At 45.4% G+C, this 144,179-nt stretch overlaps 1 protein-coding gene across 2 annotated transcripts; it reads left to right on the forward strand.

Annotated features, from left to right (window-relative positions):
* The first annotated feature begins 4,502 nt into the window (after positions 1 to 4,502).
* Positions 4,503 to 93,470, forward strand: WBP1L (WW domain binding protein 1 like). 2 transcript variants are annotated; one of them, XM_040435025.1, is made up of 4 exons: positions 4,503 to 4,711; positions 82,911 to 83,013; positions 88,843 to 89,004; positions 91,240 to 93,470. In XM_040435025.1, exons 1-4 carry the CDS (start codon positions 4,646 to 4,648, stop codon positions 91,929 to 91,931), a joined length of 1,023 nt encoding a protein of 340 aa, XP_040290959.1. In that variant the 5' UTR covers positions 4,503 to 4,645; the 3' UTR covers positions 91,932 to 93,470. The 2 variants fall into 2 exon arrangements, with proteins under 2 accessions (XP_040290959.1, XP_040290960.1); XM_040435026.1 differs by lacking the exon at positions 4,503 to 4,711 and adding an exon at positions 56,853 to 57,074.
* Positions 93,471 to 144,179: the final 50,709 nt, after the last annotated feature.

Genomic DNA, 144,179 nt, shown 5'->3' on the forward strand with positions numbered 1-144,179 from the left:
TTTATAGGAAAGCAAAATATCTGAACAAGACTTCCCACATCCTGTCCCTTTAAACAAAGTCAGCTGATTTCTGCAAGTCAACAAACTGCCTACGCCCAGCGGGACTCTCCGCGCGCCTGCCCTGCTGCACCGGTCCTTCTAACCTTTACGGAGTGAATAGTGCAAGGGATGGTTGACAGATACATGTGTTGCTATAGGGACCGGAAAGAAGCAGCTGTATACAATGCAGGGCTGCGATACATTGCGGTATCCAATGCACGGAACGGACGCACAAAAAAAACCAAAAACGCACGTCATATCAATCAATGTGGCGCAGAAAGGTCCTACATCTCCGACAGAAGCTGAATGGTTTCTAATCTTTAAGAGCTCATGCACACGACCGTATATATATTTTGCGGTCTGCAAAAAATATGGATGAGGTCCGTGTGCATTCCGTACTTTGCGGAACGGAATAGCTGGCCCCTAATAGAACAGTACTATCCTTCTCCGTAATGCGGACAATATTAGGACATGTTCTATTTCTTTGCGGAACGGAAATACGCAAATGGAACACACATGGAGTACCTTCAGTTTTTTTTTGCGGACCCACTGAAATGAATGGTTCCGCAATTTACTACAGTGTCGCTGCCTGTTTTCAGGAGTAAAAAGCCTGTTTACAACTGTCTTAGGACTCATGCACACGACCGTATGGCTTTTTCAGTGTTTTACGGGATACGTTTTTTGTTTCAGTAGTGTTTTCGGTTCCGTTTTTCCGTATGGCATATACAGTATACAGTAATTACGTAGAAAAAATTGGGCTCGGCATAACATTTCCAATAGAGGGTTCCGCAAAAACGGAACGGATACGGAAGACATATGGAGTACATTCCGTATATGTTCATTTTTTTTTTTTTTTGCGGACCCATTGACTTGAATGGAGCCACGGAACGTGATTTGCGGGCAATAATAGGACATGTTCTATCTTTCAACGAAACGGAAATATGGAAACGGAATGCAGACGGAGACACGGAAAAAAACGGCCAGTATACTGAACGCAAAAAACGTTCGTGTGCATGCGCCCTTATTTTTTAAGTCTCATTACCTGTTTTGGCGGCATATGCGCCTATTTGGAGTTTTAAGACAAATTCAGAAGTTCCCTGACGTTTGCCCCTAATTTCCATCCTAGTTATGTAGGTGCGCCTCATTTGGCGCCAAATTTTGGTCTAATTTCTGCGCCACCCCAGGACTGTCGTACTTTTCTGTCTCTGTTTTGAGCGGTGAGTTGCGCCACAATTCGCCTGCTTTCATGGAGACGAGCGCCAAAATTCATCTCACTTGCACCACATTTTCATGTGCATACTAATTAGACGGGTTTAGTGATACAGCCTGTGGGAAGGATGAGTCAGTAATACAGCAACCAACATGGAGGCAGCCGTACCTCCAAGTGTATACCGCAAAAACGAAGAACCGAAACAGGATTAATCAGCACATCCTGCGAGATATAAAGTAAGAATGCAGGTGAAAACTCCTTTATGTATGGCATAGAGATGACACTGGCAGCTGAAGGCGTCTGTGTTGGTCCCATGTTCATATGTGCCCGCATAACTGAGAAAAATGATGTTTTATTATATGCAAATGAGCCTCTAGGAGCAACGGGGGCGTCGCTGGTACTCCTCTTCTGTACTGCTCCTACACCAGATACTTAAAGGGCTTCTGTCACCCCACAAAAGTCTTTTTTTTTTTTTTTGGATAGTTACATTCCTTATAGCGCGATATAGGAGAATATAATCTTGTCACTTACTTTCATGTTCAAAAATCGCACGCCTCTGTTCATTCGGCGCAGGTGCTCTGAGATGAGGAGGCTCGTCTCCTCAGAACTCCCTCAGTGCGCCTGCGCCGATGACATCACCGAAAGAGAAGACGTCATCGGCGCAGGCGCACTGAGGGAGTTCTGAGGAGACGAACCTCCTCATCTCAGAGCGCCTGCGCCGAATGAACAGAGGCGCGCGATTTTTGAAATACTGACAGGGCTGGCCGGAGGAGGAGATCACGGCTGGCCCTGTCAATCAACACGGCGAGGGGGCGGTTTTCTGCTGCGGCTACCAGCAAGTAGACGCCCTACTTGCTGGTAGAGACCGAATTTACATATTATAAAACTTCGTTTTCTAAAGAAATGGCCGCATGAAAGTAAGTAAGACCATTATATTCTCCTATATCGCGCTATAAGGAATGTAACTATCCAAAAAAAAAAAAAAGACTTTTGTGGGGTGACAGAAGCCCTTTAAATACACAGCACAAGACTTTAGAAGTCAGGGCCAGACGTGATCTCGTTTGTATTTTGTGATCTGCAAAACACAGATCCGCAAAAAACACAGATGACGTCCGTGAGACATCCGTATTCCATCAGTTATTTTTGTGGATCCATTGTAACAATGCCTCTGCTTGTCCGCAAAACGGACAAGACTAGAACATGTTCTATCTTTTTTGCGGAACAGCCATGTGGACATATATATACGGAAACGGAATGCACACTAAGTCATTTCCGTTTTTTTGCGGACCCATTAAATTGAATGGTTCCGCATACGGGCCGCAAAGAAGGGAACGGACATGGAAACAAAATATGTTCGTGTAAATGAGCCCTTATACTGCCTGGCCCTGTCAATCAAAGTGCAGAGGGCGTGGCAGTTGCAGAAAGAGCTGAGCCTCTAGGTGTAATGGCAACACCCCCATTGCTCCTAGATGCTCATTTGCATATATTAAAACTTCATCTTTCTCAGCAATGTGGACACATATGAACGTGAGACCAACACAGATGTCTTCACCTGCCAAGCGCACATGTAACAGGTCAGCCAGTGTCATAGGAACAAATCTGCTGACAGAGGCCCTTTAAATAGTTTCCCATCCAGACTGAGGTCACCTTGCTGTCGCAGATGGGCACAGATATTTTTGATCAAAATATATTTGCTAAGCTCCTCTTGTTTATATGTATATAGTAAATGTAGCATTTGTTTATATATAGATCCTAGACTTTACCTTTATAAAGTGTTCATATAATTTGCTTTCCTGAATCTGGTGTTGGCCGAATACACCACCAGCAATGCCCACTTTGCCGTACCTTCGTATGGCTCAGGGTTCTTCATAAATATGGTCTCCAGAGGCAGATTTCCATTCTGAATCTTTTTGATGGGAACATAGCTTTAATCACATAATTTCGTGATGGCGGCGAGCTGTGCAGGGCTACTTTCACACTCGCACTTGGTGCGGATCTGTCATGGATCTGCACAAACGCATCCATTCAGATAAGACTACTTTCACACTGGCGTTTCTGGGTCCGCTTGTGAGATCCGTTTCAAGGCTCTCACAAGCGGCCCAAAACGGATCAGTTCAGCCCCAATGCATTCTGAATGGATAAGGATCCGTTTAGAATGCATCAGTTTGGCTGCTTTGGTCTCTGTTCCGCTTTTGAGGCGGACACCAAAACTCTGATGATGCGGAGCCAAACGGATCCGTCCTGATTTACAATGTAAGTCAATGGGGACGGATCCGTTTTCACTGACACAATATGGTGCAATTGAAAACGGATCCTTCCCCCATTGACTTTCAGTGTAAGTCAGGGCGGATCCGTTTTGACTTAGACTTTTTTTATTTTTTAAAGAATAATGCAAACGGATCCGTTCTGAAGGGATACAAGCGTTTGCATTATGGGTGCTGATCCGTCTGTGCAGATACAAGACGGATCCGCACCGAACGTAGGTGTGAAAGTAGCCTAATACAACCGCATGCGTCCGTTCAGAACGGATCCGTTTGTATTATATTTAACATGGGCAAAACTGATCTGTTTTGGAGCTTGTAAGAGCCCTGAACGGATCTCACAAACGGAAACCAAAACTCCAGTTTGAAAGTAGCCTTATTACCAGCATTTCTAGAAAACCAAGAGGTTTCCTTTTTTTCTGGGAAACTCCCGAACATTCCAGTGGAGTTGGCAAGTATGCTTAGAATAAGATTAGGTCCATTATTGGTGTAAATAAACGGATAAATCTGCCCTGGAGGTGCCTTGTACACAAACCTGACTGCTCCCAATGTATTAAACATCGAGGCTGTATTAGAATCTAATGTTTTGGACTTCTTATAACTATTTTTTTCTTGTCCTACTTACAAAACCGCATGGCAAACCGCGACAAAAACGCAGCATGTGAATTAAACGCAGTACTAAAGAAGATGGTGAAGCATTATACGCACGCATTGACTCAGCGACAACATATTCTCCCTATGAACTCACAAAGCATAACACACTCCAGGGAATTATTAATAAAACCATTTTTTTTTTTTTTAAAACGCTGTTCGAAGAAAAACATCTAGCTCTTATGCCACCTTCAATATGGCGGCAGAACTCGGACAGTTCACTAACCAATCACAGGTCACTTCCTATCCTGCTCTTCACCAATCAGCGAGGCGCTCTTTGTTAGCTTTAAACTGCATCCCCCGCCTTCGACCAATCAGCGCCTGCGGTCGCGGAGGTGGGCGGTGCTGCTCTGCCAGGCTTTAGTGAAGGTCCAAGTTAGGTGGCCTCGCTGGGCTGTGAGCTGCTGCTGCAGGGCTGGTTGGGCTGTTGTGTTGCAGCACGCACAGGAAGGACTGGAGCCGGGGACAAGAAAGGGAACAGGACATGAAGATGTCTCTCCTGCTGTCTATGGCTGTCCCCAGCAGCACGTCTGGCAGTATGGAGCCCCAGGTAAGTGGTGCAGGGAGTCACATTCCTGCACAGAGCTTGGGAGTCCTGGCAAGGAGAAGGGAAGCAGGCAGGCAAAATGTCACAGGCTGTTTGTGCCAGGTTGGGCTGTCACAGATGCATTTGTTGCATGGTTTGAGTCATGTGATGTGTTTTTTTTGGGGGGGGATCACACAACGTGGTGACACTTGTTGGAAATACTCTGCGCCGGAGTCACTTATTTTTGCTATGACCACGAGAGCCTTCAGCGATTTACGCCCTTTGTAATAATAAATTGGACTCTATTAAAAGTGGACGTAAGTATCGGTGACTTTTGCGTCAACTGCGGTTGGAGAGCGTCATTGTGGCGCGCTTACACCTGGATATTGTGACCTCTCTGTTGTGGGGACACGCATAGTGCCGCCATGTACATTCCTATGATCGCCGCTTTTGCCCATGTTTGGATACATCATCGTTGCGGGTCCAAAGTTGCCACGTTGTGCCGTGTCCATACGTTGTACAGTGAGTAGTGTTGAGCGAACTTGTGTTTTTTAAGTTCGGCGTACAAGGTTTTGGATTATCTAAGAATTCCGTTATGGATTCCGCTACCACGGACCATAGGTTATGATCTGTTGTAGTGGAATCCATAACGGAATTCTTAGATACGCTTATCCCGAACGGTGACTAATATTATTACTGTTAAATACGCTATATGGCAACATTATTGTTTGTTTGCATTTTCTAAATTGGCTGTTAAAGGGGTTCTCCAGTTTTATGTAAAAGTGGATAAAAGGGATGTTCCGACTATATGTCACATAAGCCTAATAGATGGGGATACAGTCTCTGACCCGGTCTGTCCATTAAAGTCTGTGGAAGTTCAGCACTGTACACAGTTCCATGTGAGCTCAGCGTCAGGTGGGTGCGCTCAGGGCGTGCACATCCGATGGCGGCTTCTGTCACCCATAGGTAAAAAAAACAGTAACAAATGTATACCACGTATAGGTTCATGCACATGGTGTGTGTATTATGTATAGATTTTCATGTGGAAAATCTGCGGCATAATTCAGTAACTGCTAAGCCGATAACTAGAGATGAGCGAATTTCATATTTTGAAATTCGTTTGAGATTCGTTTACTGGTAAAAGCAGAATTGCGTTATGGATTCAGTTACCACGGACCATAACGCAATTCTATGACGGAATGCCTTTAGAGGCATTCCGTTATTCATTCCATCATAAAGTCTATGGGCTGCATAATGGATCCGTCCTTTTTCCGTTATCCAGGGGAGTCCTCTCCTGCGTAACGGAAACCGTACGGATCCGCTATGCAGGCCATAGACTACTATAATGACGGAATGAATAACGGACCGCCTCTAAAGGCATTCCGTTATGCACTCCGTCATAGAATTGCGTTATGGTCTGTGGTAACGGAATCCATAACGCAATTCTGCTTTTACCAGTAAACGAATCGCAAAATAATTTCATAAGCGGAAATTCGCTCCTCTCTACCGATAACATTTCCAAAGGCTTATCTACACAGTGTGGAAATTTGGCGCAGGAATTGTCTTGCGGTGCGGATTTTGAAGTCCACAGCATGTCAACCGTTTGTGGGGGATGTTCAGGGCAGATTTGAGATCTGGGGTAAATCTGCCACAAAAGCTTCAAGTAACATGTGGATTTTGGTCCAAAAGTTGACTTGTTGGCGCTATATCCGTTAAAGGGTTACTGTCATTTTTCTTTGTTTTAAGTAATTGGTCTCACTAAGTACACCTTTTAGTTCCCTAGTCAATACTTTTCACTAGGTAGTGAATTACCTAATGATTGCAGCTTACTCTTTGCTCCCCCAGGCATTTCAGTGGTGCGGGTAAAACGGCGTTGGTAGGTGTCCTCCGTCTCTTATCTTGTATATACAGAAGATGGAGGAGCGATGTAATTCCCGCTCTAGGGACAAATAAAGCGCCAAGGAGGAAGAGGGCGTGTTTAACTGTTAGAAAAGCCGATTGGTTGGGATGAGGCTGCGCGATCCTGAGATGATCCTAAGTAATTCTGGCTAGTTAGGGCGGTCTTAGCCTCAGGGTAAGGGCATCGGCAGCCATCTTTAGAAGATTATCAGAAAGAAGTCTTGTGAGGAGCGGTTGCCATGGACGGAATCCTATTAAACGAGTGGTATGTGAACACTATAATTAGTGATTATCACCACAGCAGCAACAACATATATGAAAATAGAATTTTGAGTGAAAATATAACAGTTATCCTTTAAAGGGATTTTTGGAGACTTTACTGCTGATGACTTATCCTCAGGATAGGTCATCAGTAGTGTTGACCGAACTTGTGTCTAAAATTCGAGTTCAGGTTATCGAAGTATCCCGTTATGGATTCTTAATTCCGTTATGGTCCGTGGTAGCGGAATCCATAACGGGATACTTCGATAACCTGAACTTTAGACGCCGAACTTAAAACACAAGTTCGCTCAACACTGGTCATCAGTATCTGATCGGTGGGGGTCCAAAACTCGGGACCCTCGCCAATCAGCTGTTTGAGAAGGCAGCGGTACAGCCTTCTCTCAGCTTTTCCTAGGCCAGTGGCCATTGGTCACGTGGCCTAGACGCATCTCAACCCCGTAGAAGTGAATGGGGCTGAGCTGCCATACCAAGCACAGTTGCTATATACAGTGTACAGCGCTGTGCTCACAGGAGAGCCGCCACCTTCTCAAACAGCTGATTGGCGGGGGTCCCGGGTGTCGGACCCCCACCTATCGCATACTGATGATCTATCCTGAGGAATACAGGGGATAGGTCATAAGTATTAAAATCTTGGAAAACCCTTTTAAATGAAACCTAAACTGCACAGCCGTGGCTTGTACCCTTTATGTATGGTTTAGCGGTGGCCCTATGCGTTGGGAAGCGCAGTCAGGACAATGTTTTGGCCACGTTCTCGTGAATTGTGGCCTACAGAAAGGTTAAGGGGGTATCCCGGTTATATGAAGTTATTTCCTATCCACAGGATAGGGGATAACTAATAGATCGGTGGGAGTCCTATGTGTGGGAACCCAGTGGAGCCCTGAGAATCATTGTATGGCGGATCGGACATGCGCACAGCGCTCCATTTATTCCTATGGGAGCACGAGAGATACCTGAGCGCTGTACTCGGCAGTCTTTGTAACTTCCATTAATGAAGGGGCTGCACACATATCTGACTGGTCACTCCATTCATGAACAGTGGGGGTCCCAATGGTAGGACCTGAGTGGAAGAGCCTGCAGCCAGTCCTGGTGGTCCCGTGAGCATAGCGGAGACAGTGGCGTGATAAAGCAGACTATCTTTCATCTGCAGGTCAGCACTTGGCAAGATTTTCAAGAAAGCTCGGAGAACCCCTTTAACTAGTTTCAAGATCTCTGGTAGCTATCACTGAATATGAATAATCTTGTATATTTCCAGACTCGCCCTGCCGATGCAGGAGGAAAACTCGTTCTGACATGTAAGGTTAAGGTGTCGGACAAAATAGCACAGCATGCAGCACTCTTTTTGTCCAGTAAAATAACAGAAACTCAGTGGACCCCTGTGCAGTCACAGGAGTCCGCCTGCGCCATTACCGTCCGTCATATGATAGATCCCACATTTTGGCTGCTCTACTCCTACAATAGAGCTGAAGAAGGTGGATGTGCAGCTCGGCTTGTACCTCTCGTAAGAGGTTGTCCTGCCGTGATGGCGTGACTGTAGGCTCACAGATCAAGCAGAAATGTAAAAAGTTGTGAGGAATGGAAAGGAAAAGTATATTAGAAGTTTGCAGAAGTTGCGATTAGACTTATGATGACACTTGGTTTGCAGAACCCGGGAGATCCCCTTTTAATTTTTTGCTCTGTGATCTGTTGATCCTGCACAAGCTCTTCCATGGCTCGTTATGTGGAGGTCACATCCCTATCATTGACAAGTGCAAATATCTTGCATCAGCCGCTTCTGGGGCTCGGCGATATGCCTTGTTTGATCATAATTATGACTTCAGCCATTGTTGATTTTTGCGCTGCCTTTCTGGATGCATTCGACGATTTGAAACCTGATGTGTTGTATGTAGCAGCAGCGGATAATGCACGGCTTAGGATACTTTTCACACTAGCGTTTTTCTTTTCCGGCATAGAGTTCCGTCATAGGGGCTCTATACCGGAAAATAACTGATCCGGCATATTCCCATGCATTCTGAATGGAGAGTAATCCGTTCAGGATGTCTTCAGTTCAGTCATTTTGACTGATCAGGCAAAAGAGAAAACCGTAGCATGCTACGGTTTTATCTCTGGCGAAAAAAGACTTGCCTGAATGCCGGATCCGGCATTTTTTTCCCATAGGAATGTATTAGTGCCGGATCCGTCCTTCTGGTCAGCGCATGCGCAGACCTTTAAAAATGAGAAAAAAAATAAATACCTGATCCGTTTTGCCTGATGACACCGGAAAAACGGATCCGGTATTGCAATGCATTTTTCAGACTGATCGGGCATTTTTCAGACTGCCTGCCGGAATCAAACAACGCAAGTGTGAAAGTACCCTTACACACGTGTGGATAGGAGGAGAGTCATCGCCTGCACCAGCAGAAATGTCCGTTCTGTCCAGTTAAAGAAATGGCTGATCCCAAGTCCCCATCGTCGCTTGTGACACTTGGCCACCGTCACATGATGCAGAAATGCGCTTGTATTACGGACTTTGGAAAGTGGCCTAAGGACGCATGCACACAGTGCCAAGGTGATATTATAGAAACATAGAATGTGTCGGCAGATAAGAACAAGAATTTGGCCCATCTAGTCTGCCCAATATACTGAATACTATGGATAGCCCCCGGCCCTATCTTATATGAAGGATAGCCTTATGCCTATCCCATGCATGCTTAAACTCCTTCACTGTATTTGCAGCTACCACTTCTGCAGGAAGGCTATTCCATGCATCCACTACTCTCTCAGTAAAGTAATACTTCCTGATATTACTTTTAAACCTTTGACCCTTATGGTGCCCGTAGCCTACTGTCATCCCATACTAGACCTCCATGTGATTCAGACCCTTTGGGTATGCTTTTTCCCTTTATCCATATTCATTAGCTGTTTCCCCATACAGTTGTTTGGCAAGCGAACATGCATGCTCAGCCAACACGCCATACAAACCCCTATTTTCAGGTGGACAACAGGGGCTGTCAGACTCCATCAATCCAGTGTGTAGACGGTTAATATTTCAGACTGAACTGCAGAGGGATTTCCCTGATCCGTACACGTGGGCCCAAATTGTCAGGTAGCATAAAGGCTTCTTTCACATCTGCGTTTTTGCTGGATCCGTCTTGGATCAGCAAAAACCCTTCCGTTAGGATAATACAACCGTCTGCATCCGTTATGAACAGATCGTGTTGTATTCTCTCTAAAACGACCAAAACAGATCCGGCACTAAAACCGTTGTAAGTCAATGGGCGCCGGATCCGTTTTCTGTTGTGTCCGAGAAAACGGATCCAGTACCATTGACTTACATTGTGTGTCATGACAAATCCGTCTTTCTCTGCATCCCATGACGCACACAGAAACGCGGCTTGCAGCGTTTTGTGTCTGGCTTGGGAACGCAACCAAACGGAACGGAATGCCTTTCTGGTGCACAATGAATGAAGACAAAACTGAAGCGTTTTCCTCCAGTTTTGAGATCCTATGACGGATCTCAATACCGGAAAGGAGAAACGCAGGTGTGACCGTAGTCTTAGGGTCCTTTTACAGGGACCGATGATCAGGCAGATTGTATAAACGCTCCTTCCTGATAATTTGGCTTGTGTAAATGGTGCTGGCGGTCACCTGCTGAATGAGCACACCTGTGATCATCGTTCCTGTGCAGAAGATCGTACGGTCTAATGATCTGCTGTGCAGGATCCATGATTTTCCATAGGGATCGCTGTATGGATCACTTGTCCCCAATCCCCATCTAAATGCAACCCTTATCTCCGCTGACGATCAGTTATTGGGGCGGCTACTTTGTTCTCGATCTTCTTGATTGGAGTTCATCGTATCTGGCATAGCTGGAAATGGCCGGAGCACCACCAGGCCACATTGACTATAATGGGACCTGGGGGAGGAATCCGGTCTGCTTCCGACATGAGTGCTGGGAATCGGCAGAACAAAAACCGGTACTCGCACCATTTTATTCCAGCTTAACCCCTGCCAGGTCCCATCATAGTCAATGGGCTCCGGTGTACAGGCCGGAATTCAGCCGGACAAAAAAATGCAGCACGCAGTATTTTTAATTTTTTTTTGTCCATACGAAAGCCGGCATATATGCTGGAAAGTGTCCAGATCCCATTACAGAGAACGGGGATCTGGCGGTGCACGGTGGTATCCATCTCTGCCTGATACGGTAAACTCCGACAGTCTGTTCATCTGCCAGAGTTAAAACTGCAGATGTGAACCCAGTCTAAGGCCTCCTGCACACGACCGTATGGCTTTTTCAGTATTTTGCGGTCAGTTTTTTTTTTCCCTTCGTTTCCGTTCTGTTTTTCCGTATAGCATATACAGTAATTACATAGAAAAAATTGGGCTGGGCATAAAATTTTCAATAGATGGTTCCGCAAAAACGGAACGGATACGGATGCATTTCCATATGTGTTCCGTTTTTTTGCGGACCCATTGACTTGAATGGAGCCACGGAATGTGATTTGCGGGCAATAATAGGACATGTTCTATCTTTTAACGGAAGGGAAATACGGAAACGGAATGCATACGGAGTACATTCCTTTTTTTTGCGGAAACATTGAAATGACTGGTTCCGTATACAGAACGCAAAAAATGGTCTGTAAGCCGGAAAAAAACAAAACGGTCGTGTGAAAGAGGCCTAAGACTGTCCAATCAGTACTGCCAGTGATGGACATTGCAGGGGCACGCCCCCAACTGGTAAGACCAAGTTGGCAATTCATTCATAAACTTGTCGTAGGACTAACAGAGGAACGCCGCAACATAGTCATATGAAAAGATGACTTGGGGAATGCAAGTAGTTGCTAAAACGGATGTGATAGGTCCTCTTTAATGTTGCACAATACAGCTGTGTGTGAACCCAGACCTAGTCGCTGCATTTTAGTGTCAGTATTTCGGAGGCAGTACCTGGACCCCCTTTATCCACTGAACCAAACATCTGCAGGCTTATAGCCGATCTAGACAAACCTCTGTCAGCTACATATATAAATATAACAACTATATTGCTTGCCCTGGTAGTTTGCTACAATGTGTCAGTGTAGGTACGATGCATCAGCCTGCTTACATTCATGTTTTTTGAGAGATTTTGCGCTGTTTTTATAAAAACTTCATCTCCCTAAGGGCTCATGCACACAACGGTATGTATTTTGCTGTCCGCAAAAAATACGGATGACGTCTGTGTGCATTCCGTATTTTGCAGAATAAAATTGCCAGTCCCTAATAGAACAGTTTTTGTCCTTGTCTGTAATGCAGAGAATAATAAAACATGTTCTATTTTTTTTGCGGAACGGACATACGGAAATGGAATGCACACGGAGTAACTTCCATTATTTTATTTTTTAAAAGGAACGGATACGTAAAGATAATACGTTTGTGTGCATGAGCCTCTAAGAGAGAAATAATTCCGCCATGACTGTGGAAAACCGTATGTTGTGTGAAAATGTCTAGCTTTGGTTTTCAACCAAAAATTCAATTTATCAGTCAGGACACAGTATTTGCTCCCATGGTGACTGACCAGCAGGTGGCGTACTTTCTATACAGAGCTGAGACCCCGCCGTTGTATGCTATACGCCCGGATGACCATGTAGAAAGGTTTGTCTTGCATGAGCTTATTTTCACTTTTGGTCAGAAATTTTTTGTCTGTGGTCACTGCCAAATTTCTGTAAGTGTAAAACTATCTTCATTACTTAAAGGGAACCCGTCACCATGAAAATGCAATGTAATCTGCAGGCAGCAGGTTATAGAGCAGGAGGAGCTGAGCAGATTGATATATAGTTTTATAGGAAAATATTCAGTAAAACCTGTAATTTATCCATTTATATCTCCGCTTTGAAGACCAGGAGGCGGTCCTATCAGTGATTGACAGCTATGTGTGTATACAACGTCATAGAGGGAAGGCTGTCAAACACGGATAGGACCGCCTCCTGGTCTTCAAAGCGGAGATATAAATGGATAAATTACAGGTTTTACTGAATATTTTCCTATAAAACTATATATCAATCTGCTCAGCTCCTCCTGCTCTATAATCTGCTGCCTCCAGCTCAATGTGACAGGTTCCCTTTAAATTAGTATTCCCATCTTGGCTCCTATTGAAATGCCATAAATGTCAGGCACCCACAACTATCTCCAGATCTCCCGTTCCTACTCCGGTCACTACATCCAAGTGGAGAATGAATTGAAGAGGGTTGTCCCATCTGTGGCTTTCATGGCCTAGATGGGAATAACCTGCAGTAAATGCTGGCCCGGGGGTGGGACAACCCTTTTAAGAGGTGGCCACACACGTCTTGTATTGGAGCTATAGAACTGCAAGTCATAGCGAATGGAAAGAGCCGCGTACAAGAACCTCTTCACTCATTGTCTGCCCGGATCTAGCGTCTGCTTCAGCCAGGTGGGATGGTGGTCGGAGGACCTCCTATTTTGAAGATAGATGCTGGTCACACAGGTGAATGGGTCCGCATCCATGATGCGGGGTGCACACGGCTGGTGCCTGTCTATTGTGGGCCCGCTGTATGCAGGCAATGGCCGTTTGCATGAGGCCTAAAGGAGTGAAGGGGAGATTATGTCCAGGTTAAATCCTGAACCCGGACAACCCCTTTAAAGTAGTAGCCAAGTGGATGAGATTTAAAAACAACTCATTCCCGCACTGCGCCGATTGTCTAGAGTGGAGTCTTGACCTGCGGTGCGGTTTTTAGATCTGCAGCCAATCAGTTTATTCTATGGATTACTCCCTTTGAGCATTTTGTTTTTACATGTGTGTTTAGTGCCTAGGGGTCTTGTAGGAATCTCGGTGGTCTCTGCATAGCACATACGTGTGTGTGTGTGTGTGTGTGTGTGTGTGTTTTTAATTTTTTTTTTATTTTGTCTTTTGTATTTTTATTTTTTCTGTTAACCATGTCTCTGCGGTGGGAACGGCACCGGAATTTGGGTGTGGGAATGACAGAACCTCGGAATAATGGGATTGTAAACAGGCTGCCACATATATGGGGGAGGCGATAAGACGACAGTGATTGATTCCTTTCCTTTGTAACTTTTCAGATGGGGGTCATTTGGTCAAAGTAAAGAGGGCATTGTGCAGGCACATGTGCTAGGAAGACAAACAGGTCTGAATGGTGGGAGCCTGTGGTCAGACAGATCTTACGTGTGCGCCAGTCGTGCCAAGCTCGGGCTGTGATGGCTGCTTGTGGGCACTACTTCTAAATGTGTGCGCAGTATCCAGGTATCCGTGTGGTGCATAGGGTAGGGGCGACATGGCACATGATAGAAAATCTTTGAAAAAAATGGGGTGACCAAAAACTTCTCTGCAACTTGCTGTTGCCCGGCTGTTTTGCGATATTATAAAAGGGGGTTGTTCGGATTGAAATGTGCAGATTCTGTTTTCCTTCCCTAGATTTTAGGTGGCATAGCGCCCATGTACAACAATGGGACCGACCTGCAGAGAAAAATAAGGACAATGCTGTGATGGTGTGAATGGCAGGAAAGGAAAGACACAGGGGGACCTTTATCAAGACTGGCATCCCCTTACGGGACACTTGGCTCCGGTCGAATGTTGTATTTGCGGACAAAGAACTCTCTGTATTTGTGTCTATTGAGTAACAAGGATGATCTAGGAAGTTATACACTAAATATATAGATTTAAAAAAGTCCCTAAAGGTTCCCCATACACGTTAGAGAAACATTGGCCAAATCTGCCAATTTTGACAAAATCACTGATGAGAAGGATTGGTCATGCTGAATTAGAACATGCTCAATCCTTTGTTCTTAAAGGAGATAAGCTGCTTTTCATGGTGCCAGGCAGCAGGTCCAATTTGCGACCGGCCACCCGTCAAGGTTTCTGTGGCAAAAAAGGACATAATGGGATATGCTCCCTTTTTTCTTTTCTTTTCTTTTTTTTTCTTTTTTCTTTCTTCTTCACCGCTATGCTACGCTAGATTTTAATCCACAGCAATCATTTCAAATCTTAGATCTTGCAAAGCGCTGCCAGTCTGTGCCCATACAGGGCTGGGTTGGGTCTGTCAAGTGAAATCTACTATTTCAATGGCCATCTTAAAGGGGTCCACTCATCAGAGTGCGCCTGTCTCTGAAGTTTGGCGACGCAGTTCCCCACCAAAATTGGTACTACATGGCCGTCATTTTGATGAATGCTCATCCATGTAATACATGTGCGGCTCGGGGCCTGACAAAGCAGCTTCTAGAGAGGGAGGTTGTCCTGAGCAGGGACCTACCTCCTGATAGAACATACATACAGAGCTCCTCTTTCACCATGCACGGCCTAATTTGAAGGCGTGATGGCGAAAAAAACGGTCTTTCCGTGTCACTTTTATGTATGTGGCTGGACCTGCAACGTGATCCTGCTGGTGCGCAGGTCGCGGCGTACAGACGATTTGTGGTGGTTTTGCTTGGGGCTTGTTTGCTTTACTCTTTGTGCTCACCTGAAATGAAGATTATCCAACAACCTGTCTACACCCAACAACCGCAAGGATGCACTCACAACAACAGGCCCGGCCGCATCCGTGTCCTCATAGACAGGACCGCGCTGTCCTGAGCTTATTTGTAGAGCGTTCACCCATGGGACAATATCACTCACTGTAGTGCCTCGATCATATACTTTACTGAATGGGATTTTTAATTTTTATCTATTTATTTTTGTGATGGACTCTTAAAGGGGCAGTACCTTTCCAGCAACATAGGCCACATACTAATATATAGTTATGACTCCTCCTCTTGCACTCTGATCTGGTCCTCAATATGGCCGCTGAATCAGGAGCACGTGACCCAACCCATCTATCTGCAGATTCCATTGAGCATGGGAGACTAATACATGCGCAGTGTGATCGGTCTGGTCGTGCGGCCATACTAAGGACCTGAGTACAGTGCAACCTGGGGAGTGGACTGTACGAACCAAGGGCCGGTGCTGCTCAGTGGGGTCATCGGCTGTAACCCCCTTAATTACTATATATTAGTAAGTGGCTTATTGCGCTGTTTGCAGCACATTTGGAAAAGCAATGTTAAAGGGGTTCTCCAGGATTAGAAAAACATGCCTGCTTTTTTTTTTTTCTCTCCCTAAGGCCTCATGCACACGACCATTGTGTGCATCCACGTCCGTTCCGTCATTTTTCACAGTTTAGCGGAGGTCCCATTCATTTCTATGGAGCTGTGAAAAAAAACTGATAGTCCTCCGTTTTTTCTCCGCATCCGTGATTCCAGTCCGTCCAAAAAATATAACCTGTCCTATTCTTGTCAGTGGAAAACGGAGGACGGACCCATTCAAGTCAAAAAATGGATGCACAACTGGTATGTCATCCGTGTCCGTTTTTTTTCTACAAGACCTTGGTGCAATAAAATTACACTTTTCATTAACCTTCCTTTTTTCTCTCCTGTCAGACAAAAAAAAAGGAAGACTCAAGGAAACACAACTGAAGCAAAATCGGACACGGACCACTGAAGCCAAATCGCTGACAGTGAAAAAACACTGTTGTGTGCATGAGGCCTAAAGCAGCACCCCGCCTGCCCATGGGATGTGTCTGATATCCTAAATCGGCTCCATTAAAGTAAATGGGGCTAAGCTGTAGTACCACTCACAGCCTGTGGAGAGGTGTGGTGCTGTTTTTGGAAGAAAACAGCAAGCTTAAAAAAAAGTATTGTTAATTCCCCTTCGCCTATGAAAACACCCCTGGAGAGATCGCCTCCACCTCCTCAGGACAGGAAACCAGAACCGCTTTAAAAGAGGGTGCACCCAGTCTATCCCCAGTTTTGTTTCCTGTCCTAAGGGACAGGTGGGATCGGAACAACTAAAAGATGATTGAGCTGCGGGAGCCCTGACTTGGTTTTAGTATTGGGAGGTGTGGCGAAAATAACCTCGCCACTGGGTTTTGGAGGGGCCTGGTTGCCAGCCTCTTGCCCCAGGATTATGGGCCCTCTCATCAGCCCATGCAAAACTTAAACCCCATGGCGATTTGACTGTGTTTGTAGCATCTGAGCGCTCAGATCCAAGCCATATGTGGGGTTTTGAGGTGTGTGACAGAACCATCTGTCTTTGCAATTGTATTTTGTTATGTGAGGGTACCCAGATAGCTAATTGTATTGTATTTGTGTATTCTGAGTGCCATTCACCTAATGATATGCACTAAGACTTGAGCTAATTGGGAATATGTTAAATGTCTGTGTTTGCTGTGGGGGTGTGACATTGTGTGTTTGGGTGGTGATTCCTGTCCTATTGTCTCCACATGTGTATTGGCGATTTCCCGTTGTCCTGAGAGATAATTGAATTGTTCCTCGGGTGTCTCCAGGGCAGAGAGGAGGAAACCATGATGCATTGTGGGGATGTGTTGTCTGTGTATCCTGAGTGCTACGTATCTGTCCAGTGTCACAGTCTTCCTTCTGGTCCCCTAGGGGCGTGTACACCAGATGGGGACCTGCATAAATACGGGCGGGTAGCCCTCAATAAAGTGTTCCTGTTTTACACTCAACATAGAGCCTCATCTCATGTGTGTGGAGATTGCTATACGTGTATACTCCCCTGGCTATTACTCCTAGCTCTTGTAAGAGCTGTTTCTGTTCCTGGTTCGTGTGGTGGTATCGGTGTCGAGCGGAGTGCTTGGAGTCCTTGGGAGGCACTGGGAGCATTTATCAACGGAGGTACCCAGTCGGGGTACCAGGAGATCCGTTACAGGAGGGTTATCCCATGCAGCGTAAGACTCCTCTAAGAGCCGCTGCAGAAGACTGGGCCCCCTTCTCTCTCCTACCCCACTCCGTTCTCCTTCTTGGTCCAGGGGGGTTTCGGCCGTGATCAAATGTCTGGCTGCCAATACGCGCTGGGATTAGTACTTCCGGGTTGCGGCTGTGGAATGAAGCCGACACTGTAGACCGGAAGTGGGGGGAGCCGGCATGCGCGCCCGGAGAGAAAAGCCCAGTTGGCTCACTGCCATGCCGGTGTGGAAGAGGCTGGCAGTTCCTCCATTTTGGCTGTTAGTTGCTGCTTGATCATGGAGCAGACTCGGCGCGCTGAAACCACCAATGATACTCCGGTACCACGGTGGGCTAAGAGGGGTTGTACCCTGATATATTTCTGCTGTATGTTACTCATGGGGGTCATATTCTATATGTAGGTGTGAGTCTTCTAGGAAGGTCTACAGATCTAAAGAGAAGGGTTGTGCTGTGTGTAAAAGGAAGCTACCCTCTGCCTGGGCTAAACCCCTTTGTCAAGTACGTGTGAGCAAGTTAATGGAGGAGGAAGCTCCGTCTCTGATGGGCGGCATCAAGCAGATGATCCGTGAGGAGGTTAAAGAATTGGTTAGCAATCTGCTTAAAAACAGCTCTAGTACCTCTGCAGCCACATCTAATTCCCCCTCCCCTTCCCCCTCCAGTGACAGTGATTTACTTTCATAATTGGAGGAAGAGGGAAATGGCAATCTAATGAGTCTTCTGATGACGAATCTGCAAGGAAACCGCTCTTTCATGCTGAGAACACTAAGGCTACATGCACACGACCGTATGTGTTTTGCGGTCCGCAAATTGCGGATCCGCAAAAAAAACGGATGACTTTCCATATGTCATCCGTTTTTTTTGAGGATCCATTGTAATAATGCCTATCCTTGTCCGCAAACTAGAAAAAAATAGGACATGCACAATTTTTTTTGCGGAGCAACGGAACGGACATACTGATGCGGACAGCACACGGTGAAATGAATGGGTCCGCATCCTATCCGCAAAAACAACGGAACGGACACTGAAACAAAATACGGTCGTGTGCATGAGGCCTAAGGCTGAGTTCACACGGGCGTTGCGGGAACATGCGCGATTTTTCCGCGCGTGAGGAAAATCACGCATGTTTGGTACCCAAGCCCGAACTTCTTCTCAGAAGTTCGGGCTTGGGATCGGTGTTCTGTAGATTGCTATTATTTTCCCTTATAACCATGTTATAAGGGAAAATAATACATTCTGAATACAGAATGCATAGTACAATAGCGCTGGAGGGGTTAAAAAATAAATAAAAAAACTTAACTCACCTTAATCCACTTGCTCGCGCATCCCGGCATCTCTTCTGTCTTCATCTTAGCTGTGTGCAGGAAAAGGACCTGTGGTGACGTCACTTCGGTCATCACATGATCTTTTACCATGGTGATGGATCATGTGATGACCGGAGTGACGTCACCACAGGTCCTTTTCCTGCACACAGCTAAGATGAAGACAGAAGAGATGCCAGGCTGCGCGAGCAAGTGGATTAAGGTGAGTTAAATATATATATTTTTTTTAACCCCTCCAGCGCTATTGTACTATGCATTTTGTATTCAGAATGCTATTATTTCCCCTTATAACCATGTTATAAGGGAAAATAATAATGATCGGGTCTCCATCCCGATCGTCTCCTAGCAACCGTGCGTGAAAATCGCACTGCATCCACACTTGCTTGCGGATGCTTTCGATTTTCGCGCAGCCCCATTCACATCTATGGGGCCTGCGTTGCGTGGAAAACGCACAATAATAGAGCATGCTGCGATTTTCACGCAACGCATAAGTGATGCGTGAAAATCACAGCTCATGTGCACAGCCCCATAGAAATGAATGGGTCAGTATTCAGTGCGGGTGCAATGCGTTCACCTACCGCATTGCACCCGCGTGGCATACTCGCCCGTGTGAACTCAGCCTAACTCCCTAGTCAAAGCAGTAAGAGCTACCATAAGCTTAGATGACCAAAAGCTACCACAGTCAGTTCATGACTCTGTTTGAGGGTCTGGGCCCCAAGAGAAGGAAGGTTTTTGACGTGCATAAAAATATTCAGGCAGTCATTGCAAAAAAGTGGGAGAAGCCGGATAAGAAGTTTTTTTTATTCCTTCCTCTGTCGAGCGTAAATATCCTTTTTGATGAAGAAGTTTCCGCTTCTTGGGATAGAGCCCCAAAGCTTGATGCCCCGGTAGCCAAGATGGCCAAGAAAGCAGCGCTTCCCTTTTGAAGATATGGGTTCTTTTAAAGGCCCAATGGACAATTATTTTAAAAATAATTGGGAAGCCTCTGCGGCAGCCTTTAAACCTGCTATTGCAGCCACTTCTGTTGCTAGATCCATAAAAGTGTGGACGGGGGAGTAGGAAGCTCACATTAAAGTGGGTACCCCTAGGGAACAGTTAATATCCTCTTTCCCTGCTATATATAATGCTTTGGATTTTTTGGGTCGATGCTTCTGCGTACTCATTAAGGTTATCCGCCAGAGCTTCCGCCTTATCTAACTCTGCCCGTAGAGCATTGGTTAAAAGGCTGGAATGGGGATGCTAGTTCTAAGGCTAAACATTGTGCCATTTCGTGTCAAGGGGACTACTTATTTGGACCAGTCGTTGACGATTTACTGGAAAAGGCCTCTGATAGAAAAAAGGGCTTTTCCTCTACCGGTCAGCCAGCCCCTAGGAGGTCATTCCATCCCAGGATTAATAGAGAAGGTTTCCAAAGGCAGTGGACGCATTTGCTCAATCCTAGGAGCAGGGCCATCTGTATGCCTTTCCCCCACTAAAGCTGTTACCAAGGGTCCTCACAAAGATCAGGGAAGAAAGCGCCACAGTGATAGTAATAGCTCTCTTTTGGCCAAGGAGGGTTTGGTTTTCTTGGCTCTGCAGGATGTTGATGGCTACCTCTTGGGTTCTTGCGAATCCCAGGAACTTCTTGCTTGGGGGCCAATTTTTTACCCCGAAGTAAAAAATCTTCACCTGGCTGTTGAAAGGAAAATTTTGATTAAGAGAGGGCTCTCTGAGGATGTTATCACCACTCTGTTGGCAAGTCGTAAGAAGGTCCGTTATAATATCTATTTGAGAGTTTGGAGGGCTTTCTACAGATTTGCAAATAGACCAGTGGATGTGCTAGATGTTCCAGACATTCCAATTGTATTATTTTTATTTTTAATTTTTTTTTTTTACAGGCTGGATGGAGAAAAACGCTTAGACCTATCACTTTAAAGGTGGAGATTTCAGCTTTAAAGGGAACCTGTCACCGCGATTTTGGGTATAGAGCTGAGGACATGGGTTGCTAGATGGCCGCTAGCACATCCGCAATATCCAGTCCCCATAGCTGTGTGCTTTTATTGTGTAAAAAAAACCGATTTGATACATATGCAAATTAACATAAGAGTCATATCTTACTTGTGTGACCAGAGAAGTCATATTTTCAAGCTCTGACTCATCTCAGGTTAATTTGCATATGTATCAAATCGGTTTTTTTTACACAATAAAAGCACACAGAGCTATGGGGACTGGATATTGCGGATGTGCTAGCGGCCATCTAGCAACCCATGTCCTCAGCTCTATACCCCAAATCCAGGTGACAGGTTCCCTTTAAAGCGAACCTGTCACCATGATTTTGGCATAGAGCTGGGGACATGGGCTGCTAGATGGCCACTAGCACATCTGCAATACCCAGGTCCCATAGCTCTCCGCGCTTTTATTGTGTTAAAAAACAGTTTTGAGTGATATGCAAATTACCTGATATGAGTCCTGTAGCCGGAGATGAGTCAAGCCGGAAAGGAGCCCAGCACCGCCCCGCGTCCTCCGATTCTCCTCCTTGCCGGCTGACGTCACAGAGCTGGAGCGCAAAAATCTCGCGATGCGCGAGCTAGCGCATGCGCAGTGTCGGCATCATGTTCATTCCCTGTGCTGGCATCAGCACAGGGAACGAACTACGCATGCGCTAGCTCGCGCATCGCGAGATTTCGGCGCTCCAGCTCTGTGACGTCAGCCGGCAAGGAGGAGAATCGGAGGACGCGGGGCGGTGCTTGACTCCTCTCCGGCTACAGGACTCATATCAGGTAATTTGCATATCACTCAAAACTGTTTTTTAACACAATAAAAGCGCGGAGAGCTATGGGACCTGGGTACTGCAGATGTGCTAGTGGCCATCTAGCAGCCCATGTCCCCAGCTCTATGCCAAAATCATGGTGACAGGTTCGCTTTAAGTGCCTTGTTTGAGTTTAGGTTAGCAGAACATCCTTGGGTTAAGAGATTTGTGACTGCAGTATGTAAGTTGTCCCCGGTTTGTAAAAATAGGTTGCCTCCCTGGGATTTAAACTTGGTGCTTTCAGCTCTCACCTCAGATCCTATTGAGCCTATGAGTACGATTTCCCCAAAGATGCTCTCTCTGAAACTTGCGTTTCTCTTAGCCATTGCCTCCGTTAGGAGGGTTAGTGAGATCGCTGCGCTTTCCATTGACCAGCTCTACTTGGTGATCTTGGAGGATTGGGTGCTGATTTTCTCCTGATCTTTCTTTTTTACCAAAGGTCTCTTCCCAGTTTCACCATTCCCAAGAGATAGTTTTACCCTCCTTCTGCGCTTCTCCAAAAAATAAAAGGGAATCTGAATTCCATTGTTTTAGAGGAAGTTATTATTCAATATCTACAGGTCACTCGGCCTTGGAGGTCCTCCTCCCGTTTGTTGCTTTTATTCCATGGTGCAAAGAAAGGCTCTGCTGCTTCTTCCCAGACCATTGCTAGGTGGATTAGGGCTCTTTCACACTTGCGTTGTCCGGATCCGTCGTGTACTCCATTTGCCGGAATTACACGCCGGATCCGGAAAAACGTGTAAGAACGCATAATTTTTTCTTTCCGGATGCGTCTCTCCGGCTTTCGGAAATCCTGACGCCAACATCAAGTGCTATTTCGATGGATCTGTCGTGTACTGATGAGCGGATCCAGTATGTAAATTATTTCTTATCCGAAAATTTCTAGTTTGTTTTACAACTAATAAAATATGCAAGGGACAAACACACACAATACTCACCTCCAGGAGCTTCTTTCACGCCCTGTCTTCTCACACGCGGGCTGTCTAGTGGAAGTTTTCTCGCCAGCCAAGCCCTTCCTACTTCCTGGCGCAGACGCAACTTCCGGATCCGTCGTTGCGTCGTAACAACTGAAGATGTTAGGACGGATCCGGAATAATACATTTCAATGGGCTATTATTCCGGATCCGTCGATGCGGAAAGTGTTCAGGATTTTTGACCGGAGCAAAAAGCGCAGCATGCTGCGGTATTTTCTCCGGCCAAAAAACTTTCCGGTCCTGAACTGAAAACATCCTGATGCATCCTGAACGGATTTCTCTCTATTCAGAATGCATGGGGATAATCCTGATCAGGATTTTTCCGGCATAGAGCCCCGACGACTGAACTCTATTCCGGAAAAGAGAAGCGCAAGTGTGAAAGAGCCCTTAGACAAGCTATTGCCTTAGCATATTCTACCAGGGGAGTTGTTTCACCCTCAGGATTCGGAGCTCACGCTACTAGATGAGTCTTCACTTCGTGGGCAGAGAGGGCTTGTGCTTCTATAGAGCAGATTTTTTTTTTAAACACTATAGATTTTAGCTTCCTTCTAATGAGGGCCTTACATTTCGCCGTAAGGTGCTTCAAGCTTTGTCCGGCCCTAGATTGAATTCTTGCCTAGTCTCCAGGGGTGCTGTCATAGGCCAAGTGGAAAAATTGTATTACACTTACCCTGTTAATTCCCTTCCCCAAAAGATAATATATATATTTTAAAAAAAATAATAATCCTTTGTCTATGAGGTAATGGATAAAAAAAATAAAAATTGAGAAAAAAGGAATGTACAGTAGATAATGATTAGATTTATTAAGATGTTATGTTCCTTAGTTTTTGGAAAAGGACTAGGGATAGAGGGGGTGGACCCTCTTTTTTAAAGCGGTTCTGGTTTCCTGTCCGGTGGAGGTGGTCTCTCCAGGGGTGCTGTCATAGGCTCAAAGAAAACCAATTACCGGTAAGTGTAATCCAATTTTTTTAATACCCAGTGCAACCCTACTGATGACAGGCCTAGTGAGGACCTGTCACCACAAAATGTAATGCAACCTGCAGGCAGCATGTTACAGAGCAGGAGGAGCTGAGCAGATCGATCTATAGTATTGTGGGAAAATACATTTTTGGCTAGTTTCACATCTGTGGCACACCCCGGAGCCTGGAGTTCTCTGGATCTAGCATTGCCGGATACTGCCGCCTGCCCACCAGACCCCATTATTGTCAACGTCTACCTGGCAAATATGCCAAAAATCGGCTGGACAAAAAGCTGCTGCACGCAACTGTTTTTGTCCGGCCAAGAATCGGCATTCTCTGCTGGAACGGCCGGGCACAGATGTGTTTTTGACCTAAATCTGTTATTTCTGACTTCAGCTATACCCAGGTGCGGACTAATCAGTGATAGCATTCACTATATAAGTGTGTATACAGAGATACGGTCATGCTTGAAAGTTTATTAACCCTCTATAAATATAATATAAATGACCAAGTCTAATATTTGTAACTCTTATGCTTGATTTGGGGATATTTTCAAAAGGTAAGTGATGTTTTTGGCATTTTTTTTTTTTTTTGCTTTCTACCCTCAGTGACTGTTTGGGTGCTGCTATGTGCACTGTACACCATTATGTGTCTGGGAATGCAGGGATTCATAGTGAACTTCTTAAAGTATGACAAAAAGGTGCAAGGTATACAAGGTTTGATGCTTTGTAAACATAGCAACATATGTAGGATTATATGGGGTAGTTCTGCTTGAAAGGAGCTGCCTGTGTTTGCCAGGCAGCTGGAGCTGGACCCCCTGTGGTCAGGTCATCTTTTGGAGAAGCAGCAATTTCTTGGATTGCTTCTGTAAATAAAGGGTTGTGTGTGTGTATATAAGATCATATAAGATTAGAGTTGAGCGAACACCTGGATGTTCGGGTTCGAGAAGTTAGGCCGAACTTCCCGGAAATGTTCGGGTTCGGGATCCGAACCCGACCCGAACTTTGTCCCTGACCCGAACCCCATTGAAGTCAATGGGGACCCGAACTTTTCGGCACTAAAGGCTGTAAAACAGCCCAGGAAAGAGCTAGAGGGCTGCAAAAGGCAGCAACATGTAGTTAAATCCCCTGCAAACAAATGTGGATAGGGAAATGAATAAAAATAACCAATATCAATTGGAGAGAGGTCCCATAGCAGAGAATCAGGCTTCATGTCAGCAGAGAATCAGTCTTCATGTCATAGCAGAGAATCAGACTTCACGTCACCCACCACTGAACAGTCCATTGTCAGATATTTAGGCCCCGGCAGAGGAGAGAGGTCCCATAGCAGAGAATCTGGCTTCATGTCACCCACCACTGGAACAGGCCACTGTCAGATATTTTTAGGCCCCGGCACCCAGACAGAGGAGAGGTTCATTCAACTTTGGGTTGCCCCGCAATATAATGGTAAAATGAAAATAAAAATAGGATTGAATGAGGAAGTGCCCTGGAGTACAATAATATATTGTTAAGGGGAGGTAGTTAATGTCTAATCTGCACAAGGGATGGACAGGTCCTGTGGGATCCATGCCTGGTTCATTTTTATGAACGTCAGCTTGTCCACATTGGCTGTAGACAGGCGGCTGCGTTTGTCTGTAATGACGCCCCCTGCCGTGCTGAATACACGTTTAGACAAAACGCTGGCCGCCGGGCAGGCCAGCACCTCCAAGGCATAAAAGGCTAGCTCTGGCCACATGGACAATTTGGAGACCCAGAAGTTGAATGGGGCCGAACCATCAGTCAGTACGTGGAGGGGTGTGCACAGGTACTGTTCCACCATGTAAGTGAAATGTTGCCTCCTGCTAACACGTTCCGTATCAGGTGGTGGTGCAGTTAGCTGTGGCGTGGTGACAAAACTTTTCCACATCTCTGCCATGCTAACCCTGCCCTCAGAGGAGCTGGCCGTGACACAGCTACGTTGGCGACCTCTTGCTCCTCCTCTGCCTTCGCCTTGGGCTTCCACTTGTTCCCCTGTGACATTTGGGAATGCTCTCAGTAGCGCGTCTACCAACGTGCGCTTGTACTCGCGCATCTTCCTATCACGCTCCAGTGCAGGAAGTAAGGTGGGCACATTGTCTTTGTACCGGGGATCCAGCAGGGTGGCAACCCAGTAGTCCGCACACGTTAAAATGTGGGCAACTCTGCTGTCGTTGCGCAGGCACTGCAGCATGTAGTCGCTCATGTGTGCCAGGCTGCCCAGAGGTAAGGACAAGCTGTCCTCTGTGGGAGGCGTATCGTCATCGTCCTGCGTTTCCCCCCAGCCACGCACCAGTGATGGGCCCGAGCTGCTTTGGGTGCCACCCCGCTGTGAACATGCTTCATCCTCGTCCTCCTCGTCCTCCAGTAGTGGGCCCTGTCTGGCCACATTTGTACCTGGCCTCTGCTGTTGCAAAAAACCTCCCTCTGAGTCACTTCGAAGAGACTGGCCTGAAAGTGCTAAAAATGACCCCTCTTCCTCCTGGGCCACCTCCTCTTCCATCATCGCCCAAAGTGTTTTCTCAAGGAGACATAGAAGTGGTATTGTAACGCTGATAACGGCGTCATCGCCACTGGCCATGTTGGTGGAGTACTCGAAACAGGGCACACAGGTCTCGCATGGAGGCCCAGTCATTGGTGGTGAAGTGCTGTTCCGCAGTGCGACTCACCCGTGCGTGCTGCAGCTGAAACTCCACTATGGCCTGCTGCTGCTCGCACAGTCTGTCCAGCATGTGCAAGGTGGAGTTCCACCTGGTGGGCACGTCGCATATGAGGCGGTGAGCGGGAAGGCCGAAGTTTACGCTGTAGCGCAGACAGGCGAGCAGCGGCAGGATGTGAACGGCGGAAGCGCGAACAGACGGCCCACACTTTATGCAGCAGCTCTGACATGTCGGGGTAGTTGCGAATGAACTTCTGCACCACCAAATTCGGCACATGCGCCAGGCAAGGGATGTGCGTCAAACCGGCTAGTCCCAGAGCTGCAACGAGATTTCGCCCATTATCGCACACCACCAGGCCGGGCTTGAGGCTCACCGGCAGCAACCACTCGTCGGTCTGTTGTTCTATACCCCGCCACAAATCCTGTGCAGTGTGGGGCCTGTCCCCCCAAACATATGAGTTTCAGAACGGCCTGCTGACGTTTACCCCGGGCTGTGCTGAAGTTGGTGGTGAAGGTGTGTGGCTGACTGGATGAGCAGGTGGAAGAAGAGGAGGAGGAAGCTGAGTAGGAGGAGGAGGCAAAGAATGTTGCCCTGCGATCCTTGGCGGCGGAAGGACGTGCGCCAAACAGCTCTCCGCCTGGGGCCCAGCCGCCACTACATTTACCCAGTGTGCAGTTAGGGAGATAAAGCGTCCCTGGCCGTGCTTACTGGTCCACGTATCTGTGGTTATGTGGACCTTGCCACAGATGGCGTTGCGCAGTGCACACTTGATTTTATCGGACACTTGTTTGTGCAGGGAAGGCACGGCTCTCTTGGAGAAGTAGTGCCGGCTGGGAACAACATACTGTGGGACAGCAAGCGACATGAGCTGTTTGAAGCTGTGTGTGTCCACCAGCCTTAATGACAGCATTTCATAGGCCAGTAGTTTAGAAATGCTGGCATTCAGGGCCAGGGATCGAGGGTGGCTAGGTGGGAATTTACGCTTTCTCTCAAATGTTTGTGAGATGGAGAGCTGAACGCTGCCGTGTGACATGGTTGAGATGCTTGGTGACGCAGGTGGTGGTGTTGGTGGTACATCCCATGTTTGCTGGGCGGCAGGTGCCAACGTTCCTCCAGAGGCGGAGGAAGAGGCCGAGGCGGCAGCAGCAGCAGAAGAGGCCGAGGCGGCAGCAGCAGAAGAGGTAGCAGGGGGAGCCTGAGTGACTTCCTTGTTTTTTAAGGTGTTTACTCCACTGCAGTTCATGCTTTGCATGCAGGTGCCTGGTCATGCAGGTTGTGCTAAGGTTCAGAACGTTAATGCCTCGCTTCAGGCACTGATGGCACAGCGTGCAAACCACTCGGGTCTTGTCGTCAGCACATTGTTTGAAGAAGTGCCATGCCAGGGAACTCCTTGAAGCTGCCTTTGGGGTGCTCGGTCCCAGATGGCGGCGGTCAGTAGCAGGCGGAGTCCCTTGGCGGCGGGTGTTCTGCTTTTGCCCACTGCTCCCTCTTTGTCTTTTGCTACGCTGTTGGCTCGGTCTCACCACTGCCTCTTCCTCCGAACTGTGAAAGTCAGTGGCACGACCTTCATTCCATGTGGGGTCTAGGACCTCATCGTCCCCTGCATCGTCTTCATCCCTGACCTCCTGTTCAGTCTGCACACTGCAGAAAGACGCAGCAGTTGGAACCTGTGTTTCGTCATCAGAGACGTGCTGAGGTGGTATTCCCATGTCCTCATCATCAGGAAACATAAGTGGTTGTGCGTTAGTGCATTCTATGTCTTCCACCGCTGGGGAAGGGCTAGGTGGATGCCCTTGGGAAACCCTGGCAGCAGAGTCTTCAAACAGCATAAGAGACTGCTGCATAACTTGAGGCTCAGACAGTTTCCCTGATATGCATGGGGGTGATGTGACAGACTGATGGGCTTGGTTTTCATGCGCCATCTGTGTGCTTTCTGCAGAAGACTGGGTGGGAGATAATGTGAACGTGCTGGATCCACTGTCGGCCACCCAATTGACTAATGCCTGTACCTGCTCAGGCCTTACCATCCTTAGAACGGCATTGGGCCCCACCAAATATCCCTGTAAATTCTGGCGGCTACTGGGACCTGAGGTAGTTGGTACACTAGGACGTGTGGCTGTGGCAGAACGGCCACGTCCTCTCCCAGCACCAGAGGGTCCACTAACACCACCACGACCATGTCCGCGTCCCTTACTAGATGTTTTCCTCATTGTTACCGTTCACCACAATAAGAAAAATATTATTTGGCCCAATGTATTGAATTCAAATTCAGGCCTTTTTTTACAGACACCTAACACTATCTGGCTATCTATTTAGGTACCGTATTACACTAATACAGGCACAGCAGTAATGACAGATTTAGCTGAATATAAATTTGAGGCCTATTATTTAGGCGCTGGGTGACAGGTATACGTTTACGGACAGAATTAGACTTGGATATGCACAGTAGCGTGTGTGTGAAGTTATTGAGAATGACCCTATCAGCACCTTGAATCTAATATACCCTTTTAGGCCTCTTTCACACTTGCGTTGTCCGGATCCGGCGTGTACTCCACTTGCCGGAATTGCATGCCGGATCCGGAAAAACGCAACCGGAGCAGTCTTCAAAATGCTTTCAGTGTTACTATGGCACCCAGGACGCTATTAAAGTCCTGGTTGCCATAGTAGGAGTGGGGAGCGGGGGAGCGGTATACTTACAGTCCGTGCGGCTCCCAGGGCGCTCCAGAATGACGTCAGAGCGCCCCATGCGCATGGATGACGTGATCCATGCGCTTGGGGCGCCCTGACGTCACTCTGGAGCGCCCCGGGAGCCGCACGGACTGTAAGTATGCTGCTCCCCCGCTACACTTTACCATGGCTGCCAGGACTTTCAGACTTCCATGGCTGCCATGGTAACCATTCAGAAAAAGCTAAACGTCGGGTCCGGCAATGCGCCGAAACGACGTTTAGCTTAAGGCCGGATCCGGATCAATGCCTTTTCAATGGGCATTAATTCCGGATCCGGCCTTGCGGCAAGTCTTCAGGATTTTTGGCCGGAGCAAAAAGCGCAGCATGCTGCGGTATTTTCTCCGGCCAAAAAACGTTCCGTTCCGGAACTGAAGACATCCTGATGCATCCTGAACGGATTTCACTCCATTCAGAATGCATTAGGATAAAACTGATCAGGATTCTTCCGGCATAGAGCCCCGACGACGGAACTCTATGCCTAAAGAAAAGAACGCAGGTGTGAAAGAGCCCTTAGGGATAGATTTAAATAACCACACTATTGATGGTTAAATGGACTTGGTGGCAGCTTGTGCTGGCGCACCACAAGCCACAAAATGGCCGCCGATCACCCCAGAAAAAAGTGACAGAAAAACGCTCTGGGCAGCCTAAAAACAGTGAGCAATTGAATAGCAGCAGTTCAATGATCCACAGCTGTAGATCGATCACTGTCTTAAGTGTTTTGGAGGAGTTAATCACTGCCTAATCTTGCCCTAACGTCGCAGCTGCAACCTCTCCCTACACTTGTAACAGCAGAGTGACGTGCAGCGCTACGTGACCCAAGCTTATATAGAGACTGGGTCACATGCTGCACTGGCCAATCACAGCAGCCTTTCAAAAAGCGGCAAGAAAGCGCCGAACACCGAACCTGAGCCCGGACTTTTACGAAAATTTTCGGGTCCGTGTCACGGACACCCCAAAATTCGGAACGAACCCGAACTATACAGTTCGGGTTCGCTCATCTCTATATAAGATCACTATCATAGGATGGGAGAACACCGCGTCTGGTCCTCTTGAAGACCACGAGTATTGACCACAGATGGAAGGGAGGCCATGTAAGCACATTCATGAAATGGTAATAAAGCACCGGCCGATGTTACGGAGTCCCATCACATGAGTCGAATTAGGTGATGTGTGATGTGGATCGGTTTAAAGCTTATTTTTGTCTTTATATTTTGTGGCAGCTATTAAAAGTGCTCATGCCTCGTACTGGGGCTGGCCTCCCTGTGGTGCCCCCCTTTATTTGTATATTTCAAAAAGACATCTTGAATAAGAGCAGGAGATTTTGTGCAATATTCAGCTTCCATGCGCAAACAAGACCATCTGGAGCGGTTCTGAAAGCCATAACAAAAGTGATGAAACACTAGAAAAAACAGAATGTGGGCGGCATATGGCTTATATTTGTATGCCGACAGTGCTGTGGCTGCTCCTTAAAGGACTAAGGGCTGTTTTACACTAGTGGATGCCGTGCGACACATCCGCTGCGTGAATGACAGCCAAGACCCGCTGCGGACAGCAGAAGCACGGAGCATTAACATGATTGATAATGTTCTGTGCCTCTCTGTGACCTTTTTACTACAAAATCACGGTGACCACTTTATCTTGCTAGGATTTTGTAGTAAAAAGATCAGAGAGGTTTCTTCTGTCCGCAGTGGGTCTTCGATGTCACGCACGGCATCCGCTCGTGTGAAACAGCCCTAAAGGTGTATTTAGATGGGCCGACCTAAATGTTCCTTCCCGACAGTCGGCTGCTCGTTCAGTGAAGGAGGCCGCTTAAGTTAAGATAGCTGCCTCCCACCCTCCCCATAGGCGTGCACACTCAGCTTGACCAAGCATGCATGCGTTCTGAAGAGGGAGAGGGAATCGGACCCCTATGGCTGCAGCTCATCTCCCCTGAGAACAAGGATCGGACATGTGTAAATCAAATAGCCTGATCAATTTTCATTCCCGACATTTGCTTTTAAATGGAGAGTTGCCCCCCCCCCCCCCCCCCCATACACATTAGTCAGCCATTCTCGCCAAAATCAGCAGGTTTGGCTAACATCAGACTCATGTGTACGGCCAGCTTAAAGGGGTTTTCCGGTATTTTACGTAAAAAAATAACAACGAAAATTGCCTTCCCTCTCTGTACCTGCTCCAGTCCAGCACCACCGCTCTGCCGTCTACACTGGGTCGCAGCCAGTGACTTATTGTTTGGCTGTAGAGGTGTTCCAGCACTGGACAACCCCTTTAATCTTCATTGAAATATTCTCCTTTTTAAAGGGATTGGCCAGCTCTTTTTGGCAGCCCTTTCCTCCCCATCAGACCTGTGGAGGGAGACCTACTTTTCTGCTCCCCGCCGCTCGGTTCCGGCTCTTATTGTCCACCGCGCTCCGGTTTCCTGTTCGTCAGCTTCTTCTTGGGAGACATCACGTGGCCTCCATCCACTCCAGAGAAGCTCTACAGGCAGCAGGTAGATATGCTTCCCTCTACCGGTCCGGTGGGGAGTGGGCCTGCCGAAAAGGGTTTCATAGGTGGACGACCCCTTTAAAGAATCAATGCTGTACTTTAGTCTTTCTGCGAACAGTATTTAGTTCCCTTCATTCCACCGCACTATATCTGTCATGGCTATAGTGTCATAGTATATATCAGTATTGTTCCCTTCCTACACCGGCGGGTATTAGAGGGCGAGTCATTGTGTCCTGGAGTCGTCCTGTTTAATGAGGAGTTCTGGAAAACACTGACATTTTGTTCTGGTTTAATCCAATTATTGCAGTGCGAGGATATTCCACAGGGGATTTATTATTCTTGCCTGGTTACTCTGCAATGTTTGTCCTTTCTCCTTCAAGACTGCGGCTACGTAAATACTCCACAAGCTCCGAGGGTAAAGGCTCATGCACATGACCGTATGTATTATGCGGCCCGCAAAAAATACGAAGAACGTCCGTATGCATTCTATGTTTTGTGGAACGGAACAGCTGGCCCCTACTAGAACAAGTCCTACCCTTTTCCGTAATGCGGACAATAATAGCACATGTTCTATTCCTTTGCGGAACGGTCATACGGAAGCAGAATGCACGGAGTACCTTCCTTTTTTTTTTTTGCGGACCCATTGAACTGAATAGTTCCGCATACTGTCTGCAAAAATAAACGGAATAGACACCAAAAGAAAATATGTTCGTGTGCATGAGCCCTAAGTGAGATGCACAGCCATTACGTGTATGCATGTTACAAGCCTTGGATGTTCACATCTGCGTCAGAGGATCTATTCGGAGCTGTAGATTCGGCCACATTTGAATGTCCAAACGGCGGACACCTCTGTGAAACCGTACGGACACCGCGGTAAATCAGTGGGATGCGACTGATCTGGCACTGGGATTATTGATGGTCCTTAGTATGGTCCGTCGCTCCTGACCCCCCCCCCCCCCTGCCAGTCAGCTGACTAAAGGAGCTGCAGTGGTCTGGTGAGCACCAAGTCCTCTTCATGGTGGGCCAGGCCTAGTATTGCAGCTTTGCCTCATTGACTTGACATTTTAAAATATGCTTATTTGAAATACAGGACTAGACAGTGAGGCTGCACTACTGAGAGACGTGGATGACTGTGTGTTCAATTCTGAATTATGCCATGTACGTGTTATCGTGGAGACTTGCAAGCATTCAGGGTGCCATCTACATCCTCCCTGGCATTAGACAAAAAAGCTGCATTGCAGGTAAACATTGAAAAACAGCTGATCATCAGGGGTGTCGGGAGTCGGACCCCCGCTCGTCTGATATTGATCCTGATAATAGGTCATCAATATTGGATAAGTGGACAACCCCTTTAAGGGGTCATAATATCATAGTCTCTTTGGGTCTTGCTCCTGGCGCCCATTGCAAACAGCTGATCCTGCCAGGGGACAGAACAGACAGAAAGGACTTTACCCTGCAGCAGCCACTGTGATACAAGGATGGCTCGCGTCCGTCAGAACGTGACCTCCTCTTAAAGAGCAGATCTCCATTTTGGCTTCTAGAGGAGGACAGGGTTCCGAGCAGGGGACCTCGCCCTCCTTATGATGTCCATATGGAGAGGAATGATCTTAAAGGGGTTGTCCAGTTTTCTCACTGATGATCTATCATCGGAATAGGTCATCGGTATCAGATTGGTGGTGCTCTGACTCTCAGCGCCTCTGCTGATCAGCTGTGCGAGCGCTTCGTTCTCTTCATTTTTTACCTGCTCACCATTGACATTGTGTGTGTGTGTGTGTGTGTGTGTGTGTGTATATGTATGTAAGGCCTCTTTCACACTACCGTTTTTTATTTCTGTTTTGCGGGCCGTTTTTTGTGTTCCGTATACGGAGCCATTCATTTCAATGGTTCCGCAAAAAAAACGGAATGTATTCCGTTTCCGTATTTCCTTTTTTCCGTTGCGTTGAAAGATAGAACATGTCCTATTATTGCCCGCAAATCACATTCCGTGGCTCCATTCAAGTCAATGGGTCCGCAAAAAAAACGGAACACATACGGAAATGCATCCGTATGTCTTCCATATCCGTTCCGTTTTTTTGCGGAACCATCTATTGAAAATGTTATGCCAAGCCCAATTTTTTTTCTATGTAATTACTGTATATGCCATACGGAAAAACGGAATGGAAACGGAAACAAAAAAACGGAACAACGGATCCGTGAAAAACGGACCGCAAAACACAGAAATAGCCATACGGTCGTGTGAAAGAGGCCTAAGTCTGTGATTTACTGAAGTGTAACCTGGCCTTAGATCCTACATAATGTGTGATTTTATTGTTTTTGATCATACAGTATATTACCTTTACCCATTGAGGAGTGTACCTTGGTAGACTGTGTCTAATGTGCCCAGTGATTTTACAGTCTAGTAGACAGTTTGTTGTCTACATCTCTTCCTGTGCAGGTCTCCTACGCCGAGTAATAAGCTGTGACGTGGTTTGTCACGTGGCTCTGCTGGTTCGATGCCTGCCTATTGTTTTGTAATCTTGAAGGGTTTTTTAACCACTTAGTATGAAGCAATATAACCAAAATAGCTGCAATGCCTCAAACATCATAGTTTGTGTGCTGGAAGTGTTCATAGTCCTGTGCCCACTAATTGTTACTAAGGCCTCATGCACATGACTGTGTCTATTTTTCAGTCCTCAAACCGCGAAACCACAAAATACAGATGCGGTCCATGTGCATTCCGCTTTTTTTTTTTTTTTTGTGGACACATAGAATTCAGTGGGTCCGTGGTCTGCATTTTGTGGGCATATTCTATCTGTTTGCGGAACAGACATATGGGTGCGGAGGGCACATGGGAGGATGTGGAAAGCAAATGCGCAGCGCTATTTGTCCAGCTGATTCTCGGCATGTCTGTCGAGTTGTGGCTGGATCTCTGCCGGTCCCCATTATAGTTAATGGGGCCAGATGGCAACGCCAGATACAGAGAGGACAAGCGGGCTTTTCCCTGCCGGATGTAGCAAGCGCTAGTGTGAAACTAGCGATAGCCGGCCCCGTTGACTATAATGGGATCCGGCAGAAATCTGGCCGCTACCTGGCAAATATTCCAGGTCAAAAACCGCAACGGCTCTAAACGTAGTTGTGAAGTAGGCCTTATTTCACAGGAACGATATTGAATGAGTGAGTCTGTTTAGGGAAAAACTGTCCGTTTCGCATGCAAGTTGAATCCGTTTTATCTGAGATTGCGTTAGTGTTTAAGGTATTTTCTGCACGGATGCAGTCAGTTTTTCACATGCGTGAAGAAAAACTGAAGGATAACACTGAACATCTAGCAACCATCGGTGAAAAACTTCTTGCATACGGATTCCTTCTGTTTTCCACACAAGTCCCATTCTTTTCTATGAGGCCGGGGTGACGGGAAAAACGCACACAATAGAAGATGCTACGATTTTTCCTGAACGTAAAGATGATGTGTACACAGATCCATTGAAATGATTGGGTCAGGATTCAGTCCAGATGCCATACATTCGCAGCACGCATACAGACAAAAAAATGGCTTGTGTGAAAGATACTTTTCTTTGTGTTTCTGCGGTATAGTAATCGGCACGCTGCTGCTGGCGAATCTTAGTGTGGCTTCTAATCACGACTGGTGTGCATGCCGATCACAGCTCAGCTCGCTGACGCGAGAATACCTGGTGCTCGGTAAAGGGGTTGGCCCATCTCGTACATTTGCGCTTTCCATTTATTTCCAAAAATAGCGGAGAGCGCTGCTTGGCTACTTTCGGCACTCCCATAGGGATGAATGAAGGGCGGCTGCACATGCGTGGTCTGCTCTCCTTCACTTTGCGGGCTCTGTTCTAAGGTCCTCTGGGACCTGCAACAATCGGGCATATCCTACCCCCAATATGAGATGGGCCAACCCCTTTAACGTGTGGTCTAAATAATATGTAATTATTTACGCTTTTTTATTTAGAAATTGTAATTTTCGCCACAGTTTTTTTCCAAAACTGTTGTTTCGCTACAATTTCTGTAAAAAAAAATAAAAAAAATAAATCACATCCATACCTTGACATGGACCGAAGGTTGAGTCGGTGACATCCCGCCAGTGGCGTACTAAGAGGGGGCAGTCCGCCCCAGGTGCCGGCCAGAAGCAATGAGCGCTTCTATCAATACAGATGGAAGTGCTCATTGCTGGGAGCTGCGGTCCTGTCACTCACCGCTCAGCTCCCCGCGCTCCTCCCCTCTCTCAGGCTGGAGGCGCGCAGAATGGTGAAGTAGGAAGAATTCTCCCTCCCTCTCTCAGGTACGGGACAAGGTGAGTAGTTAGGGTACTTTAAAACTTGCGGCAGAGGATTCCGAAAGCAATCCGGACACAAACGGATGCATTTGTGAGACCGATCCGGGTGCGGATCCGTCTCACAAATGCATTGCAATACTGTATCTGTCTGTCTTGTTGTTATCTGGAAAAACTGATCCGGTAATTATTTTTTTCTCATTTTGCCAAAACACTTGGGGCCATAACCGGCATTAATGCATTTCAATAAAAATGAATGCCTGATCCGGCAAGTGTTCAGGATTTTGGGCCGGAGAGAAAACTGCGGCATGCCAAAAAACGTAAGAGGGACTGAACTGATGCATCCTGAATGGATTGCTCTCCATTCAGAATGCATTAGGATAAAACTGATCAGTTTTTTTCCCGGTATTGAGCCCCTAGGACGGAACTCAATACTTTTTTTTTTTTTTTTAATACAGAGAAGGTAAAGAGGGCTTAATTACTATGGAGGGGGCACAGAGGGCATTACAAATGTGAAGGGGACACAATGGGCATTTCTACTATGGAGGGGGCACAGAGCCAGAGGGCATTACTACAGTGAAGGGGTCACAATGGGTGTTACTACAGTGAAGGGGTCACAATGGGTGTTACTACAGTGAAGGGGTCACAATGGGTGTTACTACAGTGAAGGGGTCACAATGGGTGTTACTACAGTGAAGGGGTCACAATGGGTGTTACTACAGTGAAGGGGTCACAATGGGCGTTACTACAGTGAAGGGGTCACAATGGGCGTTACTACAGTGAAGGGGTCACAATGGGCGTTACTACAGTGAAGGGGTCACAATGGGCGTTACTACAGTGAAGGGGTCACAATGGGCGTTACTACAGTGAAGGGGTCACAATGGGCGTTACTACAGTGAAGGGGTCACAATGGGCGTTACTACAGTGAAGGGGTCACAATGGGCGTTACTACAGTGAAGGGGTCACAATGGGCGTTACTACAGTGAAGGGGTCACAATGGGCGTTACTACAGTGAAGGGGTCACAATGGGCGTTACTACAGTGAAGGGGTCACAATGGGCGTTACTACAGTGAAGGGGTCACAATGGGCGTTACTACAGTGAAGGGGTCACAATGGGCGTTACTACAGTGAAGGGGTCACAATGGGCGTTACTACAGTGAAGGGGTCACAATGGGCGTTACTACAGTGAAGGGGTCACAATGGGCGTTACTACAGTGAAGGGGTCACAATGGGCGTTACTACAGTGAAGGGGTCACAATGGGCGTTACTACAGTGAAGGGGTCACAATGGGCGTTACTACAGTGAAGGGGTCACAAAGAGGGCGTTACTACAGTGAAGGGGTGCCAAACACCCTAGGCACGCCACTGCATCCGGCACTGTGTTGCAGCTTCTGTTTATATTGAAAACCGTGACACAGATGTTAAGAGAACCCGGGGGTATCCTTCACACGCAGCAGATTTGTTCCAGAAGTTTCTGCTACTGAAAAATTGTTACATACACGGGGTTGTTTCTGCAGCATATGCATGGATTTCAGCAAGCCCCATTCAAATGAATGAAACATCTGCAATAAATCTGTTCCCTGTGACTCTCCCCTACGGGTATGTACACACAGAAGGCAAAAAAAAACTGTTCCTTGTTCTCCCTGTGGAGTGCAAAGGCAGAAATCTGCTGTGAAAATCCACAAGATTTTTCTAGTGCTGACCTCTAAGGCTGGTTTCACACGGGCGTTGCGGATTGGGGCCGGATGCGTTCAGAGTGCGTTCAGTGAAACTCGCACTATTTTGCAAGCAAGTTCAGTCAGTTTTGTCTGCGGTTGCGTTTAGTTGTTCAGTTTTTTTTCTGCGCGGGTGCAATGCGTTTTGATGCGTTTTTCACGCGCGTGATAAAAAAACTGAATGTTTACAAACCACATCTCTTAGCAACCATCAGTGAAAAACGCATCGCACCCGCACTTGCTTGCCAGGGCTGCGTGAAAAATGCAGAATATAGAACATGCTGCGATTTTCACGCAACGCAGAACTGATGCGTGAAAAACAACGCTCATGTACACAGACCCATTGAAATGAATGGGTCAGGATTCAGTGCGGGTGCTATGTGTTCACGTCACGCATTGCACCCGCATGGAAAACTCGCTCGTGTGAAAGGGACCTAAGGAAGAGATGACTACATGCAGGTAAGGCTACTTTCACACTAGCGTTCGGAGCGGATCCGTCTGATGTTTCATCAGACGGATCCGCTCCGATAATGCAGTCGTTTGCATCCGTTCAGAACGGATCCGTCTGCATTATTACTTAGAAAATTTTCTAAGTCTGAAAGTAGCCTGAGCGGATCCGTTCAGACTTTACATTGTAAGTCAATGGGGAACGGATCCGCTTGAAGATTGAGCCATATAGTGTCATCTTCAAGCGGATCCGTCCCCATTGACTTACATTGTAAGTCTGGACGGATCCGCTCGCCTCCGCACGGCCAGGCGGACACCCGAACGCTGCAAGCAGCGTTCAGGTGTCCGCTCACTGAGCGGAGGCTGAGCGCTGGCAGGCGGATGCATTCTCAGTGGATCCGCCTCCACTGAGAATGCATTGGGGCCAGACGGATGCGTTCGGGGCCGCTCGTGAGCCCCTTCAAACGGAGCGCACGAGCGGACACCCGAACGCTAGTGTGAAAGTAGCCTAAGCAGACAGCAGTATATATGGCACTGCTGTACACGTAACTAGTCAGTAGGCACTGCTGATTTACAGAATGATAGCACAGCCGCTATACAATGTACGATGTTGTGCTTGGTAAGCGCCCATGCCTAGGCTTGACATCGTGCCTATCTGTAACAGGGTTGGGCCTATTAGGAAGGGCAGATAGTCCGCTACATGGGGACCTTTCTTTTCTGTTATGTGATCAAGTTATGGCGCAGTCATATCTGACTATGATCTGCCGCATTTTTTCTATACGATATAGTCGCAGGACAGCGTTGGTGGCGGTATTCCATGCTACCACATCGGACAATCACAAAAATCCCCCACCAATGCCCGGATGCCTCATATAGATTAGACTTGCCTCTTCCCGCACCCACGTTGCTCCTCATCCCTGCACGCCCACCACTGCACCTGAGGCCTGCTATTGGCTGCGTCCACCCCCCAAGATGCAGTGGCAGTGCGGGGATCAGGAGCATGTTTTAGACTTTGGATAACCTGTTAAGAATATATGCATATGACCGCATGTATTTTGTGGCCTGCAAAAAATGCAGATGCAACACGGACAGGATCTGTATTTTGCAGATCTGCAATTTGCGGACCACAAAACGCATGCGGCCATGGTCCACATTTCGTGGCCAAGTATGGAATATGTTCTGTCTTTTTGCAAATAGATATACAGAGAGCACACGGATCGTCTGTTTGCTTTCCACATCCGTATGTCCGTTCCACAAAAAGATTATGAAAGAATATGTCCTCAAAATGTGGACCATGGACCCATTGAAGTCAATGGGTTTGCAAAAAAAATGCAGACATCCATATTTTGCAAATCCGTGGTTTGCGAACTGCAAAACAGGCATGGTGATGTGCATAAGGCCTAAATCTGATGTGCAAAGGAATATTAGGAATGTTGTAATATATCTTATATTTTTCACGGATCCGTTCCGTTTTTTGTTTCCGTTGTGTTTCCGTTCCCTTTTTCCGTATGGTGTATATACAGTATACAGTAATTACATAGAGAAAATTGGGCTGGGCGTTAAATTTTCAATAGATGGTTCCGCAAAAACGAAACTGATACGGAAGACATATGGATGCATTTCCGTATGTGTTCTGTTTTTTTTGCGGATCCATTGACTTAAATGGAGTCATGGAACGTGATTTGCGGGCAATAATAAGACATGTTCTATGTTTAAACGGTACGGAAATATGGAAACTAAATGCTTTTGTTTTTGTGGAACCATTGAAATGAATGCTATCGTATACGGAATGCAAAAAAGGGGGGGGGGGGGGGAAACGGTAGCGTAAAAGAGGCCTTAAGGGGAGGAACACACATGGTAGACTATGTATCAGCTCCCTAATTGACGTTTTAGGAAGTCATTTACAGAGGGTATACTCTCCTTGGTTTATGATTTTTAGAATATCTGTACAATCATGGAGCTTCTTTGTTATAGCCTCCCATTCTTATCTGTTAACTCTGTGTAACGCATATAAAAGTTCACATTGGGTGTAATGGAGAAGCGGCTGGGAGCTGGCAGAATAGTGATTTTACTGAGGAACTTTCAATCAACCAAGCGGTCTCTGGGGTAGCGCAGACATGCAGTCTCCTTAAAGGCCTCCATGCACGTTAGGCTACTTTCACACTAGCGTTTTAGTTTTCCGGTATTGAGTTCTGTTATAGGGGCTCAATACTGGGAAAAAAAACGCTTCAGTTTTGTCCCCATTCATTGTCAATGGGGATAAAATGCAACTGAACAGAACGAAGTGCTCCAAAAAGCATTCCGTTGCGTTCCCATACCGGAGAGCAAACCGCAACATGTTGTAGTTTGCTTTCCGTCCTGGGATGTGGAGCAAAACGGATCCGGCATGACCTACAATGTAAGTCAATGGGGACGGATCAGTTTTCTCTGCCACAATAGAAAACTGATCCGTCCTCCATTGACTTTCAGTGGAGTTCATGACTGATCCGTCTTGGCCATGTTACAGATAATACAACCGGATCTGTTCATAACGGATGCAGATGGTTGTATTATCAGTAACGGAAGCGTTTTTGCTGAACCCTGCCGGATCCACTCAAAATGCCAGTGTGAAAGTAGCCTTATACTATTGTTGGCTGCATCGACCATTCACTGGCGGTGCGGCCAACAGTCTGATGTCTTTGGGGATCTCCCGACTGTCCCTGGCTCAACAAAGTGTGGACCCATAGCACCAGCTGGCAGCACCCTCACACTTTCTCCCCCTACCTTTAGAGGAACCCAACATTTTACATATGGGTGCATAATTACATGGGCACACGCCAAACAATTCCTCCAGAGGCAGGAAGGACATCCCCATTTATCATTTAGCAAAGCGTTCTAGGAGGTCTCCCTCACATCTTAGATGTTTATGAAGTTTCACTCTTTCAGCATGGCTGTATCATACTCGGTGAATGTAGAACCTGCCATATTAGAACTATAGACCCTGCTGCATCATAACCATAGAACCCGGCCGCCTGATGGAACCCGGCCGCCTCATAATCCATAGAAGCAGCCGCATCATAATAGGTGGTGCTCATGTACTGGGAGACAACTTGCCTCACCATTACTTGTGATTGGGGAGAAGCATCAGACTCTTCTGTCTTGAATCTCTTCTTCAATAGGATTTTGTTCTTCACTTCTGAAGATTCTCAAGCGCCTGACAACCCTTTGCCGGCTGGTAAAGGAAGTTGTTGCTATAATGGAGCAGCAGGACTTCCCCAGGGTGATCATGTGGAGGAAACCTAGTGGCCGTCGGCTGATGAGCCCCCCGCAGATGTTCTTCTGGGTCCTGTGCCTGTTTTCTTCGGTTTCCACCCTTGGACTGTGTATCCCGGCTCTTCCCAGCTCCTTATATCCCGTCGGCTTCACTCTGATTGGACTTATTTTCCTGGGACATTTGATTCTGCACATTCTGACGGTTTCCAAGATCTGCCGCAGTACGGATGCAGTGTTCATCGATTGCCACCCAGTGAGAGACACAAAAGGTCTATCTCCCCAGAACTCTGCACAGACGCGGGGGGAGAGGATTAGTGGTGATTTCTTTTATATGTGTCATCACTCCAGTTCTGTTGGCCATTCTCCTGACCGTGACCTCAATACTTGTGATATCTGAGCTCAGCCACTGGTCGGCCATGTCTATGAAAACCCTGACCGGATACGTCCTCTGTCTGTACGTGTACCTCACGTACCAATTAGTAAAACCATGACCTGAGGATGAGACTTCAATAAACCTTTTGTCTCGTAATTGGTGTCAGTTTCATTTGTTACAATAATACGGTTTAGATCAGAAAATCATCTCATAGGGAGGTGTGAGAGGATACTGGGGAAGCGCCTGCGCTGTGATGGTGAGAGGTGAATGTAGCCGTCAGGGAAAGACATGGGAGGTGGGTGACCGTCCACTGACAGGGTTACTGCTCACATGCAGGGTACTAGTATAACTGACAAGTAATAACACTTGTATGGTCAGTAATTATACTTACACACTTTTCTATTGTCGTCTGACAATCCAGAGTACTCGATACTTTTCTCCCTTGATTTATACTGTATTAGGACTGGGGTCCAGCGCCATGACCATGGATAGGCGAGGGTGGAAGCCACCTCACTACCCATAACAGGGGGCGCAATCGCAGCAGCATTTGCAGCTGTTCAACCTCCTAGGCCTCGGGCCGCTAGGCCTGAAGCTTGAGGCAGTAGAACGGCACAAGAGGTCGCAAATCACGCTGTGGCCTGCATCGCAGACGGCGGTGAGGAACGAGGGTGAGGGAAGGCTAGTTTCACATCTGCGGTTTGTATTCCGGCAGACACAAACTGCTGCACGCTGTGGTTGTTGTCCGGCCAGGCCACAGATGTGAAAGTGGCCTATGTTTTTTTTTTTTTTTTTTTTTTTTTATTTCAATACTAAACGTCAACACTAATGGAGGAACGAAGGAATGGGGGGAGGGGAAGCATATATATCTGGCACTAGGAAAGTGAGGGCATTAATATATACCTGGCACTACAGGGGAGCATGGCATGGAGGGGAATTATCTACTGGCACTACAGGGGGAGCATTATCTACTGGCACTACAGGGGGTATTGCAGGAGAAGCTTTATAAATACTGGGGACATATATTACTTTTGGGGAGTTTGTAGGGGCATCAATATTATTATTGGGCACAGTATGTAGGCATTGCTAATAATAGGGGGAGTATTAACACTATTGGGGGCACTATTACTAATGGGGGCAGTCTGGGAGCACTATTACTATGGGGGGGGACTATTTTGGGGCAAATTGCCTGCTCCGCCTAGGGCGCCGAAATACTTTGTCCCATTGCTGCTGGGGTCTCTAAGACCAGACATTTGCCACCCACCAGAATTATTGAAGGGGTTGTTTATTTTTTTTACATACATACCTCCACCCCCCCTGCCCCAAGCGTGACCGGACTTGCGGTGATAATCACACTTTCCTAATCACCGCCGTTGGGTTCCGGCTCCATCTTCACTGGCTCTTCAGATCACGGGTCTCCCCATGTCAACATCCAGTTTAACGCAAGTCACGTGACTGATGCAGCCAATGACTGACCGCAGCAGTGTCATCAAAGCGTCATGTCACTGGGCCATCTGACACACAGGTGACACCTCATCGCTGGTTTGGCCAATATACGTCTAATGTTTTTAGGGTTTAGGCTTGCAGAGCAATGAGTCACGTGACTTTTTGCTCAGGTATGTGACCCTAGGATAGCCCTTTAAAGGGAAATTTTGATATTGATGGCCCATCCTCAGGATAGGTCATCACTATCAAATCGTTAGGAGTCCAACTCGCAGCACCCTCGCTGATCAGCTGTGTGACTAGGCAGTGGCGCTCTGGTGAGTGCTCCCGCCTCCTTGCTGCTGTCCAGGCACAGTGCTGTGCTTGGTATTGCAGCTCAGCCCCAGTCACATGAATGGGACTGAGCTGTGCCTAGACCACGTGTACTGTGGCATCTCTGGCCTAACAAGATGCACTCGCAGATCAGCGCGGCCTTTTCAAACATCTGTTCATGGGGGTGTCGGGAGTCAGAACCCCACCAATCTGATATTGATAACCCCTCGTGAGGATAAATATCAATTCCTGGAAAACTCCTTTAAAGGGAACCTGTCACCAGGATTTTGTGTATAGAGCTGAGGACATGGGTTGCTAGATGGCCGCTAGCACATCCGCAATACCCAGTCCCCATAGCTCTGTGTGCTTTTATTGTGTAAAAAACCCGATTTGATACATATGCAAATTAACCTGAGATGAGTCCTGTACGTGAGATAAGTCAGGGATAGGACTCATCTCAGGTTAATTTGCATATGTATCAAATCGGTTTTTTTACATAATAAAAGCACACAGAGCTATGGGGACTGGGTATTGCGGATGTGCTAGCGGCGATCTAGAAACCCATGTCCTCAGCTCTATACCCAAAGTCCCGGTGACAGGTTCCCTTTTAAGACGAGGGAGACACACGGCAGACTATGTATCAGCTCCCTAATTGACATTTTAGGAGGGCTTTTAGAATTCTTAGAATAGCTATACAATGTCTAAATTTCATGGAGCTTCTCCAGGAGACGACTTGGTTTGACTCATCATGACCATTCCACTATATTATAGCATCCCATTTCTATGTATTTTTACTCCATGTAACCCATATAAAAGATCACATTGGGTGTTGGGAGCTGGCACAATAGTTGTTTATAAATGCCCGCTGTCCAGTTGATTTTCCCATGATTGTTATGACTGTACCCATTCAGCCTCTGTTTTCCTTCTTGTCGGTGACTTCCCTCCCTCCCCTTTCATTTTCAGTTCACTATTTACTGCAAACGTCCCAGGGCTCCCTAATCTGTTTTCTCTATAAATATCTCGCTGGGTGGTGATTGTGAATGTTATTGTGGCTACACACTTTGTCGACTTCACAGGTCGCGGACAGTCTTCGGTCTTCTATATTTACACAGCAGACACTCCGATCTCTCTCTCTCGCTCTGCCCTGGCACTTCTTGTTAATTTCTGTTTTGCCTTAACATGTAGGTACTAATAAATTGCTACTAATATCTGTTATCTTGATCCAATCGCTTTATGTTGGGTAATCTTTCTACACATGGGAGGCACATAATATGGCTGAAAAAGATTTTGGGAAGCCCAGAAATGATGCTGGAGCGATGTGTGAAAATGGCGCCCACTCACACATGCAGCGGGTGCCATTGCCGGCAGGTCTCTGCTTTTTCAAACAGCAGAGACCTGCGGCTAATTACCATGACCAGCAGTTGTTCCGATCATAGTAATTTAAAGGCTTTAGATGCCAACATAAGAAATGAGCAATTCACAGTAATAGTCATTTTAAAATTCCCTGATTTGTAGAAAATTGAAAATTAAAAAACAGAATTTATAGGCTCATAAATGAGCTTCAAGATCATAAAAAAAAAAAAGTTAAATATATAAAAAGTTTAAATCTCCCCCCTTTCCATAAAATAAAAAATGTAATACCTAAATAACAATAAATATAAACATCATTGGTATCACAGCGGCTAAATACGCCCGTATGGTTAAAATATAAAAAAAATATTCAAATCTGGCGAATGGCGTAATGGGGAAAAAAGGGTCAAAACGGCTGATTTGACATTTTTTTCATTGCTTCTTACCCCCAAAAAATTAAGAAAATGTGATAAAAAAAACTATAGATTGTCCTGCAAAAAGTGAGCCCCTATACAGCTCAGTAGACATAAGTATAAAAAAGTTATAGGGGTCAGAATATGTTGATTGTAAAAAATTCTAAGTTTACAATTATTTTTACACTATTTATACATACAAAACCTATACATATGGGGTATCGTTGTAATCGTACTGACCCAGAGAATAAAGGGCATGGGTCAGTTTTGCCGCAAACGAAACGCCGTGGGAACAAAATCAGTAAAACGGTGGAGGAATTGCGTTTTATTTCCAATTCCACCCCATTTGGATTTTTTTTACCGCTTTCCACTACATTGTATGCCATAATTAATGGTGACATTAGAAAGTACAACTTGTCCTGCAAAAAATAAGCCCTCATACAGCTACGTGAACAGAAATATAATAGTTATGGCTCAAGGAAGATGGGGAAGAAAAATTAAAACGCAAAAACGAAAAGGGTTAACTACGGGATAGGACATACTGTAAGTGTCATTGGCAGGGGTCCGACCTTGGGGCACCCTGTTGGTCTCCCGCAGCCCTATAGAGATGAATGGAGCAACAGTGCGCATGTATGTCCACCGTGCCATTCAAACGGGAACACAGACCTGTTTTTGTGATTGGTGGGGGGCCTCAGCAGTCGGACCCCTTCTGATCAGACACTTAGCCCTATCCTGTGGGGGGCACAGCTTGAACTGTTCTTGTAGAGATATTACTTTTGTTGGTGCTAGTAATTTGATTACACCACTTCATGGGTGGTATTATGTGTGGGGTTAGTCTGCAGTGAGCACTACCATTTGGACTAACCGAAAAATCTGAATTGAAAGAGCTGGCCATTCGGGTGGACAACTTTGGATTGTCACTAGGTTTTAACTACGATTGGGTCTGGGGTTAGGTTGAAGCATGCATGTCAATTTTTGGCTGCTCTTTCTTCTACATTTCCATATTTGACGCACCTAAAATGCATTGGCTGGATGGCCAACTTTTCTGCACTATGAATGGGACGCTACTCAACAGCCAATTGCCGTTAATTGGTAGAAAGCGATGTGTAGGAGTGTCTGTGGCAAATGGCTTGACATCGTGCCTACCTGTGACAGGGTTGGGCCTATTATTAGGGAGTGCAGATAGTCCGCTACATGGGGACCTTTCTTTCCTGTTGAGGAATTACTTGTCCCTAAACCTCCTTCTCTGATCAAGTTATGGCGCAGTCATATCTGACTATGATCTGCCGCATGCTGCACATTTACTACAATAGGTGAATGTCACAGATTCGCTCCCAGAGGCTTTTGCACATGTAAAGAACACAACGTGGGTGTCGCTTCACGTGTATATAGTGGTTGCACAATCCAATGATGATTCCAAGTAAAATAAAACAATGCTATTATGTACCAATACACAAACGTGCATGCAGATATTTATGCTGCATATTAGCGAATATTGTAGCCATTTCTTCTATACGATATAATCACAGGACAGCGTTGGTGGCGGTATTCCATGCTACTACATCAGACAGTCGCAAAAATCAGACTAGTGCATTCACCAACAATCTCGACTAGGCAGTGTTATTACGTTAAACGGGTTATCCAATATCTGACACATTCCTCCCTTCCCCAATGCCCGGATGCCTCATATAGATTAGACTTGCCCCCACCCACGTTGCTCCTCATCCCTGCACGCCCACCACTGCACCTGAGGCCTGCTATTGGCTGCGTCCACCCCCCCCCCCCCCCAAAATGCAGTGGCATGCAGTCATGATCCACATTTTGTCGCCAAATATGGAATATGTTCTTTCTTTTTGCTTTCCACATCCGTATGTCCGTTCCACAAAAAGATTATGAATATGTCATTAAAATGTGGACCATGGACCCATTGAAACCATGCATGGTGATGTGCATAAGGAAATCTGATGTGCAAAGGAATATTAGGAATGTTGTAATATCTTATTTTGCTTATACACTTCTGTTCCTCTACCTGCCTTTATGATCTGATCATTTACTGCTAAAATCCATCTTGGGAGACAAGATAGTGAACAGCTTACTGAGGAATCGGGTTACATGCTGCCCATAGAAGTCAATGAAGGAGAGCAAACCGCAACATGTTGTAGTTTGCTTTCCGTCCTGAGATGCGGAGCAAAACGGATCCGGCATGACCCCCAATGCAAGCCAACGGGGACGAATCTGTTTTCTCTGTCGCAATCTGGCACAATAGAAAACGGATTCGTCCTCCATTGACTTTCAGTGGAGTTCATGACTGATCCGTCTTGGCTATATTAAAGATGATACAACCGGATCCGTTCATAACGGATGCAGACAGTTGTATTATCAGTAACGGAAGCGTTTTTGCTGAACCCTGCCGGATCCAGTAAAAACGCTGGTGTTGAAAGTAGCGTTATACTATTGTTGGCTGCAGCAGCCATTCACTGGCGGTGCTGCCAACAGTCTGATGTCTATGGGGATCTCCCGACTGTCACTGACAGATAATGCTGGTGTCCCCTGTCTTGTAATCTGGCTCAACAAAGTGTGGACCCATAGCACCAGCTGGCAGCACCCTCAGTTTCACCCCCCTACCTTTTAGAGCAGGGGTACACTACGTTTTCTGGGTAGGGTCCACATTGTCAGACTGAACCAACATCCAGGGCTGAAAATAACATTTAAAGGGTTATTAACAGAAATACTATATTTATGGTATATTGAATATGCAGTATACATCATTAGTGTCTAGTTATATTTCCAGGACTGCCATCAAATGGGAGAAATACCTGAAAAATACATGTGAGCAGCCACAAGACATAGACATACAGGTTTGCTACCAGATGGGTGGGGGCCACATAGAATGGTATCAAGGGCCGCATGTGGCCCCTGGGCCGCAGGTTGTGCACCCCTGCTTTAGAGGAACCCAGCATTTTACATATGGATGCATAATTACATGGGCACACGCCCAACAATTCCTCCAGAGGCAGGAAGGACATCCCCATTTATCATTTAGCAAAACGTTCTTGGAGGTCTCCCTCACATCTTAGATGTTTATAAAGCAGGGTGGATTTGATTTAAATCATAGTTTTCTACATAAAGACTAATTCTTGCTGGTATACCTTATAATATGCAAGTAGATGAAGATTTTTAGAATAACAAGTTTTCATATTAGTTTGATTAGGTTGATTCTGTATTCATAGGTTTGTAGAAGTTAGGATTAAGGTCTTTTTCTCAACTCTGTTCATGTTATAACATTTTTGCTGTGAAGAAGAGGCATGTGATCTCTGCTGAGTCAAATTCAGTTTTGAGAACTGCAAAAGTAAACCAAGCATCTGTGATAATATCTTGTAGGCAGAGAAACTGCCCAATAATCTTACAAAAACCTCTAGAAGAGCATGAAATTGTGAATGGATTAATGGAATTTATTTACCAAAAAAATTAAACATATACAGCCAGAATATAAGGCTGTATATGTTTAATTTTTTTGGTAAATAAATTCCACATACCGTGTATACTCGAGTATAAGACGAGTTTTTTGGCACATATTCTTGTGCTCAAAAAGCCTCTTCGTCTTTTACTCGAGTCTAGGTCTTAGCTCCGGTAATAGCAGGCAGTGCGGGGGGCGGCGCTCACTCACTGACGTCACGCGCCTGCGCCGCCTAGTGGGAGGAGCAGGCGCGTGACGTCAGTGAGTGAGCGCCGCTCCCCGCACTGCCTGTATTACCGGAGCAAAGACAAAGTAAGATATCCACAGTTAAAGGTTACTGATTAGTTTAAATATACTGCTGTGAGCGTCGGGGAGGGGGATCTGTGGATGGCACTGTAGGGGGATCTGTGGATGGCAGTGCCCTACAGTGCCATCCACAGATCCCCCCCCCTCCCCTAAACAGTGCCATCATGGCACTGTTTAGGGGAGGGGGGGATCTGTGGATGGCTCCCTGTATTTAATGCAGAGTGTGTGTGTGTGTGTGTGTGTGTGTGTGTGTGTATATAATGCACACACTCTGCATTAAATACAGGGAGTCACCCTCTTGCAGATGTGTGTGTATATAATGTAGAGTGTGTGCGTTATATACACATACACTCTGCATTATAGCTGCATTTCCCACCCTAGTCTTATACTCAAGTCAATAATTTTTCCCATTTTTTTGGGGTAAAATTAGGGGCTCGGCTTATACTCGAGTATATACGGTAATTGAAAAACGAATCTTTATTTCATGATGGAATAACCTTTTGGATGGTAATTTATTTTCCTCCAAAAAGCATTTTATATATTAAAAAAAATCTGATTGAAATAAAAAAAAATCATATATATATTTTTTTCTCTTTTTAAGATTAAAAAAAAAAAAACATTGATTTTTATCCGCCCTGTTATGAAGTTTCACTCTCTTTCAGCATGGCCGTATCATACTCCAGTGAATGTAGAACCTGCCATATTAGAACTATAGACCCTGCTGCATCATAACCATAGAACCCGGCCGCCTGATGGAACCCGGCCGCCTCATAATCCATAGAAGCAGCCGCATCATAATAGGTGGTGCTCATGTACTGGGAGACGACTTTCCTCACCATTACTTGTGATTGGGGAGAAGCATCAGACTCTTCTGTCTTGAATCTCTTCTTCAATAGGATTTTGTTCTTCAATTCTGAAGATTCTCAAGCGCCTGACAACCCTTTGCCGGCTGGTAAAGGAAGTTGTTGCTATAATGGAGCAGCAGGACTTCCCCAGGGTGATCATGTGGAGGAAACCTAGTGGCCATCGGCTGATGAGCCCCCCGCAGATGTTCTTCTGGGTCCTGTGCCTGTTTTCTTCGGTTTCCACCCTTGGACTGTGTATCCCGGCTCTTCCCAGCTCCTTATATCCCGCCGGCTTCACTCTGATTGGACTTATTTTCCTGGGACATTTGATTCTGCACATTCTGACGGTTTTCAAGAACTGCCGCAGTACAGATGCAGTGTTTATCGATTGCCACCCAGTGAGAGACACAAAAGGTCTATCTCCCCAGAACTCTGCACAGACGCGGGGGGAGAGGATTAGTGGTGATTTCTTTTATATGTGTCATCACTCCAGTTCTGTTGGCCATTCTCCTGACCGTGACTTCCATGCTTGTGATATCGGAGCTCGGTCACTGGTCGGCCATGTCTATGAAAACCCTGACCGGATACATCCTCTGTCTGTACGTGTACCTCACATACCAATTAGTAAAGCCATGAGCTGAGGATGAGACTTCAATAAACCTTTCATGTAGGGATCGACCGATTATCGGCCGATATTGAGGATTTTGAACGTTATCGGCATCTATTTTGCCGATATACCGATAACGTATTGGGAACACAGAACGCGCTGCTCTCAGCGCGTTCTGTGTTCCCTCCGCAGCACAGGGGAGAAGGAAGCAGTGTCTCCTCCCCCTGTGCTGCTGCTGCCAATGACAGAAGAAAAGACAAGAGGAGGGGAGGGGCTGTGGCCGCTGCGCCACCAATGAAGATAAGCCTTTCATTCATTCATATACAGGAGGCGGGAGCTGGCTGCAGAATCACATAGCCGGCTCCCGACCTCTATGAACGATAGCTGCGATCCGCGGTAGTTAACTCCTCAGGTGCCGCGGATCGCAGCTACCGCTCATAGAGGTCGGGAGCCGGCTATGTGATTCTGCAGCCAGCTCCCGCCTCCTGTATATGAATGATTGAGAGACTTATCTTCATTGGTGGCGCAGTGCGCCCCCCCAAGCCCCCCAGTATTAATCATTGGTGGCGCAGTGCGCCCCCACCCCAATCCCGGCCAATAGTAAAAACATTGGTGGCGCAGTGCGCCCCCCCCCCACCCAGTATTACTCATTGGTGGCAGTGGCCACAGGATCCCCTCTCCCCTGCTTCTCCGATCGGAGCCCCAGCTGTGTAAGCCTGGGGCTCCGATCGGTTACCATGGCAGCTAGGACGCTATTGAAGCCCTGGCTGCCATGGTAAGCTCCATGCTGCTGTGTGCACAAAGCACAGAGCAGCAGGGACAGTGTGAGCTCCTATTCACCCTGATAGAGATCTATCAGGGGGAATAGGACAAGGGTTCTAGTCCCTAAGGGGGCTAAAAGTTAGTAAAAAAAAAAAACACAAAAATATTAAGTATAAATGAAAAAGACTTATAAAAAAAAAAATACACATTAACAATAAACAAAAAAATACACATTAACAATAAACATATTAATTTTCAGCAGATTTGTGTAGGAATTTTTTTTTTTTCTCAAAAATGAAAATTTCCCAGAATATCGGTATAAATTATCGGCTATCGGCCTGAAAGTTCACAAATTATCGGTATCGGCCCTAAAAAATCAATATCGGTCGATCCCTACTTTCATGTCTCGTAATTGGTGTCAGTTTCATTTGTTACAATAATACGGTTTAGATCAGAAAATCATCTCCTAGGGAGGTGTGAGAGGATACTGGGGAAGCGCCTGCGCTGTGATGGTGAGAGGTGAATGTAGCTGTCAGGGAAAGACATGGGAGGTGGGTGACCGTCCACTGACAGGGTTACTGCTCACATGCAGGGTACTCGGGTACTAGTATAACTGACAAGTAATAACACTTGTATGGTCAGTAATTATACTTACACACTTTTCTATTGTCGTCTGACAATCCAGAATACTCGATACAGTATAAATCAAGGGAGAAAAGTATTAGGACTGGGGTCCAGCGCCAGTCCTAATACTACCCATAACAGGGGGCGCAATGGCCGCAGCATTTGCAGCTGTTCAACCCCCTAGGCCTGAAGCTTGAGGCAGTAGAACGGCACAGGAGGTCGCAGATCACGCTGTGGCCTGCATCGCAGACGGCGGTGAGGAACGAGAGTGAGGTAAGGCTAGTTTCACATCTGCGGTTTGTATTCCGGCAGACAAACTGCTGCACGCTGCGGTTGTTGTCAGGCCAGGCCACAGATGTGAAAGTGGCCTATGTTTTGTTTTTATTTATTTTTATTTCAATACTAAACGTCAACACTAAAGGAGGAACAAAGGAATGGGGGGGGAGGGGAAGCATATATATCTGGCACTACTTGGGGCACTAGGAAAGGGAGGGCATTTATATATACCTGACACTACAAATGAGATATTATGTCTACTGCCACTACAGGGGAGCATGGCATGGAGGGGGGAGCATTATCTACTGGCACTACAGGGGGTATTGCAGGAGAAGCTTTATAAATACTGGGGACATATATTACTTCTGGGGAGTTTGTAGGGGCATCATTATTATTGGGCACAGTATGTAGGCATTGCTACTAATAGGGGGAGTATTAACACTATTGGGGGCACTATTGCTAATGGGGGCAGTCTGGGAACACTATTCCTTTGGGGGGGGGACTATTTGGGGGCAAATTGCCTGCTCCGCCTAGGGCACCGAAATACTTTTGTCCCAGTGCTGCTGGGGTCTCTAAGACCAGACGTTTGCCACCCACCAGAATTATTAAAGGGGTTGTTCACCCCCTAGGGATATATTTTTTTACATACATACATACCTCCACCCCCCTGCCCCAAGCGTGACCGGACTTGCGGTGATAATCATACTTTCCTGATCACCGCCGTTGGGTTCCGGCTCCATCTTTACTGGCTATTCAGATCACGGGTCTCCCCATGTCAACATCCAGTTTAACGCAAGTCACGTGTATAGTGGCTGTGCTTGGTATTGCAGCTCAGCCCCATTCACTTGAATGGGACTGAGCTGTGCCTAGACCACATGACCGATGGACTGTGGCATCTCTGGCCTAACAAGATGTTAAGGCACTTGCAGATCAGCGCAGCTTTTCAAACAGCTGACCGTGGGGTGTCGGGAGTCAGAACCCCACCAATCTGATATTGATGACCCAAGTGAGGATAGGCCATAAATATAAATTCCTGGAGAACTGCTTTAAGGGGAGGGACACACACGGCAGACTATGTATCAGCTCCCTAATTGACATTTTAGGAGGCCTTTTAGAGAGGGTATACTCATGTTATTTTAGAATTCTTAGAATAGCTATACAATGTCTAAATTTCATGGAGCTTCTCCAGGAGACGACTTGGTTTGACTCATCATGACCAGTCCGCTATGTTATAGCATCCCATTTCTATGTATTTTTACTCCATGTAACCCATATAAAAGATCACATTGGGTGTTGGGAGCTGGCACAATAGTTGTTTATAAATGCCCGCTGTCCAGTTGATTTTCCCATGATTGTTATGACTGTACCCATTCAGCCTCTGTTTTCCTTCTTGTCGGTGACTACCCTCCCTCCCCTTTCATTTTCAGTTCACTATTTACTGCAAACGTCCCAGGGCTCCCTAATCTGTTTTCTCTATAAATATCTCGCTGGGTGGTGATTGTGAATGTTATTGTGGCTACACACTTTGTCGACTTCACAGGTCGCGGACAGTCTTTTTTTGCCTGACTCTGCCTTGGCACTTCTTGTTAATTTCTGTTTTGCCTTAACATGTAGGTAGTACTAATAAATTGCTACTAATATCTGTTATCTTGATCCAATCGCTTTATGTTGGGTAATCTTTATACACATGGGAGGCACAAACATGTTGGGTGATGTAGAACGAGACGCGTAACTAGTTTTATATGTTTTTGCACAATTCTCCATTTATACGTACCATCATGTTAAAGGAATCCGAAGCAATGAAAGCGGCCCATCTCACCTTACCCACCACTAGATGAATCTAGCTCATTGATATAAAGTTTCTAAGCCAGCCTCTGCCCGCCATATTGCTTGCAGAAATCCCAGTGTCTACATGAGACGTTCTAAGTTTTAGCTTGTGCTGTGGTTTATATTGAGATCCATCATGTTCTGCTGAAGTGTCCATTGGTTTACTGGAAAATGAATATTACGTACTGTGCTATTATTCCCTTCAATATAACTGAAATCTTTGATGGCAGCTCCTAGGGGAGCCTCCACCACAGATGTGGCCAGAACCTTCCGTGGCACCTAGCTACAGCACTGAGGAAAGCTACATTAGGAAACATAGGCTGGCATTAGATAGCAGTTGAGACAACAGCAAGCGTTTAGCTGACGGCCATTTCTCCTGACTCCCACTTCCCCATATATATGCATGTGTTCTCAATAAGGAGAGGGGGATACCTCTATAAATTGACCTTTTTAGAACAAAATAATTTGGCTTGTTGAAATTCAGATTTCCGATCCTTCTTTCCCCTCTGACATCGGGGGAGAGTCTGGGCACCACTAGGAACGTGTATGGTTGTCCTTGGTCAGATTCAAACCTAGGACCCCAGAACTGCCAGGCACCGCTCCTAACCACTGACCGACCATGATGCCCTTATGTATGTGGCCAAAAGCCGTATTTTAACTAAGAACAAAAGGGGTTCAGCAGTTGTCACCCAGTGCATGCACAGACTGTTGCTGTGCAATTGCATAAACATGGTGGGAGCTCTGGTTAATAAATAGTGATGCTTCTTAAAGGGTCACAAGCATTTTTAACTGCCTATCCACACATGCTGGGGCTTTGACTGTGGCAAACCCCACTGATTACAAAAATGGGGGTCCTTGAGTCCCCTGTGTTAATGGACTTGTGGTCATGCTGTTGAGGTTTGTGCAGCACCGATCCTTCTTGGGCACCGTTTGTGGGAAATCTATTCATTGCCCTTTTTGTAGCACCCGGCTCATGACTTGTACTCACAATAATCACCAGCTCATTTATAGGCTTTTTAACCTCATTATTACACTTGCATAACATGTTGATGTATTCGGTCGTCTTATGCATTCCTGGGATTTAGCTGTGGAAAATGCACATTTAATGCGGAGAGTTGTTTGTGAAATGATATGTTGGGTATACGTGATCAACTCTGACCAACCTTTCTAATCCAGTCAGCTATTTTGTTGTTCCGGTCTCCTGCCATGTTGTTTAAGAATGTAATAATACGTCTTTTTTTTTTAATGTAAAAGAATTCCCAAATATAGCATTGAAGAAGCATGTCAGGGCTAGTATGTTATATGCAATGAAGGCAGGGGTGCCACCCGGCCAGTAAACCACCGGCATAGCTGGTATAACCAGCAGGAGACCAATGCCAGTATTTTATTTTAGACATAGAAGCAGCAGTACTTTTTAGTAACTAAGGAAGTATGAGATACCTCCTTTCTACTAATGACTATATTTCATGTGGTGTAATACCTAGTGATATAAGCTACGTTTTAATGCTAAGAATCTAAGCTTTAAAATAAGACCAGGATCGAGATCCTAGCTGCCATACAGACAAAGATATGACACTTACAAAAATCGGCGAGTGAGATCGCTTGGTAACCTGCTGATCTTATTCTAGAGCGATTTACCTCACTGCGGCAGTGACCGCCATGCTTGTAATATCTGCGCTCTCGCCACTGGTCTGCCATGTCTGTGAAAACCCTGATGGGATACGTTTTCTGTCTGTACGTGTACCTCGTGTACCAATTATTGAAACCATGAGCTGAGGACGAGATCCTCAAATGAAATCTACGTCAGGAGGTGAGCTGACATAGATTTCTGGCGTAATGTACCCCAGTTTTCTTGCATATCTGTTTTTAGTTAGTTGGAGCGCAGAGGGCACACCCCCTCCTACTCACATTTGGTGGAAAGACAAGGGTGGCGGATAATGCCAAAAAGTCACAAATATGTCGCAAAATGGGACTTGCGACAACCTTTAAAACTTGGCATACAACATGAATACATTCCCTCCTGTTTATAGGGCTGGGCTACATGGTGATCTTGGCTGCGACACTCATTGCACGATGGAAATTGTGCTGCAGATTTGATGCAGTTTTTGGTGCAGATTTGCACTTTTCATTTCTCCCTATGCATGGCAAAGACTGGATATCTGCAGCATAAATTGACAGCTGCAGATTTAGGGTACAGGCACGCAGAGTTTTTTTAGACAAGGTTTTGACACTGATCTGCCAGCAGGATTTTTGCAGAAGCCAGAAGTGGTTCCAGCAGAAAAGAAGTATAAATCCTTCCTTTATTTCTGATTCCGTTCAAATCCATTTCTGACTTTGGCAAAAAAAAATCTTGCAGGCAGATCTGCCTCAAAACCTTGTCCGAAAAAACTCTGCGTAGCCCTACCCCTAAAATCCTAATGCAGCAGATTTTTTTTGGCAGCACTTCAACATAATTTAAAGGTTGCGGATTTGCCGAATGCGCGTCCGCAAATCCAGAGCATTTGCGCCACGTGTGAACATACCCTTAGGGCTCATGCGCACGACCATGTTTTTGGTCCGCATCCGATCCGCATTTTTAGTGGATCGCATGCGGAGCTGTTAATTTCAATGGAGCTGCAAAAGATGCGGACAGCACACCATGTACTGTCTGCATTCGCACATCCGTTCCGCTCCAAAATAGAAAACGTCCTGTTGTCCTTTTGCAGACAAGGATAGGACTGTTCTACAGAGGGCGGGACGTACAGTTTTGAAAAATGCGGAACGCACGCGGCCCGTATCTGTGTCTTGCAGACTGCAACGGCCATGTGCATGAGCCCTTAATCAGGTGGGTGGCGGGTCATTTATCATTTGCCTCCAGATCATTTTAGTTTCTGAAGTCTGAGAAACCCCTTTTACATGATTTAACGGATCTCGCGTTACATTTCCGCCTGGTAATTGAGTGACTGGTGAGTCGCATTGTTTCCTTCTGGAGGGCGTTAGATAAGTGCTGTTCTCCGGCGCTGGTCCTGAAATGGTTAATGAACAGCTGTTTTGCTCTCTGAAGTGATGTCATTTCCAGCTTGGCAGCTATCTCGGATTTGTCAGGGTAGGGAGTGGAGCGCAGCCGGTGCGTACTGTGTCCCGGGGCCCTGTTTACTTAATGGTGCCTGCCAATAAAGGTCTTTTTTAGATGGGAGTGCGGCGCGGCTGCTCAGTACTCATGAGGAAGCGCTGCTGCTGGAGCTCTTTGTCAGATCACACACTGTTGTGGAGAATGAGACAGCAGGATGCCTTTTCTTCTAGGCCTGAGACAGGTAAGGGACCCCAGACGACACAGGACTCGTGATCACGGAAGCGCTGTCACCCTGCAACCTCGGACTGGAATTTAAACTTCAGGGCAGTTTGCACTGTCTTGCTCAACGCAGACGCGAGCGGGCGTCTTCTGGTCACCCGCTGTTCAGGAGACTGTCTGTAGACACTTATCTTACTTAGTACAACCCGACTGCTTAGGTAGGTCTGGCAAGATTACAACTCCTCCTCTCGATATGTAATTTACAGTCTTGCAAAATCAGCTCTTGCAGCACGTTGCAGGGATTGACGTCTTTTTGTTTTTACTTACCCTTGTATGACCCGAGCCGGGTCACTAATCGGGGCGTACAGCGAGTGATAAGGACTCCTTGTTCACAGTTTTGTATGGAAAGGTTTCTGAGGGGTCTCAGAACTGCAGATCATGAGAGACTGGGATAAGGAGCGTGAGAAGGCCACACGTGGGTCAGTAGGTGTCCCTGATGGACAGTCTGATAAATGGGGAATGTTGGGGTGCTAGTGAGCCCTTCTAGTGCTCTCGGGATCAAGAGAAAAGACATGTCGTGCTTTGGTGCAACATACGAGAAGGTTTAATTTGATCGACAGCTAAAGCCTGTATAAGGCTACTTTCACACTAGCGTTAATATTTTCCGGTATTGAGATCCGTTACAGGGTCTCCGTACCCGGGGGGAAAAAACGCTTCAGTTTTGTCCCCATTCATTGTCAATGGGGGCAAAACGTAACTGAAACAGAACGGAATTCTCCAAAATGCATTCCGTTCTGTTCTCATACGGTCATAGGATGACACAATAGAAAACTGATCCGTCCCTCATTGACTTTCAATGGAGTTCATGACTGATCCATCTTAGCTATGTTAAAGATAACACAACCGGATCCGTTCATAACGGATGCAGATGGTTGTATTATCGGTAACTGAAGCGCTTTTGCTGATCCATGACGGATCCAGCAAAAACCGCTAGTGTGAAAGTAGCCTTAGGCCTCATGCACACGACCGTGCCGTTTTGCCGTCCTCAAACCGCGGATCCGCTAAAACCGGAAGCCGCCCATGTGCCTTCCGCAATTCTTGTCTGCAACGGAGTGCTGTCCGCATCTTTTGCAGCCCCATTGAGGTGAATGGGTCCGCACCAGAGCCGCAAAAAATGCGGCTCGGATGCAGACCACAAAAACGGTTGTGTGCATGAGGCCTTAGACTGTCGGCCAGTTCATCGTTAACCAGCGTTCACGATGATCTGGCAGTGTAATACTGCCATTGATTAGGCTGAGTTCACACTTCAGTTATTTCGATCCGTTATTGTGAACCAAATCTTTCCATTACACCTGATCTCTGTTTAGGCTTTACTACTGGTTTTGGCTCACAAGAACCGATGGAAATAACTGACTAAATAACTAAAGCGTGAACTTGGCCTTACCTGATGAACAAGCAAGGTTTTTGAGCATGCTTGAAAACCTTTGTTTGCCAGAGGCAGATCGTGCCGTGTAATCACGATCTGCTGCCGGCAAACAGTGATTCAGTATAGGGACGAGCGATGGCATTAGCGATCACTCTTCCCCGTACTGAGGAGGAGATCCCTGCATGTAATAGCAGTGGTCTCCTCCGCTAGCAAGCAGGCGATTGCCGGCAAGGAACGCTTCCCTCCCAACTATCGCCTGCTAGATTGTGTAATCTTATACAGCCCTAAGGCACACATTGTGGACTACACGCGGTTTTTCAGTGGGAATTGTCGTGCGGAAGAACCACAGCGTAATTCTCATCCACGCGCTGCGTGAAAAAAACACAGCAGAAAAGCTGCAGTATTGCGGATTTGAAATCCACAGCATGTCAATTTATACAGCGGATTTCACCCTTCTCAATAGAGAGGGAGGGTGAAATCCGCTGACTTTTCCGCTGCTGAGCATTTTTTCCGCTGGGTTCACAAGTGACTGAAAATCCAGCGGAAAAATCCACTGTATAGTTTGCTGCACTTCAGCATGTATTGCATGTGATTTTTGCCACGGAAATGCCACCAAATTTGCAAAGGATGAAATCCGCTGTATAAATTGACATGCACCTTTATTTTAAATCTGTTCAAATCTGCAATTCTGCAGCTTTTCCCCTTTTCCCCAGCCCGAGGGTGTGTCCACACAGGATGTATGTGCTGCCGAGGATTTGTGTGCGGCAGCGTTTTACAGTAATGGGAAAGTGGTTTTAAGAAATCTCATCCATACACTGCGGAAAGGGTCTGCAGCACGTCAATTTATGCTGCAGCTTTCATCCTTTACCATTCACAGGGCAGATCTGAACCAAAATCCACAAGTCCAGATCGACCACATGCAGTGTGCCACAGATGTGGTGCAGGTTTTTCTGCAGAAGCATAGATTCCACTATGGAAAGCTGCCCCGTCTGGCTGTAGCCTGAGAGTATGGTCACACAACATTTATTTGGCGCTGATTTTGGGTGAGGATTCAACGCCAAAAATGCATTCAAATATTCCCCATTGACGTAAGTGAAGAATCCACATGTTGGCCTGTTTTTCCCACTAGTGGTTTTAAAAACCACTGCTCTGGAAGAAGTGACCTGTCCAATCCGCATCTAGAGTCCCTTTGAAAAAAGGCAGGGTGGAAAACTGCATGGTGTGTCAAACTGTCTGAGGAAAAAAAAAAAGTATTAAAAAACACACATAGCACAAAACCACGTGTGGACATACCTTTGGGCATCATGCACACGACTGTATGTGTTTTTCAGTCCGTAAATCGTGGATCCGCAAAATACGAATGTGATCCATGTGCATTCTGCACTTTAAGGACCTATGGTCGTGTGAATGCAGCCTTAGGACATTTTGCGGTGCCCAGTGCACAGGCAACATCCGCACGGTTTCTGCAGATGGATCCAGGCCCATTCAACTTATTGTTCAAAAAAATAGAACAAGTGAACGGGTCCACATCCGTGATGTGGTGCAAAAACGTCCGGGGTCCGTATTGCAGCTCACGTTTTTGCACGACAATAACATGTTCGTGTGCATGAGCCCTTCATCTGCAGTAGGGTGAAATCTGGCCTATGTGGATGCATCCTAAAGTTTATTCATGTGGTGCCGAGTAATGCAGCTGAAGGCACCTGTGTTGGTCCCATGTTCCTATGTGCCCGCATTGCTGAGAAAAATGATGGTTTAATTTATGCAAATGAGCCTCTAGGAGCAACGAGGGCGGTACTGTTACACCTAGAGGCTCTGCTCTCTCTACAACTGCTACAACCTTTGGACATTGATTGAAAGGACCAGGCAGTGTAGAAGTGATTCTCGTCTGGTTCTGTCAATCAAGGTGCAGAGGGATCAGAACCTCTAGGTGTGACGGTAACTCCCCCGTTGCTCCTAAAGGCTCATTTGCATATATTAAAGGGGTCGTCTGAATTATTATTTTTTTGTTATTTGTATGTTTCTAACTAGGCAAATGAAAGGACTTTACAACTCACTTACTTTATCTCCAGTTGCTGCTTTCTCAGATTCTCATAACTCGGACAACCCCTTTTAAAACATCATTTTTCTCAGCAATGTGGCCACATATGAACATGGGACCAGCACAGATGCCTTCAGCTGCCAAGTGCACATGTAACAGGTCAGCCAGTGTCATAGGTACAAATCTGCTGACAGATGCCCTTTAAGAAAAACCACAGTTGTGGTAATACTGTGGCAAAAACCTTGCCTAATTTTGCGGACATTTAGTAATGGTGTCAATCTGGCCGGTGGTACAGCTGGTTTTCATTATTGAAGTTCTATATCTGCAACAATTGGGATAAGGCTGAGAAGTCCTTTTGTTCAGGTGCATTGCTGAACATGTACTTCCTGTTTATATGCCTCATAGTGTTCAGCCTATTATGTCTGAGAGGCTTCCTTCAGACTGTTTTGTTTTGTTTTTAGTCTGTGATTAAAAAGTTACGTGGTCTTTTACCCATTTTGAGGGAGGTTGTGTTTTCAATTTTTTTTATATAATTGTTTTTTATTTATTGTACTGTTTTAGGGTACTTTCACACTTGAGTTAAACTTTTCTGGTATTGAGTTCCGTCCTAGGGGCTCAATACCGGAAAAAAACGGATCAGTTTTATCCTATTGCATTCTGAATGGAGAGCAATCCGTTCAGTCACTGTACGGAACACTTGCCGGAATGCCGGATCTGGCATTATTTTCCATACAAAATGCATTAATGCCGGATCCGACCCAAGTGTTCCGGAAAAGCGGATCCGGTTTTGCAGTCTGCGCACTCGCAGACCTTAAAAATGTGAAAAAGATAAATACTGGATCCGTTTTTCCAGATGACAACCGGTGAGACTGATCCGGTATTGCAGTGCATTTGTGAGACTGATCCGGATCCGTCTACAAATGGTATTCGTTTGCAAACAGATTGCTGGAATCCAAAAACGCAAGTGTGAAAGTACCCTTAAACAGGAACAGTTGCACTATAGACTTTAACATCTAGCTGCATTACAAAAAAAATGCTGTGAAAACAGCAAAAATGGCAAAAATAAGACTATATGGGAAAACACCCTACTGAGCAGTTTCACACACAGCATTTCTTGGAAAAATGCCACCGCAGTTTCTGATAATGTTTTATTTTATTTTGAGCCAAAGAAGTAGATTAAAAATAAAGGTGCACGTTTTACAGACCACAAAACTCGGACACAGACTCTGTGCACTACGCATCCCGGTGCAGACCCATTGACTTCAATGGGTCCGCGATCCGCATGTTGCAGCCAGAGATGGGACACGTCCTGTCTTTTTCAGCATGGCTGCACGTGGACGGACACTGTTGTGTGAATGCACAGAGGAATTATGGAGTGGACAGCTGTGGCGAAAGTTTTGCCGAAAACCTTGCCGGCAGCCGCATCCTTTCTACCTTCCACTAATTTCAGTGACAGGTGGTGCTGAGGCTGCTCCGCAATCCGCAGGGCTGTCTCCCATTTGAAATGTTTGAAGGGCAGAAAGAACGCCGGTGCGTTTTCAGCGAAATTTCGACGTGGTTTTCTGTGCCAAAATTCCACACTAAAATTGCATCGTGTGAACGTGCCCTAACCCCTAAAGGACTTCAACTTCTCCTGGATTCACTTCTTACTTTGGCTAAAAAAAAAAAACAGCATCAGAAACTGCACTGGCTTTATTTTTTTGTGCGTCTGCCCTAACAAACCTGTGATTGCCTCCCTAGAGGTTCATAAATGTTAGGGCTCATGCATGCAAACTTATTTTTTTGTCCGTGTCAGTTCTGTTTTTTAATTTTTTATTTTATTTTTTTGTGGTCTGTATGCAGAACCATTCATTTCAACGGGGCCGCAAAAAATTGGAAATGTGCATTTTGTATCCATCTGCAAAAAAATAGAACATGCCCTATTCTTGTCTGAAAAACGGACAAGGACAGGCGTTATTACAATGGGTCTGCAAAAAATACGGATGTGACACGGATGTCATGCATATGTTTTGCGGACCGCAAAATACATACGGTCGTGTGCATGAGCCCTCATACTGATGCAGCATACAGGCCACGCCCATGCCCCAACCCTATTGACAAAACTCAAAAATCTCTCTTGCCGTAAGCGGTTTTTAACAAAAAATCTCGGCGACTGTTTCACAGCTTTGTGGATTGATAAGCCCGACCCAAGGTGTCTCCTCCCTTTAAAAAACAACTCACTATTAGGGCTCATTCCCACAAATGTATTTTCTTTCAGTGTCCGTTCTGTTTTTTTTTTTTTTTGGCGGACCATATGCGGAACCATTCATTACAATTTCCGTGTGCAATCAGTTTCAACATGTCCGGTCCGCAAAAAGATAGAACATGTCCTATTATTGTCCGCATTACGGACAAGGATATGACTGTTCTATTAGGGGTCAGCTGTTACGTTCCGCAAAATACGAAATGCACACAGACATCCATCCATATTTTTGGTGGACCACAAAATACATACAGTTGTGTGCATGAGCCCTTAGATGTGAGTTCCAAGCAAAATTTTTACCTATTTTTATTTTTTTCATCTTTTTTCCTTTTCTTTAATTTTTAACTCCTTGCAGTGAAGGGTTAAGCAGCAGAAGTAGAAAAAAACACTGTTTTGGGTCCCGCTGAAAGACCTTGCCCTGTGCTCAGTCTGACTTTTCGGTGAGCTCAGCAGCCACTATCCAAATAAGAAAGTAAATAATTTTACAGGCCGTGGCCTGAAAGGGGAGCAGTAGCGAATGACTCCGCTGGTTCCCAATCGGGAATAGGAGCCCTGCCAAGTATTTGTCCCGAACCTTCTCTGAACTGCACATTTAGCACAGCACTGCTTCCCAGCCCTCCTTTCAGACATACTTTCCCTAACGCATGCTCTTCAGTTTACAGTTCCTAGGATAGAGGCTTCTCAGCGGGCCGCCTTGTTTGTTTGCATGTTTCCAATTACTTAATGGCTTTTACTATATGTTTAAAAATAAATAAATGTATAACTGTAATGTGCAGGCTGTGCCCGAGTGTGTATGCAAAAAAATACAATAAACTACAGGAAAACATAGGTTTATCAAGTGTAAGAATGAGACTTTGTACTAAGGGATTAGGTCCCGTCCACATTTCCGTTTTTCACTGACGTGTGTTGTCTGCATTTTCCACGGAGGGCACACGTACTGTTTTAATGTGTCTGTGCACATACTAGTGTGTTTTTTTATTTTTTTTTTAAACTGCTCATCAGTGTCAGTTAAAAATAAAAATACTTAAGACATGCACTACTTTGGTCCGTGATGCAGACCAAAAGCACCTATTGAAGTCTATGGGTCCGTGTAAATCTTGGACACAACACAGATGGCATCCATGTTGCGTCCGTTTTTTTTCACTGAAGACAGATGCTTTGGAAATAAATTTTCAGCTGAGCACACAGAGGGTAATAACGGACACACAGATCCTTCACGGATGAAACACGGACGCTTTTTTCACAGATGTGGAACGGACACGGAAATGTGCACGAGGCCTTATTCAGGATTTTGATATTGATAGCCTGTTCTCAGGATAGGTCATCAATATCAGATTAGCAGGGTCCGACTCCCAGCACCCCCCGCCGGTCAGCTGTTTGAAGAGGCTGCTGCGCCCACAGGAGCTCCAGTGAGTGCTGCTTTGTCTTCGCAGCTTACCAAGCACAGCGCTGTCCATTTGATTTTCATATGATTCACGTGAATGTGACGGAGCTGCGCCTAGGCCACGTGACAGATGTACAGTACCGTCATCAGCCTAGGAAGAGGTCTGAGCATTCACTGAGCGGTGCGTCCTCCTTGAACAGCTGACCAAGAGTCGGCCCCCGCCAATCTGATCTGATTTTCTATGAGGACGTGTGATCACAGTAGCAATCGGAGCAGATGATTGCTGCATGTAAATGGAGCTCTCACCTCTTCTGGTGAGCAGGGATAATTGCCTGCAAAGTCAGCCCATGTAAAAGGGGCTTTAATACATCTGTGTTTTCCAAAATTCTGATGTTGATGGCCTATTCTCAGAATGTCATCCATATCAGATTGTCAAGGGTCTGACTCCTGGCATCTCCACTGTTTGAAGAGGCCACAACACTCCAGCGTGTTCCTAGGCAAGTTACATCACGGTTACGTGGCCTAGGCGCAGCTCAGTCCTATTCAAGTGAATGAGGCTGAGCTGCAATACCAAGCAAAGCCACTATCCAATGGACGGCGCTGTGCTTGGTAAGCTGCAAGGATGCCCCGGGAGGATAGGTCCATGAATTGAGTGGCAGTGCGCATGCACGACCTGCTATGCCATTACAACTGGGTTCAAATAATTGGTGGGGGTCCCAGCGGTCGGACTCCCAGCGATCAGCTAGTTATCCCCTATCCATAACTTCAAAAATTTACACAACTCCTTTTAAAGGGTTTCTACCACTTCGTTTCACATAATTAGCTTTCAGACACTAGCGGATCGCTAGTGTCTGCTCTGCCAAACCATCCTAATATAATTGCTTTTGGGGCAGCCGTTTCGCAAAAAAAATAACTTTTATTGATATGCTAATGAGCCTCTAGGTGCTATGGGGGCGTCATTAGCACCTAGAGGCTCCGTCTACCTTCACAAACTGCCGCCGCCCAGCGCGTCCCTCCAGCCCGCCCATCTCCTCCTGAATGCGATCCTCCCTGTGAGCGTATGTATTCGGCGCATGCGCAGTGAATGTCTGACCGCTTCCCTGCTCAGACATCTCCACTGCGCCTGTTCCTTGGAGCACTATGACGTCATCTCACCGGCGCAGTGGAGATGTCTGAGCAGGGAAGCGGTGGGCGGGCTGGAGGGACGCGCTGGGCGGCGGCAGTTTGTGAAGGTAGACCGAGCCTCTAGGTGCTAATGACTCCCCCATAGCACCTAGAGGCTCATTAGCATATCAATAAAAGTTCTTTTTTTAGCGAAACGGCTGCCCCAAAAGCAATTATATTAGGATGGTTCGGTAGAGCAGACACTAGCGGATCGCTAGTGTCTGAAAGCTAATTATGTGAAACAAAGTGGTAGAAACCCTTTAAGGTTTCAGAAAAATATAGTAGCTAATTATCCCCTGAAGGTACTGACTTACATATCCCCTATCCTGTCCATTAAGAAAATCAATGATAAGTGTCTGCTTGGTTGGGACCCAGCCACTCGGGCCTTCTCTGATCATGAGGTCGAGTACCTTGTGTTCGCCATTTTGAATAGAGTGGCGGTCGCATGCACAATGCCCCCTAAACTCTGTGGGACCGCCAGAGATAGGCAAGCGCTTGTACTATACTATCTCTGACAGATCTATAGAGTTAAGTGGAGTAACAGAGCACGTAGAATGACAGCCACCCCAAACAAACAGGGGAACATAGGGCCACCATTTTTGTGACTGGTGGAGCCCGCAGCGGTTGGATCCCTGCCGATCAGACACTAATCCCCTATCTTGTGAATAGTGATAAGTGTTTGTAATGTGACAAACTCTTCAGTGGCCGATACGTAAGGATTTGGCCGGGATGGATCTCTAGTGTTTGTGTGAGGGATTCCTTCCAAAAATATAAATCTGGAATGCCTCCCCATTGACCTAAATATGCAGGCTTATGGTGGTGTCAGGAGAAATAAGTGTTCTGGTCACTGTCTTATGTGTATTGCCAGCTGAAAGGGGTTGTCTAGAACTTACTTATATCTTTAGGTTAGATTGTTTGGGGGTCTTATTCCTGGCACCCCCACCAATCAGGTGTTTAACCAAGCTCACAAGTTCTGGCCAGTGCACAGTGAACAGAGCTGTATAGTTTTGGCGCCAGAGCTTGTGAAAACAGCGGATCGTCAGGAATGTCGGAAGTTGGACCCCTGCTGATCTGTGAGTGATGACTAACCTCCGGCACTCCAGCTGTGGTAAAACTACAACTCCCAAGATAAACACTCCATAGAAATGAATAGAGCATGCTGGGAGTCGTAGTTTCACCACAGATGCAGTGCCGATTATTAGCCATCACTGACCTATCCTAAGGACCGGTCATCAAAAAGTAAGTCCCATACAACCACTTTAAGACACAGGTCGTGACTGCTGCCGTCAATCATTGTACTCTGCTGTAGACCGCTGTAGTGGTCACGTGCCGTGTACCAGTACGTCACACTGCTATTTTTATTTATTTTTTATACACAGCAGCATGGAGTGACTAGTTGTTTGTTTATTTTATTTTTTTAAGCAATTGTAGGGCTTGTCCAACATTTTTAATTATCATGGACAACCCTTTTAGGAGTAAAGCCTAAAATTGTTTACTAAAAGAAACATTGTCTGAGTTTTTAAAAGGAACCTGTCATCAACTTTATGCTACCCATACTAACAGCAGAATAAAGTAGAGACAGGTGAGTTGATTTTAGAGGTTTGTTATTTCAAAGTTAAAAGTAAGTGGTTGCTGAGAACCAATATCGCAATCCTAGCACACTGGTCCTGGAAAAGAGTCATGGCCACCTGAGAAGAGTCATGGTCATTCATGAATTCCTGTTCTCCCTGCCCATCATCGTTTCTGTCACTATTTTGTGCTGCCCTCAGTGAGGTTAGCATAAAGTTGATGACGGGTTCCCTTTTAAAGGGGTTATCCAGAAAAATATATTTATGACTTCCCCTAAGGATAGGTCATCAGTGTCATATCTTCAGGGGTGCGACATCCTGGACTCCTGCCAATCCGAGGTTTTCAGCGCCGCAGCCTCTTCCTAGGCCAGTGACATCACTGTACATTAGTCCCATTCAAGTCAATAGGGTTGAGCTGTAATACCAAGCACTGCCATTATACAGTGTACAGCGATGTCCATGGAAAGTTGACTGGAACCTGCATCACTCACCAGAGCTCGAGTAAGCACAGCGGCTCCCTGAAACAGCTGATCGGCAGGGATGCTGGGACTTGGACCCCCGCCTAAGTGATGATTGTTTGTCCTGAGGATAAGGCCTCTTTCACACGAGCGAGTTTTCCGCGCGGGTGCAATGCGTGAGGTGAATGCATTGCACCTGCACTGAATCTTGACCCATTCATTTCAATGAGTCTGTGTACGTGAGCGTTGTTTTTCACACATCAGTTGCGTGAAAATTGCAGCATGTGTTTTTTCTTGCAACGCTTGCCCCATAGAAGTGAATGGGGCTGCGTGAAAAACGCATTGCATCCGGATTTAATGCCCTGCGTTGCAATTTAAAATAGATGTAACTTAGCAATTGTGAAGTCACATGAACACAGGAAGTTGGCGGTTTTCAAGCGTTTGCAGTGTGAGGAGCAGCTTCCAATGTTTCTGCCAGCCCTTGCACTTCATCTGACAAGATGCCCAAAATCCCTAGACCTCTGGACGTGGAGAAAATGATCGTCCTTCTGCAGGAGAGGAACTGCATTTGGGACACACACTCTGCTGACTACCATGACCGGTACAAAAGGGAAGCAGCCTGGCTGGAGATTACTCAGGAGCTTTTTGCCAATATTTGGCCAAAGACTGCAGAGAAAAATCGGCATGGTAAGTTCAAATTGGAATATAGTTTTCCAGTACATTAGCATATATTCAGTGGCCCAGCACATGTCGTACCCTCTAGTATGGGGCCCCAGCACATGTCGTACCCTCTAGTATGGGGCCCCAGCACATGTCGTACCCTCTAGTATGGGGCCCCAGCACATGTCGTACCCTCTAGTATGGGGCCCCAGCACATGTCGTACCCTCTAGTATGGGGCCCCAGCACATGTCGTACCCTCTAGTATGGGGCCCCAGCACATGTCGTACCCTCTAGTATGGGGCCCCAGCACATGTCGTACCCTCTAGTATGGGGCCCCAGCACATGTCGTACCCTCTAGTATGGGGCCCCAGCACATGTCGTACCCTCTAGTATGGGGCCCCAGCACATGTCGTACCCTCTAGTATGGGGCCCCAGCACATGTCGTACCCTCTAGTATGGGGCCCCAGCACATGTCGTACCCTCTAGTATGGGGCCCCAGCACATGTACAGTACAGACATTGTTTGTTATTTTTTTTTTCTGATTTGTATTTTTTCCCCCCACATTTTAGTTGAAGAGCTTAAAAGCAGATGGCGGAGCTGCCGGGACCAGTTCCGCAAGGAAGTTATGCACACCCAAAGAGGGTCTGGGCTCCCCAAGAAACGCCCCTATATGTTTAAGGAGCAGCTTATATTACTACGTGTCATCGTGGATTTGCGCCCATAAATTATATCTTCATAATCTGTGAATGATGCTATAGTAATTAAACTTATAGTATGTAACGTACATATAATATAACTCTATAGTTTACCCTTCAATGTTCTATTGATGTGGTGTTTTGTTTTATTAAAGGGATTCTGTCATCAGATTTGAGGCCTATACCCTAAACATATGGCCAGGTCCCTACTAATACCCTGAATCCGAAACTGACCTTATTAAATGCGCCCTATTATCATATAAAACAGGTTTATATAACCTGTCACTCACGTACCAAATGTGTCCAAGGGGACGTCTCATCATGCAGGGTGCCCGGCTGCAGCCATCTCCTTTCGGTGCCCAGCGCCGCCTTCCGACTTGAAATCGCCGCCCTCCCTTTCAATAGAGCCGCCTACCTCGCGTCATCTCCGCCTCTCTAACCTCAGCGCTGCCTCCGAAATCGTCCGCTCTCCTCAGCCAGATATAACCTGATGCGCCCGTGCGGCCTCCTGGTGCATCAGGTTATATCTGGCTGAGGAGAGCGGACGATTTCGGAGGTAGCGCTGAGGTTAGAGAGGCGGCGATGACGTGAGGTAGGCGGCTCTATTGAAAGGGAGGGCGGCGATTTCTAGTCGGAAGGCGGCGCTGGGCACCGAAAGGAGATGGCTGCAGCCGGGCACCCTGCATGATGAGACGTCCCCTTGGACACATTTGGTACGTGAGTGACAGGTTATATAAACCTGTTTTCTATGATAATAGAGCCACAGGCACATTTAATAAGGTCAGTTTCGGATTCAGGGTATTAGTAAGGACCTGGCCATATGTTTAGATTATAGGCCTCAAATCTGATGACAGAATCCCTTTTAAATATTTAGAATAATATCCAGCCATCTGTCATGTGTAGGTGTGAAATTAGTTTGTTTGGCCAGATTTGTGCTTCCAATAATTGTGTAGATTGTTCCAACTTGTGTAAACTATAACTGGCCTTAGTTGTCCATAGCAACCAATCTGATTCTTCCTTCAATTTTCCAGTTGAGGTTTGAAAAATGAAAGAAGGAATGTGCTAGATACTTATTACACCTGTTTTATAAATGTCCCCTAATGTTGTGGCCTACTTTTTCTATCAAACTGCCATACTTGCCAAAATTAACGTCTAATATTAGAGCAAAATGTGAGCAATACATTCTGTGCTAGCAAAACATGTATTGTAGCTTAGGAATCATGGATCTATGACACAAGTGTATTTAAAAGGTGTTGTCTGGGTTTAAACATCACTATGTGTACTATCTAATGGCCCCTACATATCGTTATTTCTCAACTTGATGATGGGGGCAGATTCTTTGTAAAACTTGGCCATGAAACATTAGTGTATGACTATGTGTTTAGTAATATTGAATGTTAACTTACGGACCTCATATTTAACATGTTGTCTTGTTTTTTGTGAAGAACGGAGGACAACCTTGAGGAGGAAGTTGAGGAGACATTGGAGCAACACTCCAGTGCATGTGAGGAGGAAGGTCCATCATCCCAACCTCCTACAGACAGTGCTGAAGGGAGAGCCTCCAGTGTGTCCCAGGCGACTGTTCCTCCTCCAGTAGAACCAGCATTGCCAGTCCAGAGGCGGCGGAAGAGACCTGCTCCACCTATAGAGACGGCAGTCAATGCTCAGGTGCTGGACTATCTATCGAGAGCATGGCATGAGGACGATGTCGACCTCTATGTGAGGAGTCTGGCGACACGTTTCCTGACTCTTCCACAGTCAGCAGTAGGTATTGTTCTGGAGGCAGCCACTTCTCCCAATGATACATCAGAGATTTATCGGGCATTGGAGAACTGGCACAGCAATGGGAACATCACTGGCCCTGTGCCAAGGCCACCTCCTCATGTGTACAAACACCCACCAGAATACCCTCCTCAAGGGCGACCTCGCCATTATGGGCCTACATATAGTGGAGAGTCCACTTACCGCCAACAGGCCCCCTCATCTTGCCAACCTGGCCCTTCTCAACAGCCAAGTACATCTTCACATGGCAGTTACCATGGCCTACAGTATGAGGGAGGCCCATCCTCACCCACACGCTTTTTTTTCAGTTGTAAATATGTGTTTTTAGTTTTTTTGACCAGGACAGGGTATAATGTAGTCTCATAATATAAAGGTGATAAATCTCAACTTTATAATAAAGGACTTTTTTGTTTGTTTACTTGTATGGCTTTTTATTAATGAAAACATGCTTATTTTTGTGTATAGTGTACAGACACATTCAACATATCCCTTCGTTGGCATTTTTTCATATACATTACAGACCCAATGTGCGCTAAGGATGTTTTTGACTGTGTGCTAAAGTAATAAAATGAGTATACCCTTTCTTTGAAATAGACATACAAAAATAGGTACTTTATTACACATCTTCATTACAAGAGCTATCAGGGCTCAAAAGATCAAGGACTACACATATGGAAAAACAATATTTTTTTTATTTTTACATTACATATGTTAACATTTATTAAAGTTGGCCAAATACTATTATTGTAACAGGTAATACATATTTCTCAGAGATTGCACATTACATTGCTCTCTTCCTAAAAATGAGGTATTAGTCCATGTTTCAGACATTTATAAAAACAATATGGGGGAGAATTATCAAAATGTTGTAAGCTTGTTGTACATTACACCAGTTCTGATAAATCTCCCCCAGGATGTCTGCAAAATATGTAAGCTTGCAACCCACGTCAACGGTCCTCATTGTCTTGCGAGTCCCTAACTAAAAAAATTAGAAAAATACTAACTAAAAACGTGATCCATCCAGGATATATACACTCTATAGTCAGCTTTATTTATGTAGCTCCACGTGACGATTGCTGTGGACAAAAAGGAAATGAACCAGCTGGAGACATGAAATAATCAGAAAATAATTCCCTCACTCTCAGGCCTCATTCACATTGGCGTGTGCGCCCCGTCGCCGTATTGCGGACCCGCAATACACAGGTGCCATTCTGTGGGCATTCCGCATCACAGATGCGGACCCATTCACTTGAATTGGTCCGCAGATGCGGAATGGTGCCGAACTGAACCCTACGAAAGCACTACGGAGTGCTTCCGTGGGGTTTTGTCCTGTACTTCTGTTCCGCAAAAAGATAGGATATGTTCTATCTTTTTGCGGAATGGCCGGATTGCGGACCTATTGAAGTGAATGGGTTCGTGATCCGCTGCGGCTGCCCCACGGACTGTGCTCGTGTATTGCGCCCCGCAATACGCCGCACACGCCAGTGTGAAAGAGGCCTCAGTCCTGCTGAACCGGCTCTTCCAAGTTGAGAGGGGTCTCCATGGGCTGCTGCAGTAAAGACGTCCGCATCTTCATCAGGAGTAGCCTCATACATGCAAATGTAGTTATGGAGAACTACACACTTTTATTACTGTATTTACATTTTCCAGGGCAAGCTGGATGGCCGAAAGAAGGATATGCCATTTGCTGGCTAAGATCCCGAAGGCCCACTTCACAAACTTTCGGGCTCTGCTTAATCTATAATTTAATGTGCGCCTTTTCTCATCCAATCCTCATCTGGGGAAAGGACGCAATAGGATAGCGCAAGCCCCTCATCGCCAACTATAACAAATGGTGCAGGGGGGCCAGAGGAGCTGCCTGGGGAATGTCCAGTTGGTTGGACTAAAGCCACCGTCCCATTCTGGAAGCCCGGAAGATGCAAGCATCTGCCGAACTTCCATATGCCCTGATATCTACATATTTAAACCTGTAGTTTGTGTCAGCTAAGGCGAGAAAAACTGTTTAGAATTCTAGAATCAGGACCCTGAGTTCGGTGGCTTCTTCACCTGTATATGCTTCCTGTCAATGGCAACAATACAGTTTGGAAATTGAAGCTTTGGGTAATCTGAAGCCACTGCTGCCTTGTAGGTTGTGGCAGCACAGGAGCTCACAGCTCATATGGAACTTTACATCATCTATATATTGTAACTATATTACTTTTATGTCTTTATAACTGCACACATTTTTGCATACCTGAGTTATTATGAGCTGTTCCTCAGCTGAAAGACAACGCCGCATGTTGGTGTCCATGAAGGCCTCAACTCTGACAAAAGCCGATCAAAGGTGGGAATGGACATTCTGCAGTAATTATACAATTTGGCAGGGTGCTCATATAGGTCTGAATACAGACTTGCAAACTGACCTTTGCAAGCCCTCTGCGCAATAATAGGATGAACCCACATCCTCTTCCTCAATCATTTCTCTCCACTCTCCAAAGCATCGGCACACCAGCCAGTGCAAAAGCACATGGTCAGGATATGATCATGAGAAAGCTGACATCCTGCTAAGGAACCAAGACAAACACTCCACACAATAGATTAAATCCTCACAAAATGGAGCTTTCCCAAACAGATGAGCATGCTGGGGGTATTTATATGTCTTTCAAATTAACATGTGACTCAAAAAGATGGTTGTGATTTTTTTCACGCGCGTGAAAAATGCATGCCATCCGCGCGAGAAAAAAAAAAAAAACGCTGAACGCATTCGCAGTCAAAACTGACTTATTTTGAGAGCTAAATCGCCCATTTTTAACTGAATGCACCCTGAACGCATCTGGACCTAATCTGTGACGCCTGTGTGAAAGAGGCCTAAAGGTGGATTTACATGTATCAATGAGCAGCAGAGTTTCGGGAAGGAAAAGTTCTTGAGCTAGACCGCACTTGTGTCCAGAACAGCGCATGCACATCTTCGGCTTCATCCCGACGAACAAAGGTGTTGTGTGCACGAGTGTGGCCTAGCACTTTCAATCTAAAGGCAGGGGGGCATAATTGAAAAAGTTCACGTAACAATACCACTGACAGACATCACACAGGTATCATTTTAATCAGCGTCATCAACCCTACCAGGCTATATGCCTAGTAAGATAGGGTTGATCCGGGTGACGGAACCACTTTTAAGATATTTTTCTAGTTTGACCAAACAGGGACTCTCGAGGAGAGAGATAATTATTGCTTACCAAACTCTGCATAAACTGCCAGGAAAAACCATTTGTAGAGGATTGATTAGAAGTTCTTTCCTGTGGAACAGTAAGCACGAATTGTTGTCTTCCGTCATTACATTGTGGGATTTCATTATTTGATATAGTGGAATTGGACTCTAAAACATTATTTTGTGTGGTGGTGTTTTATGGCCTTTTGTATTATTTTGCTGAATTTTTTTTTTTTTTTTGTTTAACAGATCTCTTGTTTTTGCTTTTCTTTATTTACTTAGTCAGAGGCCAGGTCCATGGGGAACCCTTTCTTTTCCTCTTGACGCACATGAGACTGAGTTGGTGATGACATTGGAAAACTCTCTTGTTTACGCTAAAGATCATAAGTGGACGATGTGTGGGTTTTTTATTTTTGTTGTCTTGCTGTATACTTTTCTTGGCTTTTGTGGATTGTGTTGGGATCTCTGTATATCTGTATGGAAGATTAACACAGCAGGCAGCTTTATGTTTACCTTCAAAAATACTGGAAAGTTTTATCGGTCCTCCGGTCACAAGTGTAAATACAGTCTACGGAAGTCTAAAATAGAGATCTTCCTTTACGCACTCACTAGAAATTCCCACATACCCAGGGTTGTATGTGAAATATGACCCATGGATAAACGCATCTTTGGGATCCATATGGAGGAATTCCCAGATATGCAGCTGATGGTCTCTTGCCTCATGTTCTTCAAAGTAGGTGTCTGTGTACTCATAAAAGCAGTATGCCGCTCATGCAGCTCCACTGGAGACCTGAACATTTTACTTTTCTATAAAACATCTGTATGACACAGTGCTTGTACCACAAGGTTTTAAAACACTTTTTTTTTGTTAAAAATCCATATGGAGAAAATCTGAATCCATATGGTACGGAGCAAAGAGCTCAGTGGGCTCATCCATATGGGATGCTTTATAAGTAACATATAGTCGTATAGTGGTATGCAGAAGGTCCTGACAATGGCGGAGTGAACACGCACCTGCTGTGAGCTCCCGCCACGATCCTACAAGCAGGCGATTCCTCCAGCACCTACCGGTGCCTCAATGGTCCGGACAAGAAAGGGCTCCACAGCCAGCCCAACAGACCCGGCATCAGACGCAGCACGAGGCGGCATCCAGCACTTCTTTGCCCTGGAAGGGCAGACGGTAACAGGCTGCAATCCCCACACTGCTGCCTTCTCTCCCATGGCGCACAAAACAAGCGCTGCAGCACAGATACAGCCACACAAGCCCCAACTGCCATACCTACCTCAGGTAACCGCTTGCAGGGCGCGGGAGCAGTGGAGGAAGAACAGAGGGGACTCTTGCTGAATCCAGAGGCCCTTCCCTCCTCTGCCGCCATCTTACACACCGGCCACAGAACACCAAGTTTCTAGTCCACAGCACTCAGAGCAGTCTCCCCCAGCCTCAGACACCACCCCAACATCTCCGGAACAAGATGAATTAACCGGGAATTGGAGGGAGCATGTAAAACAACTGCCGACCAAGCAAGAAATGGAGCAATTTATTGTGCGCCTAGAAACCTCCTACAAGCAAGAGTTACACTCCATTTCCAGCAATCTACAAATCATTGAAGAGAGGGTGGAGGCAGTGGCATCCCACCAGGATGAATTAACAACCAGAATCAATTATCTGGAAAAGAGGGAAGACACTAGGGATCAACACATTAGTCAACTTTACAGTCTACATGAAGATTCTGAAAACAGAAATGGAAGAAACAACAGTAGGATCAGGGGTCTCCCGGAGTCTATCACTACAGTAGATTTAGTGCCCACCTTACAGGACATTTTCAAGAAAATCCTGGATAGATCTATCTCAAATGATTTGGAACTTGACAGGGCTCATAGGGCACTGGCGCCTCCAAACCTGGATTCCTCCAAGCCAAGGGACGTTATATGTCGCCTGCATTACTATACTGTGAAAGAGGAAATTATGAGGAAAACGCGGAATAAACCTACTATTGAGTGCTCACATTTCTTTGCTACAGGATCTATGCCGTTCCACCTTACTACAACGGAGAGCGTTACGTCCTCTACTGGAATGCTTGAAAGAGAGATACCATATATATATATGAGGATATCCCTTTCAGCTAATAGTCCGACGCAACGAATGACGCTTCGAGTTAAGAGATCCTTCTGAATTGGCAGACTTTTTGGCGGCTCTCGGGCTGCCTGAAATTACCCGGTAACAGTGGGGTGGCACGCTACCCCACTGTTACCGTCCCGATTCTCGGTCTGGAAGGCAAACAAACCTGGGCCAAGGAAGATCCCCAACTCCCAGAGGCCTCTGACGTAATCAACACAAGTCCTAAAAATGCTTTAAACATGGATTCCGCCGTATTGTTGGCTTCTATATATTAGCTCTATGTAGATGTTGGGAGTGCCTCTTTTTGATTGTGTTGGCACACGGGGTGCCCTTTCTTTAGTTCTCCTGTTATAATCTTTAATTCTATACTAAGCTAACAAAGACCTGGAAGGAAGTTGAGGCTTACAACAGTCATCTGCAGATTGCTGACTGCTCTTTAATAGACCCTTATTTAGTTTAGTTAGGCTAGTTATTGTCCGGCCAGAATAATTTTACTATTCTGTTTAACTAAGAGGAGGAATGGTATTAGATTAGCATTCTCATTATATAGTTTTGTGGTGCTCTCCTCACCTGCCTTTGGAAGACTGACCCCAGTTAGGTAAAACATTTTATGTTTGGCCCACTTAACCGAGGTTATATTGAGGATATATTAGTCTATAACCCCCCTTTTTTATATTTATTATTATTATTTTTATTATTTATTTATTTATTTTTTTCCTCTTTTCTTCCCTCCCTTCCCCTATCCGCTGTCAATTCTCGTCATGGCCGCCCCAGGCTCTATCAAGGTTGTCTCCTTATATGTTAGGGGATTTAACATCCCAGAGAAAAGATCAAAGATATTGTCAGAACTTCAAATTGAAAAAACCCAGATTATACTATTGCAAGAAACACACTTTAAAACACACCATGTCCCACATTTTAGATCTAAAAACGATACCACTTGTTTTCATAGCACAAATCTGGAAGCTAAATCCAAAGGAGTCTCCATTGCTTCACACAAATCCTTTTCTTGTTCTGTTATAGATACCCGAATATACACTCACCTAAAGAATTATTAGGAACACCATACTAATACGGTGTTGGACCCCCTTTTGCCTTCAGAACTGCCTTAATTCTACGTGGCATTGATTCAACAAGGTGCTGATAGCATTCTTTAGAAATGTTGGCCCATATTGATAGGATAGCATCTTGCAGTTGATGGAGATTTGAGGGATGCACATCCAGGGCACGAAGCTCCCGTTCCACCACATCCCAAAGATGCTCTATTGGGTTGAGATCTGGTGACTGTGGGGGCCATTTTAGTACAGTGAACTCATTGTCATGTTCAAGAAACCAATTTGAAATGATTCGAGCTTTGTGACCTGGTGCATTATCCTGCTGGAAGTAGCCATCAGAGGAAGGATACATGTTCTCATTCTGTTTACGCCAAATTCGGACTCTACCATTTGAATGTCTCAACAGAAATCGAGACTCATCAGACCAGGCAACATTTTTCCAGTCTTCAACAGTCCAATTTTTTGTTGAGCTCGTGCAAATTGTAGCCTCTTTTTCCTATTTGTAGTGGAGATGAGTGGTACCCGGTGGGGTCTTCTGCTGTTGTAGCCCATCCGCCTCAAGGTTGTGCGTGTTGTGGCTTCACGAATGCTTTGCTGCATACCTCGGTTGTAACGAGTGGTTATTTCAGTCAACGTTGCTCTTCTATCAGCTTGAATCAGTTGGCCCATTCTCCTCTAACATCCACAAGGCATTTTTGCCCACAGGACTGCCGCATAATGGATGTTTTTCCCTTTTCGCACCATTCTTTGTAAACCCTAGAAATGGTTGTGCGTGAAAATCCCAGTAACTGAGCAGATTGTGAAATACTCAGACTGGCCCGTCTGGCACCAACAACCATGCCACGCTCAAAATTGCTTAAATCACCTTTCTTTCCCATTCTAACATTCAGTTTGGAGTTCAGGAGATTGTCTTGACCAGGACCACCCCCCTAAATGCATTGAAGCAACTGCCATGTGATTGGTTGACTAGATAATTGCATTAATGAGAAATAGAACAGGTGTTCCTAATAATTCTTTAGGTGAGTGTATAACGAAGGGAGATATGTCTTCCTCAAGCTGGCAGTCCATGGGAGAACATACACAATTGGTAATGTATACCTGCCAAACTCAGGGCAGGGTAAGACGTTTGCTTCCATTATGTTTAGGTTGGACTCCTTCATAGAGGGTGTTCTCCTTCTTGGTGGAGATTTCAATCTGACTTTGAATCCAAAATTTGACACTTCCGTAGGTAGGTCATTAATCCCAATCTCAACCACTTCCAGGGTACGAGCGGTCCTACACAGTAGATGTATGGTGAATATTGCATCCTGGGGAACAGGACTATACTTTCTACTTGCAGGCCCATATCTCGTACAGTAGGATTGACTTGTTTGCCATTTGCCACCATGCTCTATCTTTCCATCCTAAGGCTACTATTGGTACAGCTTTATGGTCAGACCACGCACCCATTTTTCTCTCTCTTTAATTGCCAGACATGCTGGCTAAAGATCGGATTTGGCGTTTTAATGAGTCCCTGCTGAGAGATATGGTTTGTAGTCAGGCGATAGAGAAGGCTATTAAAGATTTCATGGTGACCCACTCTTCTGATACTACGACTCCTCCTCTGCAGTGGGAAGCACTAAAATGTGTGATTAGAGGCACGCTTAAACAACACGGGTCCAGATTGAAAAGGGAACGGGAAATACATATTAAAAGACTGTCTGAGCGTTTGCACGGATTAGAATCCCTACACAAACGGGCCCTAACCCCAGTTATTTTGACTGAGCTAACTGAAGTGAGGGACAAGTTAAAAGCAGCCATAGACGAGAGATCAATCTAGCTGGGGAGCGTTTCTGCAGTTTTCTATATGACAGTGCTAATAAGTGCGGACGCGCACTGGCTAGATTGTTACACCCCCGGCTAACGCAAACTTTTATATCCCAGAGATCAAAGATCACAGGGGACAGGCAGTACATCACCCTTCCCACATTGCAGAAGTTTTTAAAACATATTACAACTCCTTGTATAGTATCAAAGGACAGTTTGCAGATATGCCCCAGCAAGATCTCGAGGACCGAATTTCTTCTTATGTTAATGAGACGGCTTTGCCTGAGGTCTCAATAGAACAGAGTGCAGAATTAGACCAGCCTTTCACAGAATCAGAAGTTCAGGCAGTGGTCTTCTCACTTAAGGGAAAGAAAAGCCCTGGCCCGGATGGCTTTATTAGTATCCTGTTTTAAAGAGGACCTTTCACTTGTAAAAACTATGTGAACTAAGTATGCTGCCATGTAGAGCGGCGCTCGGGGATCTCACTGCACTTACTATTATCCCCGGGCGCCGCTCCGGTCTCCCGTTATGCCCTTCGGTACCTTTGCTCCTTAAGTTATAGTAGGCGGGTCTTCTCTTGTCCTGTGGGCGTCTCCTTCTCCTAGGCTGCAGCGCTGGCCAATCGCAGCGCACAGCTCACAGCCTGGGAGTTTTTTTTCTCCCAGGCTGTGAGCTGTGCGCTGCGATTGGCCAGCGCTGCAGCCTAGGAGAAGGAGACGCCCACAGGACAAGGGAAGACCTGCCTACTATAACTTAAAGAGCAAAGGTACCGAAGGGCATAACGGGAGAACGGAGCGGCGCCCGGGGATAATAGTAAGTGCAGTGAGATCCCTGGGTGCCGCTCTACATGGCAGCATACTCAGTTCACATAGTTTTTACAAGTGAAAGGTCTTCTTTAAGCGACATCATGAACTACTCCTCCCTTTCCTGACTAAAGTTTTTAATAGTATATCTCCAACGTGTCCATTCCCAAAACAATCTCTTGAAGCCCACATAGTGGCCATACCCAAGCCAAATAAGGAACACACTGTCTGTAGTAATTATAGACCGATATCTTTGATAAATTGTGACATTATGATATTCTCAAAAATACTGGCAAAAAGAATAAACATGGTCCTACCTGGAATTGTAAACAAAGACCAAGTAGGATTTGTTCCAGGGAGAGAGGCAAGAGATAACACCATCCGTACCATTACCCTGATGGCACAGGCCCAAAAGCAGCAAACTCCCATGTGCCTGATGTCTGTGGATGCTGAAAAGGCATTCGACAGAGTCCACTGGCAATTCATGTTGGCTTCACTAAAACAAATTGGGGTAGGTGGCAGATATATAGAGATGGTGACAGCTCTGTATACTCAAATGTCAGCACGGGTGCAAACCAACAGAATTTTAGCCCGGCTTTTGACATCCATAATGGCACACGACAGGGGTGTCCCCTATCTCCTCTTTATGTTTTGACGATAGAACATTTAGCAATGGCAATTAGGAACAACCCAGATATTAAAGGCATACAAACCCCAAATTCTCACCATAAACTTGCACTTTATGCTGATGATCTCCTTCTCTGTCACTTCCCCCCATATTTCCTTACCATCACTGCTCCAGGAATTTGACAGTTTAGTCATCTTAGTAATTTTAAGGTAGACCGAATTATTAAACATCTCTCTCCCCCAAACAGAAATATCCAAAATAATTTCCCATTCAAATGGAAAGATCAAAGTTTGACATACCTGGGTATCCAAATCCCTACACAACTACACTTACTATTCCCCTTGAACTACTTGCCACTGCAGGGGAGAACCCCTGAAGACCTTTGATTGTATAAGCTGAAACACCTGTCTTGGTTTGGTCGCATGAATACTGTCAAAATGGATATTCTCCAGAGGTTTTTAGATCTATTCCAAACTATACCTATTCATGCTCCGAAGAAGTATTTTCTGGACATACAAAGAGCTCTAACTAGGTTTATTTGGAATACCAATAAGCCTAGGTTGAATAAAAAGTCCTAAACAAACATGAAGGTCCTGGATGCACAAGAACCCGAAGAAGCTGTGGGTCACCTTGGAGTAGTACCCGCTTCCCCTCAAAGCCGTACCCTGGATCACCTTAGCGGATAGACCTCCTAGAGAAGACTGGCCATTTCTTTTATGACACGCACTGGCAGTCTGGGACGACTGGATAGCTAAATCAGATTACGTTTAGACCAGGCCCCATGACTCCATTACATGGTAATCCAGAATTTACTCCGGGACTGACTCCATTGTCCTTCCTCATTAGAACGGTGCACGATAGTTTCTTAACAATAAAAGATGTTCTGACCTCAGGGAAACTGACCTCATTTGCTGACTTAGGCCAAAACGCTACGTTTAATACGATTTCTTTGTTAGGGTATTCTCAGTTAAACTCCTTTTTTACGGCTACGTTCTCCAAAGAGGTGACAGTTCCTCTGACACACTTTGATAAAATGTACCTACAATCAAGGAGCGATAGAGGTGTCCTGTCCGCGCTATATGGGGTTCTTTTGGATCTCCACAGTGGGAATAGAGCACCATTCTTTGACAAATGGGAATTGGACCTACAGGTTATGTTCACGGAGGAGGAGGTGAAGAAGATGTGTACGTTCTCCCATTAAATATCGATGGCGGCGCAGGTTAAAGAGAAAAATTACAAAATTCTCTACAGATGGTATTACTTTGCAACCACACTACACTACATGTTTCCCTCAGTCCCAGAGACGTCCTGGAGATGTGAAAAAGATAGAGGTTCCCTATTACATGTATGGTGGAGTTGTTTGGCAATACGCTCGTTCTGGGATCAAGTCTTGCAGATATACGCCAAGTTTTCTGGAAAGATAATTCCTAAGGCTACATGCACACGATCAGGATTCATGTGCGGAGAATCCGCACTGAAATCCGCAGGTGTTCACAGGCAAATCCGTGCGGTCAATCCGCATTAATTGGTGCGGATTTGCATACGGATTTGCGTGCGGATTTGGTGCGGATTCGGTGCGGATTTTCCGCATGCGGATTTCACTAAGTGAATGATGAAAATCCGGTCAGGAAAAAAAAAATTAATTGACATGTCGCGGATTTTAAAATCCGCACCGCAGGTCAAAATTCGCGCGGAAAAAATCTGCATCGTGTGCATTGAGAATTTCAAATTCTCATAGAATACAATGGACATGACCTACGGTGCGGATTTTCCGCACGCAAATCCGCGCGCAATCCTGATCGTGTGCAGGGGGCCTAATACTCCTCAAATAACACTAGTATATCTTGTACCCGGTTCCTTGGCCCAAGTCAAGAAAGGAGTCCTAAGACATTTCATGTCGGCTGCGCGAATGGTAATTCCCAGACACTGGAAATCCAGGTCCCCACCCACTATGCATGAGTGGTCCAAGGAACTGAGATACATTCTAAGAATGGATGAGCTGATAGCAGACCAACAGGGAAGGTCAGAGATATTTGTAAACAGATGTCACTCTCTACTCACTTTCTTAGACTCCAGAATTTAGACATATGCTAAGACCTACTTTGGCATCTCATACAGAGCCTGTGCTGGGGACCTCCGTAAGCTAAACTAAATTTGACTTTCCCCTATGCTTCTCTTCCTTTTCCCTCCTTCTTTACTCCATTCCCACCCCCACCCCTTTTTTTTTCTTTTTCTTTTAGTGATTTCAGATACTTAATGGCTCAAATACCCGAGCCTAGGTTCAGAAGTAATGTTGTAATGCATAGACTACAGAAGATGGCATTCATATCTTTTCGCACACTTATTGTTGTATGATACCATACGTATAAGCATATACAGTTGTAGCAGGGGTAACACACACACACACACACACACTCTTAACTCAAATTTCCTAACATCGTGTTATCTTGAAACAAAAGCTATTGAAAATCAATTGCTTAACGCATTTAGTTGCATTTAGTTTAGATAACATGTCTCATAAAGCATGTGTGTTAACCCTGCTACATCCGTATTTTAATATTTACAGTCATATAAATTCTTGTGTATAATCAACATAACAACTCTGTTAGACGTTTTCATCTGTAACACTGCACTTCGGATCCTGCGTGATCCTATGATTGGATTGTCTACGAATTGTTGTCCATCTATTGTGACAATGTTAAAACTTGAAATACTTTAATAAAAACTTAGTAAACATAGTGGTATGCAGAAGGAAATCCGATGCTTGTACGTTCATATAATGTGCACGGTGAAGCTTTTCTTCATTATCTATACATTTACATTGTTTTTTTTCATTTTCTAGGATAAGGAAATCTGCATCGGAGTCAACAATCAGAGTTACATATGTGAAACGGGTCACTGCTGTGGACAATCTCAGTGCTGCAACTACTATTATGAACTGTGGTGTAAGTCTTTTTCTTAAAAAAATTGGGAATGTTTTAAATTTTTGCATCATTAACAATCATTGTGTGTGTCATATTTTCAGAGTTTCTGTGTCTCATTTGTACTTTCTATCTCTTTATCTTGCTCTGTCTACTGAATTCTCTTTCTCCTTTTCTTTTTTTCCTCTCCTTTTCTGTCTCCTTTTTTTTGTCCTTTCCTATTTTTTTTTTTTCTCTCTCACCTCTTTCTTTTTTCCTGTCTCCTTTTTTTTCCTCTTTCTTCTTACTTTCTTTCCTTTTTCTTTCCCTCTCCTGCTTTCTTTGTTCTCTTTTCTGCATCATTTTTAATCTTTTTTTTTTCCCCACTGTCTCCTTTTTTTCTCTCTCTCTCTCTCTCTCACCCCCTCTTTTTCTCTCTCTCTCTCCCTCTCACCCCCTCTTTTTCTCTCTCTCTCTCTCTCTCACACCCTCTTTTTCTCTCTCTCTCTCACCCCCTCTTTTTCTGTCTCTTTTTCTCTCTCTCTCTCTCACCCCCTCTTTTTCTCTCTCACCCCCTCTTTTTCTCTCTCACCCCCTCTTTTTCTCTCTCACCCCCTCTTTTTCTGTCTCTTTCTCTCACCCCCTCTTTTTCTGTCTCTTTCTCTCACCCCCTCTTTTTCTGTCTCTTTCTCTCACCCCCTCTTTTTCTGTCTCTCTTTCTCTCACCCCCTCTTTTTCTGTCTCTCTTTCTCTCACCCCCTCTTTTTCTGTCTCTCTTTCTCTCACCCCCTCTTTTTCTGTCTCTCTTTCTCTCACCCCCTCTTTTTCTGTCTCTTTCTCTCACCCCCTCTTTTTCTGTCTCTTTCTCTCACCCCCTCTTTTTCTGTCTCTTTCTCTCACCCCCTCTTTTTCTGTCTCTTTCTCTCACCCCCTCTTTTTCTGTCTCTTTCTCTCACCCCCTCTTTTTCTGTCTCTTTCTCTCACCCCCTCTTTTTCTGTCTCTTTCTCTCACCCCCTCTTTTTCTGTCTTTCTCTCACCCCCTCTTTTTCTGTCTTTCTCTCACCCCCTCTTTTTCTGTCTCTTTCTCTCACCCCCTCTTTTTCTGTCTCTTTCTCTCACCCCCTCTTTTTCTGTCTCTCTTTCTCTCACCCCCTCTTTTTCTGTCTCTCTTTCTCTCACCCCCTCTTTTTCTGTCTCTCTTTCTCTCACCCCCTCTTTTTCTGTCTCTCTTTCTCTCACCCCCTCTTTTTCTGTCTCTCTTTCTCTCACCCCCTCTTTTTCTCTCTCACCCCCTCTTTTTCTCTCTCACCCCCTCTTTTTCTCTCTCACCCCCTCTTTTTCTGTCTCTTTCTCTCACCCCCTCTTTTTCTGTCTCTTTCTCTCACCCCCTCTTTTTCTGTCTCTTTCTCTCACCCCCTCTTTTTCTGTCTCTCTTTCTCTCACCCCCTCTTTTTCTGTCTCTCTTTCTCTCACCCCCTCTTTTTCTGTCTCTCTTTCTCTCACCCCCTCTTTTTCTGTCTCTCTTTCTCTCACCCCCTCTTTTTCTGTCTCTCTTTCTCTCACCCCCTCTTTTTCTGTCTCTCTTTCTCTCACCCCCTCTTTTCTGTCTCTCTTCTCTCACCCCCTCTTTTTCTCTCTCACCCCCTCTTTTTCTCTCTCTCTCTTCTCTCACCCCCTCTTTTTCTGTCTCTTTCTCTCACCCCCTCTTTTTCTGTCTCTTTCTCTCACCCCCTCTTTTTCTGTCTCTTTCTCTCACCCCCTCTTTTTCTGTCTCTCTTTCTCTCACCCCCTCTTTTTCTGTCTCTCTTTCTCTCACCCCCTCTTTTTCTGTCTCTCTTTCTCTCACCCCCTCTTTTTCTGTCTCTCTTTCTCTCACCCCCTCTTTTTCTGTCTCTTTCTCTCACCCCCTCTTTTTCTGTCTCTTTCTCTCACCCCCTCTTTTTCTGTCTCTTTCTCTCACCCCCTCTTTTTCTGTCTCTTTCTCTCACCCCCTCTTTTTCTGTCTCTTTCTCTCACCCCCTCTTTTTCTGTCTCTTTCTCTCACCCCCTCTTTTTCTGTCTCTTTCTCTCACCCCCTCTTTTTCTGTCTCTTTCTCTCACCCCCTCTTTTTCTGTCTTTCTCTCACCCCCTCTTTTTCTGTCTTTCTCTCACCCCCTCTTTTTCTGTCTCTTTCTCTCACCCCCTCTTTTTCTGTCTCTTTCTCTCACCCCCTCTTTTTCTGTCTCTCTTTCTCTCACCCCCTCTTTTTCTGTCTCTCTTTCTCTCACCCCCTCTTTTTCTGTCTCTCTTTCTCTCACCCCCTCTTTTTCTGTCTCTCTTTCTCTCACCCCCTCTTTTTCTGTCTCTCTTTCTCTCACCCCCTCTTTTTCTGTCTCTCTTTCTCTCACCCCCTCTTTTTCTGTCTCTCTTTCTCTCCCCCCCCTCTTTTTCTGTCTCTCTTTCTCTCCCTCCTTTTTTTTTCTGTTTTCTCTGTGCAGTCCAGCACAGAGCAATTACCGTCTATTCCAGATTAACAGAATTTTATGATGTATGTGTGTCCCTCATGTTTCTGGGCAGAATGTAATGTGATCTAAGGAGAGCCGGTCACTTTGAGGCGCCCCCTCGGTGCCTCCGCCTGTGCAGGGTGTACAAAGTATGTGGATGTTCAGTTCTAGTAAACAAGAGCTGACGGTTCCAGACTTCTCATGATCAGCAAACTGCTTCAACTAACTATAACCATGTTCCCTGGAATAATATATTCCCCTGTGAAGTTATCAGCAAATCGCATTGAAGTGGCTGGGGATTAAAGAATATGATATGCCAGCAGGTGGATGTCTGGTATAAAAGTAGATACTGTGCTTAATGTGGAAGAATTTCCACCAACCCCCGCACAGAATATTAGGCTGTAAGGACACATAGTAGATATATATTGGGGAAATGTCAGTCTGTACTTGAGCTTATTCATTGCTGGTCCAGATCATGCAATGAGCCTGTAGAGTTTGTCATTGCGGGGTCTGCTAGAGTTCAGCATTCCTGTCCTACTGACTATTTTATCTTTTTTCTGTTCAATCTACAAATTTTAGGGGGTCATTTGTTAAGACCGTCATTTTAGACGCCAGTCTTAATAAGTCCCTGCCCTGGCAGTGGATCCGCCGACGTTATGTAGAGGCACCAGCCTCTTCATAACTTCGGCGCATCCAGCACCGGTCTAAATGTAAGCCAGCTTCCTTGCTGTCTTACATTTAGACCATTTTCTACACCCAAAACAGGCATAGAAAATGATGAATGAGACGGGCCTATCGGCCTGCCCACGCCACGCCCCCTTTTTTAGACCTGGCGTGAACGGGGGCCTACTATAGACTTTCTGATCATAAATGACCCCTTTTATCTTTGCTCAATCGTAATCCAAGTAATTTTAAGGGCTTTACATTGATGGTCTATCCTTCGACTGGTAGGGTTCAAGTGCCAGGACCTCCACAGATAATGCGGCTCCTTCGGTGTTCACACAGGCACAGCGCAATGAATACAGGTGTGGCCGTATGTGGTACTGCAGCTCTGTGAATGGGGCTCAGCTGCCAGAAGTCACCCGGATGCATGAACTGCTATGCCTATGTAAACGATTAATTCATTCAGATTGGTGGGCACCCCATAATCGGACATTGACTGGTCCTAGAAAGCTCTTCTTCTTGGGTTGTCCAACAAAATATTTGTATCACCCATTATAAGTGCAGGTTATTCATCAGGATCCATTACAAAATAGAGCTATGTAAGAACCCACGATGCCAGTGTGAGCACCACCTAAGAGTTGTCCATGTAGCTTGTTTCTGTACAACACTCTACAACCAATTCACTGGGTGCAATCTACCGTTTAATTTACCCTTTTAGCTATATTCATAGAAAAAAAGCTTGCAGGGTGATTGGAAAAAACAGGGACCAAATTCAGTTTGTGTGTGAAATGCAGATAATGAACAGAAGTTTAATATTTAAGAGAAGATTAGTGGTATTTCCGTGGTAGCACATTATCCCAATCCACAGGTTAGAGTAAAACTATTAGATCAGTGGGGTTTTTTTTTACCATGGGGCCCCCATCGAACAAGAGAACGGGGGACCCTATGCTCCTTGGGAAATCCCCAGGTAAACACCGTGGCAGGTCGGACATGCACAATGCTGTTCTGTTCATCTCTTTGGGAGTTCTGGAGATAGTTGAGTACAGCTCTTGTCTGTCTCCCATAGAGATGAATGTAATGGCAGTGTGCAATCTCGACGTGCCTCTTCATTCATTTCAGGGGCCCCAGTTCTCATAATTGATAGTGGTGCTATAGGTAGGCATAATAATTTTTCCTTTGGCTTGGGGGTAGCTTAGTTGGCTACTTTATATACGGTATAATGTGTACAAAAGAAAGGGAAGAGGGGGTATAGTTGTAACTTACTAATACTGTGGCCCTGATTTATCAAGATTGGCGTCTGCTGCATCAGTCTTGGTACGGCCTGTGCTGCTGGAGGAGGCACAGGCCTTGTCCTAAATGACATGCCTCCTTTGGCACTCATCGCTCCAAGGAGCCGTAGATTTCAGTTTATATTTACGGCAGTTTCTGGAATTAAAATATAAAAATGTGTGTGGTCCAGTGGCCTACCCATCTCCCCCCTTCACCCTTTTCATAAACTGGCATAAAATGCAAATTGCGACTTTAAGAGTAAGGCTACTTTCACACTAGCGTTCGGGTGTCCGCTCGTGCGCACCGTTTGAAGGGGCTCACGAGCGGCCCCGAACGCATCCGTCTGGCCCCAATGCATTCTCAGTGGAGGCGGATCCACTGAGAATGTATCCGCCTGCCAGCGTTCAGCCTCCGCTCCGCTCAGTGAGCGGACACCCGAACGCTGCTTGCAGCGTTCGGGTGTCCGCCTGGCCGTGCGGAGGCGAGCGGATCCGTCCAGACTTACAATGTAAGTCAATGGGGGCGGATCCGCTTGAAGATGACACCATATGGCTCAATCTTCAAGCGGATCCGTTCCCCATTGACTTACAATGTAAAGTCTGAACGGATCCGCTCAGACAACTTTCACACTTAGAAAATTTTCTAAGTTTTAATGCAGACGCATCCGTTCTGAACGGATGCGAACGTCTGCATTATCGGAGCGGATCCGTCTGATGAAACATCAGACGGATCCGCTCCGAACGCTAGTGTGAAAGTAGCCTTAGTCGCACTGGCATTAAAACACCAGTTTTGTGACTTTTGTTAAGCCAAAAAAGTATATTGAAAATTATGTATTTCCTCCATAGTTTTTAGAATTTCCATGCCATTCTCTAGCACTGTGAAGTGCTGCTTTGCTTGTCATCCGTGTCTTCTCCAAGGACAACCCTGCCACTCCCATCCGGTTGCACAAAAGCCGCCAAAAGGTTTACATCTGCACTTGCAATCAGGAAACCAGCACAGGTACACAGTGTTACAATGGAAGACACTAATGGATGGGGTCGTGCCCTCAAAAGTTGGCTATTTTCAGGATAAGAGTGGTGGGGAACGACCTGGACGATAAGCAGACCGTGCTTCAGCGTGCTAGAGAATTCGAGAAATTCTAAACACCGTGGGGAGAATTTACATTTCATACACCCGATCTTAGTCCAAACTGAACTGCAGTAAGATGCAATAAATTTATCGGGCAGCGCAGGCCTCTTAATACCTTTTTTGTCACCTTTTGACTGTCCGTGCAGCAGAACATCACATCTATATGGGATATGAGCTGGGGTAGACCTGCCCTATGTTTTACCCCAGTTCCTGGCATGAATTATAGGAAGTAAGCCTTGCCATGTTCATACACAATTATTGCCTTTGTTTTCCGATATCGTGACTGATCTCTTGATGTCATGGACTTGCGTTTCTGTTCCCCCATCCAGGGTTTTGGCTGGTGTGGACAATAATCATCATACTCAGCTGTTGCTGTGTATGCCACCATCGGCGAGCTAAGCACAGGCTCCAAGCACAGCAGCGGCAGCACGAGATTAACCTTATAGCTTATCGTGAAGCTCACAGCTACTCTTCTGTGCCATTTTACTTTCGTAAGTTTGTTTACTGTATCCATTATTTATAGCTTTAGGTTTAAACTTTTGACCACTACAGTTTTTTTTATGTCTGAACACTTAGTTACTTCTCAGCTATGTCTTGAAGGGTCACTACAGGCAAAACACTGTGTTATGCAAGGCGTGGGGGGGGGGGGGGGGGGGTGATATTTACATTCAATGTGTTATGCACACCTCCTCCTGCACTAGGCATAATACAGCATATCAGTCTTGCCTGGAGTGACCATTTAATATTGATGCCGTGAACTGGATGCATGTAATGCAACAGCACTCTGCAGACATTGAATATATGGATTATAAATTTTAATAGCATCTGTATTCACTATATTTATTAATTAGAGATGAGTGAACTAGTCAAGAGTCGGTTTATTTCAGGTTCACCAAATTTTTTGAGAGAGACCGTAAACTATCATGTGTTTCTCAATATATACACATTTTCTACGTGGGTACTCCTTTCTAATTATAGAGAGCCCCTAGTATGCAGAGTACATGTGCGTGGTATTGTAGGCCAGATGGTGCTCCTCTGGGTTTTTGGGAAAGATCTTCAAATTAGCTTTCCTAAACTTATCTGATGCCAGCAGATGTTAGGGTACTTTCACACTAGCGGCAGGGGACTCCGCCATGCTGTTCCGGCGGGTGAACAGCCTGTCGGATCCGTCCTGCCGCTAGTTCACGTGTGCCCCCGTACTGCCGCTCCGTCCCCATTGACTATTGACTGCCTGCAGTACTTTTAGTCCGGCTGCCTATCGGCGTGCGCTGCCGTACTGCCGCCAGAACTCCACCCCCGCCCCCATTATAGTCAATGGGGACGGAGCAGCAGTCCGGGGGCACACGTGAACTAGGGGCAGGACAGATCCGACAGGCTGTTCACCCGCCGGAACAGCCTGCCGGAGTCCCCTGCCGCTAGTGTGAAACTAGCCTTAGATGTGATAAATATATTTTCCCCAAAAATCAAGAGGAGCTCTGTCTAGTCTACAATAATCTATATTAACTGGTCTCCATAATAGAAATAGTACCCACCCAGAGATTTCCCTCAAGGCCTTGCAACTAGAAAATCTGTATCTCTCTGCTTTGCTCTTATAAAGGGCATTTGACCTGAAATAGCTAGTTGTAGATGTGAGGCTGGTTTAGCTATTTTCCTAGTTTTGCTACTGTGTGTAAAAGACTGGAAGGCACCGCTGCAGATCAGTTGTGTGAAGATAACGCAGCGCTGATACGCGTGCTGTGTTCTCCTCAATATTTCCTACTAGCCGTGCAGCAGCGAGCAGGTGTAATTATAGTTCTGCTGTAACAAATCATTTCAATGGTACGGCTCCTTCCTATTCTCCTCAGGATGGATCATCATTATAACAAAAGTAGACCATAGAGAGACCTCCAAATTAACATTCAACTGAAAGTAAGGCTTTGTGTGAATCCAAACTTTTTGAAAAATTCAAAACAAATCCGGAAGCGGTAGAATCTATTCTTAATATAAATATTGGGTACTTGGCAAATCTATTTTAATGAAAATCATTTTGCCCATCCACCATCTCTGTGTACAGTTTATGGGAGACGACATCGCGTATCGTTTCTACCCTTCCTATAGCTGAGTTCAGGTGAAGTTGACAATTGGAAAGTCTACAAAGGAGAAAACTGGTGATAAATGCAGGCTACAAGCCATTTACTGGTTAGACATAGTGTTAAAGGGGATTTCTGAGACTTTTATACTGATGACCTAGCCTCTCGGTAGGTCATCAGTATCTGATTGGTGGGGGTCCGACACCCGGGACCCCTGCCAATCACCTGTTTGAGAATGCACTGGCGCTCGCTGCTCACCAACCTCTCTCAGCTCACCAAGAACAGGGCTATCCATTTTAAAGTGGCTGTGCTTGGTATTGCATTCACTTCAATGGAGATGAGCTGTGCCTAGGCCATGTGACCGATGTCTATAGCGCAACTGTGAGCACCAGTGCCTTCTCAAACATCTGATTGTCGGGATCCTGGGTGTCAGACACCGAATGATCACAAAAGTCTCAGAAAACCCCTTTAATACTCATATAATATATATATATATATATATATACACGCACGCACACACACACACGCACACGCTTATTCTGAAAAATCACTTGAAACAACAGTTACTCATTAATTTGCCCCTAAAGATCCAGCAGAACTTTACCTTGAAAATAAACTGTATAGTTTAATGACCACTGGTTTCTTCTCTTTCCACAGGATTTTTGCCAAATTATTTGCTACCTCCTTATGAAGAAGTGGTCAACAGACCTCCTACCCCACCTCCACCATACACTGTTCTACACCAACAGTGCGTCACAGCATGTTCAAGTTCAGGAATGGCTGAGGCCGTACGAAACGCCCAGAACAGCCAAACAAGCTCTCCAGCTGCAGCAAGTTGTAGTGGCACAAGACCACCCAGCATTGTGGACTGTGAACCTTCTACAACATGTTTGGAAAGAGTAGCAAACAAGCCAAATGGCCATGCTTCCAATGATCCTGCCTATGGTGCAGAGTTAGATGAGATGGCCGACCAAGTGTCCTTTTTAGACAAGGACTCTAAAGAACTCTTGAAGGACTATAGCTCTGACAGCTTTGATGGCAAAGACAAAACTCCTGGGAGACACCGGAGGTTCACTGGTGACTCAGGAATTGAAGTTTGTCTGTGCAATAGAGGCCATCATGATGACTTTAAAGAACTTGATGACTTAATTGATGACACAGGGGAAAACTTCTGTGACACTTGCAATTCTTGTGATGCTCGTCCCCACAGGGACGAAGAAGAAGGGATTTTTGATCAGTGTGATAGTAACGACCATCCGCCTTTGCCACGTCAGCCTTTGAGCTTGCTAAACACAATTAATCAACAAGACTCACCAAATTCTCATAACAGTAGCAGTTCCCGTGGCTAAAACAAAATGTCCCTTTAAGACAGAAGGACACAAATAAGTGACTGTTCCACCAGTTTGTTTTTTTGAGTTTTTATTTCTTATTTTTCATTGCCCTGTGCATTAAAAGACTTGGAAATGTTCTACCAAAGCTGCAGTAAGGAAACATGCCCGGTGCTTTACTAATGCCTTTGTTTTTTTTCAGATGGGGCTTTGGTAATGATCGTTTTGGTGATGGAAGACTAGTACAATAAGAGTAGATGCTGAAGCTTAAAGTGTTCAGTATGAGAAATGTCTGGACTTAATTAACGTAATAATGTTAGATAAGCAAAAGGTCATCTCCCGGTTCCATCGCTCGTAATGCAGGTTATTATAAGAAGAAATCAACTCGATAAATGATTCCTCTATTGGAGTGAGTGCAGCCAATAACGTCCAGATTAAACAATGCAAATGGAGCTTCATAAACTGGAAGAGTTGTGGCAAGGACAGAAGACATGCGCAGTATTGTGATGAAAGTATGAGAACAAATATAAAGCCAGAGGCGCAGTGGGTACATCAGTGTTTTTGTAGCATGGGGGAAGGGTGTTTACTTGCACACACTATTAATTCCAAGTAACCCTAATTAGATAGCTTCTACGAAGAGATGACACCTCTGTTACATAGTGGTATTCCACATATACACGTTTCACCTCAAGTAGGTAGTGTTTAGTTATTGTAGGACATTGGTCGATTTCTAGCCTTAAATATAAGCTTTTGTCCCTCAAAAAACCTACAAGTTTTTGTTTTTTTTCTTGAATGGACATCACAATAAAATCCAAAGCAGCTGGTCTGCTAAGAACCTATTATGGTTGCCTCTCCATCCACTCATTGGTGCTCTCTGTAGCGCACATAGATTATTGCATGGTTTAGAAGTCACAACGATAATGATCCAGCACTGGTTCTTTCTTAAAGTGGACTTGGTTTGATGATACACCCGGTATAACACCAGCTCTCCATCCATTGTCAAAGATGAGCACAGCAAGCAGTGTTTTCTCTTACGTAAAAGCCGATGCAATTTTTACATTGACCACTAAAGACTGATGGTAAAAAATATGTTGTTGTGTGGTTCATTATGGAAACGCATGCCTATGTGAGTATGTATTCCATGCTGTAAGGTTAAGATGTTACTGCTACAATAAGGACGCATGTACGTTTTTTAGACCATTTGGTTTTGTTGAACATTCCCTTTCGATTCCTCAGGAGATGGGAATTTTCGTTATAAAATGTACAAGAGGGGGTCTATATGCATAAAGAATGTCACCGGTCCACAAACGTTACTGTTGGCCGACACCATTAAGAAGGTTGAATGTTACAAATTGCCTCATGGAAAGTGCAAGTTTTTTTTCTTATTTTCTATCTTGAGCAATGCTCTGTGCTTAGGGAAACTTTTTAATTTTACATTATTTTGTAATGTGCACTTCTAAAATTTGCATTGAAATATCTGTGGCAACATGGATTGACATTGACAACTTTCTTCCACTGGATTTCATCATTTTGTTGGACAATAAAATGAGACTTTTGAGATTAAAATGGTGCATTGTATTGTATTGCTTTCTGCTATATGGTCATACTAGCGCCGGAGATGCCGCCACGAACAGGGTGGCGGGGTCCATACATTTTGTCAGTTAGCATCACACTCCTTTATGGCTCCTGATGACCCTAAAAATTTAGGAGAAACGCGTCGAGCAGTTCACATAAATAGGAGCCTCATTATTTTAGTTGAACAGGCAGTGGGTTTAGGTTAAGTAGTTGATACAATTGCCAGCCTCAAACCTACAGCTGAGAGCAGCTCGCACTACGAAGAGCTTTACCACTCAAGCAGAATAGGCAGTGGCTTCAGGCTAAGCAGCTCATATAACCAGTAGCCTCAAATCATAGTGGCTTCTTTGGTTAGAGGGGTCTTTAACCAGTTAATATTAGGACCAGTGGCTAAAACAGCACTAAGGGGGACTGCATGGTGATCTTACATGGTCAAATCTCCTCCATAGTCCTGCCTGGGAAATTGATGCTGTGATCTTTAGCCGCTGAGCCACACACCCTTTCTTTCCAGCTGCAGCAGACAGAGTGCATAAAGAATTTGAGGAACCGGCGATTAACAACCAAGATACACGTTGTTATCGCACTGCCTGGCCACATCATATTTAATGGTAATGTCCCTACCCCTGTATGTGTTTTTTATTTATATATCTCAAATAAATAATTTTTGTTTTCTTTTTAGTGATTCCTCTATAACTTTGGAAACGCCTAATACCCTATCTTTTGGCCGTGAAATAGTTTATATTAGTTTGGTATTGTTCTGGGAGGAAAACAATCTACTTTCTTGCATCAGTAAATATGGTATATATAAAATGCCATAAAATAGTGTGTGTGTGTGTATGTGTGTGTGTATATATATATATATATATATATATATATATATAGTACAGACCAAAAGTTTGGACACACCTTCTCATTCAAAGAGTTTTCTTTATTTTCATGACTGAAAATTGTAGATTCACACTGAAGGCATCAAAACTATGAATTAACACATGTGGAATTATATACATAACAAACAAGTGTGAAACAACTGAAAATATGTCATATTCTAGGTTCTTCAAAGTAGCCACCTTTTGCTTTGATTACTGCTTTGCACACTCTTGGCATTCTCTTGATGAGCTTCAAGAGGTAGTCCCCTGAAACGGTTTTCACTTCACAGGTGTGCCCTGTCAGGTTTATTAAGTGGGATTTCTTGCCTTATAAATGGGGTTGGGACCATCAGTGGCGTTGAGGAGAAGTCAGGTGGATACACAGCTGATAGTCCTACTGAATAGACTGTTACAATTTGTATTATGGCAAGAAAAAAGCAGCTAAGTAAAGAAAAACGAATGGCCATCATTACTTTAAGAAATGAAGGTCAGTCAGTCAGCCGAAAAATTGGGAAAACTTTGAAAGTAAGGGCTATTTGACCATGAAGGAGAGTGATGGGGTGCTGCGCCAGATGACCCGGCCTCCACAGTCACCGGACCTGAACCCAATCGAGATGGTTTGGGGTGAGCTGGAGCGCAGAGTGAAGGCAAAAGGGCCAACAAGTGCTAAGCATCTCTGGGAACTCCTTCAAGACTGTTGGAAGACCATTTCAGGGGACTACCTCTTGAAGCTCATCAAGAGAATGCCAAGAGTGTGCAAAGCAGTAATCAAAGCAAAAGGTGGCTACTTTGAAGAACCTAGAATATGACATATTTTCAGTTGTTTCACACTTGTTTGTTATGTATATAATTCCACATGTGTTAATTCATAGTTTTGATGCCTTCATAGTCATGAAAATAAAGAAAACTCTTTGAATGAGAAGGTGTGTCCAAACTTTTGGTCTGTACTGTATGTGTATATATATATATATATATATATATATATATATATATATATATATATATATATATATATACACACACACACACACATTTTTTTCTAGTTTACCATTTAAATATCGGTATATATCTGTCCTCCCTCACATTCCTACAATGCAGCATTTCCCCTATCTGGTTGTGACCTGTAGCGCTACTCGCCAGGTTCATGAATATAATCCTAGAATTACAATGAACAACTTAGTGGGATGTACAGTTGAAACCAGAAGTTTACATACACTAGACACACATGCATGTCTTTCTCAATATCTGACATGAAATGAGAATTTACCTTTCCTGTTTTTGGTCAATTAGGATTACCATAATTATTATTATTTGCCAAATGCCAGAATAATGAGAGAGAGAGAGAATGTTTTAAGGCATTTTTTATAACTTTCTGCAATGTCAAAAGTTTACATACACTAAGATTACTATGGCTTTAAACAATTCTGGACTGCCCATATGATGCAGTCATGTGTTTGGAAGCTTCTGTTAGGTTTATTGGCAACATCTGCATTAATTAGAGACACACCTGTGGATGTATTTAAATGCACACCTGAAACACACTGCTTCTTTGTGTAGCATCATGGGAAAGTCTAAAGAAATCAGCCAAGATATCAGGAAGAGCATTGTGGACTTGCACAACCTTGGGTGCAATTTCAAGATACCTGAAGGTGCCTCATTCATCTGTACAAACAATTATACGCAAGTACAAACAAGATGGGAATGTCCAGCCATCACACTGCTCAGTAAGGAGACTGGTTCTGTGTCCCAGAGATGAACGTGCTTTGGTCCGACATGTGCATATCAACCCAAGAACAAAAGCAAAAGACCTTGTGAAGATGATGGTGGAAGCTGGTAAGATTGTGTCAATATCCACAGTGAAACGAGTGCTGTATCAACATGGGCTGAAAGGCCATTCTGCCATTACTCCAAAAGAAACATAAAAAATGTTTGCAAATGCACACAGGAACAAAGACCTAAATTTTTGGAGACATGTCCTGTGGTCTGACGAAACTAAAATTGAACTTTTTGGTCATAATGACCATCGTTACGTTTGGAGGAAAAAGGGAGAAGCTTGGAAGCCTAAGAACACCATCCCAACTGTGAAACACGGGGGTGGCAGCATCATGTTGTGCGGTTGTTGTGCTGCAGGAGGAACTGGTGCACTTCACAAAATAGATGGCATCACGAGGAAAGAAGATTACGTGGAAATACTGAAGCAACATCTCAAGACATCAGCCAGGAAGTTAAAGCTTGCATGAAAATGGGTCTTCCAAATGGACAATGACCCGAAGCATACTGCCAAACTAGTTACAAAGTGGCTTAATGATAACAAAGTCAATGTTTTGGAGTGGCCATCACAAAGCCCTGATCTCAATCCCATTAAAAATTTATGGGCAAAGCTGAAAAGGCAGGTGCTAGCAAGGTGACCAACAAACATGGTTCAGATACACCAGTTTTTTCAGGAGAAATGGACTCTATTGTGAGAAGCTTGTGGAAGGATATTCAAAACATTCGACCCAAGTCATATAGTTAAACCACCTCAGCCCCCCTAGCTTAAACACCCTTAATGACCAGGCCACTTTTTACACTTCTGACCTACACTACTTTCACCGTTTATTGCTCGGTCATGCAACTTACCACCCAAATTAATTTTACCTCCTTTTCTTCTCACTAATAGAGCTTTCATTTGGTGGTATTTCATTGCTGCTGACATTTTTACTTTTTTTGTTATTAATCGAAATTTAAAAAAATTTTTGCAAAAAAATGACTTTTCACTTTCAGTTGTAAAATTTTGCAAAAAAAAACGACATCCATATATAAATTTTTCTCCAAATTTATTGTTCTACATGTCTTTGATAAAAAAAAAATGGTTTGGGTAAAAAAAAATGGTTTGGGTAAAAGTTATAGCGTTTACAAACTATGGTACAAAAATGTGAATTTCCGCTTTTTGAAGCAGCTCTGACTTTCTGAGCACCTGTCATGTTTCCTGAGGTTCTACAATGCCCAGACAGTAGAAAAACCCCACAAATGACCCCATTTCGGAAAGTAGACACCCTAAGGTATTCGCTGATGGGCATAGTGAGTTCATAGAACTTTTTATTTTTTGTCACAAGTTAGCGGAAAATGATGATTTTATTTTTTTTTGATTTTTTTTTTTCTTACAAAGTCTCATATTCCACTAACTTGTGACAAAAAATAAAAACTTCCATGAACTCACTATGCCCATCACAAAATACCTTGGAGTGTCTTCTTTCCAAAATGGGGTCACTTGTGGGGTAGTTATACTGCCCTGGCATTTTAGGGCCCAAATGCGTGCAAAGTAGTTTGAAATCAAAATCTGTAAAAAATGGCCGGTGAAATCCGAAAGGTGCTCTTTGGAATATGGGCCCCTTTGCCCACCTAGGCTGTGTAAAAAGTGTCACACATGTGGTATTGCCGTACTCAGGAGAAGTTGGGCAATGTTTTTTTTTGTTTTTTGGGGTGTCATTTTACATATACCCATGCTGGGTGAGAGAAATATCTCGGCAAAAGACAACTTTTCCCATTTTTTTATACAAAGTTGGCATTTGACCAAGATATTTATCTCGCCCAGCATGGGTATATGTAAAATGACACCCCAAAACACATTGCCCAACTTCTCCTGAGTACGGCGATACCAGATGTGTGACACTTTTTTGCACCCTAGATGCGCAAAGGGGCCCACATTCCTTTTATGAGGGCATTTTTAGACATTTGGATCCCAGACTTCTTCTCACGCTTTAGGGCCCCTAAAATACCAGGGCAGTATAAATACCCCACATGTGACCCCATTTTGGAAAGAAGACACCCCAAGGTATTCAATGAGAGGCATGGCGAGTTCATTGAAAAAAAAATTTTTGGCACAAGTTAGCGGAAATAGATTTTTTTTTTTTTCTCACAAAGTCTCCCTTTCCGCTAACTTGGGACAAAAATTTCAATCTTTCATGGACTCAATATGCCCCTCAGCGAATACCTTGGGGTGTCTTCTTTCCGAAATGGGGTCACATGTGGGGTATTTATACTGCCCTGGCATTCTAGGGGCCCTAAAGCGTGAGAAAAAGTCTGGAATATAAATGTCTAAAAAATTTTACGCATTTGGATTCCGTGAGGGGTATGGGGAGTTCATGTGAGATTTAATTTTTTGACACAAGTTAGTGGAATATGAGACTTTGTAAGAAAAAAAAAAATAATTTCCGCTAACTTGGGCCCAAAAAATGTCTGAATGGAGCCTTACAGGGAAGTGATCAATGACAGGGGGGTGATCAAGGAGTCTATATGGGGTGATCACCCCCCTGTCATTGATCACCCCCCTGTAAGGCTCCATTCAGATGTCCGTATGTGTTTTGCGGATCCGATCCATGTATCCGTGGATCCGTAAAAAAACATACGGACATCTGAATGCAGCCTTACAGGGGGGGTGATCAATGACAGGGGGGTGATCAGGGAGTCTATATGGGGTGATCACCCCCCTGTAAGGCTCCATTCAGACGTCTGTATGTGTTTTGCGGATCTGTTCCATGTATCCGTGGATCCGTAAAAACATACGGACATCTGAATGCAGCCTTACAGGGGGGTGATCAGGGAGTCTATATGGGGTGATCACCCTCATCATTGATCACCCCCCTGTAAGGCTCCATTCAGACGTCCGTATGTGTTTTGCGGATCCGATCCATGTATCAGTGGATCCGTAAAAATCATACGGATGTCTGAATGGAGCCTTACAGGGGGGTGATCAATGACAGGGGGGTGATCAGGGAGTCTATATGGGGTGATCAGGGGTTAATAAGGGGTTAATAAGTGACAGGGGGGGTGTAGTGTAGTGTGGTGCTTGGTGCTACTTATTACTGAGCTACCTGTGTCCTCTGGTGGTCGATCCAAACAAAAGGGACCACCAGAGGACCAGGTAGCAGGTATATTAGACGCTGTTATCAAAACAGCGTCTAATATACCTGTTAGGGGTTAAAAAAATCGCATCTCCAGCCTGCCAGCGAACGATCGCCGCTGGCAGTCTGGAGATCCACTCGCTTACCTTCCGATCCTGTGAACGCGCACGCCTGTGTGCGCGTGTTCACAGGAAATCTTGCGTCTCGCGAGATGACGCATATATGCGTGACTGTGCGCAGGGCTGCCGCCTCCGGAACGCGATCCTGCGTTAGGCGGTCCGGAGGCGGTTAAAGGATAACTGTCGTATTATTATTTTTTGGAGTATTGGATTGTGGTGATTAATATCACCTTGGTGGCCCTATTTCAAGTTTTCACTATTCAATTACCCCTTAATTCCACCTTTTTGTTCCCTGTACTGCCTACTTTTACCTGTGCTTAAAATAGGGTTGCTAGGCATGGTCTGTCAATGTGTTGATAGACGGAGCACGCAGCGTGCAGGCTCACATTACTGACAGCCAGGGACTGTAAGTAAATGATTAAAGCCAGGTCCTCCCCAGCAGCTGATAACAGTGCCTGGGCTGTGTGCACTTCTCCCTGTCCCTGCGCTTGGCAGACGCTCCCTCACTCAGCAGAGCTGGAGAAAGCAGTGTTGAACCAGCGCACAACAGGGAAGGGTGATCTGCCATCTGCTCAGTGTATAAATGAAAGCAACATGTGGACCCCTTTGTGCTGCAGGAGATTAACCCTTTAGGGGGGAGGGCTCTGGTTACTGACACTTTTGGGGGGCTATTGTTACTGGCTAGTGCATGTGAGGAGCTCAATGCATTGCGGGTAGTGAGGGCAGACGGGATTAGCCTCAGGATGAGGGCAGTGGCGGCCATCTTAACTGAATAGTGAAATTACAGTTTTATGCAGACTGGTTGCTAAGGCTGAATCTTATTAAATATGGGGTAAGTCAGTAACTGATTATGGAATATCATGTTATTAGTAACTACATATCTGAAAATTGAAATTAGGGTCTAAATGTGACAGTTATCCTTTAAGGGCAATGGTACCAAATATTAATAAAATGTACAGTGCCTTGCAAAAGTATTCACCCCTGTTGACTTTTTTCGTGTTTTGGTGCCTCACAACCTGGAATTAACATGGATTGTTTGAGGATTTGCATCATTTCATTTACAGAACATGCCCACAACTTTGAAGATGTTTTTTTTTCTTTTTATTGTGAAGCAAACAACAAATAGGACAAAATAACAAAAAAAAGTCAATGTGCATAACTATTACCCCCCTAAAGTCAATACTTTGAAGAGCCACCTTTTGCGGCAATCACAGCGCCAAGGCGCTTTGGATAAGTCTCAATGAGTTTACCATATCTTGCCATTGGGGTTTTTGCCCATTCCTCCTTGCAGAACTGCTCCAGCTCCTTCAGGTTGGATGGTTTGCGCTTGTGAACAGCAATCTTTAAGTCTGACCACAGATTTTCTATTGGATTGACATCTGGGCTGTGACTAGGCCATTCCAACACATTTATATGTCTCTCCTTAAACCGCTTTATCAGTGTGTTTGGGGTCATTGTCCTGCTGGAAGGTGAACTTCCATCCTAGCCTCAAATCACGCACAGAGTGGTACAGGTTTTGCTCAAGAATATCCCTGTATTTAGCACCATCCATCTTTCCCTCAACTCTGACCAGTTTCCGACTCCCGGCTGCTGAAAAACATCCCCCCAGCATGATGCTGCCACCACCATGTCTCACTGTGGGGATGCTGTTCTTTGGGTGATGTGATGTGTAGGGTGTGCGCCAGACATAGCGTTTTCTTTGGCCGAAAAGTTCAATTTTAGTCTCATCAGACCAGGGCACCTCCATACATTTTGGGAGTCTCCCACATGCCTTTTCACAAACTCACAACGTGCCTTTTTGTTTTTAGTAATGGCTTTCTTCTGGCCACTCTGCCATAAAGCCCAACTCTATGGAGCGTACGGCTTATTGTCGTCCTATGTACAGATACTCCAGTCTCTGCTGTGGAACTCTGCAGCTCCTCCAGGGTTACCTCAGGTCCCTGTGCTGACTTTCAGGTTAATGCCCTCCTTGCCCGGTCCATTAGTTATGGTGGGCGGCCGTCTCTTGGCAGGTTTGCTGTTGTGCCATCTTCTTTCCATTTGGTTATGATAGATTTGATGGTGCTCCTGGGGATCATCAAAGATTTTGATTTTTTTATAACCTAACCCTGACTTATACTTCTCAACAACATTGTCCCTTACTTGTTTGGGAAGTTCCTTGGTCTTCATGGCAGTGTTTGGTTAGTGATGCCTCGTGCTTAGGTGTTGCAGCCTCTGGGGCCTTTCAAAAAAGGTGTGTATATGTAATGACAGATCATGTGACACTTAGATTGCACACAGGTGGACATCATTTCACTAATTATGTGACTTCTGAAGGTAATTGGTTGCATCGGGGCTTTTTATGGGCTTCCTAACGAAGGGGGTGAACACATACTCACATGCCAATTTTCTGTTTTCTATTTCTAAACAATAGTTTTATTTATATATTTTTCTCATTTCACTTCACGAACTTAGACTATTGTTTTCTGATCCATCACATAAAATTCAGATTAACAAAACATTAAACTTAAAGGGAACCTGTCATCACCTTTATGCTGCCCATACTAACGGCAGAATAAAGTAGAGACAGGGGAGTTGATTTCGGCGGTCTGTCATTTATAAGTAAAAAGTAAGTGGTTGCCGAGAACCAACATCACAATCATTGCAGACTAGGCCTGGAAAAGAGTCAAATTTATATGAGAAGAGTCATGGTTATTCATGAATTCCTGCCCACCTGCTGATGGCTGACAGTCTTCTACCTAGTTTTCTCTTTTTCTCCCTAGAAGAGAACTGCCAATCATCAGCAGATGGGTGAGAGAGCAGGAGATTATGAATAACCATGACTCTTCTCAAGTAGATTTGACTCTTTTCAAGGCCTGGGCTGCAATGATTATGATGCTGGTTCTCGGCAACCACTTACTTTTAGCTCATGAGTGACACACGGCTGAAATCATCATTTCTGTCACTATTTTATGCTACCCTCAGTGAGGTCAGCATAAAGTTGATGACAGGTTCCCTTTAAGGCTGTAATGTAACCAAATACAAAAAAATTCAAGGGGTGAATACTTTTGCAAGGCACTGTATGTAAACTTCTGACTTTGCAGAAAGTAATAAAAAATACCTTTTAAAACATTCTCTCTCATTATTATGGAATTTGACAAATAATAATAATGGTAATCCTAATTGACGAAAAACAGGAAAGGTTTATTCTGATTTCATGTCAGATATTGAGAAAAACATGCATATGTGTCTTTTTATATAGTGTATGTAAACTTCTGGTTTCAACTGTAGGTTCAGTAGAAAGCAGGATAATGAACCCTATGGGCAGTAACATCAGCTATTACTGGTTATCTCACAGAACTTACACAAAAGGACCTATTCAATACCAGAAATTTCTCGCAGTGATCCTAGATTCTTAGAGGCCCCTACGTCTGGACTCTGGTCATGGGTAAACTATCTGAACATCTAAAATGAGACTTATTTTTTTTTAGGAAAATAGAATTGAGGCTGTATACTGTTCAACTATCCATTCGCATGTACAAGGCATATGTTCATTCACTTAAAAGCGATAATATAAACTCGAGTAAATGAGTGTGCTGGTGGAATACTCTATACTGTGCTATACATAAGCAGGGCAGGCCTTGGATAATGGGAATGCCAGTCTTTTCTGTAAAAGGATAGATAGAGATAAAGAGCGAGAGAGAGAGAGAGATAGGTAGAGAGATAAAGAGGATACAGATATATATGCAAGAGAAAGAGAGATAGATACTGTGTTTCTCCAAAAATAAGACAGGGTCTTTTATATTATTGTTTGCTCCGAAAAAAGGGTTAGGGCTTATTTTCAGGGGATGTCTTATTTTTCCATGAACAACAATCACACATTTATTGTTAAAGAAAAAAAACAACAACATTTATTCAAATATAATCATATCATTACATTCTGGAACATCAGCAGAAGTCTCCAAACCCTGAATTCTATCATGAATTTCTTGAGATCCAATTTCAATGTACTGTACAACAGTCTACATTCACTGGTATTCATCAACACTCGCTCACCAGAGCTCCTTGGATGGACCCTCACACATCACTCCCATCACTTGCTGTTCCAGCTTTGTTCCACTGCAGCAGCTCCCCCTTGTGACCGGAAGCCGCCAACAACGCTCAGGTTTGGGAGTGGAGTGATGTGAGTGGGAATACCGGTACCCGCTGTGTGTGTAAGCAGGCGCGAGTGGGACTACTGGTACCCAGCATTATCTAATACTTATCATTGTGGGGTGCGATTATTTTTGGGGGGTCTCTGCTTTTTTTTTTTTATAAGGGTCTTCTGTCCTGCTGTTTTTCTATTCTTTTCTATTATTTTTTTTATTGAATTGTAACTTTGTATTTATAAAGAGAGATATAGAGCTAGATCTCTCTCTCTCTCTCTAGACACAGGTATATATATATATATCTCTCTATTGTGACAACTCGGGGTCACTTAGCTCTCCAGGATCGCCATCTTCTCACTTTAGACGGTTAGCCCACCTCAAGAAACCACACAGCTTTATTGTCACTTTTACAGCAGTCCAAACAAATCATAAACACAAATCCCAGGCTGTCTTGCCACTGAATACACAGCATTTCTCCCTCTATCGGGATCTGGGTCTGCCACCCAGCTCCCCAAAACACAACATGGTGCTTACGCCACACAGGGTTAGGGGGTCCTGGCTCCTAGTCTGGGAAAGGAGCAGGCTGCGCCAAGGTCTGTGTTTTGGGGAGCTGGAGTGGCTTCTTCAGGTGTGCCAACCGTCTAAGCGGAGAAGACGGCGATCCTGGAGAGCTAAGTGACCCAGAGTTGTCACATATGGTGGAGGTATGCTATGGTATGAAAGTGGCACACGAAGCTGGGTGCTGCAGAGCTTAAATGGCCAGAAGCCTATTGTGGAAAAGCTGTTTGCAAGGAATTGCTGTGTGGAGCTTAAAGGGCCAGAAGCTCAATTTAAAGAGACTGTGATGTCTGCTGTGCAAAAGAAACGTACATGCTGAGTTTGTCTCTAGAGAGAGACGGAGACACCTGGAGGCTGTGGTCTCTGATTAAAGTGGACTTGTCTGTTGGGTCTCATGGAAGAATATGTTAGACGGTTGTGGCAGATAAAACGGCAGGAAAACCTGGCCAAACAGATGGGATGTACCCAAAGTGAAATGGTGCGGTTTGATACAGAGCAGGAGGCTTTGGAGGCGTAACTGCAGTTGGCCCTGGAGAGAAAGTCTTCAACGCTGAGTGGACACTTTGTCGGTGATGTACCTGGAGTTTCAGAGGAAAAGGTGATGTGTGCTGTTGCTAAGGGCAACCAATGGGAACAAAGTGAGATGGAGGTTCGGCTCTCAGGCGGTCATATGTTCCCTGCAAATGTGTACAGAGTCCTAGAGAGGATGTGTGGAGGTGCCGTAATGCTGTTGCCAGGAGCAACCAACCACAGCATACAGCTGTCCAGCAACAGAGAGAGAGCGCTGCTGGAGATGCTGTCAAATGGGAAAGTCTGCACCGGATTGTCCTTTGGTCAGGAGGCCAGAGGAATTACAGAAGAAGACATGCAAGTTGTTGGTGGGTGGAATCCCACTATGGGTTTGGTCTGAATTGTCACCAAAGAGTGTCATGGGTACTTCCAGGAGGTACGGGTCCAAAGGACTGGTAAGACTGTATTTCTTACTTTTGTGACTGATTATGGAACTGTACAACATGAACTGTTAAAGTGTACTGATCTTAGAGCGGAGCTCATACTGGGCAGAGACTTCCCAGATTTCTGGCAGTTGTGGGAGGAAGAAAAGGTCCCAGATCCGGCTGCAGAGCTTGCTGCTCAGCTACCAAAAAGGTAAACGCCAGAGGTCCATGAGGTGATGGCGGATGGAGTCTCTCTATCGGACAGTCTGAATTGTAACCAGACAAAAGTGCAACCAGAGAAGTTGCTAGGAAAGAGTCCTGAGCGTGGTGGGACTATGCTGGTTTCTGTTGAGACTGTGCAACATGGACTTAAAAAGTTTAATGGACTCGTGGACAACAACGGGTTAAATGAAAAGGTGTCTGATGAAAAAGACACACAACTGTTATGTGGAAATAGTAATGTGATGTTACATACTATGTCTAACCTGCTTTTGTTTCAGAAAATGAGCGCAAAACCTGATCAGGTAAAAGCAGTGTGTGAACTGACAGGTAAGCCGGCTGAGATGTCTCCCTCACAGGGGTCTGCAGGAGAGAAAGTCACTGCTTTTCCTGAATTGTCAGTTACAAGAGGTAACTTTGGGATGGCTAAACTCAGGGATCCTATGCTAACCTGCGTAAGAGGAAGCAGGATAGTGAACCCTGAGGTTGACAAAACTGTTATACAATCTGAAGCAGATGTGGTTACTGAGGAAATGTCCAATGTGGGGATTAGCTCATGTGTGCCCCCAGAGGTCAGGGCTGATAATGACAGGAGTGGTACATGTGATATATGTGCTGTGAATGATAGCAGCTCAGAGAGCGATGCTGCCATGTCCGTTTCCTGTGAAACTAAGGTGGTTGCTAGTGGCAACTAGGAGTCAGTTGTACCCGACGAGATGAGTGTCAAGTCAGTGAGCCTAATGTGGGAAGAGAAAATATCTGGTAGTGACTGTATGCTGGAAGGGTGTACAGAACCAGTGGTGGATCATGGAGGGACCTCCTTGGAGGCCGCTGATAAAGTGACTGTGTGTGCACAGGGGCGTAGCGTGGGGGGGGCTGGGGGGGCCGTTGCCCTGGGCGCCACTCTGCAGGGGGCGCCGTCTGCGGGGCTGGCACAAGTTAAATCGCCGAAGCTGTGTTTTTTTTTCTTCACACAGCGTCCGGCTGCAGAGCAGAGTGAGGAGGCGAGAGGGGGCGGGGCATGCACGGCAGTTCCCGATAGGCTCCGCCCACTTTCCAGGCGGGAAAGACAGTGCAGACTGCAGAGCCAGGAGCCGGAGGCAGCAAGAAGAAGCAAAAGATCATGGCTGCAGCTGAATCAGTAGGAGACTGTAGTCCAGCCATGAGCTAATACTAACTGCCCCCACAGACAGTGCACAACTCACTGCACACTGCCCATTACGTAATTTGCCCCCCAGTGCCCCCACAGACAGTGCACAACTGCACACTGCCCATTATGTAATTTGCCCCCCAGTGCCCCCACTAAGTAATAGTGCCCCACAGACAGTGCACAGTTGTGGCAGTATTACTTAGTGGGCCACTGGGGGGCAAATAACATAATGGAGGGCATTGTGCACTGTCTGTGGGGGCAGTTAGTATTACTTAGTGGGGGCACTGGGGGGAAAATTACGTAATGGGCAGTGTGCAGTGAGTTGTGCACTGTCTGTGGGGGCAGTATTACTTTGTTGGGGCACTGGGGGGCAAATTACTTAATGGGCAGTGCCCATTACGTAATTTTCCCCCCAGTGCCCCCACTAAGTAATACTAAGTGACTGAACAAACGCATGCCCTCGCAGGGGCAGCAGTGCAGCACAATCCACCATGATCCGGCCGGCCGGCAAGTACAGGAACAGCCGAACAGGAGGAGTCAGATCGATGACAGCCAGGTAGGGGGCGTGGCGCAGGCAGCGGCTAGGAATCAGGAGAAGATGTTAGAACTTAGATGGATGGATCACAAGTAGGGGGCGTGGCGCGGGCGGCGGCTAGTCGGGATTCGGACTCGAGAGCGCCGGCGCCCCCAGGCAGAGTGCGCTCTACGCGGTGGCCTACTCTGCTTATAGGTGGCGCCGGCCCTGGTTTCAAGCGACCCTGAGACAGAGTGAGTGACAGTCAGTGTCACTGTCCCAGAGTCCCAAAGTCCCACCCTGAGTGTGTAATTAGTTCAGTAGTTTACTTTGTTGGCATGGGCTGAGGGCAGGCAGGCTTTAGGGGTAATATATGATAATATGAGTTAAGTGCCAGTAAGTGTCATGAGAGCCAGGCCAAGGCTGCCAAGCAGATGGCACCATGGCACTGCAGTCAGAGTGCTGGTGAAGGATGACCAGGGACACTGAGACAGTACTGCCTCTCTGGGATGCCATCTGCCCATCTCTGCTGTCCATATACCAGGCCTACCAGTATTACCCCTTCATATACCGCCTGGTCACCCCACACCTAACAGTCTGAGTCACTTGTCTCCGTGAGTGTTAAGTGGGGTGACCAGGCAGGCAGGTGGTATATCAAGGGCTAATGCTGGTAGACCTGGTATATGGACAGCAGAGATGGGCAGATGGCATCCTCTGGGCAGTACTTTCTCTCTGGTCTTCCTTCACCAGCACCCTGACTGCCACGGTCCTGCTTGGCCTGGCTCTCATAGCACTTCACTGCCTCGTGCTTGGCTATCAGCGCTGAGTGACTCAGTCACACTGCAACATTGACTGAGTCACTCAGTGCTGATAGCCGAGCACCAGGCAGTGAAGTGCCATGAGAGCCAGGCCAAGCAGGACCGTGGCAGTCAGAGTGCTGGTGAAGGAAGACCAGAGAGACAGTACTGCCCAGAGGATGCCATCTGCCCATCTCTGCTGTCCATATACCAGGTCTACCAGCATTAGCCCTTGATATACCACCTGCCTGCCTGGTCACCCCACTTAACACTCACGGAGACAAGTGACTCAGACTGTTAGGTGTGGGGTGACCAGGCGGTATATGAAGGGGTAATACTGGTAGGCCTGGTATATGGACAGGAGAGATGGGCAGATGGCATCCTCTGGGGGTTGTATCTTACATGGGACTGTATGCTGGAGGAGCTGAAGGGAGAGTGATGTATTTTACATGGGACTGTTTGCAAGAAGGACTAAAGGCAGGGGGAGTGTTGTATCTTACACAGGACTGTATGCTGGAGGGGCTGAAGGGGGCCATAATTATTACTATAATACTACAGAGGTGGTCATTATAATAATAATACAGAGGGGGCCATTATATATTATAATTATACAGAGAGCATTATACTTATGGGCACTACAGGGGAAGGGGACGTCTGTTATCTGAGGATGATAGTAAAGTGAGGAATCTAAAACATTTTCTGCAAAACTTTGCAGAAATGAGACGTGGCTGAAAGAAGGTGTCATGACGATCCTATCTCCGAATGAAGATGTTGAGGAAAGTCTATATCACAGGAGATGTCACTGGATGTAACAGGTATGGTGCTGTATTCTCCTGTATATTTCATAGCAATGTATGTAATGTCCATCCAAATATCTGTTTCACGGTGGGGGGGGGGGGGGGGGCTATAGGATTTGTGATTTGTCCCACACTGCCTCAGCCTGGCCCCTGACTTGAGGTCACACTGTGTCTGTTCTGAATTCTGGGGCCTCACACCCATCTACTACATTATCTGTACTCAGAGAGTTATCACTGTGTTATCTGTGGTGTTACATAGGACTGCAGGAGACATCTACTACATTATCTGTACTCAGAGAGTTATCACTGTGTTATCTGTGGTGTTACATAGGACTGCAGGAGACATCTACTACATTATCTGTACTCAGAGAGTTATCACTGTGTTATCTGTGGTGTTACATAGGACTGCAGGAGACATCTACTACATTATCTGTACTCAGAGAGTTATCACTGTGTTATCTGTGGTGTTACATAGGACTGCAGGTGACATCTACTACATTATCTGAACTCAGAGTTATCACCGTGTTATCTGTGGTGTTACATAGGACTGCAGGTGACATCTATTACATTATTTGTTTAAAAAAAGGGGCGTGGTCACAGGTTGGGGGGGGGGGGGCGCAATACTTGGCTTGCCCCGGGTGCTGGTTACCCACGCTACGCCACTGTGTGTGCAGCAGGTGTCAATGCTGAAAAGAGCCTGGATTATCTGTGGTATGATGGGGAGGTGTGTGATGCTGAACCCTATATATCCGCTGGTGTCCTAAGTACTGACACCTCAGAGCCAGTTGAGTCAAGCAGTGATATGCTGCAGGATATGGAGGATCATACTGGTGTGAATGTAGGTGATACATTTGAGTGCCTGGATGATATCAGTAAGGTCTGCGCGCTGATGGATGTGGTCTCCCCTCATTGGTGACCTGCCTTGTAATGAGCCAGAGATATTTGGGAAAACTCCTTATGGGTGTCATTGGTCAATAGTAACCTGGAGTATAACACTGGGCAGGATGTTCATGGTAGAAATGTACACACAAAAAATCACTTCAGAAAAATGCACCAAAATGATACGCAACTGACAATACTAGCTAATTCCCCAGGCCGATGTTAAAAGCTGAGAACTTTGCCAATATCTTCCAGTCAGGAACATATCGGAGCCCCTCATGCACCACGTCACGGTGTCTCAGCACGCATGGGGTCCTACCACTAACCTGCCCGTGGTGTGTGAACAGGGTCTGAACCAACTCACAGCCAGGCTCTCACAGGCCTCCATAGTGGTATCACCAATGCACTGTGAGGTAGGATAAAGCCGTGAGCTGCACCCACAACAGACCATGTGACACAGAAGCTACCAGCAGGTGCAAAAGAACGTTACCAACAAATTAAAGTGGCACATTCCATACACAAAAAACTCACTGAAAAAAGTGGCCTAAACGGGTGAAAATGCTCCAAACCCAGACACTGTAGCGTAGAAATGTGGATGCAGTAGATGCCGTTGCGGTAGAAATGTGTGTGCAGTAGAAACACTGCCCCCTGCAGGTTGTGAGTATGATGTAGTATCCAGGGATCTCAACTCTCCCGGAGGTTCAGGGAGTCTCCCGCTATTAGATAGCGGCTCCCTGACACCCCCATGTGAGACAATATATCTTCGGAAAGGTTTATCTCAGTCAGATAGCAGAGCAGAGAGATAAGAGAAGTGACAGGACAGAGTTTAGATTACAGGTTGAATTAACCCTTTAGGGTCAAATTGGCTTCTCAAGGAGATCTATATGTTAAAGGCATCCCTTCTTCTGTCTCATTCAGTAGCTATAGAACTATTGAGAGAGATGTATTTTTTTGAAAATACATTTACACATTTAACCCTCCATTTTAATTATATTATTTACCCCAGTGTTAAATTCACACCCCCTGGATGCTTTAATCATATATATAAATATGATAATTTGGGGCAGGGTAATGAGCCCGGTCCTCCACACCATAGAGCAAAGTGTGCAGATACTGCATATGTTTGGAAAATGTAATAAAAAGTTTGTAAAAAAAAAAAAACTCCCTGAAATGAGAAGTGCACCTCCCTGAAATGAGTTTTTGCAGGTTGGGATGTCTGAGTATCTGAGATCCCCACAGACCTCGCTTGTTCCCAGGTTGAGAGGGAAACCACTGAAGGGGATGGAGATGTGTGTCCCAGTCACTGATGTTACAAGCGATGTAGACCAGGTTGCCTGTGGTAACAATGAAGATATGGTTATGGAGAGTGATGGGGTGTATGTTGTGATGGATGCTTGTATGTGATGACCCTCAGGTATCGGAGCTCAGGGTCATACTGAGTGTAAAGAGCCAGGTGAGGATAGAGGCTCAGCACTGTCAGTGGTCAAAGAGTTAACTACTGAATGTCTGTTTGCAATTGCTGAAATGGCACTTCCACAAGCCCAAGGTGATGAGCTGTGTGATGATGACAGTGGGCACAGAGGCGGATGCCGGAGTCCCACTATGGTGTCATTGAGCATGATGGGTGTAACTGTACTTTGCGTGCTCTCTTTTATTATGTTAGGTTCTGTCCTTTTTTCCCTGCTTTGTGCTTTCTTTCTGCCATTTATTTTTCAGCTAACCTGAGGAGAATCTATTGGCAGACTCTGATTGGATGATGGTTGCTTACCTGTATCTGGGGTACCTGTTTTCTGCCCCTCCCATGATTGGCCAGCTGTTCTCTGTGGCGGGAATTTGGAATATTTATAGGAGCTGTCAAGCGGGTTCAGCGCTGTCAGTCGCCGAACCTGTGAAGAGGAGGAGACGTCGTCCCGCCCGCCCTCCCCTTTGAAGTCGCGGTCCTGAGTTAGAGGGGGGTTAGTCACCCAGCTTCGCTGGGGCGACATTTGTGGTTTTTACTGATGTTTTAATGGTGTTTGAGTAATTTATGAATTGATTATTTATAAAATTTGGTTTATTATGAATTTTAACCCTTAATAAATGACCGCGGCCATTTTGCACCATATTTGGGTTTGGTCTTTATTTTAGTTAAGTGTTCGATAAGAACTATGCTCACATGACACCATGATGGAGAGAGAACAAATGCTAGACCTTCCAGAGAGAAAGGTCACTAACCTCATGTAGAGGAGATGCTCATAGAAGATAACATGCATGTCCAGGATGGAAATGAATTGAGGGTAATGTCTCAGGAAGGTGTACAAGAGAAACATGTAGAGAAGGTGCTGCCAATGCTGTGCTAGACCAACTAGAAGGTTTAGGCTAATTTCACACTTGCGGCAGAGTGATCCGGAAAGCAGATTCGCCAATCTGCATGCAAACGGACAGCATTTGTAGACGGATCCGGATGCAGATCCGTCTCACAAATGTATTGCAAGAACGGATCTGTCTCTCCGTTTGTCATATGGCCAAACTGATCCGTTTCTATTTTTTTTTCACATTTTTACTGGTCTCCGCATGCGCAGACCGGAAGGACGGATCCGGCATTGCGGTATTTTTAATTTGAATGTAAATTAATGCCGGATCCCGGCATTCCGGCAACTGATCTGGAAATTTTGGACGGAGATAATACCACAGCATGCTAAGGTATTTCCTCCGTCCAAAACGCCGTTCAGTGACTGAACTGAAGACATCCTGATGCATCCTGAACGGATTTCTCTCTATTCAGAATGCAAGGGGATAAAACTGATCAGTTCTTTTCCGGTATTGAGCCCCTAGGACGGAACTCAGCGCCGGAAAAGAAAACCGCTAGTGTGAAAGTACCCTTAGGGCAGCATGACCAATATCTGGAGGATGTACTATGTGAGCCGTGTTCACTAGGTACAGAGTTTGCAGGTCAGAGGGTGTCCTCATACAGGCAAAAGAGTAATATGTCTGTTGTAGTGATACAGGGTGCAGTACTATGTTCTGGACATGATATCCGGCCAGCTGATGTTCTGGAGACATCTGAGAGAAATGATGGGTCTGAGAGGGCCAATGAGACTCTGTTAATTGGTCCAGGTGTAGGTCCTGAAAAGCAAATTATCAACCAGTCTGTATGTAATGGTGAGATCAAGATGACAAGTCCCAGTGTGGTGATAGAAGACTATGTACAGAAGTTTGTTAGGCCATCAAGATGGAGGGGTATTTGTGTTGTTGTTAAAACAAATTCTCAGTGAGAATTGTACCAGGATGTACCAGTATGTAACAGGAAAAATGACAAAATCAAGATATGTGTGAGGCGAGTAAGCAAATGGAAGAGTGGTTTCATGAAGAAAATATGGAGGAGTAAGTCCATGTCTGAACAAGCGTCTTATACACTTACGGAGGGTGATGTACATGGTATGCCTACTGCAGAGGTGACCCCAGATGTTTCCCAATGTAGAAGCTTTGACCCAGGAGGGAGGTTATATAATGAGAAAAGTCCTACGGCCTTTATGGGGGGGGGATGTGGCAGTGGAGCTGCCAGAGGGCCATATGAGGGCCATTAAAATGGAGGAAGCTGGGTGAGAACAAGAAAGGCTGGGAAATTGGTTTTTCCCACTGTCTGCAGCAGCTAGGCTGGTAATTAAGATAATTAGCCAGCTGAGGAGCTCAGGTAAGGCCCCTTTCACACGAGCGAGTTTTCCACGCAGGTACAATGTGTGACGTGAAAGCATAGCACCCGCACTGAATCCTGACCCATTCATTTCAATGGGTCTGTGTATATGGGCGGTTTTTTTCACGCATCAGTTCTGCGTTGCGTGAAAAACGCAGCATGTTCTATATTCTGCGTTTTTCATGCAGCCCTGGCCCAATAGAAGTGAATGGGGCTTCAGTGAAAAACGCATTGCATCCGCAAGCAAGTGCGGATGCAATGCGTTTTTCACTGATGGTTGCTGAGAGATGTTGTTTGTAAACCTTCAGTTTTTTATCACGCGCCTGAAAAACGCATCAAAACGTTTTGCACGTGCGCAGAAAAAACTGAATGCAATCGGAGACAAAACTGACTGAACTTGCAAAATGGTGTGAGTTTCACTGAACGTACCCTAAACGCATCCGGACCTAATCCGTCACGCTCGTGTGAAAGGGGCCATAAAGGTGGGCTAAGCTCTTCAATCAGGGCTCACAGCCTGAGGAAAAAGCAGGCTGTGCAAAGGCCTGTGGGAGCAAGGACTAGGGTTGCCACCTGTACGGGAATGACCCGGACAGTCCCGGTTTGTAATCCTGTGCCCGGGTACAAGCCTTTATCAGACCCGGGCACAGCGATCAGCAGTGAGTGATGCTAGCGCAGAGCGACGCTGACTTCAGACACGCCCTCCCTCCCTCCTGTTCGGGTTTGGCTTGAAGAAAAGGTGGCAACCCTAGCAGGGACCCTCTGACCCTGTGTGGGGTGAGCACTGAGTGGTGTTTTGGGGAGCTGGGTGGTAGACTCAGATCCCGATAGAGAGGGAAACTACTGTGTAGTCAGTGGCCAGACGGCCGAGGGTTTATGTTTAAGGGTTATGTTTTGATTCCTGTAAAAGTGACAATAAGGGTCCATTCACACGTCCGCAATTTCGTTCCGCATTTTGCGGAACGGAATTGCGGACCCATTCATTTCTATGGGGCAGCACGATGTGCTGCCCGGATACGGAATTTGCAGACTCGCACTTCCGGGTCCGCAATTCCGTTCCCAAAAAAAAAATAGAACATGTCCTATTTTTGTCGGCAATTGCGGACAAGAATAGTCATATTCTATTAGTGCCGGCAATTTGCGGTCCGCAAAATGCGGAACGCACATTGCAGCTGTCCATGTTTTTGCAGATCCGTGGATCCGCAAAACACGTTATGGACGTCTGAATGGAGCCTAAAGCTGGTCGTGGTCAGTTTGCACCCAAATCTGCAGTGTTGGAGTGGCTTTTTGAGGTGTGCTAACAGTCTAGGGTGAGAAGACAGCGATCCTGGAGAGCTAAGTGACCCCGAGTTGTTACAATATCTATATATATTAATCTGTAGTGCGCAAGAGAGAGATGGATATAGAGAGAGAGCTAGATAGAGAGATTTACTGAAGTGTACCGTGAAGGAACTAAACACAGATTACTCATGCAAGTAACAGAAGAATGTAATTTCTCAGATCTGGTGCCTCTTCTAAGCAGAAGTTTTCAAACAGTGAATGATTCAAGTACAGGGTATACAGAAGATGAAAGTATGTTGGTTCATTCTTGCTGTAATTAAATCCAGTATTCCCACCCAAAGAAGGTCTAGGTGAAATATAATATATATATTAGCGCTTAAAGCGTGCAATGAGCTTATACTGTACCTCTATATGTCTTGGCATGGAATTTAGGTTCCTATAGAGGCCGTACAACAGATCTATTCTCTCCTAGGAGCATTGTATCCAGGGCAGAATACTCAGAGTAGTCGGGACTCCATTTGCGGTCTGTGGTTAGGCTTTGTGTATGAATGAGGCCTGAAGAATTCCAGACACATAGATTATAGCAGTGTCTCTGTCATTTCATTTTTTTCATATTTTTGTATGGACCGTGAGTGTAAGTATTTTTGTAATACATTTTATTGACAAATGTTAGTTGTTTTTTTTTAGGAAAGGGTATGTAAAGTCTCCCCTTAGCAATCCTCTAATTGTATGATGCAGAGGTTTCTCAGCCTGCCTCTGGTTTCCCTGCCCCCGCCTCTGCTTCTATACCCAGACCTGTGTCCCTATGTGTAATAGAGCTTAGTAAAACTAACGTTACATGCTTTCCTGCAGACAGTTTATCTACTGCCAGTTCTGATCGTTGGCAGCAGTGCATCTCTGGTTAGCACTGGAAGATAGGCAGATGAGCAGGGCTGCAGCCTTCTGCACTGATAGTAAGTATACAGGAGCACAGCGTTAAACACTGCAGTCCCACACCTCTCCCTTTCTTCCCATTGCTAACCAAAGATGCTCATGGAAGTTAGAAAGGAGCACACGGTGGGGCAGGGAGACCAGAGGCAGGCTGAGAATCCTCTGCATCACATAGTTATCCTGCAGTAGAATGCTGAAGACAGATTTTGTTTAGCAACCCACAGAGTGTTGCTAAGAGGACACTCGCTGCCCCTACACATTAAAAAAATGAAATGACAGTTACACTTTAAAGGGTTTGTGCAACTAGTACATATTGATGACCTATCCTCAGGATAGGTCATCAGTATCTGATCGTGGGGGTCCAACTCTTCAAAATGACAGTGCTCATCTTCTTGGAAGTCTCAGAGATGCAGTGCAATTACAAGTGCTTGTTTGAACCCAAGACCTGCTGTATGTGAGGCAGATACCTTAGCAATTGAGCCAGAGGCTCAACTGCTATTAATGAGAGGATTTTCTCTGAGTATATGATCTAGCTAGCAAATACAGTATGTGAAACTCATGTTTCACCAGTGAAGAAAGTTTGTGATGTGAAACATGGTTACCTGGTACATCCAGTATAACTATTACTCATGCAAGATCTGACCAGTGAAAAAGTCAGATGTTGTCTTTATACTGTAATCTGTTATCGAAGTAGCAGATGATATAAGAGCTAGTATGTGGAAACAGAAAATGAATTATATCTTACATTCTGATTGCACAGTGTTGTTCAGGTTTGGTCTCCATACTAATTCAAATGTCTCAGTAGCGGAGCATCACATATGTTTACAACTATTTACAGGGCAGAAATAGCATCTTAGAAGTGAACCCCTGAGCACCAATAGTTCGCAAAAAACGTATCCGCAAAAAATACGGATGATGTCCGTGTGCATTCCGTTTTTTGCGGAACGGAACAGCTGGCCCTTGATAGAACAGTACTATCCTTGTCAGTTATGCGGACAATAATAGGAAATGTTCTATCTTTGAACGGAACGGAAATACAGAAACGTAATGCATACGGAGTACATTCCGTTTTTTTTTTGCGGACCCATTGAAAAGAATAGTTCCGTATACGAACCGTATACGGAATGCAAAAAACAGAACGTAAACGGAAAAAAACGTTAGTGTGTAAGAGGCCTAAAACTAACTACATGCAACTATTGCTTATTTCTACAGTGTTTATTTTACGACATCCTAAGGTATCATAGTCAAATGTCAGCTTAAAACAAAATAGTCTTCCTAAGAGCTCGTTCACACGACCGTATGGCTTTTTCAGTGTTTTGCGGGCCGCTTTTAACGGATCAGTTTTTTGTTTCAGTAGTGTTTCTGGTTCCGTTTTTCTGTTCCGTTTTTCCGTATGGCATATACAGTATACAGTAATTACATAGAAAAAATTGGGCTGGGCATAACATTTTCAATAGATAGTTCCGCAAAAACGGAACGGATACGGAAGACATTCAGTATGTATTCCGTTTTTTTTGTGGACCCATTGACTTGAATGGAGCCATGGAATGTGATTTGCGGGCAATAATAGGACATGTTCTATCTTTGAACAGAAAAATGGAAATACGGAAACGGAATGCATACGGAGTACATTCAGGTTTTTTTTGCAGAACTATTGAAAGGAATGGTTTCGTATACGGAACGCAAAAAATGTTTGTGTGAATCAGCCCTAATAGTAAGGTATCAGGAGAGTATTTTTTCTCAAGATGACACTATTCTAATATTTGACATCTGAGGATGTCCTAAAATGAACAGTTCAAAGGTAAAAAAAAAAAAAAGGACTGTAATGTAGTTACAGGATTCAAAGTATATTTAGAAAACAAGGCCTGCTTTTTTTGTGTGTGTTAAACAGCGCCACTCTTGTCCATGGGCTTGGTCTGGTATTGCAGTTTACTTACTGCCCTTGTACTTTATACCTGGTGTATACTGGGCTAAGATAACCAGGCGTGCTACCGGATTCTGTGCTTGATTTCTGATGAGACATACGCCTCATCATAAAGTAGGTGCAGCATCCAGCAGTCCATGCACCTAAATTGAAATCGGTGGCTGCAGGCTACTCACCCTTTTCGGGAAAGTGGCAAGGCCGGCAGAGAAACGGCACTTGTGCAAAAAAAAAATATTATCATGTTGCTTATAATGCACAGTGAAAGCATAAAAATAAAACCCAATAAACAATGATCGAATTGGTTTTGGCAAAAAAAAAATATATATATATACAGTTGCAAGAAAAAGTATGTGAACCCTTTGGAATTATATGGATTTCTGCACAAATTGGTCATAAAATGTTATCTGATCTTCAGCTAAGTCACAGCAATAGACAATCACAGTCTGCTTAAACTAATAACACACAAAGAATTAAATGTTACAATGATTTTATTGAACACACCATGTAAACATTCACAGTGCAGGTGGAAAAAGTATGTGAACTCTTGGATTTAATAACTGGTTGAACCTCCTTTGGCAGCAATAACTTCAACCAAACGTTTCCTGTAGTTGCAGATCAGACGTGCACAACGGTCAGGAGTAATTCTTGACCATTCCTCTTTACAGAACTGTTTCAGTTCAGCAATATTCTTGGGATGTCTGGTGTGAATCGCTTTCTTGAGGTCATGCCACAGCATCTCAATCGGGTTGAGGTCAGGACTCTGACTGGGCCACTCCAGAAGGCGTATTTTCTTCTGTTTAAGTCATTCTGATGTTGATTTACTTCTATGCTTTGGGTCATTGTCCTGTTGCAACACCCATCTTCTGTTGAGCTTCAGCTGGTGGACAGATGGCCTTAAGTTCACCTGCAAAATGTCTTGATAAACTTGGGAATTCATTTTTCCTTCAATGATAGCAATCCGTCCAGGCCCTGACGCAGCAAAGCAGCCCCAAACCATGATGCCCCCACCACCATACTTCACAGTTGGGATGAGGTTTTGATGTTGGTGTGCTGTGCCTCTTTTTCTCCACACATAGTGTTGTGTGTTTCTTCCAAACAACTCAACTTTGGTTTCATCTGTCCACATAATATTTTGCCAGTACTGCTGTGGAACATCCAGGTGCTCTTGTGCAAACTGTAAACGTGCAGCAATGTTTTTTTTGGACAGCAGTGGCTTCCTCTGTGGTATCCTCCCATGAAATCCATTCTTGTTTAGTGTTTTACGTATCGTAGATTCGCTAACAGGGATGTTAGCATATGCCAGAGACTTTTGTAAGTCTTTAGCTGACACTCTAGGATTATTCTTCACCTCATTGAGCAGTCTGCGCTGTGCTCTTGCAGTCATCTTTACAGGACGGCCACTCCTAGGGAGAGTAGCAGCAGTGCTGAACTTTCTCCATTTATAGACAATTTGTCTTACCGTGGACTGATGAACAGCAAGGCTTTTGGAGATACTTTTATAACCCTTTCCAGCTTTATGCAAGTCAATAATTCTTAATCGTAGGTCTTCTGAGAGCTCTTTTGTGCGAGGCATCATTCACATCAGGCAATGCTTCTTGTAAAAAGCAAACCCAGAACTAGTGTGTGTTTTTTATAGGGCAGGGCAGCTGTAACCAACACCTCCAGTCTCATCTCATTGATTGGACTCCAGTTGGCTGACACCTCACTTCAATTAGTTCTTGGAGATGTCATTAGTCTAGGGGTTCACATACTTTTTCCACCTGCACTGTGAATGTCTACATAGTGTGTTCAATAAAAACATGGTAACATGTAATTCTTTGTGTGTTATTAGTTTAAGCAGACTGTGATTGTCTATTGTTGTGACTTAGATGAAGATCAGATCACATTTTATGACCAATTTGTGCATAAATCCATATCATTCCAAAGGGTTCACATACTTTTTCTTGCAACTGTATATATATATATATATATATATAAAAAGTACTGTATACAATACATCAGATGTACCTCAAAACAGTGCCATTAAAAAATACAACACGTTACTCGAAAAAAAAGCCTTCTAGCTATGTCAATGGGGAAAAAAAAAAAAGTTATGGTTTTTGAAATGCAGAGATGAGAATACAAAAAAAAAGCTAAGTTATACAATATATATAATGGAGGTCATGCATTGAGCTGTATGATATCTGACCTTGTCATGGATCTCTGCCAGGGCAGGATTGGCCATAGACCGTATAGGGGAATTTCCCAGGGGGCCACCCAAGTCCTCCTCTCTGCCGCTGACCGGGTACATAATGAACTCTCAGCAGTAATTAACGCTGTGAGAATTGGGTACTCATGTACCTGGCCAGAGACTGCACGAGCCCACCTGAATTCAATATCTCCTCTCCTAAGCCCCCTGCTCCATATCTTAATCAGAGACAACTGGCAGCTAATGATGGCCACAGAGGAACATCTGTTAGGACGATATATTGTGCTGTACTGTGGTATGTGCTTCTGCTGGGACGGTATTTTGCACTGTTGTATTGCTGATCCCGCTTACTTGTGTTGCCACCCCTTCCGTCAATTTGAATCCGCCTACAACATGGGGCCACTGTTAGTTTTTTTTTTTCCAAGACAACTTTAAGTTCCCAGTCCACCCCTGATTTCTGCTACTGTGGAAGTCAACTTTATTTTTAATAATACATTTTAACTAAATTTTGATTGTTTAAACCTATTGGTTTAGTGTCACCTGTGACATATGACTTAGTACAATCCTATTTATTTTATATGTGGTCTAGAAGGTCATCTAGTCTAGAATTATTCTGGTGCTATAGATGAAAGGTTTAACATTTGACTCTCTCTGTATGTAAGGAATGTTCATTTCTGGAAGTAATTTAAAATATTGACCAAAACCATCAACACGGCTCAAATAATCATTACAGTAAAAATGAATAAATAACAGAACCTTCGACTCACTACAGTAGAATGGGCACTCCATGTATTCACTGGGGAAAATGGAACAAAATTGCTATTTGATACTAGGTATTTTTGTACAGCAAAAACATAATACAGGAGCAACTGAGGAAAACTATGTTCTTTTTGGAGAGCAACGACTTTCTCCTTGCAATCCTGCCTGGCACACCATTGATGTTTAGTCTCCTCATGATGGTAGACTCATGAACATTAACAATAGCTAAGCTGAGAACGGCCTTTAGTTGCTTAGAGGTTACTTTGGGTTCCTTTGTGATCTTGTGGACACTTTGCTCTTGGAGTGATCTTTATTTGTTGCCCACTCCTGGGAGGGTAATAATGGTCTTGAAATTTCCTTCATTTGTACACAATCTGACTGTGGACTAGTGGAATCTAAACTCTTTAGAGATGGTTTTGTAACCTTCTCCTGCCTGATGAGCATTAACTCTTCTTTCGAGATCCTCAGAAATCTCCTTTGTTTGTGCCTTGATATACTTCCAAAAAACGTATTGTGAAGAGTGACAGTTAATGAGGGCTGTATGTGAAAGAATCTTGCCTAGGGTATTCTTGTATTTTAGCACTCTCGATTTTGACATCTGGATAAGATGTTATGCCATGTTATATTAGTTGCTACTTATATTGGATTTGTACATTGTACAAAATTTCAATTACATGCATAAAAAAAAATCATGTGTGATATTGGATCATTTTCCTCATTAAATAAATGACAATTCTAATATTTTTGACTCATTTGTTTGATGTGGTTATCTACTTTCAGGATTTTTGTGAAAAACTTGTCATGTTGAACATGGTGTCTGATTTGACGGCATCATGATATAGAGCAGGATGAGCTGAGCAGATTAATATATAGTTCTGTGGGAAAATAATCTGTATAATATTGATTGAAATCCCTGCTCTTGCTGTGCTTCGGAGTCCAGTGGGTGGTCCTACTTAGTGACTGACAGAAATGTCTATATGCACAATCATACAGGGATTGCTGGGTGACACGTGGATGTGCAGTGAGCCAGACAGACAGGGGAATTATATGTGAGGTCACAGTGTGAGCGTTAGATAGGCCGAGGTAAATACAATTCTGGTTACTCACGGTTATGTCGTCCCTGGACAGGCCTGCACAAGTGAAGAGGAGAACTGCACAGGAATTCTCTGGGGCACACTGTGGTGTAAGGGACACAGGCCAGATGGTGGTTCGAGGTTCCCTTGATGGTCTGTATTAATGTGCCTATGGCAAGGTCCCTTGTAGTCGTGGCACCAGTACCTTTTATGGTGGTAAAACCATTTACTGTAGTGTTAACTGAGGAATTGGAGACTGAGACAAGGATGGTGCAATCCAGCTTATAACTTTTACTGAACGTTGCTCCTGGTAACGATTACATCCAAGTATAAAACAGTCTCTAGTTCATCCAGATATGAAATACAGTCTCTTTAAAAGGGACAGAGGTAAAGCTGTAAAAGGTCCACTGCTCACAGGTGTGATGTCGGTCTCTCAGGCTATTAATGATATAAGTTTTATGCTTACTGGTAGAGGACTTCTACGCTGGTCCCTGTTATCAAAGTACAGGTTAGTGAGGCTGCCGGAGGCTGGTAAATCCTTCACTTTTAACTCCAAAGGTCCTAAGGCGCGTATAGCGATGGCCTTAACCCTTTGGGTCTCTCTTCCTTTAGTGCTTTCTGTATTAATATCCTTTTCTGAAGCTAAACTTCTAGTTGATGTCCACTAACTCTTAGCAGAGTTCTGATAAAGATGTGGACCACTTCAGCTCAAAGCTGAAGATACACACTCTGCCTAACCAGGCCTGAGCTGGGCTACATATATATGGGATGTATTGTCTCCCCCTAGTGGTAGGCTCAGTGTAATGGAATCTAACACACCTGTAGGCAGGGATTATGCATAAAGATGCTATGCAGCATAAAACAGGTTATATAAAGCATACAAAGCATAACACTACGACTTTGCAGTACCCACGTGGGTAGTGGGACACTGCAGATGTATGGCACGTGATCTAGCACGCCAGGGAGAAACGATCCCATGACCAGATTTACCAGATCAGAATAGAAAAATCAACTCCTGGAATACTCCTTTATTGTTATTGAGGGGACTGCTCTGCAGTGTAAATCCATCCATGTTTTGTACCACTTTGTACTGCAGGGAGTTGATGGTGTTAAAAAAGAATGACAATTACCTACTGAATATTATAACTGGTTTAGCTTTGGCTGGGTTATAGGCCTCCTTTAAGGGTCACTGTACTTTCACACAATTTCATTTCATTTAATAGTTGTTACGACCAGAGAATGTGGATCCTCTGGATCAGCTGATAGAGGACTAGGAATTAGCCCAATATTGTTGACTGCTGACTTTTAGAGTCAGGATCCTGGTGTTTGCACCAGTCACCCAGAACACAGCTAACTGTAGCAGTGTGTACAGAATCCAACAAAGGCAGAGTAAAGGAACAGATGATCTTTACTGGCAGAAGGCATACAAAAGTCACTTGCAATAAAGGCAAAACAAAGTTCAGAGTAATACGGTAAACTAGGTCAGGCGAACTCGTGGTCAGGCAGTGCAGCGTCAGAAATCCAGGCGAACTTACAGAAGACGGCAGGCAGATTCAGTTAGGTAATGCAAGGGTCAAAAGTCCAGATAATCCAAGTAGCAGACGACAGGCTTCAGCAGAGGTTACCAGGTATACAACCTGGTACCAGTAGCGATTAGGAGCCTGCTCACCACTCCCATAAGAATGGGAGAGTTGTGCCCGCGTGCACTATAGCGCACCAGATGATACCTGGCTGTGAGGACGGAAGCGGCGGTATGCTGACGGGTGCCTGCTTCTCCTGCGAGGTAAGCCAGTACTGGGATCCATGGCGCTGCAGTGTGCAGGTGACGATCTGCCACCCTGCAGTGAGGTCACAGACCCAATACTGACAATACCCCCCTCTTACGCTCCCTCCTCCAACCCGCCGACCTGGAGAGAAATTTCTTCAGTAAGAGAGGGGCATGAATATTCTCCGCAGATTCCCACGACCTCTCTTCAGGCCCGTAGCCCTTCCAGTCCACCAAATAAAAGGTTTTACCCATGATAATCTTCCTATCTAGGATGTCCTTGACTTCGAATTCATTATCCGTAGTGACAGGAGGAGGGTTCTGTGAAGTGCCTTTGCAAAACCTGTTAAAGACATCTGGTTTAAGTAAGGACACGTGAAATGAGTTGGGAATCTGCAAGGTAGTTGGTTGCTTAAGCTTGTAGGCAACAGGATACATTTTTTTGATTACTGGAAATGGTCCTAAAAAATCACAGAGCCAGTTTGTAAGAGGGAAGTCTTAGGTGGATATTTCTGGAAGAAAGCCATACCTTGTCTCCAATGGCAAACTGAGGAGAAGGTCTGTGTTTCTTATCCGCGGACCTTTTCATCTGATCTGCTGTTCTCCGAAGAGATTTCTTAGTGTCAGACCAGACCCGAGAGAACTGCTCCACACAAGAATCTGCTGCAGGAATCCCCGAAGAAGGCCGCATAGGAAGAGGAACACTCGGATCTTGACTGTAGACCACAAAAAACGGAGATTTACCTGTGGCTTTGCTGACTCGACTGTTATGAGCAAACTCCGCCCAGGGAAGAAGATTTACCCAATCTTCTTGATGGGCATTGGTGAAATGTCGCAGGAAGTTGACCAGTATTTGGTTAATGTGCTCCACCTGGCCGTTAGACTGTGGGTGGTAAGCAGAGGAAAAGTCCAAAGACACATTCAGAGACTTACATAAAGATCTCCAGAAATGGGAGGTGAATTGTACCATATCCGAGACGATGTGGAGAGGGAATCCATGCAGGTGGAAAATATGCAGAATGAACAGCTCAGCCAGATGAGGAGCAGATGGCAGACCTGGAAGTGCAATAAAGTGTGACATCTTGGGAAAAATGGTCAACGACAACTCCGATGACTTTACAATCATTAGAGACAGGCAAATCAGTCACAAAGTCCATACCAATATGTTGCCAGGGGAGCTCAGGCACTGGCAGTGGCAATAATAGACCTGCAGGTCTCAACCTAGGAGACTTGTTCTGGGCACACAAGGTACAGGAAGCCACAAAGTCTCTAATATCCGTTGACAAGGATGGCCACCAGTAATGTCGGGAGATGAGATTCAAGGTCCCACGTTGACCTGGATGGCCAGCAATCTTGGACGCATGTCCCCACAGTAAAACTTTCCTTTGTTTGGACTCTGGAACAAAGATCTTACCTGGAGAAAGTTTGGATATGTTAACTGGAGCCACTGAAACTACTTTAGTTGGTTCAATGATGAACTGGGGCTCATCTTCCGTATCCATGGTTTCGAAGGATCTGTAGAGAGCATCAGCCTTGGTATTTTTGTCAGCAGACCGGAAATGAAGCTGGAAATTAAATTGGGCAAAGAAGAGAGACCAACGAACCTGACGAGGATTGAGCCGTTAGGTCGTCTGCAAGTAGGTCAGGTTTTTGTGATCGGTGTAGATTATGATTGGCCGAATAGAACCTTCTAGAAAGTAGTCAATACAGGGGCGAAGAGACCCATCTTTCTTTTTCATGAAAATGAATCCTGCCCCAGCTGGTGAAGAAGACTTTCTGATAAACCCTCTAGATTATTCTTGATATAATCTGCTGTAGCCTGCGATTCAGTGGGAGACAGAGGATAAACACAACCCTGAGGAGGAGATGTTCCTGCCAGAAGTTCAATTGGGCAATTGTAGGGACAATGGGGTGGTAGTATCTCTGCCTCCTTTTTATCAAACACATCTGCAAAAGAACGATAGGCCCACCAGCAGAGCCTCCAAGTGTCATGCCCTGCTCAGGTCTGTCAGATTAGCGGCACGTGTCTAATCATTTGTTTTGTTTTGGAGTCGTGCTAGATCCGCCTCCCTTCAGCTGATCTGGGTGGGGTCATTGGCTTAAATTACTTTCACTCCCAGGGGGCCGGGCGGGTTATAGCTCAGTCAGTCTGTGGAAGTAAGGAGTGAAAGATTGGCTTTTCCGGCTCAGATAAGATAAGTTGGTTTCTTATTTCTTTGGTTTGCTGTCTTGGCTTTTGTGTGTCGTCTGTCCCCTCCTGGTTCTGAGGGAGCAGGCTGTCCCTTTTTCCCCTTTCCCCATCTCAGGGATTCTAGGGTATTCTCAGCCCAGGCACGAGGACACATTATTCCTACCTTCAAGGTCTGAATGTGGGCAAAGCAGAATAGGGAGAGCAGTTAGGGATTAGCTAGGAGGTGACCTTATCCCCAGCTTCTCGCCTAGAAAACTTGTTTTGTGATTTATGTATCTTATATCCTGTCCGCCGTGACACCAAGCTTTTAAGGAGAGATGTAGAAACCTTGGGTTGAATGGAACGTAAACACTTGCCTTGGCACAGCTGTCCCCATGAAAGAACTTCTTCTGAGCTCCAATCGATTACCGGATTGTGCATCCTAAGCCAGGGCAACCCCAGCAAGATAGAATGAGACCGTTCCGGTAGAACATATAGAGAAACGGCTCAGTGACAAACTGCACTGGCTCCCTCAACAGCAAAGGATTCTTCAGCAGCCGTACAGGAATGTGATATTGATTCACCATTGCTTGGTGTATGAAGTTCCCCGCAGATCCAGAATCCAAGGAAGCGGATATGGATACTTTGGTACCTTCAAGAAGCAGGATCACAGGTATTTGGAAAGTAGATCAGTTTTCGCCTAGAGTCCCCAATGACCCTGAGCACTGGATTTTCATGACTTCTGGGGACAGCTGCGGACACGATGACCCGGACCACCGCAGTAGAGACAGAGCCCAGAAGACATATGAAAATGACGTTCCTCATCCGAAAGCCTAGTACAATTTATCTGCATAGGTTTAGGATCCGGAAAGGAGGAGTGTAAAGGAGGCTGAGACGTATCTGACCTAAACATCCGTTGTGAAAGTCTTTTCTCCCGACTGACCTCATGAGCCCGCTCAGAAAACCGTATATCAATTTTTATTGCCAGAGAGACCAACCACTCAAGGGAGGTAGGCACATCACGTCCCGTGAGTTCATCCTTAATACAGGCCCCTTCCAAAAGGCCGCTACCAAAGCCTCCTCGTTCAACGACACTTCAGATGCTAAGGTGCGAAACTGGATCGCATACTGACCCACAGACCGGCTCCCCTGACGGACATGCAGTAGAGAGGAGGCTGCAGAAGAAGCTCGACCTGGCTCTTCAAACACCTTCTTGAAAGAGTCCATAAATAGAGACACATTACTGGTGATGGGTCCAGATCTCTCCCATATTGGATTCGCCCCCAGGCCAGGGCCTCTCCCTCGAGATGAGAGATGATGAACGCCACTTTAGCTCGATCAGATTGAAAGTGATGAGAAAGCAGCTCAAAGTGAATTGTACACTGATTGAGAAACCCACGACAGGTTTTCGGATTGCCGCTGTAACGGGACGGAACAGATAAACGAGGTCCAGAAGAAACTGACTGCATTGCAACCGCAGCAGGAACAGCAGGAGCTGTAGGAGCCTGTGCAGACTGTGCTGTAGCGAGAGAGTCCAAGTGAGCAGCTACATGCTGCAAGTAATTTACCACTTGTTTCTGGGTGGTACGCTGTTATTCAAGTTCCTGCAGTACTTCAGACATTCCAGATATAGAGCCAGCGGGATCCATGGCCCAAGCGTACTGTTAGGACCAGAGGATGTGGATCCTCTGGATCAGCTGATAGAGGACTAGGAATTAGCCCAATATTGCTGACTCTCAGAGTCAGGACCCTGGTGTTTGCACCAGTCACCCAGAACGCATCTAACTGAAGCAGTGTGTACAGAATCCAACAAAGGCAGAGTAACGGAATAGATGATCTTTACTGGCAGAAGGCATACAAAAGTCACTTGCAATAAAGGTAAAACAAAGTTTAAAGTAATACGGTAAACTAGGTCAGGCGAACTCATGGTCAGGCAGTGCAGGGTCAGAAATCCAGGCGAACTTACAGAAGACAGCAGGCAGATTCGTAGTCAGGTAATGCAAGGGTCAATTGTCCAGATAATCCAAGTAGCAGGCGACAGGCTACCAGAGGTTACCAGGTATACAACCACGCTTAGGCACTTCATGGTAAGTGAAGCTGCCCTATATACCAGTATCTCCTCCTCCGGGTGGGGTCAGTGATTACGAACCTGCTCGCCATTCCCATAAGAATGGGAGAGATGTGCCCGCGTGCGCTATAGTGCACCAGAAGATAGCTGGCCGTGAGGACGGATGTGGCGGTATGCTGGCGGGTGCCTGCTTCTCCTGCGAGGTAAGCCAGCATTGGGACCCATGGCGCTGCCGTGTACAGGTGACGATCTGCCACCTTGCAGTGAGGTCAAGGACCCAATACTGACAATAGTGAATGATATAACTAGCAAATTTTTAAATCACTTCATTTAAAAAATCTGCCTGCATCCACCTGAAAAAAGCTGTAAGGTCATGGCTATTAAGGGTCTCACTTCCACCTAATTTGCAATCCATTGCCTGTTGTTAGGCAACATCCCTCACTCATAACCGAGAAGGTGGCTCAATGGAAATGAAGGTGTGTCAAAGCTAGCTGAGCTCCTGAGCCTAATGGAAGCACTGCCTCTACAATGGTTTAAAAGATTATAGGAGCGTTCTGTGTGTCTGTAAGTCTGATCTCTCCCTCTTTATCAGCTTTCTGAGCCCTCTAGAAGAAAACAAATCTAGTGGGAAGTGGGGTCACTGCAGTACCATACTGACAGATTCAACAGAAGGGAGACCACTGCTTCTGAGAGAAATGCATCTAGCTGTGCAGTTAAAACAAGGGCTAATATGCCTGAAAAAGACTTTTCGGAAGCCCAAAAACACCAGTTATGATTGTACAAGGAAGCAAAGCCATTATGCAAACTTTGCTTTTGAAAACTCAGGTAACCTTTAAAGAGACCAACTATGGAGACTCCATGGTATGTAGACTTATAGGTAATGCTCCATGGGAACATAATATGCAAAGAGGTATCTTCTAAGGAAAGAGATTCATGTTGCTAGTGCCACCTTGCGGAAGGGGCTCCCTATGACTTTTTAATTAGCCTTGGAATATGACAAGGGAAAATAGCTAAGCCAAAAACCCATCCATAGACAGCTCTTTCAGGGTGCTTGCTCCTCATCAGTATGGAGTAGGAGTCCGATGCCTTGGATGCAGCCTTGGTCTCCTTAACAGTTGTGCATGGTATTGCATCTCAGCTCCACTGAAGTGAATGATGCTGAGCTGCAATAACACATACAACCTATGGACAGGTGTGGGCCAGGCTGCTTCTGTAAGACAGCAGCCATGTTTTTTTTCAATCCTGAACAACTGCTTCAAAGAGATCAGCTGTGTATAGAGACTTATTGGAAGTGCTCCATGGTATAAAGACAACTGATCTGGGGACCAGGACAGAGGACCCTGGAGAAATAAAACACAAGCCCACCGTGAAAACGTGCTCTGGGTACAAGGATGTTTTCATTATGGGAAACCATTTTATTTCTCTGCTACAATGATGCAATAGTCTGGTGAGTTCATGTGAAAGTCACGTCTGAAGCTTTTATGCAGAACAGGCATCACATTGTATGTTGTGCAGCCAGTGTTGATGAAGGCTGACATGATGGGGAGGGGAAGGGTTCACATAGCTTGGATTCTGTAGAACCAAATGTCACAGGCACTCCGACTATGAACCCATCTTGTTTTTCTGGATATGTAGCAAATAAGTGACTCACAGGAGTTATTGTAACACCTTTGTACAACATTGTGGTATGGCACGGTATTATGGCACCTGTACACTTCTTTCAGACCTTACTGTACTTCTGTATGAGGTGTTAGGGTAGAACTTTTATGTTGCGGGGCACTGCCCTTAATCCCAAATTATAAGTATAATAATTTAGGTAATTGTAAACCCAGCATCTAATAACTGACCATAATACATTCCCATAATATATTAGTACCGAAAAAAAAAGCTAAAATGTGGAGAGAAGACACTTTGAGCAGTATATACCCTATAGTCGCCTGCCAATTCCCCGATCATTCATTGCAACCAGATGTGCTCCTCTTTGTTCCTGTTCAGCTATATCTACATTATGTAGCTGAACAGGAAGAAAGAGGAACACATTCAGTTGTGGTGTCAGAGGAAGAACCCACAGTCAATTGGTTGGTAACATGATCCCAGGTGGGATCGGGGAATCCGCAGAGCAACAGAAGGGTAAGTAGTACTGAAAGTGTCTTTTTTCCATAGGTTAGCTGAAACAGGCATTTTAGGTACAGGCCCAGAGAGCCACTTTACTGTGCAATTTCAGAAAGTGTGTGAGTGGTGTGTGCTCGTATTCAGGGGCGTACCTAGAGCATTTGGCACCCGGGGCGAACCCTTTGTTTGGCACCCCCCAAGAAAGTTAAGAAAACATGCACAAACTTTTTTCAATGTTTTCAATAATATTTATAAATAAAAATAAAACCCCTTAATAAAATAAACCTCTGCACACCCCCTTAACGAAATAAACCCATTAACCCCCTTAATAAAACCCATTAACCACCCCTTAATAGACCCCTTAACCCTTCCTTAATAAAATAAAAACCTGCACCCCCTTAAACCCCAGTATAATAAACATTGGTGGCTCAGTGCGCCCCCCCCAACATAATAAACATTGGTGGCGCAGTGCGCCCCCCCTCCCTAGTATAATAAACATATAAACATTGGTGGTGCAGTGCGCCCCCCCCAACACCCTAGTATAATAAACATTGGTGGCGCAGTGTGTCCCCCCAACATAATAAACATTGGTGGGCAGTGCGCCCCCCCTCCCTAGCATAATAAACATATAAACATTAGTGGTGCAGTGCGCCCCCCCCCAACACCCTAGTATAATAAACATTGGTGGCGCAGTGTGCCCCCCCAACATAATAAACATTGGTGGGCAGTGCGCCCCCCCTCCCTAGCATAATAAACATATAAACATTGGTGGTGCAGTGCGCCCCCCCCCCCAACACCCCAGTATAATAAACATTGGTGGCACAGTGCGCCCCCCCCCCCCAACATAATAAACATTGGTGGGCAGTGCCAATGAGGGTTAAAAAAATAAATAAAAATTAACTCACCACCTCCAATTGATCGCGTAGCAGCAGGTCTCATGTACTTTCTTCAGGACCTGTGGTGATGTCACTGAGCTCATCACATGATACATCACATGATCCATCACCATGGTAATGGACCATGTGATAGAGGCTGGAGCTCAGTGACGTCACCACAGGTCCTGAAGAAATTACAAGTAGACCGGCAGTAGCTACGCGATCAATTGGAGGAGGTGAGTTAATTTTTTATTTTTTAACCCTCATTGGCACTGCCCACTGCCCACCAATGTTTATTATACTGGGGGGGGGGGCCGCACTCAATGTTTATTATACTGGGGGGGCGCACTCAATGTTTATTATACTGGGGGGGGCGCACTCAATGTTTATTATACTGATGGGGGGGGCCGCACTCAATGTTAATGAAGATAACTGACCTGTTAATACAAATGCAGGAGGCGGGTGCCGGAATCAAATAGCCGGCACCCGCCTCCTGCATTTGTATTAACAGGTCAGTTATCTTCATTGGTGGCGCAGTGGCCACAGCCCCTCCCCCGGCCCTGCCCCTCTTCTTATTGGCCGCGGCGGCAGCAGCACAGGGGGAGGGAGAGACCATCTGGAGCCCTGCCCCTATCACAGAGCCACGCCTGGCCCACTCGCCACATTATTATTTTTTTTAATTATTTTTTTTATCCTCAGTCGCGGCTGGCACCCCCCTTGTGAGTGGCACCCGGGGCGGGCCGCCCCCCCCGCCCCCCCCTTGGTACGCCACTGCTCGTATTGAAACCACATTAACTGGACCACATGAGGCTTTAAATGTGGGTTTTCTTAGGCTACTTTCACATTAGCGTTTATGGCGGATCCGTCATGGATCTGCAAAAACGCTTCCGTTACCATAATACAACCTCATGCATCCGTCATGAACGGATCCGGTTGTATTATGTCTTCGGATCCGTCATGAATACCATTGAGAGTCAATGTGGGATGGATTTGTTTTCTATTGGGTCAGAGAAAACGGATCCGTCCCCATTGACTTACGTTGTGTGTCAGGACGGATCCGTCTTGCTCCACGCCACATGGCAGTCAGAAAAACGCTGCGGGCAGTGTTTTGGTGTCCTCCTCCAGAGCGGAATGGTGACTGAACGGAGGCAAACTGATGCATTCTGAGCGGATCCTTTTCCATTCAGAATGCATTACGGCAAAACTGATCCGTTTTGGACCGCTTGTGAGAGCCCTGAACGGATCTCAGAAACGGAAAGCAAAAACACCAGTGTGAAAGTAGCCTTAGAAATCAATAAGGGGAAAAACCACCACAAACACAAAAAAAAACTAGTGTGTTCTACAACAAGTTTTTTTTTACCGGTACTCAAAAACATATGCAGCGTACTCAAGTTGTGTGTAATAGGTGTTTCTGGGTGATGTAGTGCAATGGACACTAACCTGGTACGGCTGACTCTCTGCATAGGCAGGTGATGGTAGAAATTGTTCGTGACGCCAGTGCCAAGTAAACGGTGGCACGCCGTTTGCGGATAGCAGGAATAAGTGAGGGACCACGTGATGTTAAACAGAACTCCAACTTTAGTAGGTTTCATGCAGAGACATTCACGGAAGCACAGTTCCTTTGCATACAGTTGATTTGGCAATACGGTCGATGCAGGCAATACAGATTTAGCAAGGTTATTACAGAGTGTTAAACACAGGACTTGCAGTACAGGAGCTTGCACTCTATTTCTGTCTGATCCTGGAATATAGCAAATCTTCTCCAAGGCCCATTAACCTAGTTCTGGCTTTATATCCTTGGCTGTAGCTTTATAAAGTACCTCCTCTGTTATTCTGAGTACCTCTTGCTTCTCTGCACTTGGCCTCTGTCCCTCTCCCAGCTTCCTCAGGTTCTAGAAGCTTCTGCACTCCACACTAGATCAGATTACACTGCCTTTCCCTTCCTTGACTGGGCCTTATATAAACTAGGGCTCCCTAGCTCCCTCTAACGACTAAGAGCTGGAATGACACCCCTAGCAGGCCTGTACATGCAAGTTTCACAGCAACAGGGAAATACATGCATTACATTACATGACATTTTATAAAACTGACATATACCAACTTCCCCATAATTAAGGAGGGACGACAGCACACCAAGTGACACTTTGTAGTGACGGGCATTACAGTCCCCGTACACTACATACCCCACTGCTTTAAGCTGAGTACGACCTCGTACTCCATCATGGGTCGCCCAACTGGAATCTCTACCTGAAATAGAAAAAGAGACATGCAGGCATACATATATGTAATTCATCTGCCCTTACATTTACATTAGGTCCAATTGGCAAAGGTGCAGGATAGTGACAAGGGGCGTCGTTCTCTTCTCTCAGGATAGTGAATGGAACGGGGGCGCTGACCTGGCACAGCGTAACATTATAACCAGGATAGTCCATGACAATGAATAAGTCCATAATAGAACAGTAAAATGGATAAAACAGTATAACAACGGAACTACCCAGGGGTTTCCTGTGGGTGTAGCACAGGCAAAGGCTCACGTGGGGGAGTCCATTCTTGCGCACAAATGTCCAACAAGGTATTACCGGTAGCAACGGTCTGGGAGGAAACACCACCAGAATAGTCAAAGTCTCCTAAACGGACTGGCGGGCGTCCCCTGGTCATCCGGGTAGACCTTCTCAGTACAGGGGTCTCCTCTTCCCTTAGCAACGAAGTAGAAGAGACAGGAGCAACAGGAGGGTCTCCATCAGCGAGACCTTGGTCAGGAACAACTGGAACAACAGGAACCACTGGAACAACAATATCCACAAGAGGGGAAACTGGATCCGGGGCATCTTGAACCGGCTCTTCTGGAGGTGAAGAAACAGCAGGGGCCGGAGCAGGCACCAGCAAATTCAACCAAGGCGTCAGAAGCCAATGCATGGGATCAGCGTCATACCTCAGATTACTAACAGCCTGCATAGGATCCTCGGGCTGTATTGCTGACTCTGACACAGGATATTCAGATCCAGAACTCTCGGCACTAGGTTCTGGTGTCAGGCAGAGCTTCAACCGGTTTCGGTGTACAATTTGGGATCCCTTGTCTTCCCGGGTGATCTCATAAGTGTGAGTTCCAACATTTGGGATTGCAGTGACAACATAAGGACTTCGCTCCCATTTACTGTCCAATTTACTGGTACGGCGGTTATTCTTTAACCATACCACGACCCCTATGGTCAAGGGTTCGGCATGGGCTGCCTGATCATAGTCTCTCTGCTGTCGGTCTCTAGCAAAGTCCATACGTTCCTGAACAATGGCTTTGGCTGCATCCAATCGCCTTTGGTGCTCAGCAACCCAGTCGGTGTTAGGTAATGGGTTAATGCAATCAGGTAAGTGTATGTCCAATGAATGATCAGCAGGCAATGTCCCTTGGCGCCCAAACATCAAGTAAAAAGGGGTATACCCGGTGGAACAATGTATGGTATGATTGTATGTGAACATGAGCTGTGGCAACAGACTGGGCCAATCTCCTCTGTTTTCAGGAGGCACGGCCCTCAGCATCTCTATCAAGGTCTGATTCATTTTTTCACATAATCCGTTACCTTGAGGATGGTAGGCCGTTGTCCGGATCTTCTTACAGTTGTGTAAGCGGCACAGTTCATGGAATAGATGGGACTCAAAAGCAGGTCCTTGGTCGGTGAGGATCTTTTCTGGACATCCATAGGGCAGAAGGAAGTGCTTCCAAAACATTTCGGCTGTAGTCTTGGCTGTCTGGTCTCTCACAGGCACTGCTACAACAAACTTTGTGAAATGGTCAATAATAGTCATGGCATAAGCATACCCTGAGCGACTAGGCTCCAGTTTTACATGGTCGATGGCGACAAGTTCAAGAGGACGGGTACTTACAATGGGTCGCAGTGGTGCCCTCTGATCATGGTGCTCACTTCGTTTCAAGGCACAGGCTACACACTCTCGACACCACTTCTCCATGTCTTCTCTCATGCCCACCCAGTAAAACCGCTGGCGAATAGTAGCCTCAGTCTTTTGGACCCCAAAGTGACCGGATTGATTGTGGTACATCTCCAACACCATACCTGCATCTCGTCGGGGTATGAGAATCTGGTGTACTCTTAGGTTGGACACTGGGTCTAGGCTTCTCCGTAGCAATAGGCCTTTTTGTATGAAGAGTTGATGGCGCTGTCTCCACAGTTTGATGAGCTCAGGATCTGCACTCTTACGCCGAATCCTCTCAGGGGCTCTGCCACTAGTAATGAAGTCCAACAACTCACCCAGCACTCTACTTTCAGACTGTAGTTTCACCCACCTTTCTTCTTTAGGTTCAGACCTATTGGAGGATGAAGGAACTGCAGCTCTGTTATTGGTAGCTCAAGCCTGATCCTGTTGAGCAAATTTGTTATAGAAAGCCGGCATCTCTACATCTTCCCAATCATCTCGCACATCATCAGGAGCTGTCTCTGTGGGAAGCCTGGACAAAGCATCAGCATTATCATTAGTACGTCCAGCACGATATTTTACAGAGAAATTATAGTTGGCAAGGCGAGAGGCCCATCTCTGCTCCAAGGCCCCCAATTTAGCTGTATTTAGGTGTGCCAGAGGGTTATTGTCAGTGAATGCAATGAACGGGGTGGCGGCTAGATAATCCTTGAATTTTTCTGTCACCGCCCACACTAATGCCAGGAACTCTAGTTTAAAGGAACTATAATTCTGGTCATTTTTCTCAGCTCCTTTCAGGGAGCGGCTTGCATATGCTATCACTCTCTCTTTTCCCTCTTGGATTTGGGCTAACACAGCTCCCAGGCCTCGCTTGCTAGCATCGGTATACAGATGGAAAGGCTTGCTATAATCTGGATAACCTAACACAGGAGGCTCGGTCAGTTTCTTTTTTAGCAATTGGAACGCTATCTCTCTTTCCTCATTCCACTCAATGGGCACAGGAGTTCTAGGACTCTTTTTGGGTTGCCCCCTCAAGAGTTCCTGGATAGGATCAGCTATTTGAGCAAAATGGGGGATAAAACGTCTATAGTAGCCGGCAAAACCAAGGAAACTCCTCACCTCTTTGACGGTAGTAGGAACCGGCCAATTACGGACAGCTGCTAATTTATCAGGGTCAGGTTGCACTCCCTCTCCGCTTACCACATGCCCCAGGTATCTTACTGCAGGTTTGAGCAAGTGACACTTGGATGGCTTTACTTTCAAGCCATATTTGATAAGGATTTCAAATACTTCTGCCAAATGTTTCAGATGGTCTTCATATGTTTTTGAGTACACAATGACATCATCTAGATACAGCAGCACTGTTTCGAAGTTTTTGTGACCCAAACACCGCTCCATTAGTCTCTGGAAAGTTCCTGGGGCATTACATAGCCCGAACGGCATACAATTGAATTCGAACAGGCCCATGGGAGTAGTGAAAGCAGTCTTTTCCCTATCTGCAGGGGCCATGGGTACTTGCCAGTAGCCACTGGTCAAGTCCAATGTGGAGAAATAGGCAGAGGAGCCCAGAGCAGTTAGTGACTCCTCAATGCGGGGCAGTGGGTATGCATCTTTGTGGGTTATTTGATTAATTTTCCTATAATCCACACAGAAACGGATACCACCGTCCTTCTTCTTTACAAGGACCAGGGGTGCAGCCCACGGACTACGGCTGTCCCGGATTACATTAGAGTCTTTCATCTCTTGGATCATTTCCTTTACAGTCTGATATGAAGTAGGCGGTAAAGGTCTGTATCTCTCCTTGATAGGAGGATGAGAGCCAGTAGGTATGGTGTGTTGTATGGCACTCACCTCTCCATAATCAGTGGCATGCTTACTGAAGGCCTGGTGGTGCTCCTTGACAAGCTGAAGAATCCCTTCTTGTTGGCGTTGGGGGGTAGTCTCGTCCCCTACATGGAGCTCTTCCCACCAGGGCACTTGTGGCTGGGTCACCGGCGAACGTCCGCTGACTGCAGCTGGCGGCTTTTCTGTCACTGGAAGACGAATGATGTCTTGGAAGGACACCTGGGACAGCTGAGCAACAGGGTAATGCTTAGTAAGCGCCACAGGATGATCACTCAGATTAATCAGACGGACAGGTACTTTACCTTGGGAGACGTTCACCAGGCACTTGGCAGCTCTCACATAAGGGTAGTTCTCCATCTGGATTGGTTCCACCAGGGCTGGATAATCTCGGCCTTGGACTCCCAGGACAGCACGACACCATAAGAGAGTTTGAGAATTAGGAGGCAAAGTCACAGGCTTAATATCACGAATCTTGGCAGTACAAATTTCTCCTTTCCCATTAGCAAACCTCTGCTGGGCACTTAACACAGTAATAGTCTTCTGAATCACCCTCTTGGTTGCAGAGGAAGCAGTGGGTAAAGTCTGGTGTAATACGGCCAGTATTTCCGAATAACAGTTTTTGAAGACATTGGTGCCTAGAATGACAGGATGTCCTCCTCTGTCGCCGGCCTGCACTACTATCACCCCCTGTTGTGGTAAGGTTACTTCCCCCACCTGCAGGGTGGGTTCCCAGTATCCGTGAATCTTTACTGGTTTGCCATTACTGGCGATAATCTCCACCCAGGATTCAGGCGGCTGGGTCAACTGGTGGGTGTCCCAGAACTTTTCAAATGCAGGCAGCTGAATAGTAGTGACTTGAGACCCAGTATCTAATAAGGCTTCAAAGGGGACCCCGTTGATCTCTATATTGATTTTAGGATGGGATCCTACATACCGCGGCATCCAATTTGGATCATCTGGACCTAGTGTTCTACCTCCCGAGGGGTGGTCCTCAGCCTCAGGGGTTGCCCGTTTAACTGCCAGCACGTGGATTCTGTGTGCCCCAGCTTTTTGCAGTATGTACACACGGGCCGCTTGCGATCTCTATTACGCCTCCCAGGATCCCTGGGGTGAGTCTCTTGGTAAGGAGGTGGGAACGGCCTAGGAGGTGACAGGAATTCTTCTTCTAGCATTATGGGTTTTTCCCATTCCTCTATTTTTCTGCACACCTTCTCTAGACTTTTAGTGAGGTGATTTACTTGCTCTGTCAGCATGGCAATAGTATCGGTAGCTGACACTTGAACAGCTTGGCCGGCTTCAGCTCGGTTAGTGACAAGCGGCTTCGGTCTGCAGGCTGATGACTCAGGTGGGGTGCTCAACTCAGGAGGTACTGCGGACCCCAGAATTTTTATAGCCAGTTCTTTAAAGTCCAGAAAGGCACTGTTAGGGTGCTGGGCGGACAGCATCTTTAATTGGATCCTTATTTGCTCACTCGACACCCCGGTTATAAATTGTTCCCTTAGGGTCTGGTCCCGGTTATCGGCCTCTTTGGGATCTATCTGAACTACAGCCCCTAAAGCCTCCTGAAGTGATAGGGCATAGTCACGGAGGGACTCACCGGACTTCTGTTTCTTGCCAAAGAAGTGCATCTTTATCTCTGAGGCAGTCCTAGTTTCAAAAGTGGCTCTGAGGCGGGTGAATATCTGTTCTAGAGTACTCTGCTCAGTAGCAGGCCAGGATAACACTTCCCTGCGGGCAGCTCCCTCCAGTTGCGCCAGCAGGATTTCCATTTGCTGGTCGGCATTTATAGGGTACAGCCGGAATAGGGCCAGCAACTTTTCTTTAAAGTCCCTTAGGGTATGGGTCTCTCCCCTGTAGCGGGGGAACCATGGGGCCCCGAAATAGTACGGCATGGTAAAGGGCATCATGCTGGGGGCTGTAGGATGATTAGGAGCCGCAAGTTCTCCCGGGGCCGGCTGCTCAGGCACTCCTGGCTCTGACATGGTAGTCTATTGAGAGGTGGCCGCTGGCGACTAAAGGGGCCAGAACACTCCCCTTCCCTCCGGTTACAGGTGCTTACCGGTATCGTCGGGCTTGCGCAGGCCAAGTCTCGCGAGATTCCGGACGTCCTGAGCACCCGATGACGTAGAAGAAGCAGGGCCGCGGCGGTGCGATGATGAAGAGGGGCGGGACTCTCTGTGTCTTTGCAGGGATCCGCCCACGAAGGTCCTCAGCGGCGCGGGAAACTTCACTCCAGGCAGCCGGTGGCCATCTTTAGCAAAACGCTGTCCATTCACTGACAGCAAGCAGGGTTGTAACAAGTCCACAAAACCACACTCCAATGTGGCGATTTTCTTCCTCTGGGTAGCGCAACACTGCACAGCGCTTTTTAGAAGTTTTTGGTACACTTTGGGTATAATTTTCAGTCCACAAAGTCCACTTGAATAAAACAGGCAATTTGTCACTTTGGTCACAGGGCAACTGTATAAGGCACAAAGTTCACGCTTCTTGCACTATAAAGCGTGCGAATCCTGTTCGTGACGCCAAAAGAGAGGTGCAGCGTACTCAAGTTGTGTGTAATAGGTGTTTCTGGGTGATGTAGTGCAATGGACACTAACCTGGTACGGCTGACTCTCTGCATAGGCAGGTGATGGTAGAAATTGTTCGTGACGCCAGTGCCAAGTAAACGGTGGCACGCCGTTTGCGGATAGCAGGAATAAGTGAGGGACCACGTGATGTTAAACAGAACTCCAACTTTAGTAGGTTTCATGCAGAGACATTCACGGAAGCACAGTTCCTTTGCATACAGTTGATTTGGCAATACGGTCGATGCAGGCAATACAGATTTAGCAAGGTTATTACAGAGTGTTAAACACAGGACTTGCAGTACAGGAGCTTGCACTCTATTTCTGTCTGATCCTGGAATATAGCAAATCTTCTCCAAGGCCCATTAACCTAGTTCTGGCTTTATATCCTTGGCTGTAGCTTTATAAAGTACCTCCTCTGTTATTCTGAGTACCTCTTGCTTCTCTGCACTTGGCCTCTGTCCCTCTCCCAGCTTCCTCAGGTTCTAGAAGCTTCTGCACTCCACACTAGATCAGATTACACTGCCTTTCCCTTCCTTGACTGGGCCTTATATAAACTAGGGCTCCCTAGCTCCCTCTAACGACTAAGAGCTGGAATGACACCCCTAGCAGGCCTGTACATGCAAGTTTCACAGCAACAGGGAAATACATGCATTACATTACATGACATTTTATAAAACTGACATATACCAACTTCCCCATAATTAAGGAGGGACGACAGCACACCAAGTGACACTTTGTAGTGACGGGCATTACAGTCCCCGTACACTACACATATACTTTACATTTGTTTTTCGCTGCATCCTATGGATGATGCATGCCACTGCAGGGGCATACACCAGGAGAGTTCTGAAAATGTTAAGTAAATATAGCTTTATATGCTTAATACACGTTATATGCCATATATGTTTTCTGGGAATTCAGTATTGATGTTGGACCCTCAGGATAGGTCATCAATATGAGAGCATTGGACTACTACAGCCCTTGGCTGAGCACTGTGGCCTAATCCATGACCAGCGACGTCATGTCTAACAGTCACATGGCTTTGATGTGGCTCACGGGGGGGGAGCTGCGACCCCTTTAAACAGCTGATCAGCAGCAGTGCTGGGAATTGCACCCCCCTGTGATCAGATATTGATGACCTATCCTGAGTATGTATATCAATAATGAATTTCTGGAAAAACCTTTTACAGGGAATCTTTTACCATTTTTATGGTGTCCTAACTAAGGGCAACATAGACAAGCTAGTAAAATGCTGGGTCACTTTCTTTATTAGACCCAGCCATTTTTCCAAAATCTTGTATTGAACAGCTCTAGAGCATAACGAGGAGTCCTGAATATTCATGAGCTCAATGCTCTCCCCGCCCACCTGCTGCTAATTCAGTTAGAAAAAACTGTAAATTAGGGCTCATTCACATGACCGTATGTATTTTGCGGTCCGAAAAAAAAACGGATCCGCAAAAAATACGGATGACATCCATGTGCATTCCGTATTTTTCGGAACTGAACAGCTGGCCCTTCATAGAACAGTACTACCCTTGTCCGTAATGCGGAAAATAATAGGACATGTTCTATTTTTTTTGCGGAACGGAAATACGGACATACGGAATGCACACATGTTTTTTTTGCGGACCCATTGAAGTGAATGGTTCTGCATACTATCCGCAAAAAAAACTAAAACGGAACGGACATGGAAAGAAAATACGTACGTGTGCATGAGCCCTTAGAAGCAGGTGGGCGGAGAACGCTGGGAACTCATGAATATGGGGACTCATTGGCATTTAATTGAGCTGTTAGAATATAAAAGTGATGGCAGCAGAAAACTGGTGACAGATTCCCCTGCGGCCCTCCAGCTGTTGCAAAACTACAACTCCCATAATTCCAGGACAGTCTACATCTATCAGCCTACAGCAGGGCATGGCGGGAGTTGTAGTTTTACAACAGCTGGAGGGCCGCAGGTTGAGCATCCCTTTGTTTCTGATGCTGGAATTTCTATTTCTTAAAGATTTAAGTCTGTACAAGAGAAATTATGCGGTTGTTCTTGCTTAGTTTGCTTTTTTCTTATATTTTTTTATGTTGCAGCTTTTATTTCTTTATTTAATTTCCCGGGCGGTCATATTAGTGGCACTTCCTTCCTTTCTGTATTGTCTGGGTAGACACTGCGGCAGCGTGTGTGTGTATGTGTGCTTCATGGCAGCTGCAAAGAATAGGAAATGTCAGAGAACTGTCAGTCTGCAGCAGGTGATGGAGTGCAGTCTTCTCCCTTAGAGACAAGGGAGTGACCTACGAGATTCATACCAAGCCTTACTTTCATACAAAGTCTGGATGTACAGTCGTGGCCAAAAGTTTTGAGAATTACATAAATATTGGAAATTGGAAAAGTTGCTGCTTAAGTTTTTATAATAGCAATTTGCATATACTCCAGAATGTTGTGAAGAGTGATCAGATGAATTGCATAGTCCTTCTTTGCCATGAAAATTAACTTAATCCCAAAAAAACCTTTCCACTGCATTTCATTGCTGTCATTAAAGGACCTGCTGAGATCATTTCAGTAATCGTCTTGTTAACTCAGGTGAGAATGTTGACGAGCACAAGGCTGGAGATCATTATGTCAGGCTGATTGGGTTAAAATGGCAGACTTGACATGTTAAAAGGAGGGTGATGCTTGAAATCATTGTTCTTCCATTGTTAACCATGGTGACCTGCAAAGAAACGCGTGCAGCCATCATTGTGTTGCATAAAAATGGCTTCACAGGCAAGGATATTGTGGCTACTAAGATTGAACCTCAATCAACAATTTATAGGATCATCAAGAACTTCAAGGAAAGAGGTTCAATTCTTGTTAAGAAGGCTTCAGGGCGTCCAAGAACGTCCATCAAGCGCCAGGATCGTCTCCTAAAGAGGATTCAGCTGCGGGATCGGAGTGCCACCAGTGCAGAGCTTGGTCAGGAATGGCAGCAGGCAGGTGTGAGCGCATCTGCACGCACAGTGAGGCGAAGACTTTTGGAAGATGGCCTGGTGTCAAGAAGGGCAGCAAAGAAGCCACTTCTCTCCAAAAAAAAACATCAGGGACAGATTGATCTTCTGCAGAAAGTATGGTGAATGGACTGCTGAGGACTGGGGCAAAGTCATATTCTCCGATGAAGCCTCTTTCCAATTGTTTGGGGCATCTGGAAAAAGGCTTGTCCGGAGAAGAAAAGGTGAGCGCTACCATCAGTCCTGTGTCATGCCAACAGTAAAGCATCCTGAGACCATTCATGTGTGGGGTTGCTTCTCATCCAAGGGAGTGGGCTCACTCACAATTTTGCCCAAAAACACAGCCATGAATAAAGAATGGTACCAAAACCCCCTCCAACAGCAACGTCTTCCAACAATCCAACAACCGTTTGGTGATGAACAATGCATTTTCCAGCACGATGGAGCACCGTGCCATAAGGCAAAAGTGATAACTAAGTGGCTCGGGGACCAAAACGTTGACATTTTGGGTCCATGGCCTGGAAACTCCCCAGATCTTAATCCCATTGAGAACTTGTGGTCAATCCTCAAGAGGCGGGTGGACAAACAAAAACCCACTAATTCTGACAAACTCCAAGAAGTGATTATGAAAGAATGGGTTGCTATCAGTCAGGAATTGGCCCAGAAGTTGATTGAGAGCATGTCCAGTCAAATTGCAGAGGTCCTGAAAAAGCAGGGCCAACACTGCAAATACTGACTCTTTGCATAAATGTCATGTAATTGTCGATAAAAGCCTTTGAAACGTATGAAGTGCGTGTAATTATATTTCACTACATCACAGAAACAACTGAAACAAAGATCTAAAAGCAGCTTAGCAGCAAACTTTGTGAAAACTAATATTTGTGTCATTCTCAAAACTTTTGGCCACGACTGTATAGTGAAAAGTTGACAATACACATTAGATTAAAATTAGTTGAACCAACTAATTTCAGAAGGACTAGCTGACAATCTGATGTGTATGGGGAAGGTCCCGACTTTTCCCTGATGGGGGAAACGGGTTTTTGGATTTCAACATGCCAAATACTTTTGTTTTCAAGGGAGGTAAGTAACCTCAAGAAGTGTCTGGAGGTGGTTTCCTTCCCTCTACTGATTCAGAACACATGTAAGCTAAGTTGCCAGCCTTGAGGCAGGTTCGGCTGACACTCTAGTGTGTGTAGAGAGCTCCAGAGTCTTCACCAACAGATGATGTTCATAACGATACTCATTTCGCCTGATCCTTTTGTTCTCCTAGGAGTAAAACCACCACCAGAAGTGTCCAATTTCCAATTGAATACACATACACATTTGGCTTGTGGAAGCCGGGAGGGAGTAGGGAGAGATAGATGTTGGCCAAATGATGGTTCGGTTGACAGCTATGGAATGTGTATGGGCGTCCTTATTCTCCTGCATTATCTAGGCTCCACTTTCTGCTGAAAACTACTACAAACTATAATTTAGTTTTTTCTTAGAATCTAATGGCATTTGTTTTAGGCTTTCTAGGAACAGCAAGAAATGAGACAACACAATTGGCTTTGTGTTAATGGAAGCTGATCCTGTCAGACATGGCCTCGATTTAAACAAAAAAACAGAGGTATACCTAATGTCGGTGAATCATTCATGTATTCTGACTGGATAAGCTGTCATAAGATACCCTGTCATCGTTCATGACAGGACAGAAGGGCCCAGCACTTTTTTACCCTCTCCCCTTGTAGGGGGGAAAGGTGGCTAGATCTTTGGAGCATTTACGCTTTCAGATATTTGTGAACACTTTGCAGAGAATGGGAACCTTGCTAATAGGAAAAAAGAACGGACCAGGATTGGACTGGTCCATCAAAGTACCAGAGGATCTTTCATTGGTTCCAGGCACAGTTATGGGCCACCAATGATCTAACAGAAGACAACCCATCTGAAGATGACTTGGGAGCCAGTCACTTGCCACTAGAGTCTTTTACTTATCGGTTGTGTCACCCAGTGGCGTAGCGTGGGTGAAGCCGGGAGGGGGGGCGTTTCACTGGGCGCGAAATTGCAGGGGGCGCCAGGCAGCAGGCATTTCAATGAGGGCCACGGGAGCCTACGGCTCCTGTCCCCTCCGTTATGCCTCATAGGCTTCAGGCCACTAGGCCTGAAGCCTACGAGGCAGTAGAGCGACGCATGAGGTCACAATTAGGCGTTCGTAACCACCTGCGCTGGGACGCCACAAGCTGTGATGGAGAGAGGTAAGTATTTTTTTTTTTTATGGATGTACCCTACCCAAATTACGGAGGTACTGGGGGCACTATGTGGGTGGGGGAGGAGCAGAGAGAGGAGGACCGAGGACATTATACTAATAAGAGTGGCCACTAGTAATAATAATTAATAATAAAGAGGGGCCCATTATAATAATAATAAAGAGGGGGCCATTATAATAATAATAATTATTATTATTATTATTATTATTATTAAGAGAGGGCCATTATACTAATAATAAAGAGGAGGCCATTATAATAATAATATAGAGAGGGCCATTGTAATAATAATACAGAGGGGTCATTATAATAATAATAATAATAATAATACAAAGGGGCCATTATAATAATACAGAGGGGGACATAATAATATTATTACAGAGAGGCCAATATTATTATTAATAATAATAATAATAATAATAATAATAATAATAATACAGAGGGTGTCATTATAATATACAGGGGGAATCATATTTTGGG

This window comes from Bufo bufo, chromosome 6 (assembly GCF_905171765.1).
Source record: "Bufo bufo chromosome 6, aBufBuf1.1, whole genome shotgun sequence".
NCBI classification, from domain to species: domain Eukaryota; kingdom Metazoa; phylum Chordata; class Amphibia; order Anura; family Bufonidae; genus Bufo; species Bufo bufo.

Coding starts and splice junctions, on each gene's coding strand:
- WBP1L (XM_040435025.1), top strand. CDS start 4,646: ATGAAGATGTCTCTCCTGCTGTCTATGGCTGTCCCCAGCAGCACGTCT. Junction 4,712..82,910: donor CTGGCAGTATGGAGCCCCAG/GTAAGTGGTGCA, acceptor TTCATTTTCTAG/GATAAGGAAATCTGCATCGG. Junction 83,014..88,842: donor CTACTATTATGAACTGTGGT/GTAAGTCTTTTT, acceptor TCCCCCATCCAG/GGTTTTGGCTGGTGTGGACA.